The sequence below is a fragment of the Neoarius graeffei genome, chromosome 11 (assembly GCF_027579695.1).
Source record: "Neoarius graeffei isolate fNeoGra1 chromosome 11, fNeoGra1.pri, whole genome shotgun sequence".
Classification (NCBI taxonomy): Eukaryota; Metazoa; Chordata; class Actinopteri; order Siluriformes; family Ariidae; genus Neoarius; species Neoarius graeffei.
The window spans coordinates 51958600-52102778 of NC_083579.1; the positions used below are offsets into that span (position 1 = coordinate 51958600).

A 144179-nucleotide genomic window follows, 5' to 3' on the forward strand; every position below is an offset into this window, starting at 1 on the left:
GATTGGTGGAGATGGTAAAAATAGTCATTAGTCCATATGATCATGTGATGCTGTGTTGTTGCTTACATGTACTACCAATGTGTGCCAAGGTGAGGTGAAGTGAATAAATGGGTACATATTCAGAAATAACAAGATGAGTTGATATTTATGTACTGACTGTCCAAAAAACTCATTTGTCCGTAGTTTTACTTCAAAGATTCATCTGGGGTGGCAAGGTGTCTCAGTGGGTCCAGGGTCCGTGGTTTGTTCTGCACTTCTCCTTGTATCTGCATAGATCTGCTCGGAGTTCTCCAGTTTCCTCCCACCTCCCAATAAATGGTGGACTCTAATACCCCATTTACACTCACATTGAAAACCATTTATTATTCACTATTATGCTGTAATGGTGTCCTGTTGGAATAGGCGCAAAATGGGAAATTCAAAATGTTAATTTATCCTCTGGTGACCTAGTAACATTAACTATGATCTTTTACCATGGCTCTAGTGGGAATTGGAAACCAGTGGATTAACGTGTTGTGAGTAGTCGTGACATTGCTGGCGGTGACATAAATAATGATGCAGTGATATTACAATAGAACTACTGGCACCGACATAATCTGAATACTGCCTCAGTGTACGGTAAAATGACCAGCGGCAAATTCAAAACAACAAGGAAAGAAAACGTTGGCAGATATGGCTGGAAATCGGAATTAATTGTACATCATATCCGGTCTCGCGTGTGTTACACGTCTTGTAGAAGTTTGGATTCAGTAGCATCCTGTTAAATACAGTCAGGTGGGAATACACAGCAGTGGGAATGAAAATTTATTTATCCCATGTTGTTTTTACCTGATACATTAACAGGTTTCGTATGTGAAAGGGGCTTAAGTGTGAATGAATGTATCTGTGCACTCTGCTATGTAATGGGCTTGCATCCTGTCCTGAGTGAATTCCTGCCTCATGTCCAGTGTTTAAGCTCTGGATCCACTGCAATCCTGACCAAAATAAAGTTTGTTTTACTGAAAATGACTGAATGAATGAATGAATGAATGAATAGGGGGGTCCTAATGGCTTCTGGGCAGCACTGATGTCCTGGTGTTGGAGAATAATGAAATGCAGGATTTGGTTATACCAATCTACTACCACAGGACAGCACGGTGGTGCAATGGTTAGCACTGTTGCCTCACAGCAAGAAGGTTCTGGGTTTGAACCTCATGGCCAACAAGGGGCCTTACTGTGTGGAGTTTACATGTTCTCCTCATGCCTACATGGGTTTCCTCTGATTTCCCCCACAGTCCAAATACATGTAGTTAGGCTAACTGACTACTTTAAATTGTCCATTGATCAATGATGTGATCAGTGGTGCCTTTGCTGGCTATGGAGAAAAGAAAAAGAAGCTCTACCATCAGGATCTCAAATTATTCTTTAGATTATAATAAGTATACGGTACGGTGGCACGGTGGTGTAGTGGTTAGCACTGTCGCCTCACAGCAAGAAGGTCTTGGGTTCAAGCCCAGCGGCTGACGAGGGCCTTTCTGTGTGGAGTTTGCATGCTATCCCCATGTCCGCGTGGGTTTCCTCCAGGTGCTCCGATTTCCCCTACAGTCCAAAGACATGCAGGTTAGGCTAATTGGTGGCTCTAAATTGACTGTAGATGTGAGTGTGAATGGTTGTTTGTCTCTGTGTGTCAGCACTACGATGACCTGGAGACTTGTCCCCTGCCTCTTGCCCATAGTCAGGCTCCAGCTTGCATGCGATAAGCGGCTAAAGCTAATGGATGGATGGATGGATGGAAGTATATGGTACAGCGGCACTGTGGTGTAGTGGTTAGCACTGTCAGCTCACAACAAGAAGGTCCTGGGTTCGAGCCCAGCGGCTGATGAGGGCCTTTCTGTGTGGAATTTGCATGCTCTTTCCGTGTCCATGTGGGTTTCCCCTACAGTCCAAAGACATGCAGGTTAGGCTAATTGGTGGCTCTGAATTGACCATAGGTGTGAATGTGAATGTGAGTGTGTGTCAGCCTTGTGATGACCTGGCATCTTGTCCCCCACCTCTTGCCCATGGTCAGCTGGGATAAGCTCCAGCTTGCCTGCAACCCTGTAGAACAGGATAAGCGGCTACAGATAATGGATGGATGGATGGATGGATGGAAGGATATGGTACGGTGGTGTAGTGGTTAGTACTGTTGCCTCACAACAAGAAGGTCCTGGGTTCGAGCCCAGCGGCTGACAAGGGCCTTTCTGTGTGGATTTTGCATACTCTTCCCATGTCCGTCCGGGTGCTCTGGTTTCCCCTACAGTCCAAAGACATGCAGGCTAATTGGTGGCTCTAAATTGACCTTAGGTGTGAATGTGAGTATGAATGGTTGTTTGTCTCTGTGTGTCAGCCCTGCAATGACCTGGTGACTTGTCCCCTGCCTCTTCCCCATAGTCAGCTGGGATAGGCTCCAGCTTGCCTGCGACCTTGTAGGGCAGGATAAGCGGCTACAGATAATGGATGGAAGTATACGGTACTTGTGTGTTTGGGCATATTCTGAAAGCAACCATTGTCAACTTTATTTTGCTCCTCGTCAATCTGAAGTAGCACAGCACAGTTCCTTCCAACACACACATACATACAGAGTTTATTCTAATGTCTCGAGATTCTCTTCTGCTCCTCGGACCTGCCTGATCCATCCTGGTGCCCTGTGTCTGGTTGGAGTCTCATCGCATCGCTCCTGTAGAGGGCGGCCCCATGTGGACAGTTGGGGGTCGCGCCTGGAGAACGCTCTGGACTCTTGCAGTGGTGCTTTTGTGGTTGGAGACTGCAGTTGAGGGCGGCACGGTGGTGTAGTGGTTAGCGCTGTTGCCTCACAGCAAGAAGGTCCGGGTTCGAGCCCCATGGCTGGTGAGGGCCTTTCTGTGTGGAGTTTGTATGTTCTCCCCGTGTCCGCATGGGTTTCCTCCGGGTGCTCCGGTTTCCCTCACCGTCCAAAGACATGCAGGTTAGGTTAACTGGTGACTCTAAATTGACCATAGGTGTGAATGTGAGTGTGAATGGTTGTCTGTGTCTATGTGTCAGCCCTGTGATGACCTGGCGACTTGTCCAGGGTGTACCCCGCCTTTCGCCCGTAATCAGCTGGGATAGGCTCCAGCTTGCCTGCGACCCTGTAGGACAGGATAAAGCGGTTAAAGATAATGAGATGAGACTGCAGTTGACTTGCTGACTTTGGGACTACGGTTGTCATGAACGGCTTTGCGCTCAGGTTTCCGTCAGTGGGGGTTTATAGCATCAACGAAGCTGACTTTATGTTAGGACTGTTAATGTTATAGTGTTGTTGCCCGGATGAGGATGGGCTCTCTTTTGAGTCTGGTTCCTCTCGAGGTTTCTTCCTCATGTCGTTTGATGCCCCTTTTCCACCAAATCAGTTCCAGGGCTGGTTCAGGGCCAGTGCTTAGTTTGGAACCGGGTTTTCTGTTTCCACTGACAAAGAACTGGCTCTGGGGCCAGAAAAAACAGTTCCAGGCTAGCACCAACTCTCTGCTGGGCCAGAGGAAAGAACCGCTTATGTCAGCGGGGGGGCGGAGTTGTTAAGACCAACAACAATAGCAAGACCGCCAAAGCCGACATAACACCGGCTAACGTTAGCTCATAACAAAGGCTAACATAACCATCTCACATTCAGTGTAAGTAAGAGTCAAAACGTTATTAGGTTATTACCTGTCTCCTAGAACGTAATCGCCGTCCACTCAAATCCTGTCGATCAACACAAACATATTGGATCTGCCGTTTTCTGATCCCAATGAAGCACCGTAAAGCCAGAAGCAGCAGCTGTACAAATGCAAAGTCATCCATTATTGTTGTTTCTTCTTCTTCTCCGTGTTGTTGTTGCTTCGATGTTCGCACCAAGGTTTATGCAAACGCAGCAACGTAACTGACGTATACAGTGATGTAATGACGTGGTTCCCCTTAGCACCCCGAGCTATGGAAAAGCAAACTGGTTCTCAGCTGGCTCGCAAGTTGAACGAGTTGTGAACCAGCACCAGCACTGGCCCGGAACCAGCCCTGGAACTTATTTGGTGGAAAAGGGGTAAGAGGGAGTTTTTCCTTGCCACCGTCGCGCTCATTGGGGATAGATTAGGGATAAAATTAGCTCCTGTTTTAAGTCGTTCAAATTCTGTAAAGCCTAGGTCACAACCGGATGTACGCTTTTTTGGCCGTGCGATTTTTGGCGTTTCCCAAATCGTTGCGTTTTTTTTGTTCGTGGAGAAAGACGCACGTTGGCCGTAAGTTTGTCTTGCAACCTGAAAAAAACGTAAGCGCCCGTAGAGTTTGTTTGAAGCCTAGGTCACAACCGGACGTACGATTTTTTGGCCATGCGATTTTTGGCGTTTCCCAAATCGCTGCGTTTTTTTTTTGTTCATGGAGAAAGACGCACATTGGCCGTAAGTTTGTCTTGCAACCTGAAAAAAATGTAAGCGCCCGTAGAGTTTGTTTGACATGACAAAGAACCTCTGCGGCCGGTCTACGGCTCAAAAATCAGTACATCACACACGCGCCCTCCGTGCGTTTCTTGCACGTAGACCGACCGTAGGAGCACGTACCGCTGGTTGTGACTGAGGCATGACATGACAAAGAACCTCTGCGGCCAGTCTACAGCTTGAAAATCAGCACATCACACGCGCGCCCTCCATGCGTTTCTTGCGTTTTTTGCACATAGACCGACCGTAGGAGCACGTACGGCCGGTTGTGACCGAGGCATGACATGACAAAGAACCTCTGCGGCCGGTCTACGGCTCGAGAATCAGCACGTCACACGCGCGCCCTCCATGTGTTTCACGCGTGTCCTCAGTGCGTTTCTTGCATTTTTTGCACGTAGACCGACCGTAGGAGCACGTACGGCCGGTTGTGACCGAGGCATGACATGACAAAGAACCTCTGCGGCCAGTCTACGGGTCGAAAATCAGCACGTCACACGCGCGCCCTCCGTGCGTTTCACGTGCGCCCTCCGTGCGTTTCTTGCACGTAGACCGACCGTAGAAGCACGTACGGCCGGTTGTGACCGAGGCATGACATGACAAAGAACCTCTGCGGCCAGTCTACGGCTCGAAAATCAGCACGTCACACGCGTGCCCTCCGTGTGTTTCTTGCTTTTTTTGCACGTAGACCGGCCATAGGAGCACGTACGGCCGGTTGTGACCGAGGCATAAAGCTGCTTTGCGACAATGTTTATTGTTAAAAGCGCTATACAAATAAACTTGACTTGACTTCCGGTTTCTCAGGCGCGTTCCAGTTGTACACGCCGTTCCTCAGACGACCTTAATTAACCCGTTCGCTGGAGAAGAGAAAAATAAAATAAAATAAGTGTACTGTCTCTTTAAGATCGCTGACTGTTCCACTTCGTATTGATCCAGCCACCATTTTCCAGCGCGCTGAGCGGCGGCGGCAGTGGCAGCGACGGCGGCAGCACACAGCTCTTACCTGGAGACACCAGGAGCCGGGGGCAGTCATGGCAGCCAATATGTACCGGGTTGGAGGTAGAGAGCATGTTTTCTATCTTTTTAGTCGTTTACATGGATAGATATCTGCTTTTTAGGGCCGAAGCGAGCAGCTTTGCTCTGTCCTTCCTCTTTATTTTGTAAAAAAAAAAAAAAAAAAGCTTAAGTGCTGTGCGTGTGACTGGAGGATGAGGATGGTGGTGAGGATGAGGATGGCTGTGACTCTGTGAGGACGAAGAGGAAGGAGTCTAGTTTCGGGACCCCTTGAATTTTCTACCTTTTTTTTTTTTTAAACTTTCATCGACTCTACTGTTTTAGCTTTATCAATTTAGACTTATTAACAAGTTTGGCCTTGGTAAAGAGACTCTGCTGTTGGTTTTTAAAGTTAACGTTAAGTTTTTGAGCAGCATGGAGTGTTTTCTACACTGCTCTGTTCACTGGTGGCGGAAACCCTGCCTTTGCCTTTTGGCTAGCTGAAGACTGAGTTAAAAAGAAACAATTCATTAAGATGACTTGTGAAGTGATACTTTTCAATCAGCCGAAGTGCTGGGAGAGTCTCATAGTACACACACACACACACACACACACTATAAGAGTGAAGAGGTTAGTCATGATCATCTATCCCTCGGATCACTTCACTAAGAAATAGAAATGTCAGAAACCACGTTTTGTCTGAGCTAAGTTAGCCTCCAGGTGTTTTTATTATGGCACATCTGGCAGCTCGAGCTCGAACCTGATCAGAGGCTATTTCTGATCCACAGAGACTCCTTTATTAAAATGGTAAATGTTGACTCCAACATGGATGATCTGACTACTTTACTTTGGTTCCTGCGCTTCTCCAAATCATTGTCCTCCCTGACTAGGAGGAAGCAGGTTATTGTATGTCCTCATCCTAGTTTGTTTGTTTTTTTAAAGATATTTTTTGGGCTTTTCTTTTTTCACCTTTTATTGGATAGGACAGTGTAGAGACAGGAAATGAGCAGGAGAAAGATCGGGAAATGACCTCGGGTCGGAATCGAACCCGGGTCCCAGGATTTATGGTATGGCGCCTTATCCAACTGAACCATGACACCTCCCTAGTTTATGTCTTCATTGTCATTTATTTTGTTTTTCATTAGAGCAGTGGAAGTAGTGACTCGGAGATGACCGCTCTGGACTACGAATAGAAAGGTCGTGAGTTTGAATCCCAGCATCACCAAGCTGCCACTCTTGAGCAACCTTTGTCTGCTCAGCTCAACTTGGCTCAAAGTGTTTGTCAAATATAAATGTCATGCCCATTGCTTTTCCACCAAGGCAGTTTGAGGGCTGGTTCAGAGCCGGTGTTGAAGCCTGACCCAGTTCTTTGCGTTTTGGCAGCCAAAGAACCGACTCTCAGACAGGAAAACTGGTTCGAGAACGGCACCAAGACTTCGCTGGTCTAGAACTAAGAACCACTTGAATCAGTAGATGGGGCAAGATTACTGTGACCAACTAGGCTACGTTCACACTGCAGGCTGAAGTGACTCAAATCCGATCTTTTCGCCCATATGTGACCTGTATCCGATCTTTTATTGACAATATGAACGACACAGATCCGATTTTTTCAAATCCGACCCAGGCCGTTTGGATATGTGGTGCTAATTCCGATTCCTATCCGCTCTTTTCATATGCGACTTCAGTCTGAACCGCCAGGTCGCATTCATCCGACTTACACGTCATCAACAAGCCACAAACGTCACTATTCTGCGCTGAAGTAGGCGGCGGGTCTCTCAAAAAAGTTACAACAACATGGCGCATAATCACGGGCGCAGATAGAGGGTGGGACGAGTCATATTTAAATTCACCTCGTTCGGTCCCCCCCACTTATAGGGAGGAAAAAACGTCTATGCTGTCTTTCTTTGCATAAGGCAAACCTCACGGAAAAATCAAAAGACTAATTACCATTCGGTTTATTGAGGTGCACAGCAGTGTATACATATAGTTGCAACAACTCAAATAAAACAAAAACAAAGACTGATATTCGGTTGGTTGAGCTGCGCAGACTGCACAGGTTGCGAGCTCGAGTTTGGTTGCTATGGTTACTAACAACAAGTTTGACAGGCATATCGGGGTTGGGGTTGGTTTGCTGGCAGCTTTGTCCCCCCCCAGTTCAAAAAACGTATCTGCGCCCCTGCGCATGACATCAGTGCGAGGGACGCTTTGGGCTGTGAAGGTTCTGAATCTTCTCAATGGAAGGACGCAGAGGTTAGGGAGCTGATTTCCATTTGGGGGGATGCAGCTATTCAAGCTAGATTGGATGAGTCATACCGCAACCGGGCGGTTTTACTTCCGTAAACACTGGCCATGCTCACTGCGTGTGACGTCGTCGTATCCTGCAATGCGCATGCGGAACACTTTTAGGTCGCTTTTCGTTCATACTGAGGATCACATACAAGTCGCATATATTTGTTAATGTGAACGACCTCACAAAAAAATTGGATTTCACAAAAAAATCGGAATTGAGCATTAAGCCTTGCAGTGTGAACGTAGCGTCAAATAGCGTTGGATGCCAGTGTAGGCTTGTCGTTGTTGTGCTTGGTGCAAGCATTGCTGCAAAAGTGGACACATATACAGACATACAGTGATGTAATGACATGGCTCTCTAGCCCGTGGAAAAGGAAACTGGTTCTTAGAAGGTTTACAAGTTGAAAGACACTGAACCGGCACCAGCCCAGAGTTAGCATCTAGTTAACGTTGGTGGAAAGGGTGTATAAGAGAGTAGCTTTCGCATGGTAACACTCGGGGACCTCAACCTTGGCCCTTTGTTCCCTGCTGTCTGCTGCTGCTGCTGATGAAGAGTTTTGTAATGAGCTAATAGATTTGTCAAATCTCTCAAGTATGCAGCACTGGACTCCTTCACATTTTAAGATGGAAATGTATTTTTATAGATGGATTTTAATTTGCAAGCTTTGTTTTATTTATTTATTTATTTATTTATTGTGCCTTGGTATTCTTTAATAACCATCTTTTACAACCCTGAGTGACAACTGAAGTGACACCAGACTAAGTGAAGTACTTTGCCATTCATAAAAGGCTTCATGCGTTGAAAAAATATTAAATATGTTAATATATAGTTTGTGTCAAGCCAATATTGCCCCGATTGTGAGTATATGTATTGGAACGAATATTTTCCTGATACGGTATTGGATCAGCTTTGTTTTCCAAATCCAGCTTTTCCAGTTTTGATACGATCCTCGTATCAAATCAGATCTTTTAAGTATCATGTCATACAGACCTGATATTGACGTCCACTTCTACCACTTTTCGACCAACAGGGAACAGATTCTTGAGATGGTTCTGTTTAGGGTTCTTTGAACCTTGGTGCCTGCTAATGAAGCAACCTGCGTTTACACCAGTTTTGAGTGGAACTGTTGTGATCAAGGATGAGTCATGAATGGAGGGTGACGCACGATGCACAATGGAAGAAAACCGTAGTAGCAAGATGGCGGTGCACATTGATTAATTGCGAACTTTTGTTCTGTTCTTGCAGATTTATTTTCCTTCCATTTTTTTCTGAAGATGTATCCTTTTCGGGGCAGCACAGTGATATAGTGGTTAGCACTGTCGCCTCACAGCAAGAAGGTTCTGGGATTGAGCCCAAAGGCCGACGAGGGCCTTTCTGTGCGGAGTTTGCATGTTCTCCCCGTGTCCGCGTGGGTTTCCTCCGGGTGCTCCGGTTTCCCCCACAGTCCAAAGACATGCAGGTTAGGTTAATTGGTGGCTCTAAATTGACCGTAGGTGTGAATGTGAGTGTGAATGGTTGTTTGTCTCTGTGTCTCAGCCCTGTGATGATCTGGCGACTTGTCCAGGGTGTACCCCGCCTCTCGCCCATAGTTGGCTGTTATAGGCTCCAGTTTACCTGCGACCCTGCACAGGATAAGCGGTTATGGATAATGACTGTATCCTTTTCCATCATGCTCTGCTTCCTGTCCAAACTAATGACATGCCAGCCAGGAACCAAATTTTCATCTTCCAAACCAATTTATTTTTGGTCGAAATGCTCTGAACAGTTCGAAATTTGGTTTGTGAACCAGAATGGAACTTGTTCCCTGTTGGTGGAAAAAGGGTATAAATAACGAAGCTGACTCTCTGCAAGTTTCTGTTGCTGTGTTATCAAAACCTGGCACAGTGGGGTGTACTTTGAGACACTGAATGTCCTTTGTGCCATGACTGTCAACAGTTTGGGATAATACATCAGTGGGCAGAAAATATCACAAATATTACTTCAGGACATATGTCAGAGTGATATCAACCTAATACTTATGCTCACTGTCACATTCATGATGGTGAATGGGATACGGATCATGGATGTGGTGTTAAATCAGGTGTGATGGAGCTGAAGTATGAAGCACTGCGCATGGCATATATTAAAATGTAAAGGTGTTCTAACCTGCGGATTGAGTTTATACAATCACAGCTATTTTTTTCCTTGGCTTTATTTAATAAGTTTCATTTGCAGTGCTGAATGATAACTGTCACATCATTCATAAAAAGCCTTATGCCTTAATTAACAATTATTTGCTGAAGTCAACGTGAATATTGGTGAATTATAACAGCGATAAAGCCGAAGTTATTATTCACCGATATTCACTGAGCCCGAGGTGGATAATTGTTTTAGTATAAATACACAGATGATTATTTCAAAAAGGTAAAAAAAAATTTTTTTTATTTCAAACTTCAAAAGCGGCATGCAAGTGTAATGCGTGCAGACTTGTTACTTATCGATGCAGACTCGCATAAAATACTTTGTTTTGAAAGAGATAAAATAAATCACAATTCCACCTTATCTTTGAATAGTTTTAGACCAAACTTCGTGGCATCTTTGGTGCTTTTAGGAACAGCATTTTCTTTCATAATTTGTAATTCTTCCTCACTTACGGTGACAAAGCAATTGGCCGCCATTTTGCGGAGTCGCTCGAGGTGATTATCGAGAAGTAGTCCGTATTTTGCGACCAATCAGCGTGTGCCGTATGTTTTTTATTTTTTTAATAATCACCTGCGTATTTGTACTTTATATACACAGTACTCTGCAATATACAATGTTGTACAAAAGTCAGAGGCACCCTATTTTTTTTCTTACAAACTTTGTTATAGATTTCTGTTTTATGACTTTGACATCGAGTCAGTACAAAAACATATTTTAGAGTTCCAAATGTTCATTTTCCAGCACAAAATTAAATGTTACAGGGAAAAAAAAAAAGTTCGTATCTGAGCAGCATATTCCATAAGAGAGCAGTTTTCAGATTAAAAAAGAAAACATAATGAAGGCGACTGGGTTTTGGTGCAAAATTAAGAAGTGAGTGTGACAAAGTGTCCGGAAGAACTGTAGCTGGTTCTGTAAGATGATCAGTAAAACCTACAGCTCATTTCCTTATAAAACTGCATTCGTTGTACCTGAGATGACTTTTTATTTATTTATTTATTTATAAAGCAAAGGCTTGTCTTGCACCAAATATTGACTTTTTTCATTTATTATGGCGTACTGCTGCTTTATAGTGTTTTATTAAAAAAAAAAAAGTTAACATTTAATTTCATTAATTTTAAGCCATTTTTGGTCGACAACATTTCTTTACATGAGCCTAAGACTTTTGCACAGTACTGTAAATCGCCTTAATATACATGGATCAGCCATAACGAAGAAGAAGAAGAACAACTTTATCACGCATAAACTTAAGCACACTGAAATTCCACTGTGCATTTAACCCATTGGAAGCAGTGCACACACGCATACCCAGAGCAGTGGGCAGCCATGCGACAGCGCCCGGGGAGCAGTTGGGGGTTAGGTGCCTCGCTCAAGGGCACCTCAGCCCAAGGCACCCTGTGTTAACATTATGATTACTAACAGGTCAAGTGAATAACATTTGATTATCTCATTACAGTGGTGCCTGTCAAGGGGTGGGATATTAGAAAGCAAGAAAGCAGTCAGGGTTTTGAAGTTGATGTGTTGGAAGCAGGAAAACTGGGCAAGTGTAAGGATCTGAGTGATCTGACCAGGGCCAAATTGTGATGGCTAGATGACTGGGTCCGAGCATCTCCAAAATGGCCCATATTGTGTTGTGTTCCTGGCATGCAGTGGTTAATACCTACCAAAAGTCATCCAAGGAAGGACAGTCTGTGAACTTGCGACAGGGTCATTGATTCACCTGGGGCATGAAGGCTAGCCCATATGGTCCAATCCCACAGAAGAGCTACTGTAGCACAAACTGCTGAAAAAGTTAATGCTGGCTAAAACAGAAAGCCGACTCTCCAGAAGTTTCTGTTGCCAGGTTATGCAAAACGGGCACGGTGGTGCTGTCAACACCTCCCTTTCATAGCGTAAAATAAATATATCAGTGGACAGATTAGAAAATATCCCAACTATGATTTCCATCCAGTATTTCAGGAGAAATGTTGGGACAATATTAGGCCTGAGAGCATTGCTTACAACCGCATTCATTGTGCGAGATGAAATCTGGACCAGTGGGACGTGGATTTTGAGTGTGAATTTAGGATATGAAGCATGTCTCTATCATGCCTGTAATGTTTTGTGTAATTTGACAAATGAAGATTGTAGACAATTGACTTGGGTACTAAATTGATGTTGGTTTCAAACTGGATTGGGTACTAGCCATTGCTCGGAGCTTTTATATTAATATTGCATAGAAGATGGTAAAATAAAATAAATGCTTTCCTGTCATCTTGTCTACATCAAGCTCTGCCTATCAGCAAAAGGCTCTTTCATTGTAGATGTGGCACATTACTCTTTTATCAGTGTGTTGTTCTGGTGAGGGCTTGGGAAGGATTGTGGTGTGGATTGGGATGTCTTTACACTCTTCTCTCAGCATTTGCTATGTTCTGTATTGCTGAGGATGAAAATGGCCTAAGGCTCTTTGACCATTAAAGAACCTCAACGGGCCACTGTTCCTCTAGCTTCTGCAACACCTGATACATATTGATGACTGCTTTCCCCCTCGGGTCTGATGTTCTCCCATGTTCTGCCGAATGAGCATATGATATTCAGCAGCAGAATCTAGCAGTGTCAGTGTATTCAAACTGATAAACTCATAAAATTCTCTTTTTTTTTTGTTTCTTGAATAAGGAAAAGCACAAGGCATTGTTTTATATACAAGGCATAAATTGTTATATCCACATTCACTGGATATGAGCAATCACATGCTCTGATAGCCTAGTAGTAGAGTAGCCAATCAGCTCATATATCATCAGTAGAGAAAAACAAACAAAATGGTGGAGCATGTTGCTGAAACAACCGAGGACGAAATAAAAACTCTACTTGAAACCCCCCCCCCCCCCCCCCCCAAAAAAGCGCAAGAAAACATGGAATGAAATATTTGATGGTCAGAGAGTTTTTTTTTTTTTTTGAGAATTATTATAATAGCATTTTTCACAAATTGCTACTGTCATTTCGCCAGTCCGTTTACATTCTAAATGGAAATGATTTTGTCGGACGTTTTGTACAAGGTTTTTATTTATCAAATTTGTAAAAAATAAAATGAAAAATGCTCCGTTTCTCAAAATCCAGTGAATGTGGATAGAATAAAACACTTATTCCACTCAATCACTACGTTTACATGCACATAGAGAGAATCGAATTTCTGCCGTTGCTCGACTGAAATCGAAGTTCAAAATGCCATGTATACACCTTAATTCGGCTGAAATTGAACCGAATTTGATTTCTCGGAATCGAGCTACACGACCTAGTTTATGCGATTTCTGCCGAGCTACTTTGTGCATGTATACCCTATCGAGCTAGTTGTCGAGCTACTTCCGGAAGTGACGAGTGACGAGACCACAAGCGGGAAACACAACAGCCTCGGTCGGCATGACAACGAATCATGACAACGGCATGAATCTTTTCTTTTTGTGGCATTGTTTGCACTGTTAAAATTTAGCTCACTTACTGTATCACCAAATACATCTGTACAGCTGTTGCATAGCTGTGAATTGTGTACATAAACAAGTCATTGTATTTGTGTGTGTATATATATATATATATATATGTGTGTGTGTGTGTGTGTATGTATGTATGTATGTATGTATGTCCAACATCTGAAGAATGTCAATAAAAACAAAACAATTGAACTTTTTGTGTGTTTATTAAGACATAAGTTAAATTGTAAGCAAAAAAAAAATATATTTTTTTGTAAGCAAAAAATGGACTTTAGAAAAATATTATTGTGCAAAATAAGTTGTCTTACAAAACAGTGGTCTGCGCCGGACAGTTTGTAGCCATAGTCTGTTAGAGCAAGCCTAACAGCTTGAACACGGAACTGCTAATGTTGCCAGATTGGGGGTTTTAAGTGCATTTTAGCGGATTTGAACATATTTTGGGCTGGAAAACGTCAGCAGTATCTGGCAACACTATAGCTCTTCTTCATGACGACAACCGGAAGTGTACCAACACGATGGGGCGTGTAGCGCCACGTGTGGCTCGGGTGCACAATGCACCTTGCACAATAGCCCGATTTCACTTGTGCATGTAGGATTGGATTTCTCTGGCACCCCTGCTGGGACCCTTTGCTCGATTACCAACAGCAGCTCGATTTGGACGTGCATGTAAACGTAGTCACTCTTGTCGCGCATGGCTTATAGACAACTCTGCGCTATGTGCCTCATTGGCCATCAGCTCATGTATGACTTGATTTCGTGGAATAACTGTTTGATATGTCTGGAAAAAATTTAGAAACCACTTCAGTTCTTTCTGAAATCAGCATCTCTATGTATGGCAGCTGTTTCATTCCAGTATCTGTGCTGGAATTCCAGTACAAGCACACCTCATTTTACTTAATGAGGTATTGATTGGATGATCATCTGAACTAAATCTTATTTCACAAACGAAAGTATAAAAACCACTGCTGTGGTCATCACACTCCTCTTGCAGTAGAACCAGTTTGGTTGGCACTAACAATGCTCGTAGTACCTTAAATTTAATTGGAATGCAAAAATATCTATTCATCATGCCCAAAGAGTTAAAAAGAAAAGTTTTGAGTGAAGAAAAAGAAGGGTTCAATTTGGGCTTTATTGGCAAAGGGATACATTGAACGTCAAGATGCTTCCATCCTCAAAATTTCAAAGACTGCAGTTTGTAAAAATGAGGTCAAGCAGCAGACATTGCAGACAACAAAGTTACAGACTTTCAGAGGGTGAAAACGACTCTCCAGTGACCGGGATAATGATCAACTCCTTCGAATGTCACTCAACAGCCGTAGGATGACATCAAGTGACCTACAAAAAGAATGGCGAATGGCCGCTGGGGTTAAGTACATGGCAAGGACTGTTCCAAACAGGTTCCTCTGGGCAGGGTTGAAGTCATACAAAGCTAGAAAAAAGCCCTACATCAATGAGAAGCAAAGAAGAGCCAGGCTGAGGTTCGCTAAAGACCATAAGGATTGGACCGTAGAGGACTGGAATAAGGTCATCTTCTCTTATGAGTTCAGTTTTCAGCTTTTCCCATTATCTGGTCGTCTAATGGTTAGACAGCGACCTGGAGAGGCCTACAAGCCACGGTGTCTTGCACCCATTGTGAAATTTGGTGGAAGATCGGTGATGATCTGGGGTGCTTTAGCAAGGCTGGAATAGGGCAGATTTTTGTTTGTGAAGGACGCATAAATCAAGCCTTGTACAAGGTTATCCTGGAAGAAAACTTGCTTTCTTCTGCTCTGATGATGTTCAGGCTTTCGTCTAAACGGGGGAACAGGGGCGCTGCGCCCTCGGCGTGCGCCCCCTTACCGACTCCGTGAAAACATCCCAGCAACACCACGTGACAATGTGTCTGATCATCAAATACGTTATAATTGCTCCAAAAATATTCCAATCATAGTAGATACACCGCCAGACGGTGCAAAAACAATCCGAATTGGCGTTTTCCAGACTGAGGCGCCATGTTGTTTAGTTGTTTACTTGTCGCGGCTGCTCTCGCGAGATTTGACATGGGTTACATACAAGGTCAGCTGACTTGTAGCGCGAGATTTCTCGAGACTGAATGACCTTTCACCCACCGGCGCGGGAGCTTTTGACAGAAGTAGTTCGCGAGTTGTTTTTGTTGACACTTGGGCATTTAAAGATGTCATCCCGCGGCACGAAACGGAAGAAAGCCAAAGACTGTCCGTGGCAGAAGAAGATTAGGCCAAATAAAAAAAAGTGTGTTTCCGGTAACCCGACCGATCGAGAATTTCCGCGTCGAAATTGCCGACCGTAAAGTTTTTATTACAAATTTCCCTCGATATTTTAGTGTAAGCGGTGTTAGTTTGTCATAATTTTTTGTTTCAACGCATTCAAGTTGTGAAAGAAACGATAAAAAGTAAAATGTTTCACCACTTCTATCAGCCCTCCTGCATAAACTGAGCCGAGCCGCCATTTTGAATCCTCATTCAAGGCTGTAATGCAAATTGCTTCCTTTTCAGTATATAAGTGCACTTCCATGGCAGGGAAAAACACTACATTTTGCCGCCTATGTAGTCCCCTATTTATACAAATAGGAGTCATTCAGGATTCAGTCATGTTTTTGCTCGACCCAAGTTCTACAGTAGGCTAGGCTAGGCCGTCTGCTTTTAATGGAAGTAGCCGAGCCTAGGACGTTATTTTCACGTTATTTCTTGATAAGGTGTTTTCACGTTATTACATGAAAATATCATGAAATATCGCTTCCGTAGATCATAACTCGAACTCTCGCGATATTTTTTTTTTATTCGTTTAAAGATTTAAAACACTTATTTTATTATGTGTGGTATAAAGGATTCTGTGCCAAAATACTATTTTGTAAGATGTTTACTTGTGTTAATTTTTTCGAACAACAAAAAAAAAAACTTTCCTACCTACCGACCTTCTTTTAGTATTTCATGTTACCGGAAGGGCGGCACGGTGGTGTAGTGGTTAGCGCTGTCGCCTCACAGCAAGAAGGTCCTGGGTTCGAGCCCCATGGCCGGCGAGGGCCCTTCTGTGTGGAGTTTGCATGTTCTCCCCGTGTCCGCGTGGGTTTCCTCCGGGTGCTCCGGTTTCCCCCACAGTCCAAAGACATGCAGGTTAGGTTAACTGGTGACTCTAAATTGACCGTAGGTGTGAATGTGAGTGTGAATGGTTGTCTGTGTCTATGTGTCAGCCCTGTGATGACCTGGCGACTTGTCCAGGGTGTACCCCGCCTTTCGCCCGTAGTCAGCTGGGATAGGCTCCAGCTTGCCTGCGACCCTGTTGAAGGATAAAGCGGCTAGAGATAATGAGATGAGATGTTACCGGAAACACACTTTTTTTGGCCTTACTTCTTTCTTTTTCAATGTTGACAGACAATTTGTTACAATTTCCCTCTCAGATAGCCTCAGAATGTCCCATTGGAGCATTTTTCAAAGGCTTTGCACGGCGGGGGGGACAACCGGCACCCCCCCCGCTCCCTCGCCATGGTGAGCGCCCTCATACTAAATTTTTCTAGAAAAAACCATGATGTTCCCTAACTCTGAGGATTGGGTTTTCCAGCAGGACAATGCTCCATGCCACGCAGTCAGGTCAATCAAGGTGTGGCTGGAGGACCACAAAATCAAGACCCTGTCATGGCCAGCCCAATCTCCAGACCTGAACCCCACTGAAAAGCTCTGGAATGTGATCAAGAGGAAGATGGATGGACACAAGCCACCAAACAAAGCTGAGATGATTTGAATTTTTGCACCAGGAGTGGCATAAAGTCACCCAAGAGCAACGTGAATGACTGTTGGAGAGCATGCCAAGACACATGAAAGCTGCGATTTAAATGTCAGGGTTATTCCAACAAATATTGATTTCTGGACTCATCCTAAGTTCAGACATTAGTATTGTGGTGTTTAAAATTGAATATGATCTTTCTTTCTATGCGTTATTCAAGGTCTGAGAACACTTTATTTTGACCAGTTGTCGTTTTCTGCAATTAAATTCTTGAAGTGAAAATATTTTTATGTGAAATTTGGGGGAAATGTTGTTTGTAGTTGATGGAATAAAACAAAAATGTTCATGTTCCTCAAACACGTACAAATAAATAATAAAACCAGAGAAACTGATCATTTTGCAGTGGTCTCTTAAAGGGAAACTGAAGGCAAAATGTTTTTTTTATCATCAAAATTCTATTTATCTCAAATGTAGAAATGCATTTCTGACCACTATTTTGTCACTGCTATAGCAAGTTGTGAGTGTTTTGAAATATGCTATGTAATATATCAGTCCATATGTCAAAGCAATGGCCATAAACGGGATTCGCTGAGACCTGTGTGAGACATTGTAGGATGGAAGTAAAACATACAGAAAAAATCAAAGTGGCCAACGTTGTCAAAAGACGCGTGTCCTCCTTCAAATGCTGATGTAATCAAGCCGGAAGTTTTCCCTGTGTCCGAAATCGCTCCCTACTCACTATATAGGGCACTATATAGTGGGGACACCATTTTGTAGTGCTGTCTGAAACCTTGGTGAGGATTATGTGGGAAATGCGCTCAGTATAATATGTATTTATCACAAAAATACATGCATGTATTTATTACTTTTGAAAACCCACCAGCCGCCTGATCCGGCACGTTTTAATTGTTCAACAGTAATGACGTAAATATCAGTGCGACGGACTAGTCCTTCTCCTGTCGTCTTTCCAACTCTTCTCTACTCCACGTTGGTTCGAAGTTGTATAAAATAATCATCAGTGATGAAGCTGGCAAATCTCGAAATTAATCTAAATTGGAATGATCTGGCGATCTGGCTGCTGTGTAAACGGTTTTCAAAATGGCGGCGCTGACACTTCACGTTTGAAGTCTCGCACAAGTCTCGTGAAGATCGTGCGGACTAGCGACGCCTGTTGTGGACCAAACGAACTATGTTCAACATGGCTAAAAACCGAAAAGGCTGAAAAGTGTAATATAATATGAGTCACGATATAAGGTTAATAAAACCTAAAATGTAATTGAATAACACGTTAATTAAGAAATAAAGCAAGTTGCAAAATGACTTCAGTTCCCCTTTAATTTTTTTCCAGAGCTGTGTGTGTGTGTGTGTGTGTGTGTGTGTGTGTGTGTGTGTGTGTGTGTGTATATATATTTTCATACAAACTACATCTGGGATGCTGTGTAACATATTTTTCAATATCTTCACTCCCAGTGTTTTCCTGCTGACTTGGCGTGCATTGTCAAAATGGTGGAGTGATTTCAGAATTAAAATTCTTTTGATTCTCATCTCATTATCTCTAGCCGCTTTATCCTGTTCTACAGGGTCGCAGGCAAGCTGGAGCCTATCCCAGCTGACTACGGGTGAAAGGCGGGGTACACCCTGGACAAGTCGCCAGGTCATCACAGGGCTGACACATAGACACAGACAACCATTCACACTCACATTCACACCTACGGTCAATTTATGGCCCTTTTCCACTACCCTTTTTCAGCTCACTTCAGCTCGCTTCAGCTCACTTCAGCCCGACACGGCTCGCGTTTCGACTACCAAAAACCAGCACGACTCAGCTCGTTTCAGCCCTGCTTAGCCCCTAAAACTCGCACCGTTTTGGAGTGGGGCTGAAGCGAGCCAAACCGTGCCGAGTGGGGCTAGGGGCGTGAGCAGACACTCCCCTGTGCACTGATTGGTGAGGAGGAGTGTCCTCACATGCCCACACACGCCCCGCGAGCGCGCTGGGATCTGTAAACACCGCAAACCCGGAAGAAGAATAATTATGAATTAGGAGAATTTCTGAAGCCTTATGCGCCTCGCCTCATCTATACGCTCTTGCCAGTATCTGTCCGCGTTGTCGGTGACAACAAGCCACAGCACCGAGACCAGCAACACTAACGACTCCATGTCCTCCATGTTTATTGTTTACTCTCCGGGTCGTGAGACTACCGCTGAAAAGATCACTGAATCAGTGACATACAGAGCATCGTGGACGAGTTCGCGGAGCGCAAGGCTCGCCGTATGCCCTTCAAATAATGCGCACAGTAGGCTATTGATGTTTTATTATGAGCCATGTACAGTATGTCGCCTAATGTTTTTTTTTGTTTCTGAGTTGCATGTTCGTTTGAAGGACTTAATGTACAAAATAACATAGTTGCACCCGGTAGTGTTGAAATTGGTAAACACAGTGCATTCAGTGAGGTTTGCACCGCCCTCCTTTTATTTCTGACTCTTCCTGTCACCACTCTGAGCGCTCATTCGTATGCCCTTCAAATAATGTGCGCAGTATAGGCTGTTGATGTTTTATTATGAGCCATGTACAGTATCCTAATGTTTTTTGTTTCTGAGTTACATGTTCGTTTGAAGGACTTGATGTACTAAATAACATAGTTGCACCCGGTAGTGTTGAAATTGGTAAACACCGCAGTTGCGGACATTTTGTAGCCTAAAATGATGTTATGATAAGCTTTAATAAAGGGCCCGGTCATTTGCCCCGCCCCCGGCCCGGCTCTGACTTGTTCCGCCACTGTCACTGATGTCACTGTTTGCGCTGCTTAACGACATCACGTGACGTCCACCCACTTTCGCTAACTCCACCCAATGTGTCCACCCACTTCCAGCCAGCACGGTTCAGCGCGGTTGTAGTCGAAATGCAACTCCAACAGCCCCGCTCAGCTCGACTCAGCTCGACTCGGCACGGCACGGCTCAGCCGCGTTTGTAGTGGAAAAGCGGCATTAGAGTCACCAGTTAACCTAACCTGCATGTCTTTGGACTGTGGGGGAAACCGGAGCACCCGGAGGAAACCCACGCGGACACGGGGAGAACATGCAAACTCCACACAGAAAGGCCCTCGCCGGCCACGGGGCTCGAACCCGGACCTTCTTGCTGTGAGGCAACAGTGCTAACCACTACACCACCGTACCGCCCCATTCTTTTGATTAACTTGCGTAATTTATTTTTTTTTTTGTGGATGTGGCTATAATAATAAATATTACACAGTGGTGCAAAAATATTTCACTTGTTTGCTCCATTCACTCATGAAATATACATTTACCACTTGAACATAAACTTCGTCTTTGTGCCACCATGTAATATCCTCTGTTTATTTCACACACACACACACACGCACGCACGCATGCACGCCTCACTATAACGAACTCCTTGGGGGATGTCCAAATAGTTTGTTATACCGAAAAGTTTGTAATACTGAAATGGACCCACTTGTTGCACCAAATGCTCACTCTTACGTAAAACAAGACCAACTTTGTTTAATTTATATTTACACTAAATTCGCTTAGATATTTACGAAGTAAATTAAGACCCCATTCACACGTAGCCGGGTATCTGCTAAATCGAAGATATTTTTCTACGTTTTGGCCTGTCATCCACATGAAAACACATCAAAAACGAATATTTAAAAAAACTCTGGGCAAAGTGAAGATTTTTGAAAACTCCGTATATGCCTTTTCGTGTAGACAGAGATAACTGGAGTTTTGCGTTTTGGAACGTCACAATCTGCGCCAAAAAAATGACGACAAATCTGCCCTGACGTCAAACGTGCGACCTTTGTTTACTGCAGAAGCCAGATTAAGCATGGACAAAGAGTAATGGATCGGAGTAGTGCCTTGAAAGCGTTAATTATTGTGCAGGTGCTATTTACATGCTTAATTTTAGAAGCCCAACTACTGACAAGATTCCCAATCAACGTTTTCTTGTGTCTTTTGAAGTTTATACTCCAAAATTGTGTTTAGAAGCAATTCTGTCTCCGAGTCTGTCCAGATGAACGAGCTTGGCGCCATGTTTTATGTTTAGGCAGAAGTGACGCCAACAGAGGGCTATTCTGATGTGATTAGGGGGTAGGATTTGGGGAAATAATGCCATCTACAGGTTTGGAATGCTTATGAATGTGATTGAAAACGCAGATGTTCGGTTATGTGTGGAAGGGATTTTTTTCGAAGACGAGGTGGTGTGGATAAAACATTTTTATAAACGGAGGGGGGGAAAATGTTCGGTTTTAAAAATACCCGGCTACGTGTGTACATGGCCTAAGTCACTCTTATGTAAAGGAAATAAGTTGCAGTCGCTGTCGTTTGCTAGTTGCAGCGTCTTTCTTTTCAGCCAGTCATGTTGACTGCAGTTATGGATGACGTCTCGGAGCTCTTTTTCTTTAAAAGTTGAAATTTTAATATTTCAGGACACGATATTCTTGAAACAAATTCGTTGCTTTCTCACCACGCTTTAGATAGTCCAGGATATGAAGTTTGTCTTCCATGGAGAGTATCTTACATTTATGAGTGTCATGTAATGGAGGCGGATGACGGATGTAATTGCAGGAAGTGTTTATTTAAAAACGGGCAGGCAAACAGTTCAAAAACATAAGACAAAATGAGCAATGGTTGAGCAAGGCACAAACCACTAATGGGAGCAGCCGAAAGAAGAAGAAGAAGAAGAAGAATCTCAAAGGCAAAGTCCAAAATATAAAAGCGAGTGAAAACCAGTAAAGCAAACAGCACAAAGGCTGGGCCACGTGAAACACTAGGTACAGCATGCAGACTTCACAAAGTCTGTGTTTTTAGGGAGTCCTGATAAGCACGTGCTGTGATTGCGCTCTAATCCGGAACAGCTGCATGGTAATTAGTTGTAATGCACTCAGAGCATGTGGCTGTGACAATGAGTAGCCATGACAACAGTGCTTATGGAGTAAAGACTTGAATAAAATTGCCTTTAGTTTGTAAAATATTCCTTTTAAGGGATTTGTTTTAAGTCAGTGATTGCCATTCTTGATAATTGTTAGTGATCGACACCTAAGCGAGGCAAGTTAAGCCTTCGTTTTATGGTGTTAACATGTTGTTGACTTGATTACTTACTGTTTGCCTCCGGTGGGAAGAGGAGTGCATGGCCCAGTGTTGTTCTTCCTTTTTTTTTTTTTGGAAAAGTTCAACTCATTATCATTAAAGGTGTCATTGCATCGTTTTTTCATTAATTGTGCGGTGGTCTCTAGTATGAATGAATGCCCTGTGAGCCGGTTTTGTTGAAAAAAAAAATGCTGTGGTGCTCCTGTTTCAGGCTGTTCTAGTTTGTGGAGGAGTGGGTGGGGAGAGAACGACAGGATTTCAGCTCTTACTCATGAATATTCATGGAATGTAAACATATCGCTTCTGATTGGCTAACAGCACTGTGACGCTCCCTCCAGTGGGTTATGGGCGAGGCCATGACTACTAATTTTCGAAGTGACGCAAGTTCGTAGGGCTTTTTCTGATTCGCTCGTTTTTCCATCTATTTTCTTTCATAGGCTAATACAGGGAATAGGGGTAGAAGAACATTTTCACGTGTAGCATGCATATGCAACTCGGAGTGACCTATGGTATTTCAAAAAGAGCAAGTATTAAACGGTTTGTTGTGGAATGACACCTTTAAAGGCAGGGGACAGGAACTTTAGTTTTTCAGCACGATCAAGCCGGTGTGTTTTTTGCCCCCCCCTTATTATATTGACACAGTCCCAAACGAAAAGTACCCAAATTTATCAAAACAGTTCATTGATTTGCTCAAGAGTGACACAGAGATTTATGTCTCAGTTTTGGTTCTCCATGTCCTGGATGTAGCTCGTATTAAAAATACGAGTGGTGTGTTTCCCAGTAAAACACTGGTGTCCATATGTAAAACAAGTTGTCAAAATAACGTTAATTTCAATTAAGTGACAATAGAAGATAACAGGGCTGAATGATATGGACAAAATTTCATATCTCGATATTCATGCCAGATATCTCGATATCGATACGATATAATATGACTACGGGTTCGGTGAAAACCAAGCATTTTTCAGAAAAATAAAAACATCATAATACAAAAAGATGTGGAAAGTGCAGTTTTATTTTTAAGAAATCTCTCTGTCAGTCATCAACATTAACATAAATTACAAATCAAACATTTTTACTGCAGCTCTGCTTTAACAATAAATAACAAATGCAGCAGCTGGCGGAACATTGAAAGTGCATTGAAGTGCAACATCTTATATTCTTCAAAAGATCACAACTGTATGCAGAAAATACATTTATATGCATTATAACTCATTATAGCGTTTCGGAATGGCCGCTTGATTAAAATGTGTTCGGGATGGTATTTTATAGCGCTTGTCCAGCGTCCGAACCATTTTTTTTTTTTTTTAAAGCCCTCTTTCGAGACCGTGTACACAGGTACCATGTCTTTTGCAATGTGGTATGTTATAGCGTCTGTAATTTCTTTATGTCTGGTGGACGTCGACTCGTACGGTGTAACGCTACTGAACGCATCAGCAATCAAACTTTGCTTTGGCTTATTTTGGGATGACTGAGAAGTCCCCGGCGTTTCTCTCATTGTCATACACTCTTCGTGCAGCACGCGATGGTGGTGTTTCAGGTGGTGAAACGTTTGTTGTGCTACCTTGCTTCGTCGCAATTTTTGCTAAGCACGACCTGCACAACACCTCACTCTGGTTAACATCGTCCTTTTTGAATCCAAAATACCTCCAAATAATGGAGGATGATTTATGTTTTGGCACCAAGTCAGATTCTGCACCGCCACCGGCCGCATTATCTTCCTCACTCATTTTCTTTCTTTCTTTTTAATTTCCCCGCTGTGTCTGTAGTGTGTGTGTGTGTGCACGTGTCGGTCTCCGTCTCCCTCACTCCCGCCCTCATATGTTTGTCATTGGTTGACTTCAGCTGTCAATCCACAGCAAGCATGAATTAAGGTTTGTGGTTGGCTGGCCTTAGCAGTGCATTCAAGGGCAATCGTAAAAATGATGTTTGTTGTGACTGCCAGAGCTGTACATGCAGGGCGAGCACGGGGAGGGGAAATCTATATCGTCTATATCATTGCTTTTTCGATATTAATATCTTGAATGTTCATATCTAGATATAGATACGATAACGATATATCGTTCAGCCCTAGAAGATAACGCAACACATCATAAAACTAATGCAGAATAATCACACACTATGATGCCCCATACATCACTGTGCATAGTACAGTTTGAACATGTGATGCCTTCATGTGCTAGCCAGAAGATCCTATTTCCCACGTGTGAAGTCAGAGTATGTCATGTTTAGGTACTTTTTTTGTTGAGTGAAATGTCCTCCTCTCCAACAGGAGGCTGACATTTTTAAAGTTCCTACTTGAGATTACGAGTTGAGGGAGTGTTCATCGGCAACTTGTATTTAGCATCTGATGGCAGCATAATCACAATTTTGTTTCAATACAAAGCACTTCTCGAGCTCGGTGGTCAGATCGAGCTTCGCCCCATTGCTTCTTCAGTGAACAACCAGTCTAGTCAAGATGCACTCAAACGGGTGTCAAGATGACACAAACCGAGCAAGTCGACCTGTGACAGATTAACCAAGTCAAAATCTAAATGGCTCACCGTGAACTGCAGGATAATTTGGGTGGTGCAGGACCGGGGATTAACGGAGGCTTTACACATTATGTTCTCTGACACGGTTTATAAGACGTCATCAAGAAGTACAGCGATGTCCAAAATTCAGGACATATGCAGCCTCTGTAATACATTTTTATAAATATTGAAATATTTTTAAATGCTTCTCACAGCAAATATTGATGTATGTGATTAGATGAATTAATTGTAATATTTTTAATCACTTGACAGCCCTAATACATTGGTGCTTGAAAGTTTGTGAACCCTTTAAAATTTTTTATATTTTTCCATAAATATGACCTAAAACAGATTTTCACAAGTAGATAAAGAGAACCCAGTTAAACAAATGAGACAAAAATATTATACTTGGTCATTTATTTATTGAGGAAAATGATCCAATATTACACATCTGTGAGTGGCAAAAGTATGTGAACCTTTGCTTCCTGGTCTGGTGTGCAGCAGTAACTGCAACTAAACGTTTCCGGTAACTGCTGATCAGTCCTGCACACCGGCTTGGAGGAATTTTAGCCCATTCCTCCGTACAGAACAGCTTCAACTCTGGGATGTTGGTGGGTTTCCTCACATGAACTGATCGCTTCAGGTCCTTCCACAACATTTTGATTGGATTAAGGTCAGGACTTTGACTTGGCCATTCCAAAACATGAACTTTATTCTTCTTTAACCATTCTTTGGTAGAACGACTTGTGTGCTTAGGGTCGTTGTCTTGCTGCATGACCCACCTTCTCTTGAGATTCAGGCCCTGTCCACACGGCAACGGATTCAGGTGACTCCGATACAATTGCTTATCGTTTAGGCCTGGCGTCCACACGGCACCGGCGTTTTGGGTGCCCAAAACGCAATCTTTTTGAGAACGGGTTCCAGAGTGGAAAGATCTGGCAACATTGCCGTTGTGAATTCGTCTGGATGAGTAGAACGGATTTGTTTATGATGACATCACAACCACATGACTGTGAGTGCTTCACGCCGGGTAGAGGTGTAACGAACTCGATGCGAGTTGTCAACAAATCCTATAACTTGGTTCATGAAACGCGTTTACAAAATATTTTCACTGTGAATATTTATTGTGTAATGGTGCAAAGTGAGAGAGAGAGAGAGAGAGAGAGAGAGAGAGAGACTCTGCCCTTAGGGCAGAGTCAATCCCGACAGCAAAAATAGGGGAAAAAAAAAGGAGCAATCTCACCTCTTCAGATGATGGTTTAAGTCCTACAATACATTCCTCAAAAAGGGCGTAGAAGAGCAAATTAATCCATCAACGTGTAGTATTCAATTTATTCCGGACCATTAAAGACGCCGCCTTCCGCATCGAATCATACGTCATCCTCGCCGCCATATTGGATAGGTCAAAGCGGAGAATAAAGATTAGCTGCGTTTAACTGTACCAACAGGTTTACCGTCCAAACGAGATCACATGGGATTACCTTTCACAGGTGAGACTGGAAAAATACTTTTCATTGTATTTGGTCATTATAATGTAATTTTACGAACAGATTTTCCTGACTTTGTGGCTAATATGAAGTCTCGCGCATAATCGTTTATGCGCATGCGTCCTTACTTCTATTTTTCTGGTGTCTCCGAAGGGACCGTCTTACAGCGCCCCTAGAGGTGTGGCATGTGTATTGCATCGTTTTCAGCAAGCGTTGCGTTGCCATATGGACCTGATATTTTACTGATCGTTGCCCATTTGGACGCGATATATTTTTAAATAACATCTCGTTGCCGTTGTCGTGTGGATGTAGCCTTAGGCCCTGTCCACACGGCAACGGATTCAGGTGACTCCGATACAATTGCTTATCGTTTAGGCCTGGCGTCTACACGGCACCGGCGTTTTGGGTGCCCAAAACGCAATCTTTTTGAGAACGGGTTCCAGAGTGGAAAGATCTGGCAACGTTGTCGTTGTGAAGTCGTCTGGATGAGTAGAACGGATTTGTTTACGATGACGTCACAACCACATGACTGTGAGTGCTTCACGCCGGGTAGAAGTGTAACGAATATCACCAGGAAAAAGCCTTACAGAGCACTAGTGAGAGTGAAACACGAGCTTGGATATTATTATTATTATTATTATTATTATTATTATGTTCAGTGTTAGTTCACAGTAGTAATGCAAGAAGCAGAATAGTGACAGTAATAGTGAAGCAAAAACATGCAATTGTACAAACACTGCAGCTCTACAGCAAAATATTCATTTATGAAATGGTCTGATTCTTAACACCAGTAGTGCCAATGATCTTCTCATTGCGATGCGAGTTGTCAACAAATCCTATAACTTGGTTCATGAAACGCGCTTACAAAATATTTTCACTGTGAATATTTATTGTGTAATGGTGCAAAGTGAGAGAGAGAATAGCCCGTAGGGCAGAGTCAATCCCGCCAGCAAAAATAGCGAAAAAAAGGAGCGATCTCACCTCTTCAGATGATGGTTTAAGTCCGACAATACATTCCTCAAAAAGGGCGTAGAGGAGCAAATTAATCCATCAACGTAGCATTCAATTTATTCCGGACCATTAAAGACGCCGCCTTCCGCGTAGAATCATACGTCATCCTCGCCGCCATATTGGATAGGTCAAAGCGGAGAATAAAGATTAGCTGCATTTAACTGTACCAACAGGTTTACCGTCCAAACGAGATCACATGGGATTACCTTTCACAGGTGAGACTGGAAAAATACTTTTCATTGTATTTGGTCATTATAATGTAATTTTCCGAACAGATTTTCCTGACTTTGTGGCTAATATGAAGTCTCGCGCATAATAGTTTATGCGCATGCGTCCTTACTACTTCTATTGTTCTGGTGTCTCCGAAGGGACCGTCTTACAGCGCCCCTAGAGGTGTGGCATGTGTATTGCATCGTTTTCAGCAAGCGTTGTGTTGCCATATGGACCTGATATTTTACTGATTGTTGCCCATTTGGACGCGATATATTTTTAAATAACATCTCGTTGCCGTTGTCGTGTGGATGTAGCCTTAGCCAATTGTAGAGCCCAAAATTGCTAATAACGATTAATATGCAACTAATTGTACAAGCCTAGCTGAAGTGCATACGCAAAGCAGTGCTGTTGACTCCTTCCTTTAATGCTGAATTAGTGCAGATGCCCAATGTAAATCTGTGCAATCAACAGCACAAAGGTAATTTCCTCCTCCTGAACAGTGAAGCTTTGCATCTGAATGCCAAGCTATCATTTGAAAAACAATGCCTTGGAGAGTGAAGACAAAGCTCGTCTCTGTGCTCCCTTGTCGTCTTTGTCTTCACCACACATGATGGCAAAAGGTAGCCTTGTGGAATTTTTCTCTCTCAGAGCCCATTGTGCTGCTTTGGCTTTGTTTGCCTTCTCTTTGAGTTGAGGCTCACCCCAAACTCCAGTGCTGACCAGAACGTGCCAAGAAAATCTTGTAAAAAAAAAAAAAAAACAATCCCAAAGCTGACCACAGCGATCCGCCACGGAAATGTGCAGAATTGCATGTCACAGCTCTGTGGTGGTGGAGCGCTCGGCCACATGGACTTAAGGTAAACAGACAATAAGAGAGTTTGATTCTTGACTCTTTGGTTATTTGCTCATCAGAGCTGCCTTGATGTGTCCTGGTCCTGGGAGTGCTGAAGAAGCCAATGGACCGGAGATGCTTCAGTGGACTCCTGCCAGCTATAATACACACGTACTGTTCTTGAGGCCTAAAGCCTGTTGTTTTATATCACCCAGACTTGCATTTTAACGATCACCATAGAGAAACTCTGAGCTCAGTGGCAAAGACTTTCTTTTCTGGAACAAGTTCCATTTGCAGCCTCCCATCAGTGACACGGCAGCTCAGTTTCCCACAACATGTAGGATGTGTGTGTGTGTGTGTGTGTGTGTGTGTGTATATAGGCATTTGGAGTTTGCTGTCTAAGTACTATGGTGATATAGAGTGAGATTAACCCCTCAATGTTGTTGCATGGAAAGGGAACGGTGGTTAAAGCTTTGGGTTTCTGATCAGCAGGTCAGGGGTTCAAAGCAGCGCTGCCACTGTTGGGCCCTTAACCCTCTCTGTTGTGAGGTGCTGTATCATGGCTGACTCTGTGGTCTGACCTCATCTTCCTTACAAGCTGGAATATTTGAAAATATAGATGTATAGCAGTCTGTCTGTCTCCTTTATTTATTTATTTATTTATTTATTTTTGCGCTGTAATGTGTGGATATAAATCAGGGGTGGGCAATTATTTTTTCCATGGGGCCACATGAGAAACAGAAAATTTTGTGGAGGGCCGGACCAAAAGGCTGAACTAAATTCTGCATAATATTAATTGTATTTCTTTATATAAAGCAATAAATAACATTTGTTTTTACAAGCTACTAAGACTGGTAAGAGTTTGGAAAAAACGAGGTTGCCTTACAAAAAATGTCATTTATTCAATCAAATTTCCCAAAAACAATGGTTAACAAAACGTGAACGTTTGTACCTTTTTTTTTTTTTTTTTTTTTTTTTCAGTCACATTCACCCCAAAACACAATAAAGACATCACAATATTGTCTTTCTACTCCAAATATCAAGCAAGATACATCATATTATAATAATGATGCCCACATTTGTAGTCTAATCACCTCATTTGGTGCTTTTCGCCGGACATCGGCTCCGGCGCCTGCTGGTGACGTCACACTAATGCCGCTTTTCCACTACCAACGCGGCTGAGTTGGGCTGAGTCGAGCTGAGTGGGGCTGTTGGAGTTGCATTTCGACTACAACCGCGCTGAACCGTGCTGGCTGGAAGTGGGTGGACACATTGGGTGGAGTTAGCGAAAGTGGGTGGACGTCACGTGATGTCGTTAGGCGGCGCAAACAGTGACATCAGTGACCTTTTAAGCGGTAGTCTCACGACCCAGATAGTAAACAATAAACATGGAGGACATGGAGTCGTTAGTGTTGCTGGTCTTGGTGCTGTGGCTTGTTGTCACCGACAACGCCAACAGATACTGGCAAGAGCGTATAGATGAGGCGAGGCGCATAAGGCTTCAAAAAGTCTCGTAATTCTTCTTCTTCCGGGTTTACGGTGTTTACAGATCCCAGCATGCTCGCGGGGCGTGTGTGGACACTCCTCCTCACCAATCAGTGCACAGGAGATTGTCTCCTCACGCCCCTAGCCCCACTCGGCTCGGTTTGGCTCGCTTCAGCCCCACTCCAAAACTGTGCGAGTTTTGGGTGCTAAGCAGGGCTGAAGCGAGCTGAGTCGTGCTGCTCTGAGGTAGTCGAAACGCGAGCCGTGTCGGGCTGAAGTGAGCTGAAAAAGGGTAGTGGAAAAGGGCCATATGTGATTAGCTGGACTGTTTTTGAAGGATGACGTACCAGTTTGTGGTTGGTCTGGACAAATTACGGAAGTAGTTATCGCGGGATTAGGTTTCGTGGGATTTCATGTCATTTTCATGTCGCGCGCATTGCGTTTTTGTTGAACACAACTTCAAAATAAAAGCAATGCACATTCAGTCCATGCATGAGGTAAAATTAGAAAATACGTTTATTTTGTAATTTCTCATTAACCTTACGCGAGCCAGTCAGAATGAACCAAAGGGCCGGATGCGGCCCGCGGGCCGTAAAATGCCCAGGTCTGATATAAAGACTTTTTTTCTTTCCAGTATTGTTGTGTCAGCGAGACATGCGGCTAATGTTCCATCGTTCCCAAACAGCACTGTTTTTACAAAAGATGTACAGTCAAAGACTAAAATATTTTTTGTATGCATTTGTGAATACACTTTCCTCTTGAGATATACACTCACTTTATTAGGAACACCTGTGCGCCTACTCATACATGCATTTATCCTCTCAGCCAATCATGTGGCAGCAGTGGAAACATTGTGATCTGTGATTTTCACTGGAGCATGATTTGTTGTAACCTGGGCCCGCCCATCCTAAGCGTGACGCAACACAAGGGCCTGTTGCGAGCTTAGTCTGGCCAGGCAGGCTATCTACAGCTCTTCCAAGCTCCCGAAAAATCGGGAGCCAATCAACTTTGAGCATCTCCAACGGTTCTGGGTAGAGGCGTGTTCAAGGCACTGACATAGCAGAATTGCGACCGGAAGCCATAGATTGTTTACAGAATCTATGCCGGAAGCGCTTCATTCACGCTTCCGCATCTATTACGCATAGATGCTGTATTGAAAGCATTCAATGGGAAGTTCTGATTGAAAACGGAGCAAAGAGCAGCCCTGGAGGTATTTATTGAAAGGAAGGACGTTTTCGCCTTGCTCCCGACCGGCTTCAGTAAGAGTTTAATCTACCAGTTAGCCCCGTCGCGTCACATACGTCAGAGGAAAGAGTGATGTGATTGGTTTAAGCTTCGTCACAGCCTTTTCTGGCTTCTACTAGTAGCAAACTGAGGCATTTCAGGGAGGCGGGTCAACCACGGGCTCTGGGAAACGGTTGGGCTTAATATCTTGGCCAGACCAATAGCTCGGAGAGCTTTGTCGCGTTAGCCAGACTAGATTTGTTGGTGACCACGGGAAGGGTTCAAGTGTTTTTATAAGCGCCATCTCCTGGGATTTTCACACACAGCAGTCTCTCGAGTTTATTCAGAATGGTGCATAAAGAAAAAGCTTCCAGGTTGGTGGGATAATTGGATACCACAAACTGATGTCATTTCTAACTGACAGGAAGGAGGAACAGCATTTGTACTCTCTTAAAATCCCAGTTGTGCTTGGCTATGCCTAGCGGTGGGTCGTCTTTTTCTTCTTCTTTTGGCTGCTCCGAAAGAAGGAAGGGGTTGCCATAGCGGATCTGTTCCGCATATTTGATTTGGCAAAGTTTTTTAACATCAGATGCCCTTCCTGATGCAACCCTCCCCAGTCTATCTGGGCTTGGGACTGGCACTAAGGCCCTGTCCACACGGCAACGGATTCAGGTGACTCCGATACAATTGCTTATCGTTTAGGCCTGGCGTCCACACGGCACCGGCGTTTTGGGTGCCCAAAACACAATCTTTTTGAGAACGGGTTCCAGAGTGGAAAGATCTGGCAACGTTGCCGTTGTGAAGTCGTCTGGATGAGTAGAACGGATTTGTTTACGATGACGTCACAACCACATGACTGTGAGTGCTTCATGCCGGGTAGAAGTGTAACGAATATCACCAGGAAAAAGCCTTACAGAGCACTAGTGAGAGTGAAACACGAGCTTGGATATTATTATTATTATTATTATTATTATTATTATCATCATGTTCAGTGTTAGTTCACAGTAGTAATGCAAGAAGCAGAATAGTGACAGTAATAGTGAAGCAAAAACATGCAATTGTACAAACACTGCAGCTCTACAGCAAAATATTCATTTATGAAATGGTCTGATTCTTAACACCAGTAGTGCCAATGATCTTCTCATTGCGATGCGAGTTGTCAACAAATCCTATAACTTGGTTCATGAAACGCGCTTACAAAATATTTTCACTGTGAATATTTATTGTGTAATGGTGCAAAGTGAGAGAGAGAATAGCCCGTAGGGCAGAGTCAATCCCGCCAGCAAAAATAGCGAAAAAAAGGAGCGATCTCACCTCTTCAGATGATGGTTTAAGTCCGACAATACATTCCTCAAAAAGGGCGTAGAGGAGCAAATTAATCCATCAACGTAGCATTCAATTTATTCCGGACCATTAAAGACGCCGCCTTCCGCGTAGAATCATACGTCATCCTCGCCGCCATATTGGAGAGGTCAAAGCGGAGAATAAAGATTAGCTGCGTTTAACTGTACCAACAGGTTTACCGTCCAAACGAGATCACATGGGATTACCTTTCACAGGTGAGACTGGAAAAATACTTTTCATTGTATTTGGTCATTATAATGTAATTTTACAAACAGATTTTCCTGACTTTGTGGCTAATATGAAGTCTCGCGCATAATAGTTTATGCGCATGCGTCCTTACTACTTCTATTGTAACGATCAGTAAAATATCAGGTCCATATGGCAACGCAACGCTTGCTGAAAACGATGCAATACACATGCCACACCTCTAGGGGCGCTGTAAGACGGTCCCTTCGGAGACACCAGAACAATAGAAGAAGTAAGGACGCATGCGCACAAACGATTATGCGCGAGACTTCATATTAGCCACAAAGTCAGGAAAATCTGTTCGTAAAATTACATTATAATGACCAAATACAATGAAAAGTATTTTTCCAGTCTCACCTGTGAAAGGTAATCCCATGTGATCTCGTTTGGACGGCAAACCTGTTGGTACAGTTAAACGCAGCTAATCTTTATTCTCCGCTTTGACCTCTCCAATATGGCGGCGAGGATGACGTATGATTCTACGCGGAAGGCGGCGTCTTTAATGGTCCAGAATAAATTGGATTAATTTGCTCCTCTACGCCCTTCTTGAGGAATGTATTGTCGGACTTAAATCAACATCTGAAGAAGTGAGATCGCTCCTTTTTTTTGCTATTTTTGCTGGCGAGATTGCACCATTACACAATAAATATTCACAGTGAAAATATTTTGTAAGCGCGTTTCATGAACCAAGTTATAGGATTTGTTGACAACTCGCATCGCAATGAGAAGATCATTGGCACTACTGGTGTTAAGAATCAGACCATTTCATAAATGAATATTTTGCTGTAGAGCTGCAGTGTTTGTACAATTGCATGTTTTTGCTTCACTATTACTGTCACTATTCTGCTTCTTGCATTACTACTGTGAACTAACACTGAACATGATGATAATAATAATAATAATAATAATAATAATATCCAAGCTCGTGTTTCACTCTCACTAGTGCTCTGTAAGGCTTTTTCCTGGTGATATTCATTACACTTCTACCCGGCGTGAAGCACTCAGTCATGTGGTTGTGACGTCATCGTAAACAAATCCGTTCTACTCATCCAGACGACTTCACAACGGCAATGTTGCCAGATCTTTCCACTCTGGAACCCGTTCTCAAAAAGATTGCGTTTTGGGCACCCAAAACGCCGGTGCCGTGTGGACGCCAGGCCTAAACGATAAGCAATTGTATCGGAGTCACCTGAATCCGTTGCCGTGTGGACAGGGCCTAAGAATGTGCTGGCTTGTGCAACCCCAATGGCTGGGTATTTGACCTAATCTGCATGTCTTTGGATTGTGTGGTAAACCAGAGCACCTGGAGGAAACCCACAGGGAGAACGTGCAAACTCCGCATGGAAAGGCCCCTGTTGGTCGTGAGGTTCGAACCTGGAACCTTCTTGTTGTGAGGTGACGATGCTAACCACTACAGGGTGGGTGATGGGACACAAATATATCACTATCCTCAAAGGCATTTCGACTATAAATATGTATCACGTTAACAATCTGCCAGCAGAACAGTAGTGTTGCGTTGAATGAAATTTGAAGCCATGTTTTATTTAATGCCTACAAAAATTTTATGAAAATAAATTAAAAACACTTTTTAGCAATAAATGTTTCACAACATCTGGAGAAATGTTAACCTTTTTCCAATTTAAAGATTAAGAATAAATTATCAACAATATCTCAGAAAAGAGTATTGTGACACAGTTTATCACAATATCAAGATATCTTTGTATCGCCCAGCTCTAGCTGTGGCAGCCGAAATGTGTTTTTGATTTTTAATATCCCAGGGAAAAATATTATCGTATGAGAACACAAATTCACAAATAAGGCTTGATTTTGAAAAAGACAAATTGAGACGCGTTTGTTTGTGGATAGTGAAATGCGTTTGTGATGTTCTTTTGTGCAGCTCAGTAGATCTGATCTCTCTCCACAGAGTGACTGACATGCTGTGTGAGAAGTTGCTGCTGCTGCTGGCTGCCAAGAGTAGCATCAGGCCAGGATGCTTTGCCCAGTGGCCTCTCTCCTCAGCTCCTCCTTAACACTGGTTATCTCACGAGTACACTCGGATGATTTGTCAGTTGAGACAGAAACTTTATCACTCATTCAATAGTTTTTTCACTGGCAGAGACTCTTCACCCTGCTTTTTTTTTTCTGTCTGTTGATTTCATTTCTCCCATTCCCACTTGTTTTTGCCCATACCATCCAGTGTGTCTGTTTCTGTCTGTGGGTGCGTAGAATACAGTTGACCAAATACAGAGGTTACAGATAGGTGTTTTGAGAAAGCTGGAGCAAACCCATTTGGTGGGAATCAAAAATGGGCAAAAAGGAGAAACTGAAAATCTGTGTGTTGGAACATAAGCTTAAATGAACAGACATTGCCATAGTAACCGATGTCCCTTGGAGCCCAGTCTAAATGTCCTGAGGTGTGGATTGAGTGTGTTCTTTGCAATTAAACCTGCGCAAGATGTGGCCAGGTCAGGAAACATTCTTTCTCTTTGTCTGTGTCTGCACCTTTCTGTTCGTCTCTGTCTGAATCTCTCTCTCTCCTCTGCCTTTCCCTGTCTGTCCCTCTTTCTTTGTCTGTCTGTCTGTTTCTGTACGTCCCTCTGCCTTTCCCTGTCTGTCTGTCTACCTCCCTCTGCCTTTCCCTGTCTGTCTGTCTACCTCCCTCTGCCTTTCCCTGTCTGTCTGTCTACCTCCCTCTGCCTTTCCCTGTCTGTCTGTCTACCTCCCTCTGCCTTTCCCTGTCTGTCTGTCTACCTCCCTCTGCCTTTCCCTGTCTGTCTGTCTACCTCCCTCTGCCTTTCCCTGTCTGTCTGTCTACCTCCCTCTGCCTTTCCCTGTCTGTCTGTCTACCTCCCTCTGCCTTTCCCTGTCTGTCTGTCTACCTCCCTCTGCCTTTCCCTGTCTGTCTGCCTCTCTGTCTGCCTCTCTGTCTTTCTCTATCTTTCCCTGTCATCTGTCTACCTCCCTCTGCCTTTCCCTGTCTGTCTTTCCCTGTCGTCTGTCTACCTCCCTCTGCCTTTCCTTGTCTGTCTGTTTGCCTCTCTCTCTTTCCCTGCCGTCTGTCTACCTCCCTCCCTCTGTCTTTCCCTGTCTGTCTGTATCTGTCTACCTCCGTCTGTCTGTCTGTCTGTCTACCTCCCTCTGCCTTTCCCTGTCTTTCCCTGTTGTCTGTCTACCTTCCTCTGCCTTTCCCTGTCTGTCTGTCTGTCTGTCTGTCTGTCTGCCTCTCTGTCTTTCTTTGTCTGTCTGTCTGCCTCTCTGTCTGCCTCTGCCTTTCCCTGTCTGTCTGTCTGTCTGTCTGTCTGTCTGCCTCTGTCTTTCCCTGTCGTCTGTCTACCTCCCTCTGCCTTTCCTTGTCTGTCTGTCTGCCTCCCTCTGCCTTTCCTTGTCTGTCTGTCTGCCTCTCTGTCTTTCCCTGTCATCTGTCTACCTCCCTCCCTCTGTCTTTCCCTGTCTGTCTGTGTCTGTCTACCTCCCTCTGCCTTTCTCTGTCTGTCTGTCTACCTCCCTCTGTCTTTCCCTGTCTGTCTGTCTGTCTGTCTGTCTGTCTGTCTGTACATCCCTCTGCCTTGCCCTGTCTGTATGACTGTCCCTCCCTCTGCCTTTCCCGGTCTGTCTTTCTGTCTCTCTCTGCCTTTCCCTGTCTGTCTGTTTCTGTACGTCCCTCTGCCTTTCTCTGTCTGTACCTCCCTCTGTCTTTCCCTGTCTGTCTGTACGTCCCTCTGCCTTTCCCTGTCTGTCTGTCTGTACGCCCCTTTGTCTTTTCCTGTCTGTCTTTCTGTCTCTCTCTGCCTTTCCCTATCTGTCTGTCCCTCTGCCTGTGTGTGTCTCTCTCTCTCTCTCTCTCTCTCTCTCTCTCTGTGTATATCTGCCAGTACATCTCTCTCTGCCTCTCTACCCCACTTCTCCACACCTCTGGCCTGGTTAGATTCAACTTCTCTCTTCCTTGTTAGGGCTCAGCAACATGCACGTATTGGATCCCAGGAAATTTGACTGCACTGTGATGTCACCAACTGTGCAACGTGCTGATTGGTGGGGGCCTAACTGGCGCTGTGGGTGCAGACATGCAGGGTAGAATGGTAGGAGGACTGGAATGATGAGCTATGAGAGAGAGTGGCATTGCCTCGAGGTCTTCTGCAGCTCCTCACATTGTGACACGCAGTCCACCCATGAGGATCTCGCCCATCTGAGTCCATGCCAGGTTTTGCTCAGGGCCTCAAAGCCTTGGGCAGAAGTTGAGCTCATTGAAAAAGGCAGCAAAGTGGTGCGGTCTGCACTGTCTCCCAGTCTCTGACACGCATCGAACTGCAACGTGAGACAAAACAGATGATTTGTGTGTTTTGTGGGTTCAGACTAGGGTTGCTCCAGTTACCAGTAGTTTACTGTTACCAGTAAATTTGACATTTGAAACGGTACAGAATTATCATTTCACAAATTTCGGTAGTTAACCTGTATTTCACTGCTCTTTTCACTATACTTTGAAATGTGACTTTAAAAGTTCGCTCTTTCGCTTGCGCTTTAAGACTAAGCCGGCAGCTTGTAAGTCTAAAGGCCTCTGCATGCTCTTGCGACAAGGCTTTCGCAGACAGCTTTTCGCAGACAGTTGTAATTTATCGTTGAGCGGGGAGTAATAGGCGTGCGCGATGTTATTCACCGCTACAACGCAAGGGGGCGCGAAGTCGCGAAATCGCTAGGAGTAGTTGGTGGGTGTGGTTAGTGGAGTGTTTATCCTCTGGTTACTTATAATGACTAGAACTGGAGTCGTATAGATGTACGTACTTCCTCGATCAACCACTCTTCGTGCTGCTCCATCTTCGCTCGTGTTTTTAAAAATGGCGGTCGTGAAAACAAACCAAACCGGGAAAGTAGGGAAGCGGAAGTGCATGTACAGCGGATGTAGAGTGGACCAATCAGAGCCCTCTTGTCTGCGACGCTGTCTGCGAGGCTTCTGCGGTGGTCACAATTTTTGGGAGGTGCGCGCAGAGCGTCTGCGAAGGTGGGGGGGCTACGCAGACGCTATCTGCGATACCATCTGCGAGGACTGCGTTGTCAGCATAAATTGGCCTTAACACGAACAGCGAAGCGCTCTCCCTCTGACCAGTGACCAGCCACACCGTTTTGAGTTCTTGAGCTAAGTTTGGGAAGATGCTATATGCCGCTTTTCCACTACAAACGCGGCTGAGTCGGGCTGAGCCGTGCTGTGCTGAGTCGGGCTGAGCGGGGCTGTTGGAGTTGCATTTCGACTACAACCACGCTGAACCGTGCTGGCTGGAAGTGGGTGGACACATTGGGTGGAGTTAGCGAAAGTGGGTGGACGTCAGGTGATGTCGTTAAGCAGCGCAAACAGTGACATCAGTGATCTTTTAAGCGGTAGTCTCACAACCCGAATAGTAAACAATAAACATGGAGGACTTGGAGTCGTTAGTGTTGCTGGTCTTGGTGCTGTGGCTTGTTGTCACCGGCAACGTGGACAGATACTGGCAAGAGCGTATAGATGAGGCGAGGCGCATAAGGCTTCAGAAATTCTCGTAATTCGTAATTCTTCTTCTTCCGGGTTTGCAGTGTTTACAGATCCCAGCGCGCTCGCGGGGCGTGTGTGGGCATGTGAGGACACTCCTCCTCACCAATCAGTGCACAGGGGAGTGTCTGCTCAAGCCCCCAGCCTCACTCGGCTCGGTTTGGCTCGCTTCAGCCCTACTCCAAAACCGTGCGAGTTTTAGGGGCTAAGCAGGGCTGAAGCGAGCTGAGTCGTGCTGGTTTTTGGTAGTCGAAACGCGAGCCGTGTCGGGCTGAAGTGAGCTGAAGCGAGCTGAAGTGAGCTGAAAAAGGGTAGTGGAAAAGGGCCTATAGATTCTGCAACTGCTGAACGAACTATTGACATTAGATTGCTGGAACTTGTCGAGAAACGAGGCTCTGAGTGAGAGATGGCAGTATTTTGCTTTTAGGGCAAGTGATGGTGGTGGGGTGGAGTCCCCTTTGACACTTTTGTACAAACGGTGTCTCGGGTTATGTGGAGGGAGGAGGCAATACATCTCACCTGAACCATTTGATTCATGCGCATCCCGATTTTGTATAAATAATTCCAGGAATTGAAGTTGCACATGATGATGATGATGATGATCTCCCAAACAAATTGAAAATAAGATTGTCCATGGTTAGCTTATTCACAATATTTTCTCTCATGAATCTAACTAATAAACAAACTCACTTGTAGCACAAGTTTCGCCGACCTAAAGTTACACGGGGCTAACTGGCAGCCAGCCGTTGTGATGACGGCTTTAAGAAGTCCACCGGTCAATGCTTTCTCGTACTGACTGTTTGGTACTGCTGAACAAATGATTATTATAGAAAGATACTCTGGTAAAATGTACACAGTGCTGTTGTGGTTGAGCTGGACAGAGTATTCGCTGTGTTTAATTTCATGCTCTTTTTAGTCGGGTCTCCGAGGTCTTAGAAGGATTTAAAAGGCTATACTTGTATAGTGCAGGGTGTGTTGCAGCACAAAGAACAAGACGTTTCAAGTTGTTTCATGTTCCTAAATAAACAAATAAACATGTAGTTTGTTCCTCCGCTATGGCATGGTGGAAAACGTTTATTTAAAAAAAAAAAACCCTGCAGAACTTTTGATGGAGGGTTTTGTCAGTGGTGTTTATTCAGTGCTGGCTGAGGTGCAGCTTTCCATCTCTGTCTTGAAAAAAAAAAAAAATCGCATTTCTGGTTTTCTGTCCAATTCATAGCATGAACATGAACGCAGCACTTGTGGAGGGCCAGCGAGAGTGGGTTCATCAGTGTTAATCCGTAGGTCTATACAGACCTGTATAGACCTAGTGAGGGATGTTTTGATTCGCGTTGGTGTTGAGTGCTTGAACACATCAAAACAATGACCTGTTGATACTCGGAATCTAAATGAGTTTGTTTTGTGAGGATGCCAACAATCTCCAGCTTGTGTTTAACACGCTGGAGTATAAAATACACCATAGGACAGAGATTAGGTTAAAAAAAAATTACACATCCTTGAAGCGACCAGAGGGCGGCACGGTGGTGTAGTGGTTAGCGCTGTCGCCTCACAGCAAGAAGGTCCGGGTTCGAGCCCCGTGGCCGGCGAGGGCCTTTCTGTGCAGAGTTTGCATGTTCTCCCCGTGTCCGCGTGGGTTTCCTCCGGGTGCTCCGGTTTCCCCCACAGTCCAAAGACATGCAGGTTAGGTTAACTGGTGACTCTAAATTGACTGTAGGTGTGAATGTGAGTGTGAATGGTTGTCTGTGTCTACGTGTCAGCCCTGTGATGACCTGGCGACTTGTCCAGGGTGTACCCCGCCTTTCGCCCGTAGTCAGCTGGGATAGGCTCCAGCTTGCCTGCGACCCTGTAGAACAGGATAAAGCGGCTAGAGATGATGAGATGAGATGAGATGAAGCAACCAGAAGTCATAGTTTTTGCTCTGTACACTGTCTTTGAGCTTTGTGTTTGTGTTGGCCCTGGAGATACAGACGCATCTCTGATGCTGAGAGACACGAGCCAATGCAGCAGAATACTATGAGATTATTGGAGCAGCCACAAGGTTTTGCTCTTTTTACCTGTTACTCAGTAACTCTGACAGTTACATCAATATGTTATTTTATTCTCATAATGCTTCTGTAGCACAGAGAAAATTGCAGCAGATAATATCCTGAGTCGCCGTATATCTTTAGACCCTGTACCAAACTGCATATGATTGCCTGCCGGCCTCATTACTATTTAGGCACATTACAATTTTATGACGCAGCCCTGAATGTGTATTTTAGTAGAGAGGGTAAAATTACAAAATCTTCAAACATTTCTCAATTTTCAACATGCTTACTTTAGCTTGGGTCAACTGTCCCCAGTACTGCAATAAAGTCACTGCAGTACGCCAGTTTCACATCACAGGGATGGACAAATCCTCATAAATTCATTAGCCAGCCCACCAGCCAAGAGAAACACCAACTTGCTTGGACAGTCACATGTTTTAGGAACCTGAACAACAAAGTAGGCTAAAAAAGTAGTGGCTAATGTAATTTAACCCCAAAATAGCATGAGTTAGTTAGTTAGTTAGTTATGGCCCTTTTCCACTACCCTTTTTCAGCTCACTTCAGCTCGCTTCAGCTCACTTCAGCCCGACACGGCTCGCGTTTCGACTACCAAAAACCAGCACGACTCAGCTCGTTTCAGCCCTGCTTAGCCCCTAAAACTCGCACGGTTTTGGAGTGGGGCTGAAGCGAGCCAAGCCGTGCCGAGTGAGGCTGGGGGCGTGAGCAGACACTCCCCTGTGCACTGATTGGTGAGGAGGAGTGTCCTCACATGCCCACACACGCCCCGCGAGCGCGCTGGGATCTGTAAACACCGCAAACCCGGAAGGAGAATAATTACGAATTACGAGAATTTCTGAAGCCTTATGCGCCTCGCCTCATCTATACGCTCTTGCCAGTATCTGTTGGCGTTGTCAAGCCACAGCACCAAGACCAGCAACACTAACGACTCCATGTCCTCCATGTTTATTGTTTACTATCCGGGTCGTGAGACTACCGCTTAAAAGCTCACTGATGTCACTGTTTGCGCTGCTTAATGACATCACTTGACGTCCACCCACTTTCGCTAACTCCACCCAATGTGTCCACCCACTTCCAGCCAGCACGGTTCAGCGCGGTTGTAGTCGAAATGCAACTCCAACAGCCCCGCTCAGCCCGACCCAGCACGGCACGGCTCAGCCCGACTCAGCCGCGTTTGTAGTGGAAAAGCGGCATTAGTTAGTTACAGGGTAAAAGTGCATTGCACAACCATGAAATATGGTATCTGTGAAAAGTTTGGACACGTCTACTCATTTGTATGTTTTTCTGTATGTTGACTATTTTCTATGTTGTAGAACAATACTGAAGACACCAAAACGATGAAATAACATTATATGGAATTATGTGGTAAACAAAAAAAATAAAAAAACAAACCCAAAATGTTTTTATATTTTAGATTCTCCAAAGTAGCCAGTGTTTACCTTGATGACGCTTTGCACGCTATTGATATTATCTTAACCAGCTTCATGAGGTCGTCACCTGGAATGCTTTTCAATTAATTAGTGCAATTTCGTGCCTTCTTAAAAGTAGACTGCCTTTCAGACTTCAAGTATAGGCCATAAAAAATAATTTTCCCTGACACCCAATTATTTTTGTTTAGTGGACCGAAAGCTACTGAATTTGAATCACAGACTTCCAATTTTATTAGTTAAAAAAAAAAAACTGGAACAATTAATGAATTTAGGGCTGCTATTTTTTCCTGCTTCACCATGACTCAATACAAGATACTACGTCATGCATCACATGGTGAGCATTCCCTGTTTGCGCAAGGCATTGTGGGATACAAATTTGAAACGGGAGAGAAAAATGGAGGCTGCGAATGAAACGTCAAAGACCAACTACAGTAACAGAAAGCGAGAAGAAAAGACGTTATGTTGCGAAGGAAAGGAAACGCAGGACCAAACTAATAAATATCAGTGGTCAGCGAGCACCTCGGTGTGATCAGCTGTTCATTTAGTGACCGAATGATGTAACCATCAGTGCATGGTCAAGGTAAACCTGTAGATGGCGGGAATACAAGACTGTGGATGCCAGCTGCTGTAAAACCCAAAAGACGACGACGAAGGGAAGTGTGCGCATGTGCCCACGGACTTCCTCTGTCTGCTTGATTGCCCGAAGTGAGCGATTTCATGCACGTTATTTGTTAGGGAATCCCCTCAAATTAAATAACTTCCCAGTCACAGGATGGCCTGGATTTGTTTGTTTGTTTGTTTGTTTATTTATTATAACAGAAATAAACATGTATCACAATAACCAAATTTCAGAGGGAGCTAAATTTCACCGATTTTTATGAAATCGAAAGGCCGTCTACTTTAATGCATTTGATATCAAACAGTAAAAAAAAAAAATACAAATACAGTAAATAGCCCTATTCCACAACTGTAGTAATCCATATTATGTCAAGAACCACTTAACTAAATAAAGAGAAACGACATCCATCATTAATATAAGACACAAAGTGACTTGACTAATAAAAATACAGAAAAACCATTGAATTAGGTGTCCAAATTTTTGACTGCTACTGTATGTAAGGTAACTGTAGTGGGTTATGTTTAAACTTGTCACAATAAAACTATGCAGTATTTCTCTCTCTCTCTCTCTCTCTCTCTCTCTCTCTCTCTCTCTCTCTCTGGTTGCTTGTTTGACTGGAGAGGGTGGTGAAACTAGCCTGGCGCATCTATAGGGGTGTTCACACAGCACATGTTTGCATCGATGCTGCACTGATGTATTTTGTTGCCATATATCTTACACCGGTGTAAATTTTGTGGAGCGTTCACACGTCACAAACCTGCTTACTAGAGAGAAGCGTGTTAGCACCGGTGCAGCCCCACTTGCGTTCACATGGCAGTTTTTGTGACCGTGCTATACGAATGAACCCTTTGTCACCGTCACCAGTGAAATTGACCATCAACCTGTCCTTACAGAGGGGGAACAGGACAGGAAGACAGGGATAAAAGAAAAAGAAACACAGTAGTAACATGAAGAAAGAAAGATTATTACTATACGATAGTAATAATGCAGAAATGAAATATGCGCATGCGTGAAAATGTACTTCCTTTTCCTGGTTGTCATGGCATCACCAAGTGCCGGGAAAACAACGTGGATGAAGACACCAGTGTTGCCAGATACTGCTGACGTTTTCCAGCCCAAAATATGTTCAAATCCGCCAAAATGCACTTAAAACCGCCCAATCTGGCAACACTGGAAGACACGCAGTTCTGTTGTTGTTGATATTTGCCATTTTGGAAGCGCAAAATACCAGGATGCAAATTATGCAATCAGGGATCCCAGACGTCTGCTATTTAGCGGAATTCCACTATTTTTCTAGCCAAAGTGGTGGTGGTTTTTTTTTTTTTTTTTTTTTTTTTTAAATCTCTTATATATCCGTTAAAAATATGTTTAAGTAAAATGACCAGCAGAATACGTTCTGATTTGGTTTGCTTGTTTAGCGATGTTTTTGTCAGCTTCGTTTGTTCTCGTTGACATTCGGGAACACTCGGAAGTTAAATTGATGTAAATACCGCGAGACTGTATGCGATAGAACGAGAAAACAATATGGCTGCGCCCATTTGCTAGAAAATGTGTTTTAACTCCATTCGTGCTTTTGTTTCTAATGCGTTGAACTTAATTCAGTATGCAGGGCTGTGAAATTTCCGCGGATTCTGTGGCGAAAAATATCATCTTCACAAAACGTCTATTTTTGCATTAAAAATCATTGGGGGGGGGTGTCTAGTCGGTTTTAATCGCCTTGTACGAGACCGGCGGCTCAATACAGCCAGACTCGCGGAGTTTTATGCCAGCTGAGCGTGGAACACGTCTTGACTGCGACTCAGGACGCAGTGTTGCCAGATTGGGCGGTTTGAAGTGCATTTTGGTGGGTGCAAGATCAGACATAGTTAAGATGCCATCAAAAAGGAAAGCTAAGGAGGTGTTTGAGAGAGATGCAAAGAGGGCTAGAAAAGAACACACAGACAGACTGAAGGAAAAGATGAAAAAGAACAAGTTTGCAAAACTGAAAGAGATGGTGTTAAAGAAAATTAAAAGACTTTCATTAGATGCTGTTTGACAGACTAATGAACATTTTGTAAATAGCTTTAATAGAGGAATGCAAATACTATAGAACTAATAACTAATAGCCTTACTGAAAGATGAATTGAAAGAAATAGCTGGGAGTGATGCAAAGAGGAATAGAAGGAGCCAGAAGTAAAAGAAAAGATGTAAATAATATAGTAGATAAGAAACATTAGTTTTTTTTAAACTTTTGCTCTGTAGACAAGAGACATTGTGACAGATTCTTGGAAAAAGCCAGGACATAATACAAGAATTAAGTGTAATTTGGAAGACAACAGGGGTATCTCTCACTTAAATATTGAGCATGATTTTTCACAGTCATTTTGAAAGGCCTATCAAAGTTTTCTTTTATTAACATTTCTTTAAATTGTTATTTACACTTTTTTTTTTTTTTTTTTTACTTTTATTTTGATTAAGAGATAAAATACATAGGCACTTATTAGATATTTCAAGGTATTTTACATGGATCTTTCATTTTAAAAGAGAAAACTGTTGATAGGTATTTTATATGGCAAATGACTAGACCAAGACTAGTCAAATATTTACTTGTTGAGATCAATTTTTTACTTGCAGGAAATGCTCAGAATACACCATATAACACCTAAAATGGCTTGGTGTCCGGCTTATGCTGGGGGGCTGTGTCCCCCAGACCCCCCCTTTTCCTCGGATTTCTTATTTACAATTTCACAGCCCTGAATATGTCGTGGAAAAAAAGATATCGTCCATAAAAGAGATAGCGGAACAGTGTCCGGGTTAGAAGAAGTATATTCTTCAAAGCTACGTTTTCATCTAATTTTTATAAATAACAATATTTTTTTTGCCACTTATGTCATTGATTACAAAATATGCCGTCAAATAGATACACATTATTGTTAAATTCTGTTGCTTTACTATGTTAAATCTATGTAAAAAATGTGTTCTATAGCAGCTTTAAATGTTAAAATCTCAACAGCTTCAGGGGGCTTGCAGCCCCCTTGACCCCTGCTGATAGTTTCTTACATTCCTCTGTTTTTTTCAATTACTGCTGGGATCCCTGTGCAATGCCCGTATGTAATCAACTCTCCTCACGTGTAGCGAGTCTACCCCTGTAGCGTTCAGACGTCCCATTTTATATCGGTGCTGCCCCGCAAACTAGCATTTACTCCAGAGTAAATTTCTTAAACCACCTCCCGAGCAGGGTTAGATTTGCACCAGTTTAAGCAGCTTTCAGGGGCTACACCGGTATAACTTTGTACCGTGTGAACGCTCTACCGGGGCAGCCCCGGTGCTACACCGGAGTAAAAGTTGCCGTGTGAACACCCCTTATATTACAACCTACTGTATTAATCTGGTGAGTAGCTATGAATAAAAAGCTGATAGCGCAGACATAGTCTGGTTGTCCTGGGTACTGTGTGCAGGATACTGGTTTGTCTGATTTTGCATAATGCAAATTTATCTATAGGTCCAATCAGCCAGACCATGTTTAGTCCCCCGTCTCCTGTGTTTGCTTTCGGGGTGGCAAGAGTTACAACCATGCGTGAGATGTAGCATGCCAGTTTACGCCCAGAAAATTGTACCAAGCCTGAGGCCTGCAGGGGCGTCCCAATGAGCCATAAGCCTGCACACTGACCCACTTGGCCTGGAGTAAGGCCAAAGGCAATAAGAATAAGGATTGAATGTGAAACGAAAGGCGGAATGAGGGGTATAAAATAAAATGGGCTAAGCCCAGACCCTAGTTGTGCAGACATTACAGATTAGATGTGTTGAAATGAAATTAATTGTTTCGTAACGGTGTTTGACTTGAAATCCCATGTAGTTGTAGACAGTTCGCAATGTACTAGCAGCCCCATTGTAGAAAGTTCTTTGGTATGACTATATATTTATATAAATAACAGAAGACCAGTGAGTCCTTCATTGTCAGTAAGCAGTGCTTGGCTGCAGACATGTTGCACAGCCAGAACGTGTATTTTTGCACCAGTACATAATTCAAGTCCCTTGTAAAATTAAGGACTACACTGTCATTATGCAAATACTTATGAACATTTCGTGGCCTCTACTGGTATAACAAATGGCCTATAGCTCTCGGGAGGAGAGGACGCCTGGTGCTGATGAATTGACTCGACACAGATTAAAGTTCTCTTTTCTTCTTCTTCGCAGATTATGTTTACTTTGAAAACTCCTCCAGCAACCCACTGCTCATCAGGAGAATAGAGGAGCTCAACAAGGTGAGTGAAAGTCCACGCTTGTTCCATTGAGAACATGTTGCCAATCCTTCTGCAAGGCCCTTTACTGAATGTTTCATGTGCTGTGCTGTGCTGTCTGTTTTGACTGCCAGCCACAATGTTCACAACTTTCAGTCTCGCAGGTTTTGTACTCTGTCTTTTCTACACACATCTCCTCGTGCTTCTGTGCTCAGTGCAGCCGTTTTCCTTTCAGCTGGGAACAGCACAGGACTAAATCTGCCTTTCTGACTCAATCCTCACCTGTATGTTTGGCTTTTATCAAAATGATGATGGCCAAATTGTTTCTCATGCTAATTTGCAGACAGCGAATGGGAACGTGGAGGCCAAAGTGGTGTGTTTCTACAGACGCAGAGACATCTCCGCCACACTCGTCGCCCTAGCAGACAAACATGCACGTAAGTAATGAACTGGGACCTCCTGGCACTGCCACCATTAGATCTTTTGCATACAGCATTGACAGAAAAAAGAACAGACACGTTAATAATTTCAGTGTGTTCCGTGGAAGGAATGAAACACAATGGGGTGTGCTGTTCTAGGAAAATATTCCACACTGGAAAATGGATCGCGTTTGTTTAACAGTATGTCATGAAGTGAGGTTTTTATTTATTTATTTATTTATTTATTTGTTTGTTTTCTTTCCTCTTGTACCACACGATTACAATTTGTAATTAAATTCTAGTAATATTTTAATGTTGTGGAACAGCTGCAAGACAAGTTAATTCCTATTATCATTTACAATATAGAAGCTGTAAACGGTCCTTCTCTTACCAGCCTCTCGTATTTTCTCTCTTGAAGTTAATAAAACTTGTGTTACTCAGAGACTGTCCACGTGTAGAAAACGGTCACAAAATGGCTGACACTCAAGACTCCTTCCGTACATGTTAATCATTATCAGATTATGTGGAGCATCCACCATACAAGTTCATGTGAAAGATTTCACTACAGAAATAATAACATTTTAGAATTAGCATAGGGCGGCACGGTGGTGTAGTGGTTAGCGCTGTCGCCTCACAGCAAGAAGGTCCTGGGTTCGAGCCCCATGGCCGGCGAGGGCCTTTCTGTGCGGAGTTTGCATGTTCTCCCCGTGTCCGCGTGGGTTTCCTCCGGGTGCTCCGGTTTCCCCCACAGTCCAAAGACATGCAGGTTAGGTTAACTGGTGACTCTAAATTGACCGTAGGTGTGAATGTGAGTGTGAATGGTTGTCTGTGTCTATGTGTCAGCCCTGTGATGACCTGGCGACTTGTCCAGGGTGTACCCCGCCTTTCGCCCGTAGTCAGCTGGGATAGGCTCCAGCTTGCCTGCGACCCTGTAAAAGGATAAAGCGGCTAGAGATAATGAGATGAGATGAGAATTAGCATATTGCATTAATATAAAAAGTCATTTGAATTTTGGCTGGAACTACTGTCTATGCTGCAGTTATAGAAGATGAATACATAGCTTCTGACCAATCAGAATAAAGAATTCAACATTGGGGTGGTATAAGCCTTATTATTCTCTCCACATTCACTGGATATGAGCAATCGTGCGCTCTGATTGGCTACTACTATGCTATCAGCTCATATACCATGAGTAGAGAGAAACAAAATGGCAGAGCGTGTTGCTGAACCAACGGAGGACGAAATAAAAACTACTTGAAAACAAAACCCCAAAAAATACAACAAAAAAAGCAACAAAATATGCAATGAAAGTATTTGATGGTAAGAGCCTATCCCCTTTTTTTTTTTTTTTTTTTTTTGTTCCCTAGTTTTCAATAATTAATTTATTGCATTTTTCACAAATTGGTACTGTCATTTCTCTGGTCTGTTTACATTCAAAGTGGAATTGATTTTGTCAGACGTTTTATGTAAAGCTTTTATTTATCAAATTTGCAAAAAATAAAAATGCTGTTTCTCAAAATCCAGTCAATATGGATATAATAAAACTATTATTCCACTCAATCTCGTCATACATGGTTTATCACCTCATTGGCAATCAGCTCATGTACGATTAGATTTTTATGGAATAGCTGTTAAAGGACCCATGGCATGGTGGTTTGTTGATGCTTTAAACGGGCTCGTGGAGGTTTCCGGATGTTATATCCGCAGCCTTTCTCGAAATGAACCCTCGGCACGTAGATATAGCCTCCTGGGAGAAAGCCCCATTTCAGCGATTTTCCCAGTGCGTCGTTTTGCTAATGAGAAGCAGGAGGCGGGGAAGGGTAGAGGGTGGGGGCGGGTCTTATCATTAATATTCATGACATGTAAACGTGTTACCTCTGATTGGCTAACAGCACTGTGACGCTACCTCCAGTGGGTCAGAACAAGTGGATGTGGGTGTCTTACTATGGCGAGAGAGAAGGAACAAACCGCGAAGGGAAAAATACCGCGCGCTGACATCATTAAGGTGCGACGCGAGGAAATAAAATAAATTCAACAAATGTTTGGGTTTTTACTGAACAAATAAAATGAACGAGTGACTTAAAAAAAAGAATGTGGGTGTCTTTGTAAAAACTGTTTTGATTGGCTATTATAACAGAGCATGCTGCATGCTTTTTGGTTTTGTAGCGCAGAGTACCTGGCTAACTGCAGGAAGCGGTTAGCTGCACAGGTAATGTAGCCATTGCAAGGCTAACGTGGCACCAATTTTAAAACACGACAAAACGACTTAACAGTTATACACTTACTTGTTCGCTGTTTGTGGCTGATGCGGCAGGGATGCTTGGTACGGACCCAGGCTTCAGTGACAGTTGATGTGCAAAACCTGCCCTGTACTGTCCCAAGTTGTGGAAACATTCATCAGGAAAATGCTTCCGACAAACGTACACCGTCTTAGGTAGACTCGACGGCGTATTATTGGAGTAAATAAAATTAAGCCACTGCGTCTTCAGGGGCTCTCCCGTCGGCAGTAAAAACAGACTCCTTTCTGTGTTGTCACATCCATGTACAGCGCAACTTCCATGTTTGGTGGCAACTTTTGAGCTGGGCGGGCAATCCATACAGTGGGTGGGAATCCAGGGGGGGGGCGTGGGGATCATCTCCCTTGCTGACGTAGGCAAGGGAAGAGTTTATCAACGCGCCGTTTTGACGCGCCATTCTCAAATGTTGGGCATAGTTTGGTTTACACATTATGAAATTTCTAGCCACTGGGGTGACTTAAGAAGGTCAGAGGAACTCATTTTAACGTTAAAAAACCTCAGAAAGTGAAAATTTCATGCCATGGGACCTTTAAATATTCTATCCACATTCACTGGATATGAGCAGTCATGTGCTCTGATAGCCTAGTAGTAGAGTAGCCAATAAGCTCATATAGTGTGAGTAGAGAAAAACAAAATGGCCGAGCGTGTTGCTGAACCAACTGAGGACAAAATAAAAACTTGAAAACAAAACCCCAAAAAATGCAAGAAAAAAAAAAGCAAGAAAATATGGAAAGTATTTGATGGTAAGAAAGCATCTTTTGTTTGTTTTTCAAGAATTATTATTGCATTTTTCACAAATTGCGAGAGTCATTTTGATGGCTTGTTTACATTCTTCATCTTTTAAGCATTAAATTTATTTATTTATTAAAAGACTGGTTCAATAGCTCAAAGAAGTTTGAAAATTACATAACTGAAATGTCCAAAGAAGAATTAAATAAATGTCTAAAGCTATTCTGTGCCTCGGCATGACAGCAAGACGGCACTTTCTACAAAAAACCCAAAAAAACACCAAAGTCAGTTCGTGCAGCCATCGATTAGTTTTTTTTTTTTTTTTTAAAGAAGTCCGCCTAAGTGGAAATGATTTTGTCGGATGTTTTGTATAAAGGTTTTTATTTATTGAATATCGAAAATTAAAAATACTCTCTCAAAATCCAGTGAATGTGGATATAATAAAACAATTATTCCACTCAATCTCATCATACACAGGGCTTCTCGCTGACTCGATGCTGCATGCCTTGTCTGCTATCAGCTCCACGACTCGATTTTGTGGAATAACTGTTAATTATACCTCTTTTTAAACAAGTTATATTTCAGTGAGGGTATTTATTTATAGTCTTTGTGTATAGATTGTGTGTGTGTGTGTGTGTGTGTGTGAATTTTCATCTCATCTCATCATCTCTAGCCGCTTTATCCTGTTCTACAGGGTCGCAGGCAAGCTGGAGCCTATCCCAGCTGACTACGGGCGAAAGGCGGGGTACACCCTGGACAAGTCGCCAGGTCATCACAGGGCTGACACATAGACACAGACAACCATTCACACTCACATTCACACCTACGGTCAATTTAGAGTCACCAGTTAACCTAACCTGCATGTCTTTGGACTGTGGGGGGAAACCGGAGCACCCGGAGGAAACCCACGCGGACACGGGGAGAACATGCAAACTCCACACAGAAAGGCCCTCGCTGGCCACGGGGCTCGAACCCAGGACCTTCTTGCTGTGAGGCGACGGCGCTAACCACTACACCACCGTGCCGCCCTGTGTGTGTGAATATTTAAGAAAAAAAAAGTGTCCGTGATTCAGACGCTGGTCGGATTGGTTGCTTCTTGAAGATATCCTCTACAATGCTTCACTGTCGAGGCTTTTCACTGTGTCGCTTCCAGACTGCTGAGCGTATACTTTTTGGAATTTTAGAATGTAGCTGAAGGGACGGGGACACACACGCGCGTGCGCACACACACCTTTTTTTTTTTTTTAATGTGGGTTTTTATTTATTTATTTATTTATTATAAATTTAAATAACAAAACACCAGAATTTTTTTTAGCACAGAGCTGTTGAATAGAGCATTTTCATGTTTGGCGATTTTTGGTTTTATTTTTGCTTTAATTCTTCTTCTTTTAAACTGTTTGTTTGCACATAGCTTTGTTTCTGTTGTGATGACTCCAATGGTATAAACGGTCATTCTGCACTGGAATGATTGAAACTGTGATCCGGTTAAGAAATCCAGTCTTTCCTGCTGTAAGCAAAGTTGGTCTTCCAAATGGTTGCTATAGGACTGACTCACTAAGTGTGTTAAAGTGCTTCATACGTGTGGTAGAGCCAGGTGTGGTGTGAACAGCTGTTAGCAGAGTTAGTGTGAAAGTAGTGTGTCAGTGATTGAATGTAGACTATACGATATGTACATGTGGTACAGAGAAAGTGTGAATGTGTGTGTACAGAAGTAGCCTACCCTGCACACAGGTTTAATAATGAGGCAGTGGGATTATTTGCTCACATAGACCACACAGAAGCAGTTAAGAACTTGTGGGTGGGGGGTGTAAGCAGTGTGTGTATGGGTTCGTGGGTTGTGGGTCTCTCTGCAGTGCCAGCAGTCTCTCCGTGGACGTTGAGACATTTGCAATATGTGAAAAATGCATGGCAGGAATGACTGTGGACCACATGGGTGTGGGCTACATCCTGACTCTGCTTCAGCAAGCAAAGAAGAAAGGAGAAGAGAAAAGGGGAGAAAGAAACTGAAATGGGAAGCGAGAGGAGTCACAGAGTAGGAACAGGATAAGAGTCTTGGAGAAAAGAGTAGAGAAGATAAGAGGATGAGGGCGTGAGAAGCAGAGTGATGGAGTTCCTTCCGTGTAAATGGACACTAAGGGAGTTTGAATGCATCTGCATTTGAGAGCTGGAACTAGTGGTTCTCTTTTCAGCAGTCTGAGTGGGTGTACATGCACATACACTCGCAGATGACTCACAGATTAAATATTTCGTTCTCCGTGATGCCGGCTCCTCCTTGCCAGAGCCTGAAGCTAGGGAGCTGTGCTATGGCCATGTTTGCACACGAGTGTATGTAGAGACAGAAAGAGAGAGGGACTTGACCCTGAACTGAACTGACCACTCCCTATAATCACCTCGCTCACTGTGTCTGAACTCGGCTTGTGCTTTCTGCTCAGACTCGAGATTAACCTGGATTCGGGAAGGTTTGAATCACGACAGATTGAGAATGTGTGCCTGTGTCTCTTTGTGTTTGTGCGATACCCACTTCTTGAGAACAGGTAAGTACAACATGTCTCAGGGGTGTTACAGTCCACTCCTGGATGGCCACAGAACTGCAGGACTTCTCTCTTTCATGTGACTGACGCATCACAGCCACATTGATGAATGAGTGCCAGCCAGGGCTGAATGAGGATCCGTTACGGTTGCATCAGTGCTGAGACTACAGCTAATAACCGACATGTACACAGAATGAAATCTCTTGTGAAAGGTTTCTATTAATGATAAAAAAAAAAAAAAAAAAAAAACCAGCATTGATGAAAAAAGACAAAGCTATACTATGTGGCCAAACGTTTTTGGACACCTGAGCCCCGTATGTAGGTCTTCCCCAAACTATTGCTACAAATTTTGTAGCACACAGTCGTATAGGATGTCTCTGTATGCTGCTGCATTACAATTTCTTTTCACTGGAACTAAGGGGTCAAAACTTGTTCCAGCATTGTTCCACAATGCTCCTGTGCATAAATCAAGGTCTGTAAAGACATGGTTTGCCAAGGTTAGCGTAGAAGATCTCATGTGGCCTGCACAGAGTTCTGACCTCAACTCCACTAACACTTAAAGGGCATATCACGGGTAAATTCAGGAGCCAGATCAATGTAATTCTCCTATTTTATATTAAACTTTGGTCAGATATCTGTAACATTTCTGCATTCTCTGCAATTTTTTTTACCTTGCGCAATACCAGAAAAATTCAGTTGAAATCAAGCCATTTGAGGCGAATTGGTCCGCCTCTGAAAAAACTTGGCATTTGAATTTCCCAGGAAACATTGATTTTCGTAACATCATCTGCAGGACGCCTCCCTCTGAATCCTATGTCAGCGCTGGTTTGTTTATGAGAAAACGACCTGGTGGTTTTCTGCAAATTTCTTCAACGTTATCGTGTAATTATTAAAATGGTTAACAGATGTATCGTAGGAGGGTGTAGCAACGCCAATCTTGATGGGATTAGTACTCATCGTTTTCCAAAAGACCGGACAATGAGCGAGAAATGGGAGCGCTTGGTCTACACAGGCTGTGCACTGAAACCGTGCAAGCTCTTGCAGCCTGCTGGTGCTTCCGCAGATAACGTCACGAATCTGGCTCCAGACTCCCTTGGGATTTTTCCAGACGCGTTTTGTTATTTTATTTTTTTCTGCTGTAGACAGATGGCCTTGTGCAAAATTACCCTTCTGGATGAGTGTGTAAAGGGACATTCTTTCATATAAAAAAACAAAATTGGTCCAGAATATGCCCTTTAACACCTTTTGGGATGAATTAGAACACTGACTGTACCCCAGGCCTCCTCACATGGGGCTGCTCGTGAACAGCAAAGCACATACGAGTCTGATAGTCAGATGACCACAATCTTTTGGCCATGTCGTGCATGTCCGAATTATATGGCTCATATGGTATAGCTGTACATTTATTAGTCAACTAGTAATTCAAAAAAAGTTGTTCCGTAGTTTCCAGGCATGGGTTTCTGTTTTTATTCGTGCAGTTCAATGCTGATAAACGGGAGGAAAAAAAGCACATCAAACCGCATTTCATCTAACAAACAGTTTCCATCTTCAGTACTTCTTTAGACTACACTGTTAAAGATGAAAATAAATGTGCAGCATAATAATAAAAAACCCAATCTGTATGACCATATGAAATCCATATGGTATTGCACTATTTATGGGCATGCCAATCTTTTGAAATGGATTTGTGTGCACGGCCTGGTGGTAGACATCCGCGGCTCAGCTGTTGATTCTCAGAGCATTCAGCAGAGTAAATCATCAACAGAGTCCCGTGTACATCTCGATGACCAGCCTTCCTGGGATGGAGGATGCTATGCCTAGAGCAGCATTTGTTTTCCACTAAATTTCATGGGACTGGTTGGTGACGTGCAAGCCGTGGCACTAGATGTGATGTTTTGCACAGCATTGGTAACGACAAAATTTGACTGTGCCACACTGCAAGGACTTTTTTATATTTTATTTAGCTTTATAGGACAACAAAAATAACTGTGGACAGCATTCTTTCAGGAGCCAGCAGGAGTGAGATTTAAAAAAAAAAAATCCACTCCTAAATGGTCTGACAAAAAGTTTTCATTCTTTGGTTGGGAGATTGTAAGTTCAAATCCCAACAATGCCACAACTATCCATAGCCAGGAGCCAAAGGAGCCAAACTGGCCATGCTCTCTGGGTGGGAGGGGTGGCATTCTCTTTCACCGTCCTGTCAATCACAGTGGCACTTGCCATCCGTGGGCATCTGTGAGCTCCTGCATGCAGAACAGGGCAGATGGTGCTTTCCTCAAAGTGTGCTACAATGCATGAATATCAGTTTGACAAGATGTGCTTGGCTATCTTAGCCATGTGTTGGCCTTCACCCTCCCAGGTTGGTAGCTGTTGTCTGATGTGGGAGGGCGACCAAATTAGGGAGAAAATTACAGAACACAAACTCGATCACACACTTCTTGCAAAGTGATATCGAAGTGTTAAAGAGCTTCACAAAATGGTTATTTTCCCAGCATAGTCTTGTACAGTTGACTATTGCTGGGTTTCAGTCACGTGACTTGGTAGTTTTACAGGAAGTGAAATAGCTGGTGGTCTAAACAACTGCGATTGTGCAAACAACTAACGATAACTTATCAGATTATGCTCGTAATCTAGAAGCCACTGCTCGCTTTAGATATCTTCAGAAGATTGCTTTGTGCAATGGAATCGACCCCTACAGTCTGGGAAAGAAGGATTTGTCATACGATCTCAAACTACCCTTCAGTCGAGTTCACCGACATCTTGAACTATCTGGTGTTGCAGATGTCCTTCTACACTGCAAAACGGATGAACGCGTGGAAGAGCATGGAGGCTTACAAAAAAAGTTGTATGTGGCTGGGTGAAGGACCTCGGTATCGAGTCACTGCCGAATGAATCCTGTATTGTTTTTGCCTCTGTGGGTTTTTTATTTTTTAAAAAGCTTTTTGTTCGCGTCTTTACAACAAAGTGCTGCAAGTTGAAGTGTAAGCAAACAACGATTTGCTTCATTCTCACTTGTGTTGGCTTTTATCTCTCGGGTAAATCATTCACAAAGATCATCAGAAACTCCTTTAAAGACCTGGATCTTAGTTAAACAAGATGGAGAAGTGATCACGGCGCATTGTAACTGTATGGCTGGGGAAGAATTTTGTCGTGACCTTCATGCATATGGACTTTTTGAGGAGTAAACAAACAACTGGGGATTTTAGTGCTTCGTGACTTAAAAAAAAAAAAGTACAGTAAAATAACGGCACCTAGCAAGAAAAGTACTTGGAAAACACTATGGACATAGTTGAGAGGGATATACAAACCTTTCACGAGGTGTTCACCACAAACTCGAGCATGCTTTGACTCTGCTCCCTTCGATTTCAGTGAGGCGTTCAAAAGCCACCTTTCTTGTCTTTTTGTGAAAATCCTGTGTTCGTTCACCCTTTTTTTTTTTTTTTTTAATTAGTTCACGGGGAACCCTGAAGAAACTTTATCAGTTTCAGGGTTTGATCGATTTGAACAACCTAAAACAACACAAGCGTAAGGCATTTTTCATATGAGCAATGCACCTTCTCCGTACAAACGCTTTGTCAACTGAGCTTTGGTAGACCACCAGCTAAAGTTTTGAATAGAATTGGCTAGTGTACACAACCCTTGGTGTACCTGTATCATTATGTTGCATACTATTTTGAGATATTTATCTCAGCAATATGTGGCTTGGACAACAGCCAAACAAACTGAACCAGAATTTAAACCCTGTTCAGACTGCTCCGGCTTTGCATCACAATAATATAGTTGAGAGATGGGCAAAAAGAGTGGGAAAAAAAAAGTTGCTGATGAGCAGAATTGAGAATTTACAAGCAGATGTTGAAAAATGACCAAAATATATCCTTAAAGAGATTGTTTACTCACTTGCTGCTCTTCTCCGATGGCAATTCAGCATGCTCGATTGATGCTGATGATTAACACCAATAGGGAAGTAACTATGGGTGTATTCACAGGTCTCCACTGGCGGTGCATTAGAGACCTAATACATGTGATGAGATTTGACTCATCAAGCCCTTAGTGAGTTAATTTGGGTGTGTAATGACTAATTTATGCTTTGTCGGGTGCTACTAAGAGCCACCTAAAACAAACTTGGGACAGCCCTGAGCGTTCATGGCCTTTCAGAACAGTAGGGGGATCTTAGCTGTCCATCTAACAAGGAGGCATCACGGAGTAGGTGCATGTTTTGTTGTTTGTTTAGATAAAATGGTGGTACGCTGTGACTGAGATTTTCTGTGACCTTGTCTGAGGAAGATTATAGAGAAACCATCTAAATGGGGAAACTATGGGATGTCGTATAATTAAAGACATATAATGAGGTAGTGTAAAACAGACCCATGACCTAACTTGCCCCATATTACGTTTACATCTCCAGCATTTGGCAGATGCTCTTATCCAGAGGGACAAACAGAAATGCTTTGTAGTCTCCATTGAAACATATCCTGACCTATTATAACATCATATGATTTGAACTTCAGTGGGCAAGTTACGGGCAAAACAGAGTTTTTAAAGGTCCCATGGCATGGTGGTTTGTTGATGCTTTAAACAGGCTCGTGGAGGCTTTCTCGAAATGAACCCTCGGCATGTAAATATAGCCTCCTGGGAGAAAGCCCCATTTCAGCGCTTTTCCCAGTGCGTCGTTTTGCTAATGAGAAGCAGGAGGCGGGGAAGGGTAGAGGGTGGGGGCGGGCCATGGGGGTAGAGGGGCGGGCCATGGGGGTAGAGGGGCGGGCCATGGGGGTAGAGGGGCGGGCCATGGGGGAGAGGGGCGGGCCATGGGGGTAGAGGGGCGGGCCATGGGGGTAGAGGGGCGGGCCATGGGGGTAGAGGGGCGGGCCATGGGGGAGAGGGGCGGGCCATGGGGGTAGAGGGGCGGGCCATCGGGGGAGGGGGGGGGGCCATCGGGGGAGGGGGGGGCTTGACCAAGCTGCGCGCGCACACATACTCGCTGCTATCAGCGCCTGTAGCCACGCTGCTAAGACAAAACCCCGTTCTCCCTCAGACTCCTTTCGTAAACTCAACGTGACACAGAGAACAGAGAGTGAGAGTATTCGGAGTGGTAGTTTACGAACGTATAATACCCTAGGCTTGAACACGCACTCCATAACCAAAGAGGATAGAAGCAGCAACTACAACAACATATCGCTTATCCAACAGAAGACATGCATTGCGGAGCAATAGTCAAACATAAGCTCATAAGTTAGTCAATTTCCAGATTAAACTCAGTTTAACAGAGCATGCTGCATGCTCTTTAGTTTTGTAGCGCAGATTACCTGGCTAACTGCAGGAAGCGGTTAGCTACACAGCTAATGTAGCCATTGCTAGGCTAACGCACCGATTTTAAAACACGGCAAAACGACCAGTTATACACTTACTTGTTCGGTGTTTGTGGCTGATGCGGCAGGGATGCTTGGTACGGACCCAGGCTTCAGTGACAGTTGATGTGCAAAACCTGCCCTGTACTGTCCCAAGTTGTGGAAACATTCCTCAGGAAAATGCTTCCGACAAACATACACCGTCTTAGGTAGACTCGACGGCGTATTATTGAAGTAAATAAAATTAAGCCACTGCGTCTTCAGGGGCTCTCCCGTCGGCAGTAAAAACAGACTCTTTTCTGTGTTGTCACATCCATGTACAGCGCAGTTTCCATGTTTCGCTCGCTTAGGTGATGCCATGTTGTTGTGTCCTCCCTCTACGGTCTCCTCACTACAATTGGGCGGGGCAATCCATACAGTGGGTGGGAATCCAGAGGGGGGGGGGCGTGGGGATCATCTCCCTTGCTGACGTAGTAAAGGGAAGAGCTTATCAACGCGCTATTCTCAAATGTTGGGCATAGTTTGGTTTACACATTATGAAATTTCTAGCCACTGTGGTGACTTAAGAAGGTCAGAGGAACTCATTTTAACGTTAAAAAACCTCAGAAAGTGAAAATTTCATGCCATGGGACCTTTAAAGCAACCCTGATGAACAAGGGCTTTTGCCATTGAAAAGATTAGGACATAGTAAAAATTATGTTGAAGACTGCTGCTTTGATTTCATTGTTCTGTGCGCATAGGATCCTTTATAGCCAAAGCGTAACTTTTTGAATATAGTTTCAGAACTATATTGTGTCATGGTGAAGCAAGAAAAAATAGCGGAGAGTTCATTAATTGTTCCATTTAAAAAAACAAACAAACCCTAATTAAACTGGAAGTCTGTGATTCGAGTTGCTACATGAGAGGTGTGTGTAATTCAAGCATTAATATTTTCATATGAAAATGACTTGAAGCTAGACAGCCTTTCGATTTCATAAAAATGGTGAAAATTTAGTTCCCTCTGAAATTTCTCAGATAAATTTTGAGATATTTTTGAAATGTCTCAAACAAAAAAACAAAACAAAACCAAAAAAACCCAAGGCCATTCTGTGGCTGGGAAGTTGTTTAATTTGAGGGGATTCCCAAGCAAATAATGTCTGTAAAATTGCTCGCTTCGCGTAGTCAAGCAGACAGAGGAAGTCCGTGTGCGCTTGCGCAGGTTTACCTTCATCATCTTTTTTTGGGTTTTACCGCAGCTGGCATCCAGTGTTGCATTCTACTGCCATCTACAGGTTTACCTTGACCGTGCACTGACGGTTACATCATTCTGTCGCTAAACGAACAGCTGATCACACCGAGGTGCTCGCTGACCGCCGATACTTATTAGTTCGGTCCTGTGCTTCCTTTCCTTCGCAACATTAACGTCTTTTCTTCTCGCTTTCCGTTACTGTAGTCGGTCTTTCACGTTTCATTCGCACACTCACGTCCTCCATATTTCTCTCCTGTTTCAAATTTGTATCTCACAATACCTTGCGTGAGCAGGGAAAACCCACCACGTGATGCATGACGTAGTATCTTGAATTGTGTCATGGTGACGCAGGAAAAGATAGTGGACAATTTAGGGCCACATGGCCCTAAACGATTCATTAATTGTTCCAGTTTAATTAGTTTTTTTTTTTAAATAGAAGTCTGTGATTTTGAATTCAGTAGCTTTTGGTCCACTAAACAAAAATAATTGGGTGTCAGGGAGAATTATTTTTATGACCTAAAGTTGACAAATCTGAACGGTAGTCTACCTTTAAACGAGAAAAGCAACTCCAACCACATTGCAGGGAAATATAGTTGGTGTTAACACTAGAGTGTTTTCATTATTTAACATGGTTTTTAATCTTTCATAAATAAAAACCATGTTCAGAAAATTAAACAATGGAGTGTGTATCTGTTACTTGGTTGATAAAATAGTTACATCTTTGAGCTACTTGAAGCAAAGGAGGTGTGTGTGTGTGTGTGTGTGTGTGTGTTAGTTAAATCCCTTACTTTTATAGCCTTCTATTTTAGACCTGGTTTCTCAAACTGTTTGCAGCCAGAGTTCCCTTTAACTGCAAAATAAATTCCACGATCCCCCTCAGCACAAATATATTTTATATACAATAATCTCCTGAAATATAAAAAGTCTACCGAAATATAAATCTCATTATTCAAGTGTGCACACTGATATCCTGGCAGTAATTTGAGCCAGAGAGGGGTGTTTTTTTTTTTTTTTTTTTTTAAATTCCTCAACTTTCCACTGACAAAACGCGTGAGGTCCAAGTCGACATTAATGTATAGCTACTTGCTTTGAGTTTTTGAGATTTGGATTAAAACTGTTCAATTCAGGAGACCAATCAAACGGGCTAATACAGTGCTGAGCGTAAATGAGTGCACCCCCTTTGAAAAGTAACATTTTAAACAATATCTCAGTGAACACAAACAATTTCCAAAATGTTGACAAGACAAAGTTTAATATAACATCTGTTTAACTTATAACTTGAAAGTAAGGTTAATAATATAACTTAGATTACACACTTTTCAGTTTTACTCAGATTAGGGTGGTGCAAAAATGAGTACACCCCACAACAAAAACTACTACATCTAGTACTTTGTATGGCCTCCATGATTTTTAATGACAGCACCAAGTCTTCTAGGCATGGAATGAACAAGTTGGCAACATTTTACAACATCAATCTTTTTTCATTCTTCAACAATGACCTCTTTTAGTGACTGGATGCTGGATGGAGAGTGATGCTCAACTTGTCTCTTCAGAATTCCCCAAAGAAAATAATTTCTTTCCACCACAAAGGTGAAGGCTACGAGAAGATCAGCAAAGCTTTACTTATCAGTCAGAATACTGTCGCAAAAATGGTACAAAAATTTAAGAAAGATGGAACTGCAACCATCTCACAGAGACGTCCAGGTCGTCCACGGAAGTTAACACCTCGACAGGAGCGCCTTCTGATGAGAAGGGTTGAAGAAAATCAGCATGCAAGGTCACTGCAGTTATCTAAAGAAGTAGAAAGTCAAACTGGGGTGACTATTTCCCATGACACAATATGACGTATACTGCAGAGGAATGGCATGCATGAATGCCATCCACGAAAGAAGCCTCTCCTAAAGCCCAGGCACAAAAAAGCCCGCCTAGAGTTTGCCAGGGCCCATGCTGACAAAGATGAAGACTACTGGGACTCTATACTCTGGAGTGATGAGACCAAGATAAATGTTTTTGGAACTGATGGCTTCAAAACTGTATGGCGTCGCAAAGGTGAGGAATACAAAGAAAAATGCATGGTGCCTACAGTGAAACATGGTGGTGGCAGTGTCCTTATGTGGGGCTGCATGAGTGCTGCTGGTGTCAGGGAGCTGCATTTCATTGATGGCATCATGAATTCACAGATGTATTGCTCTATACTGAAAGAGAAGATGCTACCATCACTCCATGCCCTTGGTCATCGTGCACTTTTCCAACATGACTAAACACACATCTAAGGCCAATGTTGGATTTCTGAAGAAGAACAGGGTGAAAGTGATTCAGTGGCCAAGTATGTCTCCTGATCTGAATCCAATCGAACACCTATGGGGAATTCTGAAGAGACAAGTTGAGCATCACTCTCCATCCAGTCACTAAAAGAGGTCATTGTTGAAGAATGGAAAAAGATTGATGTTGTAAAATGTTGCCAACTTGTTCATTCCATGCCTAGAAGACTTGGTGCTGTCATTAAAAATCATGGAGGCCATACAAAGTACTAGATGTAGTAATTTTTGTTGTGGAGTGTACTCATTTTTGCACCACCCTAATTTGAGTAAAACTGAAAAATGTGCAATCTAAGTTATATTATTAAAGATTTTTTTTGGGCTTTTTGCACCTTCATTGGATAGGACAGTGCAGAGACAGGAAACGAGAGACGGGGAGGGATCGGGAAACGACCCCGGGCCGGAACCGAACCCGGGTCCCTGGATCCACGGCGCGGCGCCCCATCCACCCGAGCCACGACGCCCCCCTAAGTTATATGATTAACCTTACTTTTTCCTGTTATAAGTTAAACAGATGTTATATTAAACTTTGCCTTGTCAACATTTTGGAAATTGTTTGTGTTCACTGAGATATTGTTTAAAATGTTACTTTTCAAAGGGGGTGTACTCAGTTACGCTCAGCACTGTAACTATAGGAATTCAATAATAAATACAACAGCTTTGTTAATGTTGGGTTGTGATTTTTATATTTTAATCACAGACCCAATGGCTATGCATCATCAACCCTATATTGAAATACACTGTTCAGAACTATATTTAAATAATATTGGCTGGCGTTGCGTGGTATATCCGATTATATTTAATTCAGTTAGCATGATCTTGAACGAGTTGAAGAGGAGTTAAATATGATAGCTGAATGGAATAAATCCAGGGTTCTAACTAGGCCTTTAAAGCGTATTAGGCCGATACACAGTGTTTCCTTACCGCTACGCCCATAATATTGCCGACACGCCTGCAAAAGTTGCCGCTACACTAATAATAAGACTTGTCAACCTTGAAAATTTGGGGGGGGGGCGTCGTGGCTCAGGTGGATAAGGCGCCACACCATAAATCCGGGGATCCGGGTTGGATTCCGACCCAAGGTCATTTCCCGATCCCTCCCCGTCTCTCTCTCCTGCTCATTTCCTGTCTCTACACTGTCCTATCCAATAAAGGTGAAAAAAAGCCCAAAAAATATCTTTAAAAAAAAAATCTTGAAAATGTGGTCTTTTGTTTAATTTTCTCTTATTATCCCCACGCGGTGGCGGCGGCACACTGCCATGCGAACATTCTACATTCGGACATACTCCACTCCCGTCCATCTCAGCGCCCAGTGCGTAGCTGCCCGAGTAGTTCTGTGTGGAGATTGTCACTGATTGTGCTAGTCCAGTTTACCGCCTTCCTTATGCGGTGTTCGCGGTAAAATGCCATCTGTGTTAAGAGGCACTTACGCGCCATCCACATAATACGTGCTGATCGCAGAGTTAGATCTGGATAATCACGCATTGTAATTGAATAGTTGAAGCTGGAAATAAAGTTGAGACTTGGTGAACATCAGTTGGTTGTTTTTATTCTTATTCCATAAATATGTCACTCGTATAGTTGAATATTCATTATAATAAGTCTTCAGTCAAAAAAACAATCACAGCAACTTTTGGCAAAAAAAAAATCTCATTACTAAACAAGAGTGACTTTCAGGGAGGCCTGCAAGTGCCAAGAAATGCACTAGAATGCGTCTCTGAGCATGTAGAACCCGTGAGCTTTTGGGGGGGGAGCTAAGGCGGCCCCTGAACCCTCGGCCGTTATGATTGGTGCCATGACGCTAATATTTTGGTCACAGTTAGAGCCCTGTATATCTGATATACTACGAAAAAAGTGAGTTGTTATTTATTATTAATTCACATTCCTTTTGGATGGTTCTCTTTCTCTTTCAAAAATTCTCTCAAAACCTTCCAAATTTAATGAAGCAAACCTGGTGGCCATGTATGTTTAGAAATTGTCAGAGTTGTTCGCTAGCATGGAAGTTTTACATCTCCGACGTGTGACATGTCTTGACAACCATGCAACATCGCAACCCATATTCGACGCTCATTCTTCATTGGGTAGAGAGACATAATACACGTAGGATAAGTGACATGACGATAATATCGCATGCTATCAAACCAAATGAATGAAACCCGCTAGAAGGGAATAGAATACATGTTCTTATTCCATGGAAAAAGTGTCTTGTATGTATAATAAAGTGTATCGTTTACACTGCACAGGTTTTTAACGCACTTTTCATCATACTAATGCTTGACAAATAAAACACTTCATGTACCAATCCACCTGAAACTGTGTAGATCATTTCAGACGTTCGAAATTAGTAAATACCTTTTAGGTATAAGGTGTGCCGTTGAAGGTGCACGTTAGTTAGTATGCAGAGTTGAAGCTCCCGCTAGCTTCCCGTTCCTCATGCCTACTTTGCTGCTGACCAATCACAGAGCACTGCATGTCTCTTTAGTGCCTTTCAGAGAAACGTGGGTTCGACAAGCCTGAACTACAGCACTTGAATGAGTGTGTGTCGGGGGAAGTTGTGCAGTGTTAGAAGGCCTATATACTGTAGCTCAGTGGTTCTCAACCGGGGGGGCACGCCCCCCTGGTGGGGCGCGGAGGTACTCCAGGGGGGTCGCGAGTAGGCTTCATGTATGGAGGAAAAAAAAAATCTGGGGCTAACAGGCTATAGTAGCTGAGCAGATGCAACACATTTACGCATGTCAAAATGCAGGACATTGGACTATTACATACAAATCAATACTATTATAAAATCTATCATCAATCTATCATAAAATCTTGTGTGTAGGTTATTTTAAGCCCGTGACGCGAACATGACGCAACGTCACGTGAGTGAGTCTGCATACCGTGGCCACCGTGTGAGTGCTTGCCACACACACACTAGTCTGGTTTCTTGCCGAGTTAACTCGTGCCGACTCTCGCTAGTCTACTATCATCAATCCATCGATACAGCGCAAAACCCAAACAGTCTTTTTAAAGACTACTACCCCACACTGTATTTTTGCTTTCCCCATTTCAGCTCTACCCAAATAATTTGTTGTTTTTGTTGTTTTCTTACTGCGAGTCTACTATGGATAATGCTACTACTGCTGCTACTGCTACTACTACTACTACTAATAATAATAATGATGATGATGATGATGATGATAATAATAATAATAATAATAATAATAATAATAATAATAATAATAATAATCTAGCCCAGGGCTGGCTATCTATCTATCTATCTATCTATCTATCTATCTATCTATCTATCTATCTATCTATCTATCTATCTATCTATCGGTCGATATAAGGTGCTGTAGGTCAGGTGGCGTCACTGCGGGTGAGTGTGTTTGGGGGCGGGGCGAGAAGAGGGGCCCTCAACTGCAATGAACCAGCTTTGGTGGGGCCCAGGTTGCAAAAGGTTGAGAACCCCTGCTGTAGCTGATCTGGTTCATAGTACACTAGTGTATGGCTGTTTGGCAAGTGTAATGGAAAGTTGAGTTTGTTCCTCTACGCTGTGTCTCTCATGAGCCTCCACTCCTTCCTGAGTGAGGGTGTAGGCGCTTCTTCCTCTCCCCTCCTCTTCCTCCTCTTGCTGCTTGGTAAAGCAACTCATTCATCAATAATTGATAATTGCTTGGGACAGGTGAGATGGAGAGGCAATTTGTGGAGAGTATAGGCTGGGTGCAGTGCCAGTAGATTGGTTGCGGTCTTCTGTTCTGTGCTCTCTTGCTCTCTTACACAGTCTCGATCTCTCTTTGCTGTCTGTCTCTCTTTGCTGTCTCACTCTTACACAATCTCGATCTCTATTTGCTGTCTCCGTCTCCTCTCGCTCACTACATCTCTCTCTCTCTCTCTCTCTCTCTCTCTCTCAGGACTGAGGCTGTAGTGAGTTACTCTCATCATGCTGGCTCTCTAGAGGATGCAGAGAGCTGTTCATAGCCATGTGGCTCTCATGGATTTCCTTTCTCTCTCTTTCCCTCCTACTTCTATATGCTGCACGTCAATACTCCAGTCACAATTGTAATAAATACAAACCAGCAACCAGTCTGTTTGTGTTGAGTGTATGCATTTGTGCATGTTGTGCAAACGAAGATGAAACCTGGAGCTATAAGGTACAGACAGCATGGTGAGTGTGTGCTCAGAATACTAGAATGGCTGAGGAAGAGGAGGGAATACATATTGATTTCAGGTGCACCTTTTTTTTTTCCCTTTGAAAATCCCTTGATTGCTTTTGTTCTTCTCTCCTCTCTCATTTATTCCGTCTGTCTGTCTGTTTGTCTGTCTGTCTCTCTCTCTCGCGCTCTCTCTCTCTCTAATGAAACTCCAGATGAATTGGAGCACACTCGCTGGCTTCTCTCTCCTCCTCATTCTCACTCTACCTCCCCTCATTTTTCACTCAGCACCTTCAATGCACACACCACATATATATGTAGGATATTATTATTATTAAGGGCGGCACGGTGGTGTAGTGGTTAGCGCTGTCGCCTCACAGCAAGAAGGTCCGGGTTCGAGCCCCGTGGCCGGCGAGGGCCTTTCTGTGCGGAGTTTGCATGTTCTCCCCGTGTCCGCGTGGGTTTCCTCCGGGTGCTCCGGTTTCCCCCACAGTCCAAAGACATGCAGGTTAGGTTAACTGGTGACTCTAAGGTGGGGTTTGCATTAGACCGTATCAGCGGATCATCAGATTAACGTTTTTAAAACGATTAGTGTGCACACAGCAACACCAATACACGATTCGCGTGCACACAGCAACGCCAATACACGGATACGCTCGGCTCCGCAGGCATCCTGCGCTCCAAATCACTCCGCCCTGAACAGCGAGTGCCCTCTGGAGGGTGCGCACTCCGGCCTTGCGCAGCTCACACAGCGCGCGAGTGAAGTGCACAAGCAGTGATTCGGGACTGAGCCGCTGTGTGTGTGATCCCAGCGCATATCACTTACCACTTGCAAGTGGAAGGATGGCAAGCCTAAAGACAATCATAACTACACAATGGGCAGTATTTGCATCAGTGTTTGCAGTATTTTCATACTTTTATACTCTTTTTAATGAAAGGTGATACAAGGCGGAAGTCCGCGCCGTTTTTCAGCAGTCGCGTCACATGACCAACGCCAGCGAATCAGGAAGGTGGATGTCACAGTGACGTTGTCCAATGAGACGCCAGCTAGAGCTCAGCACAGCGTATCCGCGTATTCTCAATGTTTACACAGCACCGGACCAGACACGATCTAGATTGAATACGTGGACCCTGGCGGATTCCCGTTTCCCGGCGTTTCCAGGTGTTTTAATGTAAACGGACAGTGCATCCGCGAAGAAAACGAGACAGATACGGTCTAATGTAAACTTGGCCTAAATTGACCGTAGGTGTGAATGGTTGTCTGTGTCTGTGTCAGCCCTGTGATAACCTGACGACTTGTCCAGGGTGTACCCCGCCTTTCGCCCGTAGTCAGCTGGGATAGGCTCCAGCTTGCCTGCGACCCTGTAGAACAGGATAAAGCGGCTAGAGATAATGAGATGAGATTATTATTATTATTATTTATTTATTTTTTTTAAAGAGAGAATTTCCTCTCCACTCCTCTAAATATGGATTACTGTGGCGCAGAGATTAAGTACTCTGATGCGAATTATTTGAGAGAGTGGGAAGCTATTGACACTCTGATTTCATTTCTTTTGCTTTTCTTGCCCTACCATTTTTACGCTCATATTAACCTTGTGTGGTGTTTTGTTACTCAGCCAGTGTTCGTGGGTCTGGTGGACCCGCTGCATTTTGGTGTTTTAAATTCAATACAAACAATTTTACATTAAATACTTAACAGATGTTTACTTCACCCCAATTACAAGCAATATACGAGCAGCATATATGGTTTTAAAAAAAAAAAAAAGAGAGAAAGAAAACAGGTCCCGCAGACCCGAACACCATACAAGGGTTAAAGCTTGTTTATATGTCAAACTGATTTGATTTGAGGTACTTTCTCTTTGCAACCATGGAGGTAGGAAACCTAGATGTTGCATTAGGCTGAACCAGACCAGTGAGTCAGACTGTCTACTAAAGTTTTGGTGAAAAAATTCAGTGTCAGCACTTTGTAGCAGGCTGTTCCTTTAAGTTGTCTGCCATAGGAAAGTTTTCAGGACTGAGGGCTTTGCAACATCTCAGTAATGTGACTAAGCCGAATGTATTAACTTCAGGAGAGAGAAAAAGCGAGGCTGATGAGGGAACACATGCTTGTAGTTGCTGTAATGTAAGTGGCAACTCTAACAAACTTTGGACCTGACTTTAAATAGTACTATAAACTAATAATAAAAAAAAATTCTTTATTGTAATCTCTGGCAAATTACAAACGAATAAGAGGAATAAATCACTTTGGGACACCCTGTTATAGGAAAATAATCAACTTTGGGATGGTAATGGCCCTGCACGTAACGTCCGGCTACGTCACGCAGCCCCATTGTTAGTTTCCTGTAACAGCATGCCATGTGTTTTATTTCTTTCTTCGCAACGCTTTAACGTGTATACTTGCGAATATTATATGTGTATGTGTAGTGCTGCCAAAAAATATGAAATGTATGTTTTGAGATGGGATTTGTGATTCAGTACCGTTTTATTACATCAGTTTCAGGCATCGTTCGTGTTCACTTAAAGGAACAGTCCACCGTACTTCCATAATGAAATATGCTCTTATCTGAATTGAGACGAGCTGCTCCGTACCTGTCCGAGCTTTGCGCGACCTCCCAGTCAGTCAGACGCGCTGTCACTCCTGTTAGCAATGTAGCTAGGCTCAGCATGACCAACGGTATTTTTTGGGGCTGTAGTTAGATGCGACCAAACTCTTCCATGTTTTTCCTGTTTACATAGGTTTATATGACCAGTGATATGAAACAAGTTCAGTTACACAAATTGAAACGTGGCGATTTTCTATGCTATGGAAAGTCCGCACTATAATGACAGGCGTACTAACACCTTCTGCGCGCTTTGGCAGCGCACTGATACGGAGCTCAGATATCAATGCGCTGCCGAAGCGCGCAGAAGGTGTTAGTACGCCTGTCATTATAGTGCGGACTTTCCATAGCATAGAAAATCGCTACGTTTCAATTTGTGTAACTGAACTTGTTTCATATCACTGGTCATATAAACCTATGTAAACAGGAAAAACGCGGAAGAGTTTGGTCGCATCTAACTACAGCCCCAAAAAATACCGTTGGCCATGCTGAGCCTAGCTACATTGCTAACAGGAGTGACAGCGCGTCTGACTGCGTCTGACTGACTGGGAGGTCGCGCAAAGCTCGGACAGGTACGGAGCAGCTCGTCTCAATTCAGGTAAGAGCATATTTCATTATGGAAGTACGGTGGACTGTTCCTTTAAGCGAACATAATACTGCTTGATGAATTTCTGAAGAATGGGTCGTTTGCTCATGGCTGCATTAGTTTCTAAACATTTCAAATGATCAGAAGTACAGATATAATTTAATTTGTATCACTTGTGATGTGCAGAAATGGATGATGCCTGAAGCAAAGTAAATTTTGTCAGTCAGGCGAATATGGAGAGTTCTAGGTGATGAGATCAGTGTAGACGGGCATTTCTCCACTGATTCTCACTGGTTAATGTGGGATTCCTGCTCCGCCCAGTGTGGCTGGGAGATATCGAAGTATGGAGCAACAGCAATATCTGTGACTGCGATCTCCAGGCTGCTCCGTTTAGATATGGTAATCCCTGCATGGGGTTTAAAAAAAAAAAAAGGGAAGATGTGACTCCTGGCACAGCGTAGAAAACATTGAGCCTGCTATGATTCACAAACCTGTAATCACAATTCAGCCATTAATGCACATGTGCTGGTGGCTGAATGATTGTATTTTGACCTTTGACCCACAGGAGAGCTGGAGGAAGAGATGGAGAACCCTGAGATGGTGGACTTGCCAGAGAAACAGAAACACCAGCTGAGACACAGAGAGCTCTTCCTCTCCAGACAGTTGGAGTCTCTGCCTGCGACACACATCAGGTGAAACCGTCTGTGCGTGTGTGTGCGTACGCATCATCATGGACGATTTTCCATAAATATAGGGTGAAATAATTTGACCATTTGTCACGTCTGTGGGCTTGAATTAAGTGCAAGTGAGTGAAATACTCCAAGGATGGCTGTTTCGCCAACCATCATGCGTCTGAAACACATCATTATTTTGTGACCTGTCAAAAGCTGTACTAGGAATCCTCGAGTGTAAACAGTGTTTGAGTGCGGAGGACAGTACTAGCACTGATGAAATCAGATCTCTGTAGAGAACTTAAACTCTTAGAATGATCCTGGCATTAAACTGTCGCAACAGTGAAATGCATAAAGATTTTCTGGGGGACATATAAATATTTTAAGTTGTTTTGGTCGGCCGATACACTGAGACAGGGTTTGTCCTCTGAGCAGATAATGTATTGACTGCTTGAATATGAGGACAATTTCACCAAACACTGTTTTTTTTTTTTTTTTTGGGCTTTTTTTCACCTTTATTATTGGATAGGACAGTGTAGAGACAGGAAATGAGCAGGAGAGAGAGACGGGGAGGGATCGGGAAATGACCTCGGGCCGGAATCGAACCCAGGTCCCTGGATTTATGGTATGGCACCTTATCCACCTGAGCCACGACGCCCCCTTCACCAAACACTGTTAAAGGTGTTCTTACTTAAAAATCATGGCGTGCTAGGCATGTAATGATTTACCCAATTCGCTTCAGTTTCGTTCATGATTCGATTTTCCCATGGTGTTGTTGGGGGAAAAAAAAAATTAAATGAAAATTTTATTACCGAAAAATGCAAGGTTTTATTTTTCTATTTATCGGCTTAACAAAATATTCCTTTTGATAAATTTTAAATAAAAAAAAAAACTTTTCATTTTCTTAATAACCAACTGTAATTATTTACAAATGTTTGCAAAGGTTGGAGTAAAATATAATGGCTTATTAACTAAAATGTTCCTTTTTATTAAAAATGAAAATGTTAACAACAAATAGACCTTTCCTTAATAAACTTTTATGAACATCCTACCGGCCAGAGGGGAACCGTCGGGGCCTTCAGAGAAGCCCAAACATATCAGCATTTCAAATGTTATAGTTAATTTCTTTCATTCTTTCATAATTTCATTATAATTATTCTCTTCTAATTCTAATTTGGCCTCATTTTCTATCAAATTTGCTTCAGAAATGAAAGGGTTACTGTCCTGAAAACAAACATTTAAAATGGAGTTATCCAGTGAGATTTTTTTTTTTTTTTCATTTCGTCTCACTCATTGGTTAGGACTTCATTGCCGAGACAGAAGGCCATGGCAGTGTATGTTTATGTAGGAAGTGACCGATTTATTAACCAATCAGATTTTGATTTATAGTGGGAGGGACCAAAAATGAGTTGCCCTCAGCCTTCTTGAAGGCCAACGCGAGCGTAACCACGAGCTGGTGCCATCGGTGCGGCAGTGAAGTTGCCTTCCAGCCGGTGTAGCGTTCATCAGTAGTGTTAGCGAATGCTAATAAAGCGGTCAAGCCAGTGTGATCAAGAGCATGTAGCACAGGCTAACGACCGAAAAACTAAAATTTCTGTCTCCAGACTCTTCTTCCACGCACGCTCGCCATAGTATTTTTCACTCATACTTAAGTATTCATTTCCCTGTGTAATTTACTTGGTCACTTTTAAACTCAACCTGGCAGCCTGCCGCTAATCCCTTGCAAAATCCTTTGCTCTGTTGCTTTTTCGGTGTGTCCAGCTACGTTTTGGCTGAGCTGAAGTCCCAGCTCTAATAGTAACGGTTTGCCGCTGCTACCGGCATTTGCTTCTTTTTTTTCTTCAGCTTTCAGCAGTCTGTAAAAAGAGAGGTCCAATTTCTTGTTAAAGCTGTTTGTACGATGAGCCGCAGAACAGCTCTTTACCATTTTAGAGCTCTCTTCTGTGCGTTTTTGTGGAGCTGTATTAGTACTGTGTTACTGCCGCCTACAGTAGAAGTCGTATATTCCTACTATTTTTACGTTATTGCACCTTCTGCTATCTAAACAATGCAACTACAGCTGGAAAAAGACACTATTTCGATTTGAAGCATCATAAATTTGTATCGTGATTTATCATCGCACAATATATCGTTACGTGCCTACAGAGTGCAGCTTTTTAAAGTGTCGAAGCGCCATGCTTCACCTAATTTAGAGTATGTAGAGCGGTAGCTCGCTTACTGTATCGGGTATCGGTGCTTACTCAGAACTCTGATATTGCTTACAGAATGGCCTGTAGAAGAATGCTGTAATGATATTATTGTACCAAAAAAAGGATCACTCCGTCCCTAATTTGCAGTAATGAAGAACTTTGATACGTTCTTGGTACTGATATCCCCTGCAGCTTGTTCATCTGTTTCTGGCATACACACAAGTCGCATGCCAAACCTGTTTCGAGTATATCCTCAAGGTCCCTGTTCTCTCTTGTCCATTTTGCTATAATTTGACTGTCAGAACAAAATTTGTATTTCTCCTTTACCTGTAGCTTGACTTCGGGGTCGTGTACTTCAGGCCGTTTTAACATGTGTGTTGTGTAACTGTGTTCAGAGGAAAGTGCTGTGTGACTCTTCTCAATGAGACGGAAACCCTCAAGTCCTACCTAGACCGAGAGGTGAGTACCGTACAGCGTTTTTAGCTGTGTAGCACTGCTAGAACATGCTCCTGCCTCACTGGCACTGGGGCACTCGGGGTGTGTTTACCTATACTTGATAGAGATGCACATGTTTATTGTGTGTGTGTGTGTGTGTGAGAGAGAGATCTAATTTTGAGCTCCGTTCTGAATGAATAATTCAGTGTGTTGACCCAGAATGTTCTCTTCGCATTTAGTAATGAGGAGACTGGAGACTCCGCTCACTGTCAGGCCAAACACCACACAGCCCTCTATCACGCTTTCATGAGGTTTTCTTTGTTTGCACCTCGGTCTCTGACTTCGACTTTATCTATGTTGTCTTTCGGCTGCAGGACGCATTTTTCTACTCTCTGGTGTATGACCCTCAGCAGAAAACGCTCCTGGCTGATAAAGGAGAAATCAGAGTGGGGAACAAGTACCAGGCAGAAATCACCGACCTCCTCAACGAGGGTACGTCTGATTTTTCAGCACAGTCCTGAGAAACTTCTGATCGTCAGACCCGCTGTAGAGTCTGAACACTCAAGTGCTTAAAACATGCAACCAAAGATATGTAACTGTGTCTTGCACTTCCTCTACACGATGCAGATCTCTTATCTCTTTGTAACACCTTCTGATGGCAGGGTGACTGCATGTCCCTACATACTCTTTGTGTCTCTGAAACTCACTTTCGTGATATAAAAGTCGTAAGTGTCGTATTGCGGTAAATTTTTATATTTATCTGGTCTTAGAATTTAAGACTAATCAGCTGTATTGTTGTGTCTTTTTTTTTTTTTTTTTTTTTTAAGTACAGATGTTGATTTGATAAAATAATTTCAAGTAAATTTTGCTCAAGAAAAGCAGATCCCCCCCCCTTCTTCTCCTGGCTCAAACAAGACATGGTGCTGTTCTATTCTGATGGGTTCAGGATGACCACGAATTGTGATTGGTTGGCACATGTTTAATTTTAATAACATCTACTGTATAATTAAAATTTTTTTTTTTAAATTCATGTCACTTTTTTCTTTTTACCTTTTGGCTTAATTGCACCACAGATTAGGTATTTTGCATTAATTTTTTTCATTCATCTTCTTCACTTTATCCTGGTTGCGATTATGGGAAATCTGGAGCCTGTCACGAGAACAGTGGGCGAGCTGGTGCTCCCTGCACACACACTCGTTGATGCATAGAGCCAATTTCAAGTTGCCAATACACACCCACTGGGATGTTGTTGGGAGATGGGGAGGAAACCAGAGAACAGAAGGAAAAACCCATGTAGACATGGGTAGAACATGCAGAACTTTGCACAGTAACACTATCCTAGTAGGAACCCTGGAGCTGTGAGGCAATCGCACCACCATGCTATATTTTAATAAATTAACAAAAACGATGAGTAGAACGAGAACTTGTAAGAATTTTCTGCAGCCCCGGCTCCCGTTTTGAACGAGACTACCATGGAAGATGTAATGTAAAGGGTGGCACGGTGGTGTAGTGGTTAGCACTGTCGCCTCACAACAAGAAAGTTCTGGGTTTGATCCATAGCCCAGTGACCAACAGGGACCTTTCTGTGTGGAGTTTGCATGTTCTCCCTGTGTCTGCATGGGTTTCCCCCTCAGTCTAAAGACATGCAGTTAGGTTAACATGGGGCAACCCTGGCCTGAAGGTTGGGCTGAAGTGCCCTTGAGCAAGGCACCTAACCCCCGTCTGCTCCCCGGGTGCTGTAGCATAGCTGCCCTCTGCTCTATTGCTCACTTGTGTGTGCATGTGTGTTCACTGCTTCAGATGGGTTCAATGCAGAGGACGATTTTCACTGTGTGCTTAAAGGAGATACGCAGAACCTTTTATTTTTAAATAAATTTCTGAGTGGATAGTATCTCCATCCTTAACTCTTGTATGCTGCATAAATGGGAATAAAAAAATATATATGTTTGGGAGTTAAAATCGACCGCAAAGTTGGCATTCGAGCTGCCCCGCTGAGCCAGCCAGCCCTGAGTGCGTGACGTCACAGCAGGAACCGGTTTTAAAGCCGAGGCCTCTTGCAGCTATAGACCAAAGTCATATAAATAAAAATTTATGGTGAAAGTAAGAAACAGCGTTACCGACTTGCTCAACTAAGACTGATTTGACTTCATTGATTGTGGGTTGGCTCACTTAAACACACAATACAAGTTACATGTATTAACCCAAATGCAGGTAAACAACGTGCCTTTTTTTTTTTAAATCCAAATGAGAGTCGGCACTTACCCATCTGTTTTCTCACTTCTTGAAGGCCGATTGTTTTTGAAACAATCTGACTTTCAGTTGTTTGTTCAGTTCTCTGCTCATTCACTTCTTCCATGTAAGGGCGAGATGGCAGCAATATCCAGTTTAGAAATAAGACGGCTGCTCCACTCGTTCACTTTTCTTCATACTGTGTGTTCCGCCATTACTGCTGGGCTCAGGCAATTACTAAAACCCGGGACGGAGCGAGATGTCACCGGTTTTAGCAACAACTGCGGGGAGGTCACTGCCCGAGCGATATGTCCTGTCCTATTCCATCCCAGGTTTAGCAACAACCCTCGGCTCACTCCAGGAGGATTGCTGCAAGTGAACTCACTTTCCTTTTACAAAAATAAATAAAAATAAATAAATATTTTCCTTTTCTTGTAGTTTTCTTTAATTGTTGGTACTGTACCCTCTTTCAATACGGGCTTATAGCCAACGCTTCTCAACAGATCAGAGGTCTCGTACGAGTCCTCAGTAAAATGTGCAGAGCAGAGGAGAGACCACTTCATAGGCGCCCAACGTGCCCTTGAACTTCTCACAAAATGCATCCAAATCTTTGCAGTTTGAACATTCTTGGGCCATGAATGCAACGTAAATCCACCTTCTGTCCTGTTGCTGCACCGGCCAGCAACACATCTACGTGGCGTGGCGATAAATTAGCTCAAAATGGAGGATCGGAGTTGCAGTCAGCTCTGTGTTTTAGTATAGCGGAAATGGCGATGAGAAAGATAGACTTCCTGTTGTGACGTTACGGACGTCAAGGTCATTCACTCAGACCGCTACCTATATAAATCACTTTAATCGTAAAAATGACTATATTAGATTTATTGTTGATGCTTAAAACTATTCCTGTGCCATTCTTGAGGTCTCAAGGCATTTATAAACGAAAGTAAGGCCACGGCTCTGCGTATATGCTTTAAGTCTGTGCTTGAGTGTACGTGTGACAAAGGCTTCTTGGCTGCTGCTTCTTCTGGCTTTGTCACTTTTGCAGTTTATTTTGTTGCCAATATCCATCCATCCATCCATCCATCCATTATCCATAATCGCTTATCCTGTTCAGGGTTGCGGGCAAGCTGGAGCCTATCCCAGGCGACTATGAGCAAGAGGCGGGGTACACCCTGCCAGATAGTCGCCAGATCATCACAGGGCTGACACACAGAGACAAACAACCATTCACACTCACTCACATTCACACCTACGGTCAATTTAGAGCCACCAATTAGGCTAACCTGCATGTCTTTTGGACTGTGGGGGAAACTGGAGCACCCGGAGGAAACCCACAGGCAGAACATGCAAACTCCACACAGAAGGGCCCCCGTCAGCCACTGGGCTCGAACCCTGAACCTTCTTGCTATGAGGTGACCATGCTAACCACTACACCACCGTGCCACCCTTGTTGTCAATAATTTTACATAATTACGTATAAAATGTAATTTTAGGATGCCTAAAATGATACCCTGCGATATAGGCATGCGACCATGTCCTGTCTGTTTTTAAACCCGAATATTTCTGCAAGTAATGCTACTGCGTTCAGGGCATTTCACTTAGAACTCTGATAGACATGGATGAATAACATGAAGCGCTTGCAGAAGGGAAGACCATGCAGAGATGTAGCAGAGTGGGAGTCTAATCTTGATATCCAGCTGTTCTGTAGATGACTGCTGTGTTTGTGCTTGTCGGTTCATTAGGAGAGGAGGATGGCAGGGAGCTGGCCAAACTAGAGGAGAAAGTATGGGATCCCAACAGCCCTCTTACGGAGAAACAGATCGACCAGTTTCTTGTAGTGGCTCGGTAAGTTCCTCAAGCATTGTTGGGACCCCCCCACTGAACTTTGTCTGGAATGAGCAACATTGTAGTTAAGAGGCTTTGAAATAAGGTATATTTCCTGTGGAATTATTGATTATATCCAAACAGTGAGATGCTTTTTTTTTTTTTTTAAATAAAAGACAGACACTTGCAGTGCTCATTCATTTATCCCTCTCCTCTGCTCAGTCTCTTTACGTCTCTCTTCTGCCCTTTTTCTTTCTCCTTCCCTCCCACAGGTCTGTAGGTACATTTGCGCGGGCTTTGGACTGCAGCAGTTCAGTTCGGCAGCCCAGTCTACACATGAGCGCTGCAGCTGCCTCCAGAGACATCACACTGGTACAGCACCACCTACACTCGCTCGCTCGCTCACTCACTGCACGCTACATCCTGCTTCCGCAGTACTTCACACTTTGGTCTGGCACATGAAAGGCATTCTAATGTCTATCTGTGCTTTACCAATTGTCCATGCAGAATTACTCATAATGGCATAGTGTAATGATTACCCAGGCATATTTGATCATAATAGTGTAGAGCAGTATGAATATTTAAAAGGAGGACGGCTGTTGTAACCTTTATGATCATCAAATGATCTTTATAGAGCTTTGTGTCTGGATTGACGATAGAGAATTATTATTATTATTATTATTTATTTATTTTTTTTTTAAAGCATGGTGATTTTTAAAAAGAGATTCATATTTTGGGTATGTCATGAGTATGTTCAGGATAGCATTCCAGGACTGAGTCGAACAAACGAGAGAGCTAATTATGCATTGTGTTCTGGGCTAAAAGACACCTATGGGTTACACTGTGGCTCTTTGGATGCACCCTCAACCACCCTCGCCTACCACTAGATGCCACTCCTTTATTAAACATACGGTACAGCACAGGACCCAGTGGGTACTAGACACAAGCAAAACCATACCCTCTGAACCTGAGAAACACACACTCCTTTATTCTGTTTATAAGTAACTGACATGGAATGACATTTTTGACTGAACAGACTTTCACAAATAGGTTTCCTGTAATTTGACTATGAATCATCGGACTGTTTCTGTGGAAAGGAAACACAAAGTGGTTTTTCCCTTTCCTTTCTACAAGAGACATCTGGACCTTGCATGTTGTTTAAAGCGTTATTATTATTATTTTGTTTCCATAATATTAAAAATAGCACCTCTTGCAAATTGAGTCATTAGCAGGGCGGCCTTGTTGAGCTCTTATCAAGGTGATGCAGCCGATGATGTTCGAGTGTGCTCAACCCATCAAGGTTTCAGAAAAAAGTAACAAACAATAAACATTAACCAGCACAACTCTTGCTTGTGAAGCAGGATCAATGTAATATCAAGTTAACCGAAGCTCATATGATAAACAGATTGATGATAAACAAAACTGCAGCCCAGGACTCTGAAAGAGCTGTTCACTGTAGTGCCTTTGCCTGTTAAGGCACTGGGGAAGCCATGGCCTAATGGTTAGTGATGCAGCGTTGGGATCAAAAGGTCACAGGTTCGATTCCCTGGACCAGCAGGAATGGCTGAAGTGCCGTTGAGCAAGGCACCTAACCCCTAACTGCTCCCCAGGCTGCTCTGGATAAGAGTGTCTGCTAAATGCCATTAATGCAATCTAATGTTTATCTCTTTCTTTTAAGAGAAAGCTGATACTTTCATCAGTAATCCAGACTGGACATTTTAAATCTAATTAATACTTGCGGTTATTTATTTATTTATTTAATTTAAATGATTTATTACAACCATAAAAGCATTCGTTTTTGAGCTCATCACCTGCTTCTGCTGTCTGCTTCTACCATATACTCGGAGCCTGCTGCAGATTTCCTCATTCATTCTGACTCAAAACGTTCGCTCTTTTAGGTTTTCTATTCCATATTGTGGTTTTGCTGTGCTGTTGTAACTATCTGGGCTTGAGAGCTTTGCCAGTCAACTTTGTTTTCTTTTCCGGTTTGCCTTTTATGACATGAAAACTGTGGAGTCTTGGCTTTCCTACATGTAAATAATGAATATATATATTTAAAAAATTGGCTAATAAGAGAAAAATACAGCTTTCCTGTTCTTGAGAAACCACTCAGTGATGCCAACTCCTGTGGGCGTCCTGCGTATTTTCCCCTCAGCGTTCAGTTTCTGATCTCACACGAGCCTCCTGAAAATTCCCAGAATCAACCGAGCACAGGCGATATGTTTTTGTTGGTCTGCAGATTAGTTGATTGCATAGGTTGTCATTACTGAATAGTAGGATTCCTTTCTGTTGCTTTATAACTGCTTTGAAAAGTCTGTTCTGGCATATTCTTGGCCTTTTTGAATGTGGCGATCTAAAAATAATTGCACAGATCATGTGTGATTTATCTACGTGTGAAAAATGACGCTTCTCTGCTTTACTGCAGATGTTCATGATTTACCATTCACTGTGGGGTTTTTTTTTTTTCCAGTATCCTGACATTTATTCTTTTGCTCCTCAGTTCCATGCCATGGACACGCTGCATAACAACGGCTATGACATGACGCGAGCAATCGCTGCTTTGGTGCCTCAGGGTGGCCCTGTACTCTGTCGAGACGAGATGGAAGAATGGAGCGCTTCGGAAGCTAACTTGTTTGAGGAGGCACTGGAGAAATATGGCAAAGACTTTACTGATATCCAGCAGGATTTTGTGAGTTTACAGCAATAATGTATTTACACAGAGAGGAGGAGTAATGGATACAAGGCTTATGGACAAAATACACAGCACCAGCTCACTGGTCTGTCCACAGACTTGCAGCCTTTTACAGTAGTGTCTTCTGACTCTGCCACCTGCTGGCGATTTAGTGTATGTATGACTCCGGAGTTTAGGGACTGAACTTGGCGATAAGGAGGAGCCACATCGAGAAAATGTACACACCCACTTTTACGGAACCAAAACCACATTATATAAGCAGACAAAGGAAGACGAGAAGTGGTTTTGTGCTTTAGAGTTTTCCCCCTCTGTCCTGCATCAGAATGGCTCTGTTTAAGAGTGTAGATACAAATGAGTGCAAAAGTTTGCATCCCCCTTTTTCCTGGATTTAGAATACTGAAAAATGTACCTCTGATTTGCACTTTATATACAAAACAAACTTCTTAAACAGTTAGAATGTCATCTCGTTCCTTTATTTGAACGTATTCTGTATGATATCCAAGGACGTAAAACAGTCAACACCTTTTGCTTTTTAAGTCCTATTTAAGGCATGAAAGGTTAAAATGGGTGAATGCTCAAGAAATTTGCTGTCTAGTTACAACAAAGTTAATATCTGTTTGGGATCACAAACCGCTTTCATCTAAAACCTGGAACAGAAATATTGACTTTTCACATAGCTGGTGAAGGGTATGAAAAGGTAGGAGAGGTGTTTAGGGAAAATGATATCCACCGGCGGCACGGTGGTGTAGTGGTTAGCGCTGTCGCCTCACAGCAAGAAGGTCCAGGTTTGAGCCCCGTGGCCGGCGAGGGCCTTTCTGTGCGGAGTTTGCATGTTCTCCGCGTGGGTTTCCTCCGGGCGCTCCGGTTTCCCCCACAGTCCAAAGACATGCAGGTTAGGTTAACTGGTGACTCTAAATTGACCGTAGGTGTGAATGTGAGTGTGAATGGTTGTCTGTGTCTATGTGTCAGCCCTGTGATGACCTGGCGACTTGTCCAGGGTGTACCCCGCCTTTCGCCCGTAGTCGGCTGGGATAGGCTCCAGCTTGCCTGCGACCCTGTAGAACAGGATAAAGCGGCTACAGATAATGAGATGAGATGAGATGATATCCACCACATTTTATATTGCCTTTCAGTAATATTGTTTTGACTGTTTGACTGTAAATACTTTAACACATCTTGATCATTTTTGATACACATGATGATGAAGGAACATCTGTAAAACCAAAGTTTCATTAAATGTCTTCCTTGTTTCAAAATTTCAAAAAGTCAGTTTGTGGGAGATGGTAAGACAAGATTCCTGTTGAAGATAACAAAATGAATTCTCCGTCTCTTTCAGCTTCCCTGGAAATCTCTGACGAGCATAATTGAGTATTACTATATGTGGAAAACCACAGACAGATACGTTCAGCAGGTATGATTGGTTGACCAAATACTACTTATGTTCCTGGATAGAATTAAAAAAAAAAAAAAGAAAGTTTTTCTCTGTATTCTGCTCTGTACAGAAAAGGTTAAAAGCAGCAGAAGCAGAGAGCAAGCTGAAGCAGGTCTATATCCCTAACTAGTGAGTACCTTAGCTACTTGGTCAGAAGGTATCCCTGGATATGCAAACATTTACCTCGAAGCTTGAAGTGAATTTTCTGTTTGATTATGCACAAGCTTAATCCGTGTGTGGCCGTGTACTTTGCCTCTACAGCAACAAGCCCAATCCAAACCAGCTGAGTGTGAACAGCGTGAAGCCAGGGCTGGTGAATGGGGCCGGGGCAATTCCTGGGGCAGTGAGTCAACCAGCAGGACTGGGCCGTGCATGCGAGAGCTGCTACAGTAAGTCTCGTGCTCATACTCTCACAAACCTTGCATTTGATAAGTACTGAGGAATTGTGTATAAAAGTTGTGCAAAAATTGTAGCGGAAACCCTTGCCCAAAATTCACTGTGTGTGTGTGTGTGTGTGTGTGTGTGTGTGTGTGTAGCCACCAGCTCATATCAGTGGTACTCATGGGGGCCTACTAACATGCAGTGCAGATTGTGCGCTTCCTGCTGGACCTATTGGAAGAAGTACGGTGGCCTGAAGATGCCCACAAGACTGGACGGAGAACGTCCTGGACCCAACCGCAACAACATGGTGGGCATGACTTTCAGCAGCACAGAGCACTTTAACAGATGACAATGCTTCCGTATCAAATCAGGATGAGCACTACCTTGTAAAAGGACCAAAAACGGACAACAAACGTTTTATTTCAAGAAGACGTCACTAAGACAATAACCAGCAAGCAACGGCTTTTTAACGATAATATTCCTGCTCGTATTCCGGCATTTGAAGAGAATAAACATATGAAGTAACTGTGTGCGCAAATTAGAAAATGTCCAGCATCATAAAACGAGCCCGGATTATCACGGCATGTCCTCTCTGTACTCACCAGTGTAAATGAGACTCAGCATTGTTCTCTTTTTCAGTCTTATATTTGGGCCCCAAAACATACACAAAAGTATCTTTTGTGCCTGGAAATAATTTTAGGTGCCTTATGTGGCCTCAAAAAACAAACAGAACAAAACTGGAACAGCAATTCTATGCACTTTGATGATGCCTTCTTACTAAAGTGTCTGCTTAAGATAAGTTACCACGTCTTCTGTCCTCATTCCTCTGCTTGCCTCACTATTTTCACATTGCACGTTGAGACTGTTTAGATTTCCCCACTCTACCTAACAGACTAAATCTAGTAATTGATTACCTAATGGCCCTTTTCCACTACCCTTTTTCAGCTCACTTCAGCTCACTTCAGCCCGACACGGCTCGCGTTTCGACTATCTCAGAGCGGCGCGACTCAGCTCGCTTCAGCCCTGCTTAGCACCCAAAACTCGCACGGTTTTGGAGTGGGGCTAGGGGCATGAGGAGACACTCCCCTGTGCACTGATTGGTGAGGAGGAGTGTCCTCACATGCTCACACACGCCCCGCGAGCACGCTCGGATCTGTAAACACCGTAAACCCGGAAGAAGAATAATTACGAATTACAAGAATTTCTGAAGCCTTATGCGCCTCGCCTCATCTATACGCTCTTGCCAGTATCTGTTGGCGTTGTTGGTGACAACAAGCCACAGCACCAAGACCAGCAACACTAACGACTCCATGTTTATTGTTTACTATCCGGGTCGTGAGACTACCGCTTAAAAGATCACTGATGTCACTGTTTGCGCCGCCTAACGACATCACGTGACGTCCACCCACTTTCGCTAACTCCACCCAATGTGTCCACCCACTTCCAGCCAGCACGGTTCAGCGCGGGTGTAGTCGAAATGCAACCCCAACAGCCCCACTCAGCTCGACTCAGCCCAACTCAGCACGGCACGGCTCAGCCCGACTCAGCCGCGTTTGTAGTGGAAAAGCAGCATAAGACATTTCATTTGAGTGAGGAAATGGCGAACCTGTTTTGGGCATCAGCTCTCTAGAACAGGACATCTTTGAGAGGTGTGTTGTTACAGATACTGAAATAAACACGCTTGTTTTTCTGGTTGGTAGAGTCCTCATGGTGCACCAGTGAGGCACGGCGGGAGTCCAAAGTTTGCAGTGAAGACCAGACAAGCGTTCTACCTGCAGACCACTCAGCTGACACGGACAGCAAGGCGTATCTGCCAGGATCTGCTCAAGTCCCGCTTTCTGGCCCGTCACCCCTACACACCCGTCAACACAGCAGCCATCAAAGCAGAGTGTAAGTGAAGTTCCTACTGCTCTATTACTCGCCCACCTAGGGACAGATTCAGAAACTGTATGCTACCTCACGAGATTATACACACAATTTTATACGTGTAGTTCATGGTTGATGATAAACACTTAATAATTTCAAGTAGAATTGTCACACTTTGAATGATCTGTCAACATGCATTGTGTGCTTCTTACATCTTTGGTCTCTTGTCTTTAAACGCAGGCAAATTTTATACTATATTTATTGTGTGTAGGTGCAGTGCGGTTGCCAGATATGTCCAAAAAGCCCATGTCTTTGAGGCACGCAGTCCGGAAGCCTCTGGAGTCTGTGGTTAGATATCTGGGTGGGTGGATATGACATGTGCACGCTTGTTCGGTTTTCTTTCTCACTCATTTTAAATGTACAAGTGCCAGAACACAATGGAGGAGGTTTAGGGGAAATTTCGAGCAGAGGTGTCATTTTAGGTAACAGGCCACACACATGCACACCTAGTGTCATGTGGGCTGGACCAAAAAAATCAATTTGGTAGACAAATTGCACATCGGAAACTCCTTGTTTATAGGCATTTATCATCTACAAAACAGATAAACAGGCTGCAGTTCCTTTAAAAAAAAAAAAAAAAGGCAAATTTGCCAAATTATGCTTTTACCATTAACCATTCTAGCACAGTGTTACATCTTGTAATGTAAATAGATTGAATTAGAATTGGGATACGTTTATTGTTTACAAATAAAAAGCTACATGTTTGCTGGGAATCCCTCAAGTTAGTTATTTTGGAAAGGGCCACATGGTTACAGCGTTTACTTTATCATTAATACCTTTTTGTTGACCTAACTGAGATTATTGCTCCCTAGTATTTTGCCCTCTAGTGGAGTAACAGGCTATTTATTTATTTATTTATTTATTTATTTATTTTTAATCTTTCAGTTCAATTACAGTCCATGACACGATTTTAACTTAGAAAATGGATTCTAAATTCATTTGGTGGGTCATATTACAACCGTTACCAGGCTAATTCCAGTCCATGGGCCATATGTTTGATGCTCTCTGTAATTTAGAATGATCTTTAGAATATTTCTCTGGAGAGTACACTGTGTGGACACTTTTGGGGAGGGTCTGGAGGGGTTCCAGCACATGCCAAATGTGGTCATGCTCATAGAAAGTGATCCATTTTAATTAGATTTTAATTTAATATTCTATTCTGACTAATCCATATCACTACTATCTCACTCTGTCTTCTTATTGTAGAGGCCCACCCATGCCCACCTAAAGCAGAGCCCCCACGAGGAGCCTCCATATCCACAGGTAGCTTGACTCCTATCAAGTCCTCCCCCATCCTGAACAACGGCTCACCCACCATCCTCGGCAAACGCACCTACGAGCAGCACAATGGTCTAGACGGTGAGAGAGAGACAGGTGTCTGTTATAACAGTGTGCTTTGCTCGTTAACAGTAACTGGCACGTCTGCTTTACCTTTTAATCTACTTTCCATAACTACATAAAAAGCTTTCTTCCATTTCCAGGGCTGCCTAAATGAAGGTGGACATCTTTTATTGTGTGACTGAGATTAAAGTGCATATCCTGGACCAAATTCTTTTTTTTTTATTATTATTATTTTTTTAATATATATGAAAGTATGTCCCTTAAATTTTGCGCAAGGCCATCTGTCTACAGCAGAAAAAAAATAAAATGACAAAACGCGTCTGGAAAAATCCCAAGGGAGTCTGGAGCCAGATTCGTGACGTCACCTGCGGAAGCGCCAGCAGGCTGCAAGAGCTTGCACGGTTTCAGTGCACAGTCTGTGTAGACCAAGTTTAGCAGCTAGCGATTTTGCATTGAAATATGGAATTGTCACCCGAGTGCAGTGTTACTTCACCTTTGGATGAAGAACATAATGAGATGTCAGAATTGGGGCTTCATCTGTTTGGATTTGATGATGATTCAAGTAGTGAAGACGACGGAGACAACACCGGGGATGTAAATAATATGGTCGTTTTCTCATAAACAAGCCAGCGCTGACATAGGATTCAGAAGGAGACGTCCCGCACGTGACGTCACGAAAATCAATGTTTGCCAGGAAATCCAAATGCCAAGTTTTTTCAGAGGCGGACCAATTTGCCTCAAATGGCTTGATTTCAACTGAATTTTTCTGGTATTGCGCAAGGTAAAAAAAAATTGCACAAAATGCAAAATGTGACAAATATTTGACCAAAGTTTAATATAAAATAGGAGAAGTACATTGATCTTGCTCCTGAATTTACCCGTGATATGCACTTTAAGATGGCCAGAGTCTGTCCTGCTTCCTGTTTTCCAGTTCTCTCTCTCTCTCTCTCTCTCTCTCTCTCTCTTGCCTGCCCATGTGTCCAGCCTTCACAACTCTAGGTCAGTCTTTTTTTTTTTTTTTTCTCTCTCTCTCTCTCGCACGCACATGCTTTCTCTCTCATTCTCAACCCTGAATGGCTGACAGTGTTGTCATGGTAACGGATCAGCAGTGACTCACATGGATCTCCAGCAGGATCAGATGTAGAAAGGCGCGCACACACCAACCAACAGCACCATCAGAGCCATTGAGCAACACACGTGAATGATGATTAATGTAACGCGCATAGTGTTTACAACCTCATCATACACAAATGTGTTGCGCTTCTGTGAGGAATCCTCATGTTCACTGTCTGTAATGTTGCTATTACTCTATCAAGGGGTCTAGAAAGAAGCCAGTATTTAATGGTTATATAATTCCTTGATGAGTTTGTCACTGTTCTGCTCTGAGCAGCACTGTTTGTTTCTTTCTCACTTCCCTCCCTCTCATTTATCACTTTTTGTTTTTGCTTTGTACATATCTTGAACAGCCTCATTTACATCGATCACTCTTGAATGTTCATGTGCACTTTGGACAATAAATATCTGATATTGAACAGCACCAGGAAGTGATGATGCACATAATGTCCATGTCGTGTCCGATATGAATCCGCTTATTTGCGTAGCTGAAAAGGCGTGCTGCAATGGTTTAATCCTTTTGAACTATGTCATAAGGTGTATGAAGTACTTTGCATTCTGTCATATATATGAATTAATCACTTGCTTCGTCTTATTCTGCTCTTTATTTTCACCACTCATAGGGTCCAAGTCTAAAGTGCTGGGTCCTCAGTGGGACATCATGTCCAAGCGAATTTCCGAGCAGGGACGCCCTCCCTCTGCCATGCAGGACAATGAAGTACATGAACTTGACTGACCTCTGCTCTTCAACACGGACAACAGGTCTCTGTTAAACTTTTATTGTTCTGTTCTTGGACCTGTGTAAACAGGGTCGTGGGCCTGCTTACAAGATTGTGTTAAAATAATTGATTCTCCTTTGTTATTCTGCAGGTAAATGGAGAAGTGTTTTCCCAATTCTCAAGGATCTAGGAGAGGATCTGTGGTCAACATTGCGCTATATTAGAGCCAGTGTTTTGTTCAGGTTTATGAGCTCGAACAAGCTCTGACCTGACTGTATAGGACTGCATTCAATATTTACCATATATTGCTAATTCTGTTTATTATTATTATTGTTGTTGTTGTCGTTATTACAAGTCTTGTTATTGTTTGTTTGTTTTTTTTAACCAAATGTAATCTTCTTTTTTTTTTTTTTTTAGTTAAATAATGATGAATTGTTCCTTGAAACAGCTTGCTCACAAGTCTGAGGGGGAAAAACATGAACCGTCTTCTTGGCCTGTTTGTATTATTTTCTGTCAAATACTCAGAAAAAGACGAGACAGACATTTCTTTCAGACTGCCATTTTCATTTCTGCTCGTCTTTGATTCGATGCTCCTATTATTCGGTTTCTTCAGTCCACCCTGCCCTGTTATCACAGGCAATTAACTTATTGATAAGATGACTGAATGTGTTCTTTTTCTACCTTTTTCACAAGTATTGCATCTATGGTGTAATTAAAAAAAGGTTGTTTCTCTTTGTGAATATGTAAATGAACAGTATGGAGGCATTATTGTACAGTAGTGCATTTTGCGCCTCCAGTGTTTATCAAGGCTTGTTATAAGGAATTTGCCATGTACAGCATATTCTTTTTGTAAGGAAACTCTCTTGGAAGTCAAACAATGCTGATCCATGAATACAGTGCATCTTCTTAAGAATGATACCTTATATGTCTTGTACATGTTGTGCAGATTCGTTTTTTTCCACGCCCTCCCGGATATCTTGCCAAGAACGGCGTTCCAAACCAGGTAGCTTTTCACCTGGTGATATGTGATACGTTGAAGTTTACACCACAGTTGACTCATTAAATATTGATACCTCGAGAGAGCATGTGTCTGTAGAAATCCTCCCCTCACGTTCATCACACGTGAGCTAAAAGCCTCACTGATCTCATTAGGATCACTTGTAGGTGTCTTACCGCATCCCCCTTCACTCACATAACACAGGTGAGACCTTGGTCTCCAATGCTGCACCATGACGATCATTTAGAAGACATTTCATCTGACCGTTTATAAGGAATGGGTCAAATGAAATCACCACTTCAACCACCTACATTATCAGGTTACAGTGAAAAGGTTTATGTACATAGTCAGCGTTACTCTCTCTCTCTTAAAACTTGTTCTGAATAAATGCTACTGCATGAGACAGAGGGTGTCCAGCATCATACTCCAGTCTTAGCAAAAAAAGGTCAAATCTATATGCTTGTAGTTTTCAGTTTGCTTCATAGGGGAACCATAAGCTATAGGCTTTATGTAGAACCTTCAGCAGAAGATTTCACTTTCATAATAGTGTTACAGTGGCACTGTTGTATTGGCTGTCCCCAATCTATCTCTCTCTCTCAAGGGTTCCATTTAACATCCTGAAGTGTTCTTCAGTTTGAACCCTTAAAAGGAACCTGGACAACAAAGAACCATTTAGAAAGCTTTCTACTTAAAATGTTACTGATGCAACAAATGTTCTACAAAGGACTTCAGCGATGTGCTACTGGACAGTTATTTAGTGGACAAGTCAGGTCCAGCTGTCATACACTACCGTTCAAAAGTTTGGGGTCACTTTGAAATGTCCTTATTTTTGAAAGAAAAGCACTGTTCTTTTCAATGAAGATCACTTTAAACTAATCAGAAATACACTCTATACATTGCTAATGTGGTAAATGACTATTCTAGCTGCAAATGTCTGGTTTTTGGTGCAATATCTCCATAGGTGTATAGAGGCCCATTTCCAGCAACTCTCACTCCAGTGTTCTAATGGTACAATGTGTTTGCTCATTGCCTCAGAAGGCTAATGGATGATTAGAAAACCCTTGTACAATCATGTTAGCACAGCTGAAAACAGTTGAGCTCTTTAGAGAAGCTATAAAACTGACCTTCCTTTGAGCAGATTGAGTTTCTGGAGCATCACATTTGTGGGGTTGATTAAATGCTCTAAATGGCCAGAAAAATGTCTTGACTATATTTTCTATTCATTTTACAACTTATGGTGGTAAATAAAAGTGTGACTTTTCATGGAAAACACAAAATTGTCTGGGTGACCCCAAACTTTTGAACGGTAGTGTACGTTCCAGAAATGGGTCTTTAGTGTGATTACATAGAATAACCGTTTATTTAATTAGATAAATTAGTTCAAATATAACATTAGTGGTGGTACAGAGGCCTGAAAAAGTTTCACGTAGTCTCCTTGTGTTCAATGTCATTTCCTTGTAAATGTCCTGTGTCCTCTGATTTCCTTACACCTCTCAAAAACATTCCAGCCCTTACGAAAATTAACCATGGTTTTACTATGAAAACTAACCATGGTTTTACCATGGTTTATAGTTATTCATGTTTTTTTTGGGTAACCATGAAAACCATGGTGCATTTTACCTCAATGTTCACTTAAATTTTTAGGTTCTAAGTAAATGTTAATGTATCTGGGCTGTTAATCGAGATCCTTCTCTACAGCATTGACTGTTGGACGAAAGCATGGTAATACTACAGTTAGTGCATCCTTTTAAAAACCATACTATCCCTTTTTAAACTAATTTCGTAGTTACTATGACCTATTACACATACAACTATGATGCTACCACAGCTACTGCAGTACTATGGATAAACCACAGTTGGTTCATAGTACTTAGAATCACCATGAAATACCATAGTAGATCCATGGTTACTACCATGGATGAACCATAGTAATACTATGGTTGGTTCATAGTACTTAAAATAACCATGAGATACCATGGTAGAATCATGGTTACTACATAAAAACCATGGTAAAACCATAGTAAACCATGGTAGATTTTCGTAAGGGAGTGGGTGGATTGGTGACTATAATTGCCTCAAGGGGTGTGTGTGTGGTGCCCTGCTTTGGACTGGTGTCCCATTCAGGTTGTATTCTCTCTCTCACACACACACACTGTTCCTGGGATAAGCTCTGGATGAAGTGGCTACTGAAGATCTCATCTCATCTCATTATCTCTAGCCGCTTTATCCTTCTACAGGGTTGCAGGCAAGCTGGAGCTGGAGGTACACCCTGGACAAGTCGCCAGGTCATCACAGGGCTGACACATAGACACAGACAACCATTCACACTCACATTCACACCTACGCTCAATTTAGAGTCGCCAGTTAACCTAACCTGCATGTCTTTGGACTGTGGGGGAAACCGGAGCACCCGGAGGAAACCCACGCGGACACGGGGAGAACATGCAAACTCCGCACAGAAAGGCCCTCGCCGGCCACGGGGCTCGAACCCAGGACCTTCTTGCTGTGAGGCGACAGCGCTAACCACTACACCACCGTGCTGCCCGCTACTGAAGATGTAAGTATGAAAAGTATGATCGATCTTTGTGATGACAACAAATGGTAGAATCATGGACGGAAATGTGCTTTTAAGGCATTGCACCAGCAAACTTTTCTGGCATGATGAGAACATTTACAACGCTCTTTAAGTAGAAATGATTCTGCACAGAATTACTTACCATCCAAAGAAACCCTTAGGAACTTTTTTTTTTCCCAATGAGTGTCCTTAGGGCGGGACTTGTTCCATTTTGTGATTTTTTTTTTTTAAATTCATTTAAAAATTGGGTGCAGATGTATCCTTATCTTAATTACAGGTCATCTGAATGCTTTTCTCGCCTAACTGGGGGAAATGACCTTTATCCTTGAGTATACCCCTGTGCGTGTGTGCGCGCACGCGGAGAGGAGAGGAGAGGAGAGGAGAGGGGAATCGAGCCGAGCACCAGCAGTGAAGCAGTTAACAGTGAACCCAGAGCCGGAGTGTCGGCCGCCCGCCCGCCCGCCGGAGCGCGGCTCTGAGCATGTGCTGTTCCTGCTGCAGTGAAGGAAAATGTGTCAGTTATCATTGGAGAGGAGAATGAGAGAGGGAGAGGGAGGTTAGCCAGCCGGGGCAAACACACGACGAGAAGGAACCGATACGACGATGTTCCTGTTTTGCCTCTTGTCCTCTGCATGATTACAATGAACGCGCAGGGGCTCGATCCCAATCCCACACACGCGGCTGCAGCTCCACAGTAAAACACGGTAAGACTCGCTCACTTCTCCCGGAAGGTTACACTTCTTCCTCAGCACCAGGATAGCCTTTATTTCCCTTGCAGGCCTGTTTATTATTATTATTATTATTATTATTATAGGGATTTCCTGAGCTTTAATTGGCTTAGCCTTTGTGAAGGTCCTGAGGGCGCAGTGATGATCGAATCGAGCATCTGATTTATTTCTGTTTATTAATTTATTTATTTCTGGTTAATAATTAATTTTTTGTGCCGCTGTGCGTCCAGCACCTGATCTCTGATCCTGCTCTAGCTGGGCTGTGTTACCATCCATCCATAAACCCTTTTACCTGTAGGTGTTTTAACAAACAAGCTGGAGTGGGTTGATTTGCCCGAATGGTGATGAAAGCTGAACTGTTATCGTGTGTAATTATGATCAACGTCATTTGTTCAGACGTTGCTTGGAGAAGTGCCGGTGGTTACTTTGTGTGTATATATATATATATATATATATATATATATATATATATATATATATATATACACACACACACCAGTGAGGGAGCTGCGGGACGCTTTCATTCAGGCCTGTTGTCACGACTGCACTGTCGGGTCTCAAACCGAAGCCCCTTCGGGTTCAGGTCCAGGTGATGTGGAGTGAAATGGATGGAAACAAAGTAACGCATCTTCACGCATCAGCTTTTCTCTCTTCCATATCTGAAGCTCTGATCTATTCTGTTCCACTTTAAACTGGACTTGATAAGGAACTCCAACTAAAACCATGAAACTTCATGTACTCTGCTCATTTCCTCCACTGAACACGAAAAAGGACACTTTTGGTGCCATCTGCTGTAGACCTACTCCACCTTCATGTCTATATTAGAAAGAAAGAAAGAAAGAAAGAAAGCACAACTTTATTCATCACACACTTGTGAAATTCCTCTCTGCATTTAACCCATCTGAAGCAGTGCACACACACATACCCAGAGCGGTGGGCAGCCATGCTAACAGCGCCCAGGGAGCAGTTGGGAGTTAGGTGCCTCGCTCAAGGTCGTCCCATATTAACCTAACCACATGTCTTTGAACTGTGGAGGAAACCCACGCGGACACGGGGAGAACATGCAAACTCCACACAGAAAGGCCCTCGCTGGCCGCAGGGCTCAAACCCGGAACTTTCTTGCTGTGAGGCAACCGTGCTTACCACTTACACCACCGTGCCGCCCACATTACACACATTATGATCAGTTATGTTCTTTTAATTCTGACCTGAGAATGTGGTGAAATAGTAAAACTAACAGATCAGGGCCATAACCAGGTTCAAAAAATATTTCAGTAACTTCCACATGTGTCAAAGTGAATAGTCTACCACAATGCCAAATATATACAGCATCAATATTACTTTTTGGATCATCTTCTTATCCTGTCTATTCTTCTATAAATTATCCAGACCCCATTTTTATTTCATTTAGTTCGTTATTGTGGTTTGACGAGCCAGCTTAATAGTTACCTGTTGATTTCAGCCTCCAAACACAGGACGTTTCACCATGTTGTCGAGCTTTTTCTGAAATTTGTGTCATTTGTTAAAGATGACACAATGGATTGATGTCGTATTAAAGGATCATGTACAGTATGAGTATGAGAGATCCCTCGCAATATATTTGACTACTTATTGAAACTTCTCTTTATCAGCCCCCCCAAAAAAGAGGACCTCGCTATTCTTGCAAGGTATTTTTGTAGTTTTTCCTTGTAGTCAGTACAGTAAACTGATTTCATAGTAACAAACAATAGAGTACAGATCTTACCAGTAATCACGATAATCTATTTTATTTTACGTTTAATATTAAAAGTAGATAAATGCCTAGTTATACATCTGTACAACTTTATTTACTTTGGATTAGTCTATGTACATAAAAACTGACTGATTTCTTTGAATAAATTTATACAAAATGATCCTTGTGTTGTGTTGTAGGGAAAAAGTTGGGTTCGTTCGTTCGTTAGTTACTTAAAGTAATTAAAGGTGCGCATGCAAACTTTTCTAATGGATGAGTGACCGGTTTCCCCCCCAAGTGCTTTGTAGTTACCATTAGACCCCACTAAAGAAATTCCAAACTTTAGTGTCCTCATAGCAACTTATGATCATGAAATAAGTGATTTCACTCTGTTAAATTACCTCCATGTCTTACTTGCACTCTTACCTGATTAGACACCCCTGCTGTACACGGTCAGAAAAGCCACAGTCTGGACTACAGAGACACTGTATTAGAACAGATATATGACGGTTAAGTCGTGCATGATGTTTCCTCATGGTTCAGAGGAAAAAACTGCTCAACATTTTGTCCTTGCTCTCCAGGCAGCCGTGCCCTACGCTACCCAGAGCACTAGAGCGTCTGATCCAAAGTCGGTCTGATCCTCAGAGCACAACTGATTAAATGAGGATTTGGCTTGAGTGAAATGAGTTCCACTGCACTGCAGGCAGTTTTAACACTCCACATCTAAATCTTGCGTCTTTGCTAATCATACTGGCTTTGAATCCTTTCTGGTCCTTTTTCCAGAGTCCGATTAATCTATTCTAAATCCGAAAACAGACCTTTATGGATCCTGTGACTAGACTGAAGTACAGTGGTGTTTGAAAGTTTGTGAACCCTTTAGAATTTTCTATATTTCTGCATAAATATGACCTAAAACAGCATCAGATTTTCACACAAGTCTTAAAAGTAGATAAAGAGAACCCAGTTAAACAAATGAGACAAAAATATTATACTTGGTCATTTATTTATTGAGGAAAATGATCCAATATTACATATCTGTGAGTGGCAAAAATATGCGAACCTTTACTTTCAGTATCTGGTGTGACCCCCTTGTGCAGCAATAACTGCAACTAAACGTTTCCGGTAACTGTTGATCAGTCCTGCACACCGGCTTGGAGGAATTTTAGCCCATTCTTCCATACAGAACAGCTTCAACTCTGCGATGTTGGTGGGTTTCCTCACATGAACTGCTTGCTTCAGGTCCTTCCACAACATTTCGGTTGGATTAAGGTCAGGACTTTGACTTGGCCATTCCAAAACATTAACTTTATTCTTCTTTAACCATTCTTTGCTAGAACGACTTGTGTGCTTAGGGTCGTTGTCTTGCTGCATGACCCACCTTCTCTTGAGATTCAGTTCATGGACAGATATCCTGACATTTTCCTTTAGAATTTGCTGGTATAATTCAGAATTCATTGTTCCATCAATGATGGCAAGCCATCCTGGCCCAGATGCAGCAAAACGGGCCCAAACCATGATATTACCACCACCACGTTTCACAGATGGGATAAAGTTCTTATGCTGGAATGCAGTGTTTTCCTTTCTCCAAACAATGCTTCTCATTTAAATCAAAAAGTTCTATTTTGGTCTCACCCGTTCATAAAACATTTTTCCAATAGCCTTCTGGCTTGTCCACGTGATCTTTAGCAAACTGCAGATGAGCAGCAATGTTCTTTTTTGGAGAGCAGTGGCTTTCTCCTTGCAACCCTGCCATTACACCATTGTTGTTCAGTGTTCTCCTGATGGTGGACTCATGAACATTAACATTAGCCAATGTGAGAGAGGCCTTCAGTTGCTTAGAAGTTACCCTGGGGTCCTTTGTGACCTCACCGACTATTACATGCCTTGCTCTTGGAGTGATCTTTGTTGGTCGACCACTCCTGGGGAGGGTAACAATGGTCTTGAATTTCCTCCATTTGTACACAATCTGTCTGACTGTGGATTGGTGGATTCCAAACTCTTTAGAGATGGTTTTGTAACCTTTTCCAGCCTGATGAGCATCAACAATGCTTTTTCTGAGGTCCTCAGAAATCTCCTTTGTTCGTGCCATGATACACTTCCACAAACGTGTGTTGTGAAGATCAGACTTTGATAGATCCCTGTTCTTTAAATAAAACAGGGTGCCCACTCACACCTGATTGTCATCCCATTGATTGAAAACACCTGACTCTAATTTCACCTTCAAATTAACTGCTAATCCTAGAGGTTCATATACTTTTGCCACTCACAGATATGTAATATTGTATAATTTTCCTCAATAAATAAATGACCAAGTATAATATTTTTTGTCTCATTTGTTTAACTGGGTTCTCTTTATCTACTTTTAGGACTTGTGTGAAAATCTGATGATGTTTTAGGTCATATTTACGCAGAAATATAGAAAATTCTAAAGGGTTCACAAACTTTCAAGCACCACTGTATGTGAGAGACCTATAAGAGGAGTTTATATCCTGTTTAAGCTGGATTGGTTTTTACCTGAAGAGGTAGTGTAATGTCATTAACTTATCTGATAATTACTTCTAATGAACGACGAGAGCTGCACCCAACCTATACTAGTTCTGTTCAGTTCTCTTGACCACTGAATTGCTGGAGCTGGGTGCAGGCCTGGCTGGACTGACAGGATAAATTAGGGTCACTGGTAACTCCCTCTCCATTTTGGCAGCATAATTGCTTGGTACATAGGACACTAAAATAAACGTGGTCTGGATTAGTGGAAAAATCAATTATAGAAAACATATTTTAGTAAGAAAATGATCAAGTATAAAGACAGTTGGGTCCAAACGTCAGATTTTTTTTAAACTGGAGAAAGAAAAAAAAGCAGGAAAATTTTAGAATTAAAAAAAAAAAATCTAAACAAAGAAAGGATATCTTCAGTAGTCAAGATTTCTTGGTGACGCTTTAAACTTGAGTAACGTGATAATATTGACCATGTTAACTCCTTTGCACAAAAAGTCAGATTTCCCATAACTTTTATCCCATCCATTGAGGCACATGTTAAAACGACACGCCAGTGGATTTAATTTAACACGGGTCATCGGGTTTAACACAAACATATGGCGTTCAGGCGGCTTGAGTGCACGCTGTCGTTAAAACAAAAAAAGAGATGATATACCAAATACTGTACTAAGAAGCTCTAAACTTCATGTAAATATCCGTAAGATTGTACTTCTCACTCAGGTTTCCACTGCTAATGCAATTTCTATTGAAAAAAGAAAACAAATATCTCATCTCATTATCTGTAGCCGCTTTATCCTTCTACAGGGTCGCAGGCAAGCTGGAGCCTATCCCAGCTGACTACGGGCGAAAGGCGGGGTACACCCTGGACAAGTCGCCAGGTCGTCACAGGGCCGACACATAGACACAGACAACCATTCACACCTACGGTCAATTTAGAGTCACCAGTTAACCTAACCTGCATGTCTTTGGACTGTGGGGGAAACCAGAGCACCCGGAGGAAACCCACGCAGACACAGGGAGAACATGCAAACTCCACACAGAAAGGCCCTCGCCGGCCCCGGGGCTCGAACCCAGGACCTTCTTGCTGTGAGGCGACAGCGCTAACCACTACACCACCGTGCCGCCGAAAACAAATATATATAATATAAAAAAGATCATTTTAAAAGTATGCAAAATAGAAGCATTTTTTTCTAGTGCTCTTAGACTTTTTTTTTTCTGACTCCACTGTAGTTCTTTCAGATATTTTTACTTTTGGGAGTAAAACCTATTGGATTAAAATGTTGCATCTAGCCAGTAATCACTTAAACAAAAGTACCTCCCTGAATGAAACCAGTCTATCCTGATTGAGGCTGTAGTAATCATGCAGTACGAGTAGGAGTAGTTTATTATAGCACAAAGGCAAGTGATCTCAAACTCAGCTTGAATTCTTATGAACCCAAGCAAAGTATGCTACGTCGTGCTGCTTTGTTAATTATGGAGCTTGCCAGTTTCCACATTCATGTTGTTAAATCTTGCCTTTTTGAGCCTCTGGAGGTCCTAATCCCCTCGTTATGACCAGTATTATGCTGTCTGGAGGGCTTAGGGCATTCTCAGAGTCTTTAATTCAGTCCACGAAACTGAAGACAAAAAGCAGCAGCTGTTAGACCTCTGAGATTTTCATTGAAATTAACAATTATTAACCGGCAGCACTTCAATAAATTCAACTATGGCATAGTTTATGGCATTCATTTTTAGTGTGTGAAAGCTTTGTTGTGCTAAGGTTATGAGGTCAAGTTTAAGCTCTCTTAATCAAAAGAGGAAAAAAAAAAGATTTAAATGAAAAATACGACCCACATGAATTTGGCAAAACCAATCGCAGTCCTTTTGAACGGGGAGTGTTGGCAAGATTGTTGTAGAGGTCTTATGCATGTTGATCTCTTCCTGTTTTTTGAACAACATCCCTTTTGTTATAACGATCTCATGAAGTTGCTCACTTTCGAGTCCTTTGTAGTGCATGTCTGGGCATTAACCAGTGTCTTTGTATCTTTGAAATAATGTAAAGAAAGATGGTGCTGGGCATTTTATTACAAAACCATTTAAAGAACTAGCTATGTAATCTAATGTACAGTGATCCAATGGAGTTTCCATTTAAATGAAATGCAGCATCCAAACTATGCAAGAAAACAAAATGCTAGTGTTTGTGTTACACCCGCTTTTATTTGAAATATGGACTTCAGATACTGGCCCTCTACTCTAAAGTCCTATCGCTGAAAATCGGATATGATAAGAAGAATGAAGGCTCTTTGCACTCAAGAGCCAACATGCTGCCCTGAAGTAACTGAGCTGCCTGTGCTATTGATCTACTGCCGTTTATTTTGTGCAGAGTGGAGTGAAATCATGGCAAGGACCCAGAGTCCCATCAGCAGCCTCGACACACTGAAAGAGTACGAATGCACGGGAGTCAATCCTTCCAATGTCAGAAAGTAGTAAACAGGGCACTTCTAGATTTCCTGTTATGAAGAGTACTGAGCACAGCATTCAGGAATCATACTCGAAGCATTTCATCACAGAGTAAAAGAGCAGGTAATGTTTCTGTAAAGGCGTGCCTGGAGCTCTGGCCAAAGCGATCTGGAGGACATTAGTGTAGAACATTTGTCTGTCAACAGGAAAGTTGCCTCACTTCGTCTTGATACCGCTGTAAGTTCTCCAGTGACTATATAAGCACAAAATGTCACCGTTTTCATACTACATATAGGACCACTCTAGTAATACATACAGTATATGTGAAATCTGCTCATAGACACAAAAATAGAATTTTGTCCTCTTGCATTGCTTATGATGAATGAGGTTATTTTAGTGCAGTCAGTTGAATGCTGGTGAAATAATGATTGGCTACTCTACTACTGGGCTATCAGCTAATATACTGTGAGTAGAGAAAAACAAAATGGCGGAGCATGTTGCTGAACCAGCCGAGGATGAAATAAAAACAACTCAAAAACAAAACCCCCAAAAATACAAAAAAAAAAGCACAACAGAATATGGAATAAAAAGTATTTGATGGTAAGAACGTATCTTTTTTTTATTTTTCAAGAATTATTATTATTATTATTATTATTATTATAGCATTTTTCAGAAATTGCTACTGTCATTGCACTGGTTTGTTTACAGTCTAAGCAGAAATGATTGTCAGATGTTTTGTGTAAAGTTTTTTTAATTTATTGAATTAGCAAAAAATAAAAAATGCTCTGTTTCTCAAAATCCAGCAAATGTGGATAGAATGAAACAGTTATTCCACTCAATCTTGTTATACATGGCTTATAGCCAACTTGGTGCTACATACCTTTTCGGCTATCAGCTCATGTACGACTTGATTTTGTGGAATAACTGTTAAATATTTCTTAGTGCACCAACTTTAAGCAAGAATTATTAATACTGTCTTATTTCTTTGTCCCCACTGTGTTGCCAGTCTTCTGTAAGACCCTCAATATTATTGTTTATCATGCAGACCTGTTACAAAACCTAAGTTTTGGTTGTTGATGAATTGTGACATAAATTATAATTCATATTTCAATTACCTTTTTCTGTTTGTCATTTTAATAATAAGTAGGACAATAGTGTAATATTGCACATACTGTACATAACGTAAATAAAATGTATATTTGCATTTTAACTTGAACATCGCAAGGGAAAACTTGAAACCAATAGTAACTAAAGGCATGTGGCGGTCTGGGAAAACCTGTCACGTGTTTCTGTGGCCAATAAATAAATAGGTGGATTTTGGCAATAAATAAATAAATAAATAAATAAAGGGGGGGGGGGGGGGGGGGGTTCTGCCTATAACAAACTTCAGCACCTCCACTTTAAAAACCATAAATATATTTCATCAAAACAATATGAATTTCTTTTAAAATGTACTTGTAGGATAAGAAATCAATTTAATAAGCACTGTGGTTAAAAACATCAGTCTCATTCAGTCTGACTAAAGATCTCGAAGCCTTGCTAGCTAAATGTGATTTTCTCACATAGTGAATGTGATGCTTTGACAAGTGGACATAAGCTGAATCAATTCAGTTTGTAATTGGATACAACCTGTCAAAATGTCAGCGATACTCCTGCATCTCAATGTAGCTGGAATGGACTCTTTAATTGCAATTTTTACTTTTGGGATTAACCAAACGTGAAGTAAGGAATAAAATACATAGAGGATATTACACATGTGCGAAGACGTGAAGTTTATCTTTAAGTGGTGAATGTACTAAGTGAAGTAAACAAGTGAAAATATTTTCAACACGAGAAGTTGAACTTCATATCTTCACGCCACCATGTAAAGTTCTTTATATTATATGGACACATCCACAAAAAAATGCGCAGATTAATCAAAAGAATTTAAATTTTCAACTGGTTCACCATTTTGACAACGCATGTCCAGTCAATGGGAAAATAATGGGAGTGACGTCATTGGAGTGAAACATTGGGAAATTATTATACATACAGGACACTTTTTCAATGGAATAAAAATGTGTTCTATTCCCTTCTAGCGGGTTTCCTTTATTTGGTTTGATAGCATGCGATATTGTTAGCATATCGCTCATGCTATGCGTATTACATCACTCTACCCAGTGGAGAATGAACGTTGAATATGGTTTACGATATTGCATGGTTGTCAAGACATGATGTCACACATCGCAGCTGATGCGAATATTCAGTGAGAATATTTTCTGCTGCGCATGCACAGAAGCATTTCTTTGTTCACCGGTGGGTTTGACAAGTACCGGTATTTGGATAGTGGACATAAGCTGAATCAATTCAGTTTGTAACTGGATACAACCTGTCAAAATGTCAGCAATACTCCTGCATCTCACAGTGCATCTCACGGTCACAGTGAATTGAAAATGCCATAAGATACGCATTACATGTAAAACTTCTGTGGTAGCAAGTGACTGTGACAATTTGTAAACAAACTTTTTGTAAAATCTATAATTGTTCCATCAACTGTGTATGTATAATAATAATGGCTTTTTTCATGATATATCAGATATATTCCATTCAGCTAGCATGATATTGAACTTGACTTCGACTCATTCATTGTCATGCTAGCTGAATGGAATATATCTGATAGACCATGAAAAAAGCCAGCCAATATTATTTAAATATGTCACTCAGATCCGCGATGTATTTCGTATGAAAAATGCGAGTTTTTCAAAACGAGAAGATAAACTTCATATCTTCAAGCCAACGTGTGATTTTCTTTTTAGTATGTAGACACATTCACCAAAAAAACTATCCAAATTCATCAAAACAATTCATCGATTTCCTCATGAGCGAGGATATTGAAAAATGTCACAGTTGTAGTTCTCGATGTCCTGGATGTAGCTCGTATGAAAAATCTCATCTCATTATCTCTAGCCACTTTATCCTTCTACAGGGTCGCAGGCAAGCTGGAGCCTATCCCAGCTGACTATGGGCGAAAGGCGGGACACCCTGGACAAGTCGCCAGGTCATCACAGGGCTGACACATAGACACAGACAACCATTCACACCTACGGTCAATTTAGAGTCACCAGTTAACCTAACCTGCATGTCTTTGGACTGTGGGGGGAAACCGGAGCACCCGGAGGAAACCCACGCGGACACGGGGAGAACATGCAAACTCCACACAGAAAGGCCCTCGCCGGCCCCGGGGCTCGAACCCAGGACCTTCTTGCTGTGAGGCGACAGCGCTAACCACTACACCACCGTGCCGCCCTTGTATGAAAAATATGAGTGGCATATTTCCCAGTAAAACACTCGTGTCTATGTAATATAACAGGGTATGGTGTTATAAGTGGTGTGATATGACCTGACATAAAGTGGAGGGCTATGGGGGTGGGGGTGGGGGGTGTACATATAAAAGTGCTGTAGACTTTTTCCGGCACTGTTCACCTGATTTGATGTAAATACCCTCAAATTAAAGGCAAAAGTCTGCACTTATTCATTATTAAATTTCACTTACAATAGTGATAACTTTGTCAGTGTCCAAATATTAATGGACTGTATTTGTGGAATCTACCGATTAATCACAATTTTCTGAAATGAAGCAACTATGTATTGTGACAGATTAAGTATCCTGTCTCATATCATCCCTTCTTTCCACATATAGTAATGATGTTATTTTGTAAATTGTTTTTCCGATAATAAAACACTCTATCCCATAGCTTGCTTGGAGGTCAGGTTGCTTGAATCTATAGAGAACTATTATGTCATACTGTATTGATGTACCCATTATGAGCAGGTTGAAAGGATCTATTCCTGGAGCCGAAAACTCTGAGCTGACAGGCTTGTTTACATACTACATAAAAGCCAGCATTTATGAAAGGATACATGAACCGTTTCATTACCACAGACAGCATGACGGGGTCAATTTATATGCAACTGTTTCTCTACTGTTTTTTTTTTTTTGTAGATCACAAATACCAAATTATGAAATTCATACTCTTTGCTGATTGCTTTCTGCGATTAAGAGTTCATACCAAGGTAGTGCCAGTATAATCACACATCAACATCTCAGCCACATTTATAATGCAGCAGCTGTTGCTATGAGATGAAAGAAAGGGGGGAAAAAGAAAAAAAAGTTTGTTAATCCTTTAGAGTTTTGTAGATTTCTGCATCCGTGTCTTTATTTTATTTATTATTAGGATATAATGCAAACAGCTTTCCTAATTAACCTAATGAAGGGTTTTCTAAGTAGTAGATCAGGGTTATTATGACTAGAGAATCTGTGAGTTAAACAGGCAGGTTCACTGATGGGGGGGGGGATGCTTGGAGATCATTATGTGTAGTAAAAACTGGAACTTTTGTTTTCAGCCTCTTGGTTATTTACTCCTGTGGTTTAGTATCAGGCAGGCTTGTAGTACTCGAGTCCAGGACTCAGACTCGAGTCCAACTCATGCCCTAATTTTAAGGACTTGTGACTTGACTTGGACTTGAGCACTGATGACTCAGACTTGTGCATTAACTGCATTTGGACTCATAAACTGGAGACGAGGACTGATTTTTTTTTTTCTTTATTTTTTGTAACATGCCATAATAATTTAGCATATTTATATCTACATTAATTTTTATACTAATTTCATTCAAGAGAATGCACATTCACCTGTTCATACGTCATGTTCAGGAAGAAACTAACGTTCCGCTTTGCTTATACAGACTTCTCATGGAGTGGGAAAAAAATGCACTGCTATGTGTTCCATATGTAGAAGAACTATCGAGGAGACGACGGGGACAACCTTGAACTTCAATCGTCATTTGGCAAGACTCCACCCAGAGAAGGAAGTGACGCTATGTTCATTGCTCTGTTGATAGCGGGGCTTGCTGACTGATGAACTAGCTAATGTTAACCCTCACTCATGTTATTTGCCCTGTTGATAGTGGGCGGGGCTTGCTGAGCGATGAACAAGCTTTTTATCTGTAGCCTATTAACTAAAATGGCACAGTTAAGCAGTAACATTAGTCCAACACAGCAGCAGAGACAGTTTCACATAAAGGCAGCAACAGGCACCGTCAAATGGTGTGGTTGGAGTCTTGTTCTCAGGCCCTGTCCACACGGCAATGGATTCAGGTGAATCTAATAAAATTGTTTATCGTTTCGGCCTGGCGTCCACACGGCACCGGCGTTTTGGGTGCCCCAAAACGAAATCTTTTGAGAACGGGTTCCAGAGTGGAAAAATCTGGCAACGGCACTGTTGCGAAGTCATCTGGATGAGTAGAACGGATTTGTTTACGATGATGTCACAACCACATGACTGTCAGTGCTTCACGCCGGGTAGAAGTGTAACGAACTCGATGCGAGTTGTCAACAAATCCTATAACTTGGTTCATGAAACGCGCTTACAAAATATTTTCACTGTGAATATTTATTGTATAATGGTGCAGAGTGAGAGAATAGCCCTTAGGGCAGAGTCTTTAGTCCAAACACTGCGGAAGCAGTATAACCAAACCGCGCACCGCCCGTGCGCTTTCTAAAAACAAAAACAATCCCGCCAGCAAAAATAGGGAAAAAAAGGAGCAATCTCACCTCTTCAGATGTTGGTTTAAGTCCGACAATACATTCCTCAAAAAGGGCGTAGAAGAACAAAGTAATCCATCAACGTGTAGAATTCAATTTATTCCGGACCATTAAAGAATTCTGGAGGATATCAGAATGTTGGCGTACCGGCTTCCATCTACCCCCATTCATTCCTCTTTCCGCGTCTTTCATTTTACGCTACTGATTAATAATCAAAACTTTATGTGGCTGATGCTACAGAAGAAGGGGTTTATGCGCATGCGTCTACTTCTATTGTTCTGGTGTCTCCGATGGGACCGTCTTATAGCGCACGTAGAGGTGTGGCATGTGTATTGCATCGTTTTCAGCAAGCGTTGCGTTGCCATATGGACCTGATATTTTACTGATCCGTTGCCCATGTGGACGCGATATTTAAAAAAAAAAAATCTCGTTGCCGTTGTCGTGTGGATGTAGCCTCAGCCTCGACTCAAAATTTTCTTTAATGACTTGGACTTGACTCAGACTTGAACGCTGGGGACTCGAGACTGGACTCAGACTCAAGGTTTAGTGACTCGACTACAACACTGGTATCAGGCATGTTGCATGGCATGACCCTCAACAAATTACAAGCCATCCAATCGCTGTATAAGCAAAGCAGCCCTATAACATTTATAAGCCGTCCACCATGCTTCACAACTGGGAGCTTTTCTTTTTAGTTTTTGTATTCAGGGTTTTGTTTTTCCAAGCATGACATTGTACACATTTACTACAAACGTCTCATCAGAGTACAGGATGTTATTCTAACAGTGCTGTGGAACATGCAGGGGGTCTTTAACAAACTTGAGACGGACAACAATATTTTATGGACAATAGGGTTTTTATTTTTTTCATGTTAACCTCCATGAACTCAACTTTTATTCATTGATTTTTAATTTTTTATGATACTCATGAACAGAGATTTTTATCTATTATCTTGTGCAAGAGATGCCCAGAGATTTTTAACTGCCATCCCCAGGGTCTTTTTCTATTGTTTGTGGATTCTATAGACGCTCTTGCACTGCACTTTGTACAACATAATGTCCAATGGATGCTCATGAATTTATGTTTGTAATTATCAGGGTGCAGGCCCAAGTCTTTAGAATTCCTTTTGTGGCCCTTTCCAGTCTTATGAGTTTCAACAGTTTTAACAGGGGTCCTTTAAAATCTCTTTTAAATAGACTGTAAACTATTTGAGCAGAATCATGTTGTGAGGAACAGGTAATGAAATTGTGTGTTTTTAAATGGCAGGGCAGGTCAACCTCAGAACTTAATGTACCGCAAACTCTGACTTCAATTATTCAAAAGGTCATGATCCTGGGGGTTCACATACAGGTTACGTCTCATTTAAAATCTGTTTCTTAATAGTTATATTGTGAGTTAGACTATAAAACTACAAAAAAAAAAAACTATCGTATAAACCAAAGTAGTGAAGTTTTTTTTGAATTCATTTACACAATATACAGTATATTATTAATCCAGAAATAGATGGATTTCCATCTATAGCTCTTTCTTGTTTGCTGCTTGGAAAGAAACAATGTGATGTTACTGGCTGCTAATGTGACCAAATTGTTTACATGAACAAATGGTGAATCTTTCTGATTAGCTATTATTTACAGTTTGCAGAATGTCATGCACCTAACTTCACTGTGGTTAAGGTATTATGGCCATGTATCTTGTAACTAGCTTTTGCAATGTTTTTCAGGGTCCCCCCCCCCCCCCCCCCCATTTTACCCATTTTCTCCCCAAATTAAGTCACCTACCACTGGGGGGGGGACGACACACAAACACTTCAATCCTCAAAGACATTTGGAGCTTACCAACTTGCGTTTTCTGCTCATGCTGTCACGGGGCACAGAAGCATACCAGAAGAAAGACCTATCTGCCCTCTTCTGCATACACAAGTTCATAGATGCCCATGATTGGAAGCTTTTAGGAAGCATTTTTGCAGAAATCGCTCCAATTCCAGACGGTTCACATTGTTTATGCAATGAATTATAAAAGAGAGCTTCTATCTGACTGGTCTGTCTGAGTTCCTGGGAGTGTCAATAAAAGGCCTGACTGGGTAACAATCAATACCAGTGCTGACTGAAAAGCCAACAGTCGGGGGATGGGATATGAAAACAAATGAAAAAAGACAAACATGCAGAGATACTGTACATCAGGTAGTACAACCCTGATTCCAAAAAAGTTGTGATGCTGTGTAAATCATAAATAAAAAATAATGCAATGATTTCCCAATCCTTTTCGACCTATATTCAATTGAATATAATATAAAGACAATGTATTTAATGTTCAAACTGATAAACTTTATTGTTTTTTGTAAATATACACTCATTCTGAATTTGATGCCTGGAACATGTTCCAAAAAAGTTGGGACGGGGCAACAATGGAATAGGAAAGTTGTGGAATGCTCAAAAAAACACCTGTTTGGAACATTCTACAGGTTAACTGGTAATTGGAAAGGCTAAGGTTTTCACGAGCAAGGATAGGGTGAGGTTCACCACTTTGTGAAAAAACTGTGTGGGCAAATAGTCCAATAGTTTAAAAACATTTCTCAACATACAGTTGCAAAGAATTTCGGGATTTCACCATAGACAATCCACAATATCATCGAGATTTAGAGAATCCAGAGAAATCTCTGCACATAATCTCTGCACGCATGGTAAGGTTGAAAAGCAACATTGAACCCCTGTGACCTTTGTTCCCTCAGGCAGCACTGCATTAAAAACTGATATGATTTGTATAAAAGGATATTACTACATGGGCTTGGGGACACTTCGGAAAACCATTGTCAGTGAACGCAGTTCGTCGCTGTATCTACCATGTAAAGAGAGCCATATATAAACAACATCTGGAAACACTGCTGAATTCTCTGGGCCTGAGCTCATCTGAGATGGACTGACACAATGTGGAAAAATGTGCTGTGATCTGACGAGTCCATATTTCGAATTGTTATTGGAAATCATGGACATTGTGTCCTCTGGGCTAAAAAGAAAAAGGACCATTCAGATTGTTACCAGCACAAAGTTCAAAAGCCAGCATCTGTGATGGTATGGGGGTAACTTGCACATCTGTGGAGACACCATTAATGCTGAAAGGTACATGCAGGTTTTGGAGCAACATATGCTGCCATCCAGACGACGTCTCTTTCAGGGACATCCCTGCTTACTTCACAACAAGATAATGCCAAGCCACATTCTGCACGTGTTACAACAGTGTGGTTTTACAGTCAAAGAGTGTGGGTGCTAAACTGGCCCGCCTGCCTCCCTACTGAAAATGTGTGGCGTGTTATGAAGCGCAAAAAAATGGAGAGCCTAGACTGTTGAGCAACTGAAGTCATATATCAAGCAAAAATGGGAAATAATTTCATGTTCAAAACGTCAACAATTAGTGTTCTCAATTGTTAAAAGAAAAGGTGACATAACACAGTGGTAAACATGCCCCTGTCCCAACTTTTTTGGAATGTGTTACAGGCATCAAATTCAGAATGAGGGTGTATTTACGAAAACAATGAACAATTATCAGATTGAACATTTAAATATCTTGTCTTTGTATTGTATTCAATTGAATATAAGTCGAAAGGGATTTGCAAATCAATGCATTCTGTTTTTATTTATGGTTTACATAGCGTTACAACTTTTTTTTATTTGTATTTGCTTTTGTGTCTCATCACTACAAAGACTTTTTTTTGTTCTCTTTGTGTGAAATTTGTGAGTTTCTAAATAAAATTTGCACACTGACTTCTTTATATCTTTTTTCCTTCTTTAAAATCAATTACATATAGTACCAAGAAAGGATGTTTAAAACAGACTAGGATTCCAAGGATGGTATTTTAGCACTGATTTTTCTTTAATTTGTATATTTGAAAATGCTTTTGTTTGCATAATGGAGTTTCTTAGTGACAGGTGCTACAGGATTAATTTTCAAATTAATATCTTTGATATTAACTGATATTCATATCTTGAGGAAACAGGTCAAAAACAGTTGGCGTAAATGTCAGACAAGGACTGCATTATGTCCCCTAATACCTTTATGAGAATATTATGCTCTCAAAAAGACTAACTTAAAATACTCAATACATGTGTATTATTTATCGTAAAGAATTTCATATTAATGTGACATTACATTTTGCTGTCTTATTAAATATAGAAAGACATTATAATTTACTGCAACAGATTAAAAATGGCTGTGAAGATTACATTGTAGTTAATCAGTTTCATCCTATTTATTTAATTCTAAATTGTATAGGTGTAGTGGTTAGCACTGTCGCCTCACAGCAAGAAGGTTCTAGGTTCGAGCCCAGTGGCTGACGGGCTTTTCTGTGTGGAGTTTGCATGTTCTCCCCGTGTCTGTGTGGGTTTCCTCTGGGTGCTCCGGTTTCCCCCACAGTCCAAAAACATGTGGTTAGGTTAACATGGGGCAGCCTTAGGCTGAGGTGCCCTTGAGCGAGGCACCTAACCCCTAACTACTCCCCGGGTGCTGTTAGCATGGCTGCCCACTGCACTGGGTACGTGTGTGTGCTCATTGCTCACGTGCGTGTGTGCATGTGTGTGTGTTCACTGCTTCAGATGGGTTAAATGTAGAAAGGAATTTCACAAGTGTATGTATGATGAATAAAGTTATTCTTCTAAATTCTATAATCTGCATATACTTTCTTCTACAACACTTTACACATTTGGTATCCTGCATAAACAACCAATTTTACCAATTTCTGTTGTAAATGTGCCTATTACAGCAGTGACACAGTCGCGAAGTTTTCCTGATCTGAGTGTTGAGTGCTCTGAAGCCACCTCCTAATGACGCAGATTGAAATTCCAGAAAATGTAGAAGTGCTTTGGGGTGGAACATTTAGAGCTATGTTTCCTCATTTTCTATTAGTAATCCTACACACTAAGGTTAATAGGACAGGGAACATTGGTACTCTTTTATATGGAACAGCTATGGAATCAGTTTTCTTTGTAATCTTTGGTAGATATTCAGATAGCTTTGATCACCATCATAGTCATTTACATAGATTTACCTAATGTGATGTGCTGTCTTCATACACCAACATGTATGCAAAATTTTCTCTGCTGTATTAACGTCCTTTCATATTATATCTATCTACAACATCAGCTATACCACACTCTGTTGGCCATCTTTAACTAAATTTTATATTCAATGCAGAAAAACAAGTCAAAATTTGTTCCGCAACCAGTATGAATGAGGTAGTACTATACCACTTATGGCTAGCAGTCCAGATTGTGTGCGCTTGTGGAAGGGATGCCCAATGATTGGCATATTTTGAGTAATGGATGCTGGGTAGTGTATGCACAACAGGGATGGACGTAAACATGTCAACAATAAAAAAAATATCAAAACTTGTCAAAATCTGAGCCTGAGAGATGAAATACAGCTCTTTTGAATAGTATGAAATGTTTATGAATATTAAATTTTCATAACTTCAACTATTAAACAGTATGTACTCTACTGCACACACATACAGCATGTTTCTACGGTACATCTCTGAACAGTTGGTGCTTAGGGGTTTAACCAAGACCAAAATTTTAGTGGAGTCCACATTGGAAAAATGTGATTTTCCTCATAGTTAATGTACCACGATGCCAAATGTACGTGATGCACCAATTACAACTTTCTAATCTCTGTTATGTTATGCATCAATTCTTCAATACTTATCAGGGCACATCAGCTAATGTTACTCTGATCAGTTAAGATACTGCAGCTATCAGTCTGATTTGGCTAGCAATATTATGAGTAGTGTGCATTTTAAAAAATTCTCAGTTGCCCTCATAAACACACATTTATATCTTATGTTCTTGCATAAATGGAAACATTTCCGGTATATCATAGCTATGTCAGATGTGAATCTATTCATCCATCCATCCATTAGCCATAACCGTTTATCCTGTGCAGGGTCGCGGGCAAGCTGGAACCTATCCCAGCTGACTATGGGCGAGAGGCAGGGTACACCACGGACAAGTCACCAGATCATCACAGGGCTGACACATAGAGGCAAACAACTATTCACACTCACATTCTCACCTGTGGTCAATTTAGAGCCATCAATTAGCCTAACCTGCATGTCTTTGGACTGTGGGGGAAACCGGAGCACCCGGAGGAAACCCATACAGACACGAGGAGAACATGCAAACTCCACACAGAAAGGCCCCCTTCGGCCATTGGGCTCAAACCCAGAACCGTCTTACTGTGAGGTGACAGTGCTAACCACTACACCACCGTGCCGCTCTAGATATGAATCTATAATATATGAATTGCATCCCTCCAAACAAGAAGCTCAAATCTGGTAGGGTTTTATGACAGATAAACCTTAAGTGTGATTAAGTCTGTGGGCAAACCTAAAGTTTTCTCCTTGGCTGCTCTGAGGTCAGCTGAGAACCAATCATCACTGCTGGTTTTACCATACCGTAGGCTACATTATCTGGAGGTTGGATACTGAATTTGAACTAGAGAAGCTACATGGGAAGTAAAAAAAAAAATCTTCCTAACAAGGTTCAGACCTGGGTGTTCTTACAGCTAGTTACAGCTATGTTGGTACTTAGAGATTATATCAGAGCGTGTTGGTTTAAGTTCTCAACTTACATCAATAGCAAGTTTCTGGTTCTCGTCCGGTTGCACAACTCTCACACCTCCACTGTAGGCTTGGGTCAGGCTGAATCGGGGGAGTAGGTGGGTGGATTTGAGGTTGGTTTTCTGAACTGAGCGTCATGGAGCCTCAGCTCGCTGCTGTGGTTATTTGCAGGAAACACTTGTTTTGTTTAGAGAAAAGAGTTCAGTTTAGTGCCCTGGTGCTGCATTGTCTTGCATGATAAAGCAGGGTGTTTTTTTTTTTCTTTTTCTTAAAAACATGGACAAAACATCATTTGAATTCTGAGTGCAACTGGTGGTGTAAAATGCAGTTCAGTTATCACATTCCATCCTAATGCAATTCACCAAACTTCTCCTGAGACAAGCGAACGCTTAATTGTCATTTGAAATTAAATTAGCACTGACTGACAATGTCTAAAGAGTCTCACTTCGGCTTATAGCTTTGTACTGTTTGAAGTACACAGCCCTCTGATGGCCTGCTGGCACATGATAGGTTGAGTTGTGCGTGCATGCGTGTGTTTGGGGATGGATGGATTGACAGCAAAGGCAGATAATAAAGTAGTGTTGTGTCAATGAATAATTTATATGACTGTGTATAGCTTACAGTATGTATCCAATTAAATATTTTCCATTTTAACCTCATGTCCATTGAGTGGCACATGCATCGTCACTACTCTAAAGCATTCAGTGTGGGAGTCAGTTGACTCTGTAAGTTGGACTTTCATGTGTGCTGAACACTGACATATGGTATTTAACACATTTGAGGCTTTATGTATATACGAACTAATATGTTCTGTTGCTTTTTTCCATCTTTCAGTAAAACCTCCCAGAGTCCTGAACAGACCAAGTGGCCCAGTCACCATGGCAACAGCAATGATCCCCGAGCCCCTGACGCCACTATCACGGTGGTACCTGTACGCCATCCATGGTTACTTCTGTGAAGTCATGTTCACAGCAGCATGGGAATTCGTGGTCAATTGCAACTGGAAGTTCCCTGGTGTGACGAGTGTGTGGGCGCTTTTTATCTATGGAACCTGCATCCTGATAGTTGAACGCATGTACCTGCGCCTGCGTGATCGCTGCAATGTCTTGCTGCGCTGTCTCATATACACCCTGTGGACATACATGTGGGAGTTTGGCACAGGGCTGCTGCTGCGGCAGTTTGACGCCTGCCCTTGGGACTACTCACAGTTCAAATACAACTTCATGGGCCTGATCACGGCTGAATATGCCTTGCCCTGGTTCTGCGCATCGTTTATTGTGGAGCGTCTGGTCATTCGCAACACATTGCGGCTGCGCTTTGACGAGTGGGATGAGCCTGGCCAGGTTGGAGGAAGTGGTAGAGGAGAAAGTGGAGGAGGAAGGAGAGGAAGAGGAGCTAGGGGAGTGGCCACCAGTGCCAATGGCTATGTGAAAGTGGACTGAGTGAGATTAGTCATTTCCCTCTCCATCTTTATTAAAAAATTTTATTTGCCCAGTCTTTTCTTTCCTCCTGAAGATGTTTTTAGCTTTCTCCTAGCCCATTATCTGGGAAAGAGGTATGTTAAGGTTCAAGGTGTTGATCAGTGAAAAACAAACAAACAAGAAAGCCACAGCGAGACTAAGGTGTGTGGTTTTAGTGCCCCAATTGCAGTCTCTCCACTAGTGCTTAAATTCTGATGTGCCTCATTCAGGCATCCCCAAGCAGCCTGTTAGCCTAGGAAAGGTACAGAGGATTTTATTGTGGAGCTTGTGTCATTTGTCCTTCCCTGTATCATACCTCCCAGACCAGTCCATCTGCTTCAAAAAACATTGGGAGGGATAAGGAACAGGAAAAGAACATGAGAAGTCCAGTTTCATTTGGGTAATTATAACTTGAAATACAGAAAAATGGGCCAGAATATAACAAATGCTAAAAAAAAGTCTATATTTTTTAGCATATTAAAGTTAAATGTGCAGTAGCAAAAACTGTTAGGATAGCGAATTTTAATTGTTGAAGTTTGTGTTATTTATTAATATTTATCTAATGGCAGTTAAGTAACTTATTATAGGCTTATAGTATGTTGTATACTGTGCCCTAAAGTAACGCATTGAACTTGAATCTAGTGTTTTTATACTGAAAAAAAAGAATGCTTGAACATGCATGAGAATAGTGTCTTCCAGATTTTTTTAACAAGAGGCAAATCTGAAACGTATTCTGTAAAAAGAACTGTGTTTATTTTTAACCATATGGATTAAGGCACAAAGAAGTACTGTATTGCATTCACTTGTACTGCTGATAGTTAGGATTTAAATATGGGATGTCTTTGTGTTAATATGCTGAAAAGACTGTCAAGAGAATTGGGGGAAAATGTGGTCTGCTGCTACTGTATGTTCTTTGATTGTCCAAAATATCTCTGTATTAATTAAAAGTGATCAGGCCTTATACACTACAGTCCCTAAAAATAAATAAAGGTTTTCTAGGCTTAAGAATGAAAAGTTCAAAGCAAACAGACAAACAAAAAAACTGGCTTTTTTTTTTGTACAACTTCAATGTTGACACCTTAATGCATGTTAAATTATGGTTGATAATATCACAAAAGTTTTAAATATCTGTTTTTATTGTATTGAAGTAGATGATGATGATCTTGTATCAAAATCCAGGCCATTCCAGCTGTTCAATAAATAGAAGTAATAAGTTTTATGGAAAGCACCATTCGCAATGAAAAAATACCTGAATATAAAATCTTTCTAAATAAAATAAAATTAAAATAATTAAGCATCATGGAAATATTCCCCAATATGAACATTAAAGTTCTTTTAGCAGCTTCTAAATAAAAAAAAAGTGTATGTGAACTGGGAGCCAGTGGAGACTGATGAAAGTCTGAGTGATATATCGTCTTGAGGTTCGATACATATCAGAACCCTTGCTACATCTATATAATCTGATGAGTTGATCTGGGTGACCAATCAGGAAACATGTTCATGATTAAGATGAGACACATTGCACTGGGGTATAAAAATGAAGTGATAGCTTCATGGACTCAATGAAGCAGCAGTAGATCTTAAATGAAAATCTGCCAAGAATTTACATTTGGGTCATCGGTTGGATCTTTCAGCAGGACGATGATCCAAATATACGTCCAAATCCACACAAAAAATGGTGCAGTGACCAAGGAATTGGTCTTTGACACAGCCACCTTAGTCCCTTAAACTAAACCCCATTTAAAGCCTGTGGGGTGAGTTGAACATGTGAGTCCAGAAGAGAAGATTCTAGCAGATGTGGAGAGATTGTGTTTTGAGGAGTTTTTCAGATTGTTTGCTCTGTGTTCTCTAATCTCATCAAGCATTGTAGGAGAAGACTCAGTGATGGCATTATACAGAGTAGACGCAGTGCTATTATAGTCCTCATGATGTTGAGCCCACTGTTGTGAAACGCCACCAACCGCCTGTCCACACAAACAACAGGGCACAACCTGCATTTGAAGTAGCCCTAACTTAGGCTAATTACCTGGCCAGCCTTCAGTGATTGATTGATTGATTGATTGCAATCAGTCAATCAATTAATTAATTACTGGGTTGTTTTTTTTTCCTGAGTAGTAATAATAGCTAGGGTTGGGAACTCATCTCATCTCATTATCTCTAGCCGCTTTATCCTGTTCTACAGGGTCGCAGGCAAGCTGGAGCCTATCCCAGCTGACTACGGGCGAAAGGCAGGGTACACCCTGGACAAGTCGCCAGGTCATCACAGGGCTGACACATAGACACAGACAACCATTCACACTCACATTCACACCTATGGTCAATTTAGAGTCACCAGTTAACCTAACCTGCATGTCTTTGGACTGTGGGGGAAACCGGAGCACCCGGAGGAAACCCATGCGGACATGGGGAGAACATGCAAACTCTGCATAGAAAGGCCCTCGCCGGCCACGGGGCTCGAACCCGGACCTTCTTGCTGTGAGGCGACAGCGCTAACCACTACACCACCGTGCTGCTGGTTGGGAACTGAAACTCTAAATTAGAAGCAAATCCAAAATTCCAGATACCAGATGCCTGTTTAAAAAAAAAAATCGACTTTTGGTTCTGCTTATTGCGGAACCCCCTAAGAGTCATGGTGGGGATTTTTTTTTCTTTTTGTATTCTCTCACAATACTTTTGCATTACTTCGCAATACTTTTGTGTTAACTTTAACCCTTAATGTGAAGTAATGCAAAAGTATTGCGAGAGAACGCAAAAGTAATTTAAAAAATCCAAACCATGACCTTTAAGAGTCTCCGTAGCTGATCAGTTCTGCGATAACACTTTATTATTTTAACCATATATACATCTGGCTACATATCTGCCAGAACCAGTCTACATGACTATGCCAGCCATCAATGCAACAATGTGCCCGTTTTTCTTTTAGATATGAGCTAGCATGCCTGGTTAATGTCACAACAGTGTGAAAGTTGGACCATGGTCAAAAGTTACTGACCTCTTTTTTTTTTTAACCATTTTGGAATCGAAACAGGGAATTGATATGAACTGGAATTGATAAGCAGAATTAAGCTTTTCCTGATCACACCAACAAAAGAAGAAGAAAAAAAAACCCAAACAAACAGAAGAGCACACTTTATAGGCTAAAACTTGGGATTTCCATTTTACATGACTACTCCCCCATACTCCCATTCCACTGCTATTTGCACCTGTGGTGTCAGTAGCCAACAAAGCTATATGTACCTAGGGTGGATAGTCAGTGTGTACATAGCACTGTGTACACAAAAACCAGTCATTTCATGAAATCAAGTCGTACATGAGCTGTTAGCCGACGAGGCGCGTATCGCTGAGTTGGCTATAATCCATGTACGACAAGATCAAGTGGAAAACTTGTTTTATTATATCCACATGCACTGGATTTTGAGAAATAGAGCATTTTTATTTCTTGCAAATTCGATAAATAAAAACTTTATACAAAATGTCTGACAAAATCATTTCCTCTTAGAATGTAAACAAACCGGCAAAATGACAGTAGCAATTTCTGGAAAAAAAATGCTATAATAATTCTTGAAAAAAAACAACAACCTTTCTTACCATCAAATACTTTTATCCCATATTTTGTTGCTTTTTTGTATTTTTGGAGTTTTGTTTTTGAGTAGAGTTTTTATTTCCTCCTCGGTTGATTCAGCAACACGCTCTGCCATTTTGTTGTTGTTCTTCTTCTTTAGGGTTTTTATGGCAGTTGGCAAACCAACTTAAAGGTGCATTACCGCCACTGACTGGGCTGGAGTGTGGAATTTTAGCTATTTCTGTTTCTTTTAAATACTTGATAACAAAGCCATAATTTTGTTTTTCTCTACTCATGGTATATGAACTGATATCCTACTAGTAGAGTAGCCAATCATCAGAGCATGCAATTGCTCATATCCAGTGAATGTGGATAGAATATACAACCCCGATTCCAAAAAAGTTGGGACAAAGTACAAATTATAAATAAAAATGGAATGCAATGATGTGGGCGGCACGGTGGTGTAGTGGTTAGCGCTGTCGCCTCACAGCAAGAAGGTCCTGGGTTCGAGCCCCGGGGCCGGCGAGGGCCTTTCTGTGTGGAGTTTGCATGTTCTCCCCGTGTCCGCGTGGGTTTCCTCGGGGTGCTCCGGTTTCCCCCACAGTCCAAAGACATGCAGGTTAGGTTAACTGGTGACTCTAAATTGACCGTGAGTGTGAATGGTTGTCTATGTGTCAGCCCTGTGATGACCTGGCGACTTGTCCAGGGTGTACCCCGCCTTTCGCCCATAGTCAGCTGGGATAGGCTCCAGCTTGCCTGCGACCCTGTAGAAGGATAAAGCGGCTAGAGATAATGAGATGAGATGAGATGCAATGATGTGGAAGTTTCAAAATTCCATATTTTATTCAGAATAGAACATAAATGACATATCAAATGTTTAAACTGAGAAAATGTATCATTTAAAGAGAAAAATTAGGTGATTTTAAATTTCATGACAACAACACATCTCAAAAAAGTTGGGACAAGGCCATGTTTACCACTGTGAGACATCCCCTTTTCTCTTTACAACAGTCTGTAAACGTCTGGGGACTGAGGAGACAAGTTGCTCAAGTTTAGGGATAGGAATGTTAACCCATTCTTGTCTAATGTAGGATTCTAGTTGCTCAACTGTCTTAGGTCTTTTTTGTCGTATCTTCCGTTTTATGATGCGCCAAATGTTTTCTATGGGTGAAAGATCTGGACTGCAGGCTGGCCAGTTCAGTACCCGGACCCTTCTTCTACGCAGCCATGATGCTGTAATTGATGCAGTATGTGGTTTGGCATTGTCATGTTGGAAAATGCAAGGTCTTCCCTGAAAGAGACATCGTCTGGATGGGAGCATATGTTGCTCTAGAACCTGGATATACCTTTCAGCATTGATGGTGTCTTTCCAGATGTGTAAGCTGCCCATGCCACATGCACTAATGCAACCCCATACCATCAGAGATGCAGGCTTCTGAACTGAGCGCTGATAACAACTTGGGTCGTCCTTCTCCTCTTTAGTCTGAATGACACGGCGTCCCTGATTTCCATAAAGAACTTCAAATTTTGATTCGTCTGACCACAGAACAGTTTTCCACTTTGCCACAGTCCATTTTAAGTGAGCCTTGGCCCAGAGAAGACGTCTGCGCTTCTGGATCATGTTTAGATACGGCTTCTTCTTTGAACTACAGAGTTTTAGCTGGCAACGGCGGATGGCATGGTGAATTGTGTTCACAGATAATGTTCTCTGGAAATATTCCTGAGCCCATTTTGTGATTTCCAATACAGAAGCATGCCTGTATGTGATGCAGTGCCGTCTAAGGGCCCGAAGATCACGGGCACCCAGTATGGTTTTCCGGCCTTGACCCTTACGCACAGAGATTCTTCCAGATTCTCTGAATCTTTTGATGATATTATGCACTGTAGATGATGATATGTTCAAACTCTTTGCAATTTTACACTGTCGAACTCCTTTCTGATATTGCTCCACTATTTGTCGGCGCAGAATTAGGGGGATTGGTGATCCTCTTCCCATCTTTACTTCTGAGAACCGCTGCCACTCCAAGATGCTCTTTTTATACCCAGTCATGTTAATGACCTATTGCCAATTGACATAATGAGTTGCAATTTGGTCCTCCAGCTGTTCCTTTTTTGTACCTTTAACTTTTCCAGCCTCCTATTGCCCCTGTCCCAACTTTTTTGAGATGTGTTGCTGTCATGAAATTTCAAATGAGCCAATATTTGGCATGAAATTTCAAAATGTCTCACTTTCGACATTTGACATGTTGTCTATGTTCTATTGTGAATACAATATCAGTTTTTGAGATTTGTAAATTATTGCATTCCGTTTTTATTTACAATTTGTACTTTGTCCCAACTTTTTTGGAATCAGGGTTGTATATCTATATATTCTATCTATCTATATATCTATATCTATATATATACACACAGTATATATGAGAGAGAGAGAACCTGACTGCAGATTTGGGAATCATAAGCAAAAAACTAATAAACCAAGGCCATGGTACAGATCTCATCTGACCAAGAAAAATAGATTTTCCAATACTGATGCTTGGGCGACTCCTCCTTGTGTCAGTGGAATAAAGGTCAGGCAAACCTGAGACAAAATACTGCCTATGTGAGAGGTAAGACTGAACTCATGTACAGACTCGGTTTATTTGAGAATATGATGCTATACTGTAAAGCCACTATTGCACCAGTAGAATACCAAATGCACTACTAGAACAGGTAGATCATCTTTACACCACATGTACAGTCATGGGAAAAGGAAAGGACACCTTCCTTCAATTCTATCTTTTATTTATCAGTGCCTCAATAACAATTGTTTGGTCATTATGCACATCACCATATTTAGTGAAAGCCAAAAGTAGCATATCACCACAAACATCCATCCATTAGCTGTAGCCACTTATCCTGTTCATCCTGTTCGACAGGGTCGCAGGCAAACTGGAGCCCAGCTGACTATGGGCGAGAGGCGGGACAAATCGCGATGACCTGACGAGACCCTGAACAAGTCGCCAGGTCATCGCAGGGCTGACACATAGATACAGACAACCATTCACACTCACATTCACACCTACGGTCAATTTGGAGCCACCAATTAGCCTAACCTGCATGCTTTTGGACTGTGAGGGAAACCGGAGCACCCGGAGGAAACCCACACAGAGCATGCAAACTCCACACAGAAAGTCCCTCGTTGGCCATTGGGCTTGAACCCAGGACCTTCTTGTTGTGAGGCGACAGTGCTAACCACTACACCACCATGCCGCCCTCACCACAAGCAAGTCATACCAATTGTCAAGCATGGTGGTGGAGAGTTGATGATTTGGGCTTGTTTTGCAGCCACAGGACCTCAGTCACCAAGACAAGGATGAACTTCATGTTATAGAGGTTTTCGACCCACGTGACCGTTGCCATGTCGACAAGTAGATGGTGCCATTTTGGCGGTCACAACAATGGCGACTCCCGCTAGCCCAACATGTGGGTTATCGAGCGACATTACACTGTCAATATGCTACTAAACCTAAATTGAATAACTTTAAGAAGTAGGCTACTACTTTTAATATTTAAATAGAAAAACCTACTTTAAAGATTTGTCAAAAAATATGTATTTTCCCTTTTCACAGCATGCATTGTTTGAATGGTTGCCATGACAACATATGCAAAGATTTCCAACAACATTTTGTGGCAAAAAAATTCCATAACAGTCTACTTCAACGTGATACCAAATAAAAGTAAATTCATTGCAGTTAGAAAAATAGTGTCCAGGTTGAGAGAGAGAGAGAGTTACATTAATCATATAGAAAAACGCATAATAATTAATATGTCTAGTATCGAATTCTAGTTTTGTCCATTGCATATTCACATCTAAAAAGTACAACCCACCCAACAACATGGCTCTGCCTCGCCTGAGGGCACCGTGTATGTTAAACCTAGACTACACGTAAGCCGCCCAAACACTAGTAAGAAGCCCGGTGCCAGGTAGCCCCATTGATGAGTCCGAGCAGTCCCCGTCTCACGTATATAAAACCATGGATGTATAAAGATAAAACCATTGTAGCCTGACTAGTGGGGCTAGGTGCCAGGTAACCTGAACACTGCCTAACAGGGCTTACGTGTAGGCTAGGTGCTATGCTACATGTATAATTTGTCATTTATCTCGCATACGATATCTTTAAACTTTTGGAAAAGTTACCTGAGACAAAATGTTTGCCACACAAATGCGTGTGTTCGGTGGGCTGCCAATTCTCTCGCCTGATCGCCGTGATCCACTTTTCGCAATTTGCGCCTATAAAGTGGTAGGCATGTTGTGTAAATCAAATGGTGCTAACCCCCCAGAAATCAATTTTAATTCTAGCTTGTAATGCGACAAAACAGGACAAACACCAAGGAGGATGAATACTTTTGCAAGACACTGTAAGCCTTAACAATACACATGGATCATTAAACCTTAATAATACCCATTGCACTTAGTGTCAATGTTATATACATACTGTATACTCTTTATTGCCAACTATTTAGTGCCAATGGACAACATGGTTGCATGAGAACAGTGATTTTTAAGACCACACATGCAGTGCAGAGTATTTATAGCATTGTCCATAGGTTTCATTCCACCAAATCTGGCACAAAACAGTGAACGCATTACAGTATTTACATTTACCAAACCTTGAGTGACAAACAGCATACAAATCCAATACTATATAACCAACCACACCATATAACCACACAGTCATAAAACAACCGCTCATGAACCAACCTAACTCCTTTTAGCCATGCCAATAATTTAAAAGTCCAAACTTTCCACGAAACCAGATCTTAAATAACCACACCTTACCAGTTAAGTCAAGTAATAAGAAAGATGGAAAATAACTTGGTCTACCAGCTTGACTAGTCTGGCCTGTGTTTCAGCATCTGCTCAGACCAAGGTGCAGTATTCAGCTGAATATTTAAATTTCACTACTTAGTACCCATAACCATACTTGACTTACCCACTAGCTGTGATTAGCCATACCTCATTAAACCTTAAAAAGTAGAACCATATCCACAAATATCAATAAAACCATTTTGGATGGACCACAGCTACATACCGTATACGTCTAGTCTGACAATAACCCTATCCCTAAGCCTAGCCTTAACCCTTGCATTTGGTGCAGGAATGAAAAAATTTCAGTTAATAAATTGATAAGTTGATTAACAATTTAAGCAGATTTAATTATTTATTTCCAGTTAGTCTTCAGAGTGCAATTATTTGATTAAAAAATGTTGTTCTTGAGAAATACCTTGAGTTGTAATGTTATCTTCTTCCCACCAGGTGTCCTTATCACACCAACAACCTACATTAAAAGCTAAAAGGTTTTTTTTTTAGTCTAATGACATTCATATTCTTTAGCTATGCAATATCAGATTTTGAGAATGTTAATCACTTTTAGAACATCCAGATCATAGAACATTTTTCATTATGTAGATTGAAGGGAGGGGCGGCACGGTGGTGTAGTGGTTAGCGCTGTCGCCTCACAGCAAGAAGGTCCTGGGTTCGAGCCCCGTGGCCGGCGAGGGCCTTTCTGTGTGGAGTTTGCATGTTGTCCGCGTGGGTTTCCTCCGGGTGCTCCGGTTTCCCCCACAGTCCAAAGACATGCAGGTTAGGTTAACTGGTGACTCTAAATTGACCGTAGGTGTGAATGTGAGTGTGAATGGTTGTCTGTGTCTATGTGTCAGCCCTGTGATGACCTGGCGACTTGTCCAGGGTGTACCCCGCCTTTCGCCCGTAGTCAGCTGGGATAGGCTCCAGCTTGCCTGCGACCCTGTAGAAGGATAAAGCGGCTAGAGATGATGAGATGAGATGAGATTGAAGGGAAATGCCTTTCTTACTCATTATTTACTACCTCATTATGTTTTTATAGTCTGCTGCAGTTGCCAGTTTTCAAATAGCTGCATAATGCATTGCATAACATCGACACATTGCTGCTGGAAGCAGCAGGTGATGCTAACGTTCATGGTGCAACTGTAAACACTGAAAAAATAAATTCAAACTATATGAGAAGGATGTGGCTTTCTTTCACGTAGTTTTCAGATATTTTCTGAATCAAATATTCATTAAAAACAGCTCCTGGTTGTTGTTTTTCCTTTAAATTCTGTTAGCTGACTCAGCTGCTGTTACGTAGAAATGCTTACCTGGCCGAGCACACTGCCAATTTCTTGGTGCTCTAATAGGATAATGACATCACACTTACTGTATGAACTCACCTGATTTGGGTGTGCCTCTGCATCTGTGGAAACTTTTTAGTTCTTGATATGGCAACCTACAGGTACGAACACTCCAAATATAGACAGGCTGTTCAATTGTAATTTAACAGCTATTGAAACATAAACACCCGTCCCAGAGGGGAACACTGTGAAAGACAAATGGTATGTGTTTTTATCTCATGGCAAGGACCAAAGGATATGAATTTCTGACAGTTTTGACCTGAGGATATTTGGCTGGTCCCCAAAAGAAAAACTGAAAGCTCATCTCATCTCATTATCTCTAGCCACTTTATCCTGTCCTACAGGGTCGCAGGCAAGCTGGAGCCTATCCCAGCTGACTACGGGCGAAAGGCAGGGTACACCCTGGACAAGTCGCCAGGTCATCGCAGGGCTGACACATAGACACAGACAACCATTCACACTCACATTCACACCTACGGTCAATTTAGAGTCACCAGTTAACCTAACCTGCATGTCTTTGGGGGAAACCGGAGCACCCGAAGGAAACCCATGCGGACACGGGAAGAACATGCAAACTCCGCACAGAAAGGCCCTTGTCGGCCACGGGGCTCGAACCCAGACCTTCTTGCTGTGAGGCGACAGCGCTAACCACTACACCACCGTGCTGCCCAAAACTGAAAGCTTTAATTGAAAGATAGATAGATATGTTTTAAAAATCTCAAAGCCAAAAGGTTTCCTTCTGGTTACTGAGGTTAAGATTAGAGTTAAGTTTAAGAACAGACATAACTCTAATTAGCTGTATTAATGTCACTGGAACGCCCTCATAAGTGTGTGTGTGTGTGTGTGTGTGTGTGTGATAGTTTTTATTTCCTGTCTGATTTCTGTGCTTTACTTGAATGTCTTCCAACATCATGAAGTAGCAGTGATGCAAAAATGGACGTAGCTCAAAATGGTTTGAAAGCCACAAAAGTGAAAAGAGTCCCAGGGGAGACAGCTATATCTGTGCCTTTGGGTTCTGGCTGGAATGAGCGCAGAGTAGATGGTGACTTTAAAAACTGCCAGGTCACAAAGCAAAAGGTTGTGTCATGCTGCTCTTAAGGGGTACGTCAAGCAGGCCAAAGAGAATAGCCATGTCAAGGCCCAATGCCTTTGAATGGACAAAACAGGGTATGAAAACACATACCAAAAATTAAAACGTGCATGATGAGCACGCATTTTAGATCATCCAGTCCTGGAACTGTCATGTTGTTATTCTTCAATCCTTGACTACAGTTTTAATGAGAACACAGGGACAACACTGATATGTGAGTCACATGAAATGAGTCATATACTTGTATAAACATGTAAAAAGGAACAACAATTTTTTACCGGTTACATTTGTGATTTTATGATCGCAGCCCTCTGTCACTCTCTTGCTCAATCCCTAACAGGTATTTCCACTGGTGTTTATGCAGTTATCAATATACAGTAGTAGCACATTTCCCCTTAACAATCTCATTCTCAAAAGCCAAAACAAACATCGACCAGTGGAAGTGTCAGTGTGTTATGGCGGTTTTTAAATGGTGGGCAGCTGTACTGTACGCCCTTGAAGCAGGTTGCCGTTATGTAAACGGCTGCGGCTTATCTCTTGTCCAACTTTGTATAACGAGATGTGGAGGTTCCCCACACTGCTTTGCATTTTTACAGGATCGTTTGAACAGTAGGCTATCCTGTCATTTGACTACTTTGTGACGTAAAGTAATCACTCCCCCCTTTTCTGCTATCCAGGTGTTTTCAGTTATGTTCCCTGGTGCATGACGGTAAGGCAAACTGTTGGAAGATGTCACACATCAACTTACAGTTTATGCAGTAGTGTGTGTGTGTGTGTATGTGTGTGTGTGTGTGTGTGTGTGTGTGTGTGTGTGTGTGTGTGTGTGTAGATGAAGATGTAGGAAATGGATTTGTACAAGCAGGAATGAGATCCAAGTTTTATGTGGACTTGCTGGGTTTTGGGGATTGTTAGGTTTAGGCAACATCTTGTATTATTTTTTTAATCTGCTTTATGGAAGCTCTTTTTTGTGTGATATATTTGTTTCTGTTTCCATTGAGTGACTGTTCTAATGCTGTCACCGCCTTCAACACTCAGGTACAGCTCTCTGGCCCTCTCTTTCCTTTTCACTCAGTTTCTCTCACTTGCTCTCCGTCTCAGAATCACATCCAGGGTTTCAAACCGCACCACAGCCAGGTACTGTGCAGAGCATGAATTATGGTAATGGCTCCTGGCAGGAGAGAAAATAAGTGCAGTTATTAAAATTAATGGCCGCTGCTTGTCCTGCGGTCCAGACCCCAGGCAGGGGAGGAGAGGGTGGGGAGCCAGACCTCTCAAATTCCCTCTCTCAATCACCAGTACCTCTTTAAATGTGTGCACATGTTTATGTGTGCGTCTGTCCTCCAGTTTCATTTCACAGGCCTCTCTTGCATGGTTTGGCGAGTGTATTGGCACAATGAGGCGAAGTGCCAGGCACTTGACAACTATTGAGGTATCTGGCCTGCTTTTGCCTATTTATGTTTTTAACAAGGTCTGCAAGGCTGCACACAGACCCTTCTCAGTGCTGAAGTTTTCCCTTTACATTCTGGCTTTTGAAGTGAGAATCTAGCACTCAGTGCGGTCTGACGTAATAGCCGGTTCTGAAGAAACCCTAAGGCCAACCTTGGTCTGCAGACCTGTCTTACTAGACTCTGTGGACATGCACTTTGTGTTTTCACAAATGCCCCTTACACTGTTCAGACGTAGCTTCTGTCATACTCCATTCACAAGCCACAAAGTTTGTCTCTACTTGGCCTTTCATTTATTGCAGCTGGGGGATTGAGCATGGAGCATTAAATTTGTTTACTCAGTTTGAAGAAGGTTTTTTTTTTTGGCCACCAGAATTCCTTCTATGCTTCTCCAAGGCACAGGAAGTCCTTGGGTGCATTACATGGATTATTACTTTTTTTTTCTTTTCTCAGAAATGTTTATAGTAGGCTATGTGTAAATCAAAGTCAAGCTGAGAGGAAAACATACTATTCAGTGTTTTGTTATGGAATTGACTGATGTACGACTTTTATAATGGTATAGCGTTACTCTGGTATTATATACATATTAATTATGCTATGCAGTCATTCATTATCTAGCTTACACATAAATTAGACACTTTCAGAGATGAAACAGCAGCAGTTATCTCTTCAAAGGCAGCAACGTCCAATAGCATGAGCTTTATTGTTTGTGTGTGTGTGTGTGTGTGTGTGTGTGTGTGTGTGGGTGGGTGGGTGGGTGGCATGTTTTTATATCTTGTTGGGCACTAAATGTCTCCACATGTACTGGAATATCTGACAGTTTTGACCTTCTGGTGACCTTTGTCTGGTCCCCATGAGAAAAACTGCTTTAAAAAAACCCTCTAGCTTTTACGTAAAAATAGCATAAATGTTTCCTTTTGGTTACTGAGGTTAAGATTATGGTTTGATTTAGGTCTGGGCATTGCATTTACTAGCTTCATTAATAATATGAAAAGTCCTCACAAAGATCGTAACATAAATGTGTGTGTGTGTGTGTGTATTTCTGTCAATTATGAATGACTAACGGGTGGCACGGTGGTGTAGTGGTTAGCGCTGTCGCCTCACAGCAAGAAGGTCCTGGGTTCGAGCCCCGGGGCCGGCGAGGGCCTTTCTGTGTGGAGTTTGCATGTTCTCCCCGTGTCCGCGTGGGTTTCCTCCGGGTGCTCCGGTTTCCCCCACAGTCCAAAGACATGCAGGTTAGGTTAACTGGTGACTCTAAATTGACCGTAGGTGTGAATGTGAGTGTGAATGGTTGTCTGTGTCTATGTGTCAGCCCTGTGATGACCTGGCGACTTGTCCAGGGTGTACCCCACCTTTCGCCCGTAGTCAGCTGGGATAGGCTCCAGCTTGCCTGCGACCCTGTAGAAGGATAAAGCAGCTAGAGATAATGAGATGAGATGAATGATTAACCATTAATGTTAGTGCTTTTGCAACTGGCCATGCAGACACAATGGTATTTCGAAGCTTTGAAACTCAAAAGTCAGTTTGGTTATACAGGCTGTTTATTAGGTTGTATGTCAGTATACAGTATATCAGCCTGTCAGTGGATATTGTATCACAGTCACTGTATTACTTTATCAGATGTGCTGAGTTGTGCGTGACCCAATCCAGATTTACATTGCTTTAGTTTAGTAGTGAGGGATGCTGAGAGCCCCGGGAGTGTGTTTCTGCGTGTCAGTCTTGGCTGTGGTGTTTGCTGAAAGAGAGCTCCACTGGGGTGTACAATACAGTGTGACCTGTGTTATTGCAGGTGTGTGTGCGTATTACATCTGATTATGAAATATGTGAGACATTCACTACTTTTATTTTTTCAACCACTTGGATCATGTTAGAGTGGCCTTTCGAGGTTTTACATAAACAGCATGATTTCCTGGAGAGAGACAGAGTAGTAAAAGATATAAGACTTAATTTAAAGAAATACATTCTGACAGATGGCTCACAGGTTCAGTTTGGTTTATGAATGTAGTAGAGCTCTTTCCTATGATCTCAGCACTAAGTCACATACGTGAAGTAAACAAAGCATCTCTGTACTCGGCCTGTATGTTTGTTTGCTTGGTTGTTTATCAGTTATCAGCATTCATATGCTATTATGCTACATGTACGGAAAACAAATCACTATTTGCTCTGATCGATTCACATGCAGTATGAGAATATTACATAATTGACACAGCCTTGTGCAATTACCACAGGTTCTGTCCCTCAGGTCCCAGGGGCTCTATATGTACACAGGAGATGTTAGTATTCACCTTGGACCTTTAAAATCCAGTGGAGCCACATAAGTCTAAATGAGAGGCCCAATTGAGTTTCTATAAAAAGCGTCAGATAGTAAAAAACACACTTTTGTGGGGAAATTTGGCATGTTGTTTTTGGATTGTAGCTCAGTTGGAGTTTTTCAACTGGTTGGCTTATTTCACTCAGGGGAGGTTTCTTTCACCTCTGTTGCTCTGCTTCTCATGAACAAGTCATTTTACATCGTGTCTGCACTGCAAAACATTTCAGGCCCCCACTTTTCAACCTTCATGGCTATTAGGAAAGGAGTGGTCTCTACAGCTTTTGCATGCCAAGATTAGGTTGAGACACAGTGTATATGAATGAGAATGGTGTCTGAAACTTGGACTATACCTACCAGTGAGGACTTATCTGTATGGAATTACAGTGTAATAGATTACTGCCAGACCCACTTATATCTGCCAGAGCCTTACGTAACTGTAGTTTTCTTTTGCATGATTGATTTATGACTTGTATCAACTTAGTGAACCGTTGTGGTTATCTCCGCAAGCATATGAAATAGTCAGATGTAAAAACTGGTGCAGGTCATCCAAAGTTCAAGGGTCCCAGAGGCTAAGCACCAGGTATACATTTTTCATGTATTTGTTACATGGTATTTCAGTGGCCAATAGGTAGATTCAAGAATAGATTTAAAAAATAATATTACCCTTTAGAAGAAAAAGAAGAAGACTTTATTCGCCACATATGATATTACGGTACCTCAAATTCTTCTCTTCACATATCCCAGCTTCTTAGGAAATTGGGGTCAGAGCCAGGGTCAGCCATGATACAGTGCCACTAGAGCAGAGGGTTTAGGGCCTTGTTCAAGGGCCCAACAGTGATAGCTTAGCAGTATTGGGGCTTGAACCACCAGCCTTCTGATCAGTAACCCAGCCACCACTGCCCATAATTAATAAGAAAGAAAAGAAATAAAGCACAACTTTATTCATCACACACTTGTGAAATTCCTCTCTGCATTTAACCCATCTGAAGCAGTGAACACACACATGCACACACACACGTGAACAATGAGAACACACACATACCCAGAGCAGTGGGCAGCCATGCTAATATCGCACGGGGAGCAATTGGGAGTTAGGTGCCTCGCTCAAAGGCACCTCAGCCCAAGGCTGTCCCATATTAACCTAACCGCATGTCTTTGGACTGTGGGGGAAACCAGAGCACCTGTTGGAAACCCATGCAGACACGGGGAGAACATACAAACTCCAAACAGAAAGGCCCCCGCTGGCCGCGAACCCAGAACCTTCTTGCTGTGAGGCAACCGTGCTAACCACTTACACCACCGTGCTGCCCATTTAATATTAATAATATAATAATAATTATTATTAGTATATTATTAATTATTGGCGTCATGGTGGTGTAGTGGTTAGCGCTGTTGCCTCACAGCAAGAAGGTCCGGGTTCGAGCCCTGTCGCCGGCGAGGGCCTTTCTGTGCGGAGTTTGCATGTTCTCCCCGTGTCCGCGTGGGTTTCCTCCGGGTGCTCCGGTTTCCCCCACAGTCCAAAGTCATGCAGGTTAGGTTAACTGGTGACTCTAAATTGACCGTAGGTGTGAATGTGAGTGTGAATGGTTATCTGTGTCTATGTGTCAGCCCTGTGATGACCTGGCGACTTGTCCAGGGTGTACCCCACCTTTCGCCCGTAGTCAGCTGGGATAGGCTCCAGCTTGCCTGCCACCCTGTAGAACAGGATAAAGCGGCTAGAGATAATGAGATGAGATGAGATATTATTAATTATTATTAATATACCATGTTAATGACCAGGCTTTTTAAAAGTGAAAAGTGTAAATTATCACCAAGAACCATAGCAACTAAAATAAATCAGTAAAACCTGAGAAGCATCAGAGATGTGTCACTTTGTTCCTTAGCCATATTCCAGCAGCTCTCTTTTGTTGAATATTTATCTCCATTTCCCACAAAATGGCTCCTCAATTGTTGTCCAAACTGCTTGTGAGTCAATATTACAAGCCACTAAGGAACAATAAGGTAATATTAGAGTTCCTATTTTCTTGTTTTATTTGAATTTATGAATTGCTGGTCCATGTTTTGTGTTATATACCTATTAGAGAACAATCCCACAACTCCAATACATGTGCGTCTCAAGGCTGTCTTGAGTGGGAATCAGTCAGTCAGTCAGTGATCAAAAACTGAAAGGATTTATAGAAATTTATGCTTTATCATGTGCACATTCTGGACTTGAACCTGTCCATTCATCACAACTGTTGACTTTTTCAAGTCAGTCACATGTAAATGAGTAATATGTGTGTAGACTAATGGAGGAAATGTCACCTAACAAACACATCACAATAGCCTTTTGGATGAGAGGTGAAACTTCTTCAAGGATTTCAAGCAAATCCAATTGCCTTCTTTAGCACCTACGGTTTATGATGACTTGGATGACCAAAAACCTTCAAAGACATACATCACAATAGCAAAGAACAACACAAGCTGCACTAAGAATACAAGAATATATGAATCAATAACATAAGGCCTCCACACCTAGCTGAACTATGATACCTTGAGCCCAATCCTGCCTAGCAGGTTTTTTCCCCGTCGCAATTTGATTGGCTAAAAGCCCATCAGCAGATAGTGGGCAGGTTTTAAAGTCATTGTGAAGTACCAGGGACACTCCTTTAAGGGTACTCCCCCAGGGCATAGACAATTTCTGCAATTTCAGCTTCTGTTCACTTGTGAAACATTGTGTAGATATGGGACGGCATGGTGGTGTAGTGGTTAGCACTGTCGCCTCACAGCAAGAAGGTTCTGGGTTTGAGCCCAGCGGCCGACAGGGGCCTTTCTGTGTGGAGTTTGCATATTCTCCCCGTGTCTGTGTGGGTTTCCTCCGGGTGCTCCGGTTTCCCCCACAGTCCAAAGGCATGCAGGTTAGGCTAATTAGTGGCTCTAAATTGACCGTAGGTGTGAATGTGAGTGTGAACGGTTGTTTGTCTTTGTGTCAGCCCTGCGATGACCTGGTGACTTGTCCAGGGTGTACCCCGCCTCTCGCTCATAGTCAGCTGGGATAGGTTCCAGCTTGTCTGCGACCCTGTCGAACAGGATAAGCAGTTATGAATAATGGATGAATGGATGGATGTGTAGATATGCGTACGTGCGCGTGCACACACACACACACACACACACACACACATCAGACAGTTGTTCTCAGTGATGGGTGTGCTAGTACTGTCTAAATGCCAGTCAAAGTTTGGTACATCCAGTATCAGCAAAAAGAAAACTATGTTGACGGGAAGGTTTAACTAACATTGGGCTGAAGCCAAAATCATGATGTAATCTAACTGATTGTTTTATTTACCCTGTTCCATACTTTCCCATTCATTCATTATATGAATTTTTTTATAGAAATCAGTATAATGAGTATGAATGTCTGAAATTATCCCAAGGATAGCATTAGTTAAAAACCTTAATAAGGTTACTAGGGCTCTTGAAATTCTTGAATGTTTGCACAAGCTATGGGTCATAGGTCATAGGTCATCAGGTTATCCTCTAGACAGTCCAAAATCACATTGGCATTGCCCTTGAGTGCTGCACTGTGTGTGTGTGTGTGTGTGTGTGTGTACTGTGCACTCCCACGAGATTCTGTAACAGATCTGAGACGTGGCCGCTGTGATCCAACCCAGGAGCAGCAGCTTGAGCTGTGTGCGGCACATACTCTCTTGCTCTCATACTATATCAAGTCACACCAACACAACAGGACAGCCTGGCCATCACGTTTGATGTTGGCTCCTCAGTTTTCTTGACATTTGGTCCGTCTGTTCACACTGCGATCCAGGCATTCCTCAGTTGCCTATCAGACCACCCCGGCTTTCATGCAACACCCGTCCAGGTTGCCTTCTCTCTCCCTGAGTCACATGCTTCACCCTACACCCCTCGCCCTCTGCTCTGAGGCCCATCTGGACTCCTGTTAACCTGCTTGCGTTCCACAATCAGGACGGTGCACAGTGTGTGTGTGTGTATGCTTGCCTCTGTGTGTGTGTGTGTGTGTGTGTGTGTGTGTGTGTGTGTGTGTGTGTGTGTGTGTGTGTGTGTGTGTGTGTGTGTGGCCAGATGCTTATCATACACCAGACATTGTATCTGTGCTATCATGTATCTCCTGTCTGGATTAAGAGAACCATGCTGGACATATAATATTCCCTTGTTCCTCATTACAAGGAATCAAGATCCACCTTTCATCATTTTTCGGGTTTCAAACATGCCATGCAGATTCTTGGTGCTCCTGTCCGAGGTTGTTTGTAGAGTGAGGTTGTTATGAAGGCGACACAGATTTTTCAGAATGAATGGGAGAAAATGAGTGAGTGACATTTAATTGGATGAAATGTTGGCGATGAAATTGGTGATGATTGTGTGACTCAGGAGCAACACAGAGACTGCCTTAAGAGTTTCTTTCTACTTTTATAATCTAAAAGACTTTACTGGCCCATTCAGGTCAAGGCCTTGGGCTGTGTCTGCTGCTTGTGTTCAGACGCCTGGGATAAGTAAGGTGTATATGGGAGTGTTTATGGATGTCTGGAACAGGTGTCAGACGTGAATGGCAGTAATGGAGGCTGTGTTCCTGATAGATAAGACTAAGAACTATCTTGTTTAATAGGAGTGCCAATTCAGCATGGTCAATGTGTAACCAGCCTGAGCTGTGTGTCTTATGACTCTCATAGTTCAAAAGACACCTGTGAACACAAAGGGACAAACATAAAAACACATGCACAGACATGCATCCAAACATTCTCTGCACTGACTACGTGTCTTTGGTAAAGCTGATTTTGATGTAAATGAATTTGTGGTTGCTTCTCAGACTTAACCTCAGTCTGGTAGAAAGCATGTGTGGACCTTTCTACATGATTCATGTCACCGTATCACTCATTCTGTACTCTGTCCTGTTGTAACTGGAGTATGACATCATTTTTATATCGGCTTCACCTGATTATGAGGCGTACTAAGAAATTTTAGTAAACAAGTCTTTAAACTCTTTCCTGCTTTAACTTGTGGTGTTCTTTTTCTGCTGTACTCCAAAGCAAACAGCTTTATTGTCCATCCATGAAACTCACACAGAAACACCAATTTCTCAATGTGGTTCTGCTTTTTGTTTTATCTGAACAACTTACTTTTGATGAACAAATAGGTTAAATAACGGAAAATGTTTGCTCGTTAGAAAATGTAATGGTTGCCTTTTCCAACAGGCCTGCCAATAATAATGTTTCTTTATGAATGCGATATTAAGCCCCAAACACTCCAAATTCGTTTTCCCCCATTTCCTGTTAAAAAATAATGACTCTTGTGTAACAACCCGCTCCTTACCCCCACCTAATGAGTCTTAATTGGACCTGTAAAACCTTTACAATAAGCCTGCCTCCACATGGAGTCGGCTAGAGAGTTTGTGGTACAATCAATGTGAGCTTTATGTTCCTAAGTCACAGAAGGGCTCAGTAAACTGGCCAAAGCTAGAATGAAGAAGAAGAATGAAGAGGATGAGAGCTTTAATAAGGATGGGGACTAAGAAAAAAAAAACCCTGCTGTACTTGTTCAGATTCCAGACAGCTTTTCTCAAACTCATTTGAATGTTTTGCTTCAAACCTGAACCCATAATATTGTGAGCACATAATAGGCCTTCCGACATCTTGTCTGTACTGTTGCCATTCTATGAAACCTTAGTTTTATGACATAAACACTCCATCATAAAATTGTCAACTCAGGACCACCCTTGTTGTTTGTTAGGGTAAGTTTTTTTTTTTGTCTTACCTATGATACAAACCTAAAAATAAAGCAACATTAGCTCTTCCAAGGAAGCCTAACCTTGGCAACGATGATCAGAATATCAACAAAAAGAATTTATCAGTAAAACACTGGATAATTGAGTAAAATTTCCACAACTTTTTGTGGAATTGGAGAAATGTGACTTTGGTATTTGTTATTATGATACTGTATTTTGTGTGTCAAAGGAAATTCGGTGTCATATAATGACCTTATTATGGTTTGTGATTGACCTTGTTGTGTGTTTCACTGGTTTCATTATGATAATACATATAATTAGAGAAATATTATGAATTTGGAGCTCTGCCCAATATTCTCAGCAAAAGAAATCTGAACAGGACAGTTTGTTAGGGTGTGGCACATGTGTATGGTGTTTGGTTAGACCAGATTGCTTTGTCATTCAAAAGGCAAAAGAAAGGTAAAGGCGTATGGACAGAAAAGTATTCATCTGATATTTAGTATTCTTTGAGAAAAGACAAAACTGTACTCTAAAACTAATGCATATGTTAAGTCACAAGAAGATTTAACCCCATGTGTTTCCCCTGTTCCACTAAAATATTTTATTATTACCCTACAGATGTGTTTCTACCAATTTGATGGAAAAATGATCAGTGAGAGAGCATGGATTTTCAATATTGTAGAAAAATATCTATAAGAAAGACCCTTTATATAGCTTTCAAGACAGAGACAAATGCAATTCGATGTATTTAAAGTGTAATAAACTTTACCACAAGGAAATGTTGATGAATGCTCCTGCAGGGGGCAGTATGATGGTTCCCTCAGGGATTTAAACAGCAAGTTACTGTCCATAGATCAGGTATCTGCACTTCACATTAAAAAAAAGAAAAAAAAAGAATTGTAGATATTTTTCTCTTCATTGATTATTAGGCCCTGTGAAAGTCTGGTGTGTCAGAACAGTGGATTGAGAACAGCTGTCACAAGCATCGCTTAAACCCATCCAACAATATTGCTTCTTTTGCATGTGTATAAATACACCTTTCACAGTTTAGTATATCTCTCACACACACACACACACACACACACACACACACACACACACACACACACACAGCATCTGTTGTTTGTGAGATCTCACCGCTTGCAACATCATTATCTATCCATCCATCCATTATCTGTAACCGCTTATCCTGTGCAGGGCAAGCTGGAGCCTATCCCAGCTGACTATGGGCGAGAGGTGGGGTACACCCTGGACAAGTTGCCAGGTCATCACAGGGCTCAACATCCTTATAATTTCTTTTCATTTGTCCCCACAGCTCATATACAGTTCAGACCAATCAACAGTTCTTCATAATGGTCTGTGGAGAATCCTAGGAATTCACACAATTCACTCCAAACTAAGGAAGGAATTAGTATATGGTACATATTGATGTATTATAGGGTGGCACGGTGGTGTAGTGGTTAGCGCTGTCGCCTCACAGCAAGAAGGTCCTGGGTTCGAGCCCCGGGGCCGGCGAGGGCCTTTCTGTGTGGAGTTTGCATGTTCTCCCCGTGTCCGCGTGGGTTTCCTCCGGGTGCTCCAGTTTCCCCCACAGTCCAAAGACATGCAGGTTAGGTTAACTGGTGACTCTAAATTGACCGTAGGTGTGAATGTGAGTATGAATGGTTGTCTGTGTCTATGTGTCAGCCCTGTGATGAACTGGCGACTTGTCCAGGGTGTACCCCGCCTTTCGCCCGTAGTCAGCTGGGATAGGCTCCAGCTTGCCTGCGACCCTGTAGAAGGATAAAGCGGCTAGAGATAATGAGATGAGATGATGTATTATAGAACGTCATCACTGCATCCTGTTCTTCTGTACTGTGACAAGCCCATTGGGACCAAGGATATAAACAAGTGGCTGAATATGCATCATATAATTAACATAGTATTCAAAATATTCCAAAATATAAGACAAAGCAGTACTGTTGTTGTTGTTTGTTTTTGATTGTTTGATGGAGCTCTAAGCATACCTAATTGCATAGTAATTGGCCAATTACTCAATGACAATCTGTCGACAATGCTACTTTAATGCTGTCTTACATGAAGCTGATTTGTGTGTGTGTGTGTGAGAGAGAGAGAGATGGCAGTGAAGTGAAGATGATTGTGGTTTTCTTGAAATGTTAGATCGACAGTATTTAGGGAACTGAAAGCCAGTTTGCCTGAAACGGTCATTTTCTGTGAGTGTGTGGTCGCTTTTTAAAGCACATTTAATCTGCTGAGGTGGTTTGATTTTTGGGTGTGTGCAAATGAGTGTGTAAGGGAGTATGTGCATGTGCCGGCAGGGACGTGTGTGTGTGGGTGGGTTATATAAATGAATATGGAAGCTGATCGTTCCAGAGGGGAGCTACAATCATTCCCCTGATATGGTGAAAAAGTGCAGCACTGCAAAAATGCATTCCAACCCAGACGAGTGAGCAGCTCCACTTCCACGACTATCAGGTTCTCCTGCACGCCTGTGGCTTTGGCCCATCTTGCTTCTGGTGGTGGAGAAAAAGAGAGCTGAAAAATATAGATGATTAGTTCTGATGTGGGCAAAGCAAAGTGTCCTGTTTATAGATGAATGCCTCTCATAAGACAGATAAAAGCAGAGTGATGAGGGAGAACTCCAGCTTTGGAGAAGAACATGCACTTGTCTTACAAACTTTTTCTCTTGGTTTTTGCCTGGAAACTAGCAGCAAATTAAACCAGTCTATGCTTTCCAGTATCGGGCATTCATTCATTCATTCATTCATTCATTCATTAATTCATTTGTAGTAAGTAGAAAAGTGCAAGCACGACAGAATACAGTATGGGTGTAAATATGGGTCTGCTGTACTTACGTCCATAGTCCTTAGACAGTCCAGATTAAATCTGTCTTCTTCAAATGTGTGCGTGTTTTAGAGAGAGGAACAGAGAATGTGTAGAAAGCAGTGCAGCAGGCAAAGGGGATTTTGTGACTACTAATGAGCTGAGGTAATGAATGTGCTCAATAGACCCTTTTAAGCATCTTACTCTGCATTAGCATTCGTCACTGAAGACCATACATACATTGCTTTAAGAGTTAGTACTTCATATTTAAGCAGACACCGCAATTTCAGAATCAGAAGAATCAATTTACTGGACAGCAGTGTCCAGGGGCAACCGGTCGTCTGCTGGAGGGTCGGCCTCCTCCTGGCCTTGTCTTTGGCTGAAAGCTGAAATTCTTTGTGTGAGGCCTTCAGTTGCCAAGTGAGAGTGAGAGAGTGGGCAAAGCAGTGGGAGATGTGTATGGGTTAGAGAGAGCCAGAAGGGGGCTTTCTTTGCCTCTCTTTTCTCCTCTCAATCTTTTTCTCTCTCTCTTTTTGTGGCCTTTCTTTGGTCCTTTTCTTCTGCCCTGTGAATGAAAAGATAATATTGATTTGTGTCACTCTGGCTTATTATTCTCCGCAAGGCTGGGCACACTGATGCCAAAGCTGATATGAAGCATAGCCTATTTACTTATTAACTTTCGATGTGTGTGCATTTCCATAAGCGAGAGAGTGTGTGTGTGTGTGTGTGTGTGTGTGTGTGTGTGTGTGTGTGTGTGTGTGTGTGTGTGTGTGTGTGTGTTTTGGCCTTCTTGTTGACCCACAGACAAACAGAGTGGTTTGTCAGGGAACGGCTTTGCAGGAGCGGTAGCAGCTGTTGTGCTGGACTTCTCTCACTTCCCTTTACCAGACACATTGCATCCACACTTCTTCTTTCCCTTCTCCTTTTCACACAAGCTCAGAGGGATGAAGACTTGTTTTGAACAGTGGCTGCTACAGTTTCACATCACATGTACACATTTAACTTATTACTCATGTCTTAGACAGATGGAGGACTTGTGCAACTGCTTATTCTCTATTTTATGTGTAGAGCTGCAGTACTTGCTGAACAATGTGTTTAATCACACACACACACACACACACACACACACACACACACACACACACACACAGCTAATAAGGCACAATAATAAGATAGTAAGCCGTGATCATGTGAAAGCTGGGGGAATTTTTGTTGCTCTACTTCAACTAGTAAAACCACCTGTGATGTTCCTACACATAAAGCAAGGCCAATTTTGGTCTGTGTGGGTGGGTAATGAAGGAGGAAATGAGTGTGTACAGATAGAAGTACTTTCATGTGTTCACATATATGAGCACATGAACACACATGTTTTTTTTTTTCCGAGAGAACTGAAACTGTGATGAAATGTGCTCTTGTTAGACCGTACGATACCAGAATATGACATTTATATATATATATATATTGCTGTCAGTACAGTGTTCTGTGTGTACTCATACATTTCTGAACAAATCACTGTGATTAGAGTGTGATAGTGTGTGTGCAAGCTCACTTGTCTGTACACAGTACATAATTGAATCTGCGTAGAGTATTATCAAGCACACCTGTTAGTACGTGTGGACCATGTAATCTAAACTCATGGTTCTGTCATATAAAAACAGGGTTTTCTCTCAGCCCATCTGTCCTGGAACAGGAAGCATGGTAGAGTGAGGTCGACACTATGCTGTATTCAATTCAGCACTCTCATTTTAGTGAAATCAGATAATGTTATTAATAACTGCTCCGACATTATTCTGCGCCTTTTCTCATTACTACTCCTTTTGTGGGCCTTTTCTTCTCCTGGGTCTCTCTTTTCAGCAAAGATGATACACTATTCACTTCTCCTGGTAAAAATGTCAGCCACTGTCTGGTTACCATGTCTGCCATTGTATGTGCTACCTTAGCCTCCACAAGGGATATGGGACAACGACCCTTTGTGTGATGGACAAGCATGTGATGTTTTCAGTCTGCTGCTTAGCTCTTCACAACACCTTTAGTCTATTTGTAGGACATTGTGTCAAGGGCTGTTGATCATTACTGACTGATTTTGGAAAGTTTTCACAGCCAGCCTGAGTAAAATGAAGTGTTCAGTAAACCTCACCAAGAGAAACACACATGTTCTGTGTTTGGAGAGTGATGAAAATGATTTCACAGATAGATCACACCTTTTTCTGGCCCTTTCATTTTTCTGCTTTTGGACATGTGGTCAGCATATGTATCATGGCCCTAACTCTCAGATAGTGCGTCTCGGGACCATCTGACCAAGTCATTTACTTTTAGAAAAGGTTCTACTTTTGTTTCAGCCTTCAGACATATAAGACATTCAGTCATTTGTCTTCAGCAACTGATTTATACTGGCCATGGTCACAATGGATCTGGATGCCAGTTCACCCAAGGACGTCACTGAAACATATATCTACACATTTCTTCACACCTATGCCAGTTTAGTATGGCAGGAAACCACTGGAAGGAAACTGGATAACCCAGAAGAACCACACAGACACAGGGATGATGTGCGAAACTCCACACTAAGAGTAACCCCGTGAGGCAGTAATGCCACTTACTCCATCTCTCCTCCACCACTAATGCTTTATTTATATGTTTGTTGGCTTGTTTACTTCTTTTTGTTTGTTTGTAGGCTTGTTTTCTATCCTTTGCTAAAATGTGTGCACATTTGATAAACTTAGCAAATACTGACTATCTTTCCATCTGACCTTGCGACTTACAAAAATAACCACAACTGATATCTGTATACATTCAAAGAATGTACTCCTTCAAACTGAAATCTAGTCATGTTATGGAACTATAAACCTCAGATAACTGCCAGTGGTGATAAGAATCACCTAGGTACCTTCTTAGTCATGTGCACACATATACCAAAACCTTCTAACCCAAAGTCTCCAGTTCACAAAAGGACATATGATGCAGTATTTGCAATAAATAACGCTGACATGCAGCCATATTTCCCTTTCCCATTCTCAACAAATTCTTGCCAACTCAGGTCTGATTCTGAATGACAAAGAATGACAGATATCTGGGGGGGCCCCCCATAAAACCAAAGCTATATATGTACCTAGTGTTCTGTTGCACCCCTCCCTCATACCTGCCAGGAGTTGTGCAACTCACTGACCCACCTCCCAGGACTCATGGGGATGGTATTCAGAGATGAACATTACAGCCATGTCACTGGGAGGACTGATGTTTACCTTGTAGAACCTGGAGAAAGTGCAGACTTGTTGAAGTGGCATGTATCTAAGAAATGTCCATGAAGAGGAGACAGTCCTCAAACACAGCATATCATAGTAGGGCCAGAGTGTTCATCCTGCATATAGGCCACGGTAATGACATGCACAAGCCAGAGGGGCAGTCTCTGCTTAGACAATGGAGCTCTCATGTCTTTCCTCTTTGAGAGATGAATAACTGGTCTGAGGATCGATGGCCACCCTTTGGTCCAAGTACTTCTGTTGGGCACACACTAGGTACAACAGAGAACACTCTGCAGGTCCCATTCATTGACCACAGCTAGGTCGATTTAGGTAATAAAACCCCAGGTTAAGCCACAAGGTCTTATGTCACCAATACGTGGAAGGCAGTCTTATCATCAATGCATGCAATTCTCCCACTCTTTTTGCTTAAAGAAAAATTTATGCAAGAATTGGTATTATTTTCTCCTGAGCTCCCCCTACAGCTGTGGAGTGTAATTCACTTTTACGCCACTGTTGTAAATACAAATCGTGCTTTGAGCTCCCTTCATTGACAGCTGTACATGTGCATTTGTTGACAAGCTGAAGGATTCGAAATCAGCAAAGACAATGTCAGAAGCTAAAGAAGCATGGTGATTGACAAGGTAGAGTAGTATTACAGGATGTTGCATAAATATGACTGCATAGTTTTATTTATTGTGACATCAGAGGTGAACATTAACATAACAAAAAGAATAATAAAAAAGAATGACAAAGTTTTAGTTTTGCTGAAACACCATGTTTGCATTTTAAGGCCATACACATTTTTTGCTAAGCGTTTGAATATGGAGTATGCGTGTAATCAAATAAAACGTTATTGGTGACATGATATAGGCACATACGGCACATAATATACATTGGGCAGAGTAATTCATTACAAGCTAGCTGAGATAAGTTTGCAAGGTTGCAAGCTTTCTATGTCTATTTGATGTGAGATTGACAAAGTCTAAACAAATGTTTTGGCGTGAGATGAATTTATTTATTTGCATGCTAGCCAGAGACGGGACTGAGGTTAAATGACTTTTGTCCAGAAAAACTAAAAATCTCAGTGAGACAAGGATAACAAAAATAAAGTTACAGCTTATGTTGTATCTTTCATACAACCCCAAATCAGGAAAAGTTGGGACGGTATGTTGAAACTGAAATTAAAACTGAAAACAATGATTTGTAAATAAGAAAGAAAGAAAGCAAAACTTTATTCATCACACACTTGTGAAATTCCTCTCTGCATTTAACCCATCTGAAGCAGTGAACACACATATGCACACACATACGTGAGCAATGAGCACACACACACTCAGAGCAGTGGGCAGCCATGCTAACGGCGCCCGGGGAGCAGGTGGGAGTTAGGTGCCTCGCTCAAAGGCACCTCAGCCCAAGGCCGTCTCATCTCATCTCATCTCATCTCATTATCTCAAGCCGCTTTATCCTTCTACAGGGTCGCAGGCAAGCTGGAGCCTATCCCAGCTGACTACGGGCGAAAGGCGGGGTACACCCTGGACAAGTCGCCAGGTCATCACAGGGCTGACACATAGACACAGACAACCATTCACACTCACATTCACACCTACGGTCAATTTAGATTCACCAGTTAACCTAACCTGCATGTCTTTGGACTGTGGGGGAAACCGGAGCACCCGGAGGAAACCCACGTGGACACGGGGAGAACATGCAAACTCCACACAGAAAGGCCCTCGCCGGCCCCGGGGCTCGAACCCAGGACCTTCTTGCTGTGAGGCGACAGCGCTAACCACTACACCACCGTGCCGCCCCCCATATTAACTTAACCTAACCTAACCTAACCTAACCTAACCTAACCTAATTAAGTAATCTTTGATCTGCATTGTGCTCAAAACAATACAACAGCACATTATTTGATGTTTTACCTCATGAATTTTATTGTTTTTTTTCCTCAAAACAAACATTTGAGAAAAAATTTGATTTTTCTCAATTTTGATTTTTCCAACACATTTCAAAAAAACTTGGATGGTAAAGCATTTACCACTTTGTAATGATGCCATTCCTTTTCACAACACTTAAAAGAAGTTTAGGGACTGAAGACACCAAGTGATGAAGAGTTTCAGGTGTTATTTTGTCCCATTCTTCCTGCAAACAGGTCTTAAAGTGTGTAACAATATGCGGTCTTCATTGTCATATTTTTGTTTCAAAATTCACTACACATTCTTTATTGGGGACAGGAACCCCCTTCTTCCACAACCATGCCTTTGTAATGTGCGCAGAATGTAGTTCTGCATTGTCTTGTTGAAGTATCCTTGGAAAAGATGTTTTCTTGAAGGCAGCATATGTTGCTTCAAAATCTCAATGTTCTTTTCTGCATTAATGCTGCCATCACAGAAGTGTAAGTTACCTTTGGCAAAGGCACTGACACAACCCCATACCATGACAGACTCTGGCTTTTGGACTTGTTGCTGGCAACAGTCTGGATGGTCCTTGTGGTCTTTAGTTCAGAGCACACGGTGTCCATTTCTTACAAAAAAGACCTGGAATACTGATTTGTCTGATCACAGTACACATTTCCACAGTGTGATGATGCATCCCAGATGCCTCTGAACCCAGAAAAGTTGATGCCACTTCTGGACACAGTTAACATAAGGTTTCATTTTTGCACAGTAAAGTTTTAACTGGGATTTGTGGGTGTAACTCTGTATTGTAGTGCTAGACAAAGGTTTGCCAAAGTAATCCTGAACCCATGTGATTATATCAGCTATAGCTGAATAAATGGTACCTCTCTGATATGTTGCAGCGGCCTAACCCAATCAGATCTACCAGATCGCAGCAGCAAAATTTACTGGTAAAACCTGTCATTAAAACAAAGTGTGGTGAAGCACCTTTTAGCTACTATGCAGTACAGCTATGGAACCAACTCCCAGAGGACATCAAAAATGCTCCTGCTGTTGGCAGCTTCAAATCTAGACTAAAGACCAAGCTGTTTTCAGATGCTTTCTGCTAACTGATTAATAGTGTCATCTTTACATGTTTTAAACTTTCTTAACTTTTATAGTCTCTGCTTGTTTTAAACTTTACTTAAATTTTATTCTATTTTATTCTGCTGTTTTTTTTTACTGAACTTTTACTTCATTTTATTATTTTATTTCTACTATTGTTTAATTCTTATTATTTTTCTTCCCCATTTATTTTATGTAATTTTATTTTCTATTGTTTACTGTGGGCGGCACGGTGGTGTAGTGGTTAGCGCTGTCGCCTCACAGCAAGAAGGTCCTGGGTTCGAGCCCCGGGGCTGGCGAGGGCCTTTCTGTGTGGAGTTTGCATGTTCTCCCTGTGTCCGCGTGGGTTTCCTCCGGGTGCTCCGGTTTCCCCCACAGTCCAAAGACATGCAGGTTAGGTTAACTGGTGACTCTAAATTGACCGTAGGTGTGAATGTGAGTGTGAATGGTTGTCTGTGTCTATGTGTCAGCCCTGTGATGACCTGGCGACTTGTCCAGGGTGTACCCTGCCTTTCGCCCGTAGTCAGCTGGGATAGGCTCCAGCTTGCCTGCGACCCTGTAGAAGGATAAAGCGGCTAGAGATGATGAGATTGTTTACTGTTTTGCTTTTACTTCTGTAAAGCACATTGAATTGCCACTGTGTATGAAATGTGCTATATAAATAAACTTGCCTTGCCTTGCCTTGCCTTGATGCAGTGCCGTCTGAGGGATCGGAGATCACAGGTGTTCAGCTTAGGCTTGTGCCCTTGTCCTTTACACACTGAAATTCCTCTGGACTCCTTGAATTGTTTAATGATATTATGCACCATCGATGGTGAAATGTCCAAATCCCTTCCTATCTTTCTTTGAGGAACATTGTTTTTAAGCATTTCAATTATTTTCTCATATATCTGTTGACAAACTGGAGGTCCTCAGCTCATCTTTGCTCCTCAAAGCCTAGGCCTTTCCTTGTAAATGATTTTGTGCCAAATCATGATTATAATCACCTATTGACATCACCTGTTTCAAATACATTATTATTATTTAATGGTTTTACCTTATTACTTCCCTGAAATTTCCCCATCCCAACTTTTTTGGAATGTGTTGCAGGGCTGAAATGCTGGAATGTATGTATATTAACAAATGAACTGAAGTTGACCAGATAAAACATGAAATATCTTGGGTTCATACTATCTGCAATGTAATACAAGTCAAAGTAAATTTAGAAATCACTGCTTTCTTTCTTTAATTAACATTTTCCATACCGTCTCAACTTTTTCTAATTTGGGGTTGTAAATAACATTAACAGGGATATACACTCTGCTGTTGGATTGTCATTTTTTCCCCATTAATCTTGAATATTCTTGAATTCCCCTTTTAATCTTGAATAATAGGGCCTACAGTCTTCACTCTCAGGACTTGTTTCATTTTACTGTTCCCAAGGTGAGAACAGAAATGGGAAAGAAAGCTTTTAGATTTTCTGCTCCAAGTACATGGAATAGTCTGCAGGCAGAGCTCAAACTTCAAAGTCTGGTATCTCTGAATGCATTCAAATCCATGATAAATTCCATTACATCCAGGCTTCAGGAGTGCAAATGTTTTATTGGAGAGCAAATATCTGGCTAAACCTTGTAAATTTACTAGTTTTGATTTTGAATTTCAGGTTTTGTCTGAGGCGGCACGGTGGTGTAGTGGTTAGCGCTGTCGCCTCACAGCAAGAAGGTCCTGGGTTCGAGCCCCGGGGCCGGCGAGGGCCTTTCTGTGTGGAGTTTGCATGTTCTGTCCGTGTGGGTTTCCTCCGGGTGCTCCGGTTTCCCCCACAGTCCAAAGACATGCAGGTTAGGTTAACTGGTGACTCTAAATTGACCATAGGTGTGAATGTGAGTGTGAATGGTTGTCTGTGTCTATGTGTCAGCCCTGTGATGACCTGGCGACTTGTCCAGGGTGTACCCCGCCTTTCGCCCGTAGTCAGCTGGGATAGGCTCCAGCTTGCCTGTGACCCTGTAGAAGGATAAAGCGGCTAGAGATGATGAGATGAGATGAGGTTTTGTCTGTTTTGATGTGACAATGTAATTATGTTTTTGTTTGTGTTGATGTGGCGATGTGATGATGTTTTGCTGTGCTTGTTGTGACGATGTTATGGAACTTCATGTACTGCCATTCTTGGCCAGGTCTCCCTTGTAAAAGAGATCGTGATCTCAATGGGACAAACCTGGTTAAAATAAAATAAAATAAAAAATAAAATAAATATGAGACAGATCACAACTTATGTCTTGAAGTAAACATGTATGTTCAGACTTTTTTTTTTTTTTTGCTGTGTAGCAGTCAAAGCTATTGTAGTATTACACACAACTCAGAATAATAGCATGCTAAGCTAATATAACCAGAACCATACTAACACCCACATACGGTATCTAATGCTCAGGGATACTAATGGACAAAAAACAGCTAGTCAAATAAATTAACCTAAAAAAATTGGATGCCCCTGACACAAAGTGAGGCAAACTTAGGTGGCAAGCTCACCAACAAACAGACAGCAACTGATGCAAGAGCACGTATTACCAGTGCCTATATCTAAGTGTTATCTAGCAAGTTTGTGAACATCACCTTGAGATGTAGCTAGTGGCTGAACCTCTGTCGAAATGGACTGACTTGGCTTATGCTCAAAAGTTAGTGAGTTGACAGCTTTGCTAAAGGCTCGGTCCCACTGGCCGATGGACACAAAACGTATGCAAAAAGGACACAGCGGACGAGCAAAATTTCGGGGGTGGCTCTATCCGTTTTCATCCGCTCCAGAAATGGACAAAAATGGCGAAAATTTGCGAAAACAGAACGGAAAAGAACGGACGTGGGTAGTATATAGCGGGGATGTTAAACGCATGTTCATAGGAAGCCTAGCGGATGAAAGCGGATGGAAGTGGATGACAGCTCCGAAGGGGTTACCGGTGATAACTGAGAAGCGGACGCATAGCAGAAAGAGCGGATGCATAGCGGATGAAGAGGATGCATCACGTACGCCTAACGGAAACAAAGGGGATGTTGCGCGGATGTATATCGGATGCAGACCGTTCACTGCGCATGCGGGGGGTATGAATTGCGTCTGCTCCGCGGATATAAAGGGATGCAGCACGCACGCCGTCAGCATAAAGCGGAAAGACGTGCTGGCGGCTACATCGATACATCTCTACTACTAGATGATTTTCTCCCCCTTTTTATACAAAATATCGATTGTCCGCTAGGTGTCCTTCTACATACTCTAGACATACTCCAGACATCCTAAATATACGAGATACATCCCAGATATAAACGCTTTGTCCGTTTTGAATACTTTATATACGAGATGCATACGCTTACATCCTTTCTATTTCTGTGCTACCAACGATGAATAGACGTTTCATGTACCTTATCTTTCCTCCCTCTTTCCGTTTTCAGCTGCAGTGGATGTGAGTTGCGAGGATGCCCAGAGGATGCAGAGAGGATACAGCAGACGTTTAACGGATGATGACGGACATAGAACGTTTGTTGCTCGTATATGTCGCGGATTTACATCGTACACGGCGGAAAGTTCATCCGTTCTAAAAGTTTTGTGCAGCTCAAAACTTTTTGCGCGGATGAAATCACAGTGGACGGATGCTCGATGGATAGAGCGTATGAAGCACGTATGCAATGAGTACACAACGGATGCGTAGCGTTTTCCAACGGATGGCAAAGATTTTTTTACGTTTTACATCCTCTTTGCATCCGTAAGTGCAGTGGGACCGGGCCTTAACACAGCCAACATCAAGCAAGTGCAACAACACAACACATAGCAAGGAATATTACTTACTAGGCCAACAGAAAGAAGACCAACCGTGTCTGTCTTGCTGTCTTTTTATTTTTGTCTCTTAACTCTAGTCAATGAGTAAAAGCCAATCCACGATTTACTCTTGTCCAGTGTCTTGCTCAGTCACTGTCTTTTTCTCTTCCTGGCTTCCTCCAACAGCATCTTCTTTGGTCTCTTCACCTCTGCCTGGATGTCCATACTGAGAAAACTGATTTAGCTTCTTCTTATAGGTAGTGTTGCTACCTGATTTTGGAAACTGCTCGTGGTGCCACAAAGCATTATGCAGTTCTTGCAGTGTTCTAAAGCATTAAGCAGTTCTCGTGAGAGCTCTAGGATGCACCAACAGAGTTGCATAGTGCTACAACTGGCAAATCAAGTGCAGACTCAGAATGGAAGATGAGCCATTCTCCCTTTTACAAATCAGTGTACCATCAAAATTATTTTGAAGCTGATATTTTAAGGTAAAATTCCTACCTGATGTTGCTTTAAATAAATGCAAGCAAAAATGCAGTGTTTATAGACACCCATTTCAGTTCAGCATCTTGCATTGGCTCAGAAGGAAGGGCCTTAAGGGACTCAAGTAAAAAGGGTAAAATCCCACTTGGGGAATCATGGTGGATACGGTACCTTGGCCCTCATAATAAGCTTAATAAGAATAATGAGCCCCTAGAGATGTGCTATCCTCTGTGCTGTGACATGCAACAATGATTGATGCACACATCTTTAATGTAGACAGGGACTTGTCACTGTCTGGAAGTTCCTAAAGAAAGGTCAGTGTTTGGGGAATTGGGCAATTAGTTGATGATGGGAACCAAGGCCTTGTTGGTCAATTTTGAGCCACAAGTCGGTAGCCTA

General features: G+C 42.3%; 2 protein-coding genes across 3 annotated transcripts; both read left to right on the forward strand.

Moving 5' to 3' along the window:
* Positions 1-5361: 5361 nt before the first annotated feature.
* On the forward strand, positions 5362-86443 carry mta1 (metastasis associated 1). Of its 2 annotated transcripts, XM_060934159.1 has the most exons (18): positions 5362-5495; positions 46346-46413; positions 46733-46826; positions 69141-69267; positions 71831-71894; positions 72245-72362; positions 75842-75944; positions 76196-76295; positions 78424-78612; positions 79952-80026; positions 80118-80176; positions 80309-80436; positions 80584-80735; positions 82129-82318; positions 82566-82655; positions 83561-83713; positions 85432-85570; positions 85679-86443. In XM_060934159.1, exons 1-17 carry the CDS (start codon positions 5468-5470, stop codon positions 85542-85544), a joined length of 1851 nt encoding a protein of 616 aa, XP_060790142.1. In that variant the 5' UTR covers positions 5362-5467; the 3' UTR covers positions 85545-85570; positions 85679-86443. The 2 variants fall into 2 exon arrangements, with proteins under 2 accessions (XP_060790142.1, XP_060790143.1); XM_060934160.1 differs by lacking the exons at positions 82566-82655; positions 85432-85570; positions 85679-86443 and having other exon boundaries at positions 83561-83651.
* A 2953-nt stretch (positions 86444-89396) lies between these two features.
* On the forward strand, positions 89397-111150 carry tmem229b (transmembrane protein 229B). Its single transcript, XM_060933047.1, has 2 exons — positions 89397-89803; positions 109499-111150. The coding sequence occupies exon 2, from the start codon at positions 109543-109545 to the stop codon at positions 110104-110106; it is 564 nt and encodes a 187-aa protein (XP_060789030.1). The 5' UTR covers positions 89397-89803; positions 109499-109542; the 3' UTR covers positions 110107-111150.
* The last annotated feature ends 33029 nt before the right edge of the window (positions 111151-144179 follow it).

Bases quoted from the DNA above. Each gene is read 5' to 3' on its own strand.
- mta1 (XM_060934159.1), top strand. From the start codon at position 5,468: ATGGCAGCCAATATGTACCGGGTTGGAG. The intron at 80,437-80,583 runs GTAAGTCTCGTG...GTGTGTGTGTAG, and splicing joins TGCATGCGAGAGCTGCTACA to CCACCAGCTCATATCAGTGG. The intron at 82,656-83,560 runs GTGGGTGGATAT...TTCTTATTGTAG, and splicing joins GTCTGTGGTTAGATATCTGG to AGGCCCACCCATGCCCACCT.
- tmem229b (XM_060933047.1), top strand. From the start codon at position 109,543: ATGGCAACAGCAATGATCCCCGAGCCCCTGACGCCACTATCACGGTGG.